General features: G+C 39.2%; 5 protein-coding genes, 1 long non-coding RNA gene and 1 pseudogene across 6 annotated transcripts; 2 read left to right on the top strand and 5 right to left on the bottom strand.

Annotated features, from left to right (window-relative positions):
• Positions 1-11680: 11680 nt before the first annotated feature.
• txnl4a (thioredoxin-like 4A) lies at positions 11681-15612 on the bottom strand. The gene is made up of 4 exons (XM_042012068.1): positions 15471-15612; positions 15082-15261; positions 12350-12453; positions 11681-12159 (listed from the first exon to the last, which is right to left on the bottom strand). Exons 2-4 carry the CDS (start codon positions 15232-15234, stop codon positions 11988-11990), a joined length of 429 nt encoding a protein of 142 aa, XP_041868002.1. The 5' UTR covers positions 15235-15261; positions 15471-15612; the 3' UTR covers positions 11681-11987.
• Positions 15613-18114: 2502 nt separating this feature from the next.
• On the bottom strand, positions 18115-25275 carry LOC121656871 (E3 ubiquitin-protein ligase ZNRF2-like). The gene is made up of 4 exons (XM_042012067.1): positions 24477-25275; positions 22976-23071; positions 20617-20722; positions 18115-19030 (listed from the first exon to the last, which is right to left on the bottom strand). The coding sequence occupies exons 1-4, from the start codon at positions 24793-24795 to the stop codon at positions 18973-18975; spliced, it is 579 nt and encodes a 192-aa protein (XP_041868001.1). The 5' UTR covers positions 24796-25275; the 3' UTR covers positions 18115-18972.
• A 417-nt stretch (positions 25276-25692) lies between these two features.
• mturn (maturin, neural progenitor differentiation regulator homolog (Xenopus)) lies at positions 25693-35139 on the bottom strand. The gene is made up of 3 exons (XM_042011270.1): positions 34690-35139; positions 29504-29626; positions 25693-27194 (listed from the first exon to the last, which is right to left on the bottom strand). The coding sequence occupies exons 1-3, from the start codon at positions 34846-34848 to the stop codon at positions 27087-27089; spliced, it is 390 nt and encodes a 129-aa protein (XP_041867204.1). The 5' UTR covers positions 34849-35139; the 3' UTR covers positions 25693-27086.
• Positions 35140-36524: 1385 nt separating this feature from the next.
• LOC121657237 (SH3 domain-binding protein 5-like) lies at positions 36525-51454 on the top strand. The gene is made up of 9 exons (XM_042012647.1): positions 36525-37112; positions 37449-37511; positions 40704-40832; positions 45687-45851; positions 45972-46102; positions 46378-46420; positions 47777-47993; positions 48127-48501; positions 50293-51454. Exons 1-9 carry the CDS (start codon positions 37023-37025, stop codon positions 50463-50465), a joined length of 1386 nt encoding a protein of 461 aa, XP_041868581.1. The 5' UTR covers positions 36525-37022; the 3' UTR covers positions 50466-51454.
• LOC121657236 lies at positions 49656-61623 on the bottom strand. The gene is made up of 2 exons (XM_042012646.1): positions 55657-61623; positions 49656-49667 (listed from the first exon to the last, which is right to left on the bottom strand). Exon 1 carries the CDS (start codon positions 61106-61108, stop codon positions 56246-56248), a length of 4863 nt encoding a protein of 1620 aa, XP_041868580.1. The 5' UTR covers positions 61109-61623; the 3' UTR covers positions 49656-49667; positions 55657-56245.
• A 1926-nt stretch (positions 61624-63549) lies between these two features.
• LOC121628069 lies at positions 63550-65770 on the top strand. Its single transcript, XR_006008099.1, has 3 exons — positions 63550-63689; positions 64276-64379; positions 65639-65770. It is a non-coding gene; the product is annotated as an uncharacterized LOC121628069 (long non-coding RNA).
• Positions 65771-72497: 6727 nt separating this feature from the next.
• Positions 72498-101940, bottom strand: LOC121628053 (annotated as a pseudogene).
• Between the last annotated feature and the right edge of the window lie 7629 nt (positions 101941-109569).

Below are 109569 nucleotides of genomic sequence, written 5' to 3'. Positions count from 1 at the left end.
TAGAATAGAATAGAATAAAATAAGATGTACTATGCCAGCCTTCTCATTTGGAAAATGTCGCACTTTGCTTTCAAAAGGCCAGAAGCACAAACTAAACTCCTTTCCTCATCACACAGTCCTCTATCATCCTCTCTCCTTGGTCATCTCCATCCCTCCTTCCACTTCTTCACAGTTTCCTCTTTCTCTACATCACATGTCTATTTTCCTCCTGCTTAGCCGCCACTGTCCCCCTACCTGCCTGCCTGTTCTGGTACAGCCCCCTCTCTCTGCCTCTGTCAATGTATTTTGCCCTTATAAGGAGAGAGCACAGCCAGACTGTACTAACCGCTTAAGCTCAGCGGGGGTGTTGCAGGGGCAGGGAGACCACATTGCCAGTAACGTTATGTGTAAGGGAGGAGGATGGAGGATGGAGAAGAAGGACTAGAGGGGTTTGGAGTGGGGCTAATAGTCTTCTGTCAATGAAGTAAGGGACAGAAATAGGCACAGGGTAAGAGGAGGTGGGTTGAAAGAGAAAAAAAAGGCTGGAGAAGATAGAGGATGGAGAGGAGAAGAAAGGGAGCGTATCTGTTAGTGAGGCTTCCGATCAACATTTAATTTCAACTGCAAGTCAGTCCACACTAAAAACACACATTCATGGATAGATTTTGTTAACAGTGATGTTATGAGCAGTGTCTGCATGATACCAGCTTACCAGCTGCCCACATACTCATCGATATTAAAGCCTAACATTTAGTCAGTGAGAGTCATAAAGGGAGAGTGTGGGCTTCAGTATGGAAGTCTGTGGTGCAACGTGACTGATCCAGGCTTCAGATGTTCTCTCTTTTGATGAGAGGAAGGCCCTCTTAGACAGGACAAATCTGATCATACAACCAAAGTATTTAATATATTCTCAATCAAAGCTTGTATTCAGTCATGTAGACATGGTCAAGATGACTTACTGAAGTCCAGAATGGGGAAGAAAGAGGATTTTAGTGACTTTGAACAGGACATGGTTGTTGGGGCCAGATGGGCTGGTTTGAGTATATCAGAAACTAATATACTCAATCTACTCTTTCTCATAAAACCATCTCCAGGGTTTACAGAGAACGTTCTGAAGAGAGAAAATATCCAGTGAGCAGTAAGGCAAGGTAAGGCAGTTTATTTGTATAGCACATTTCATGTACAGGACAATTCAAAGTATTTTACATAAAACAAAAGCATTACAGATATTAAGTAGTTGTCTTGACTAAAATGCCTCGATGTCAGGGGTCATAGGAGAATGGGTGAACTGAGTCAGGGTGATAGAAAGGCAACAGTAACTCAAATAACCACTGGATACAATCAATCTATGTAAAATACAAGAACAGCTAAGAACAGGAAATTGAGGCTGCAATTCACACACTCAGAAACTGGTCAATAAAAGATGGAAAAACGTTGCTTGGTCTGAATAGTTTATTTCAGCTTCAGCGTTCAGATGGTAGGGTCAGAATGTGGCGCAGACAGCATGAAAACATGGATCCATCCTGCCTTGTATCAGCAGTTCAGTTTGCTGGTGGTGTGATGATGTGGGAAATTATTTTCTCCTTTAGTTTTAACAGATAAATATTGATTCAGTTTTGTACAGCTGATAATATTTAGGTATCAGCTTTATATTGGCTAAAATCTGGTCTGGTCACCAAATTCTAACAAAAGGCATTTAATTACGAGGTTTGATCATCATTGTTTACTATTTCACTCACAAGTTGGGGGATTAAAATACCCCAAACATGGCCTGGCAATTGACCACACACAGAATCTGACCTGCAGATGTTGTTACACACAAGCTGCAATAACTCCAGTGACATAATTAAATTGCCACACATCAAATCTTCCACAGAGCTGCAGGAAACAGAAACGTTTTCAAAAGCTGAGCTGAACATCCCAAATAATTTCAGTTTTATATTTTAAATCAGTGGATCAAGCTTTTAATCTTATAAAGTCGGCTGCAAATAGCAAAGCTGGAAGTAGAAAGAAATTGAAAAGACAAATATGAAGCAGGATCATTCAGCAGCTATGACACAAGCAAATCAAAACAAGATATGTGATGAATCATACACCTTTTGAAATGAGGAAAAGATTAAAAAAAAAAAAAAGGAGTTGTTCCCTTTCACGTTTGTGTGGGCGCGAATGCTCTGTTGGTTCAGCTGGAGCATTTCTCAGCGTCACACTTCTCTTGTAGCAGGAGGCCTGGTCTGCCTGTGAGCACTGAGCAGGTGCTAATTGGGTCTGATGTTTCTGAATGGAGATTCCAGCCCTGAATGGAGATGAATGTGAGGAGCGAAGGGGCCTCGTGTGAGCCATGTGTGTTTGTTCGGCATGTGCACAGCACACCAATGTGTCAGCATTGCCACAAACTGCATAAACACACCTCCTCTCTTTGTGTACTCATATCTGTCTCGGTGGACCTCTGAATATGGAAGGATGACACCCTTTTGGGAATGATGTGGGAAGAGAGATGCAAATCCATTTAGTCACAGGTCTCTAAGTGGAGTGCAAGGCAGATGCAAAAAGAGGGTGGGTGGGGTGGGTTTTAAACTAACACACACTATGTGTGTCAGCATCTGTGAATCAAGGCAGATGGGGAGTGGTTTGAAGGCGTAGGGTTTGTGTATGTGGTGGCTTATGTTATCTGTATGAAGCATCCAGGCTTGCTAATCTTTGGCAACCTGTAGGCAATGGTACATTTGGTCGGAATAATTCCCCCACTGGGCCAAAACTCAAGGCCACCTTTCAGGGTTTTTGAAGAAGATAAGAGATCATAGGAATAAATAGCATCCTGATTCAGAATATATTTGGAGATGACCCAGAGCTAACAATTTCTTCTTAACAGTGAGCTATCTCCGTCTAAGTCCCTGAATCGACATTCCCCTCGAAGGAATTATGGAATTAAAACAGTTGCGAGGAAGACGAGTCTTGATAACTCTCCGTGGTGTGTCAGTTATGTAAAGAGGCTGTGATATAACCTAAGATGAGATGAAGTTTATTGAATAAGTAAGTTGAAGGGCATGCAAGAATGAGGCCATGACCTTCTTCTAATGGAGCTTTTGCAGATCTACACCCACTGGTCACTTTATTGGGTACAGCAACTAAATACATTTAGATATGTAGACATGGTCAAGCAGACTTGCTGAGTTCAACCTGAACATTAGAATGAGAAAGAAAGGACATTGAAGAGACTAGGGTTCACAGAGAAGGGTCCAAAAAGAGAAAACATACAGTCAGAGGTAGTTGTTTGGACATAAGGGTGTTTTTTATGCAGAACTGTAAATGAGCCCACTCCCTTGGATGAGAAGCAACCCCACACATGTATAGTCTCAGGCTGGGGGTCACTGTTGGCATGGAAATGTTTACCTTTTATTCTTTGGAGAATTGATTTTACAGATGTCCCAAATAAATGGAAGGGAGCCTCATCTGAGAATATAGCTTAATGCCGTCTTCTGCCATCCATATCTGCGGATATTCAGTCTGTCCCTTATGATCACGTTTGGAGGGAAGTAGACTATTTGCTGCCCTTCTTTAGACTAAGCCATTGTCCAGAAGTCTTCATCAGTGTGTTCAGAAGAAATCACTCAGGCCTGCTGCCACTCGTGTACAAGCACTACACTGTTGTCAATCCAGTTTTATAGCTGACTTCTTGGGGGACTTTTGGATGTCCGAGAGCTTTCTTCATCACAGCTGAACATCTCTCACTGAACTTTGTCATAATTGGTGCACAACTCGTTCAGGTGTTTCCTTATGCAAAGCAGTTGTCTCTGTACAGGTTTCTTTAGAAGTAATCCAAATCACTGACAGGAGAGGACCATAATTTCAAGACTAAGTTTACTGTAAAATATCTCTCATGTGACTTCAGCTGACATTTATTTACTAACATTTTCCTTGTATTTATGACATATATTGTAATGTTGACTGATAGTTTAATATCAGGACCAAAGTACAATTAAAAATCGGAATTTCATGATAAAGTCAAGAAATTTAATTCAGAAATATCTTTTCTTCGTTACAAGAATAAAGAAGCAACGTGAATCACCAAGATGAAAACAGACGGAACAAAATTAGTGACGCAAAAAATTTGATTCACTGCCCAAACTTTTGACCAGGATTGTTTGTGGCTCTGTCAAGAAGCATGTTGGTGGTGGTTGTGTACTGGTGTGGAAAAGTTTGTTTGGGACCTTTCAAGCCTCATTTAGCCTTTATTACCACAATAAATCATTTGATTGAGACATTCAGTGGGAAACGTTTTCTTTTGTTGTTTTGTTTTGTTTTAAACATGAGAGGCATTTCACTGCACTCAAATGGAACAAGATGCTCCGGATGACCCATAACCCGAGGGGTCTGGCAGCACTCCAACTAAGTTATTAATAACTAACTCAAACTGTGTATTCAGTCAGCTGCAATTGCTACTTTTCTCTCCCCTCTTGATGCCTGTAAGAAAGATTACTTGATAACATGATAGATTTTAGTTATGATTTATGCAAGCTGAAAAGGGAACTGGATGTAGGTTAAGTGTGGGTTGTTAATGAATGAATACTTTTGGGAATCAGGCAAGCTGGGTTGTGGTGCAGATAGGGGTGAATACTAAGACACTCAGACCACTTGCTAATTACCACTAAAATTCTGGCAGTCCGTGTTATCTTTGCTTGTGTGTAAATACAGCGCTTTCTTGGGGGCTGGGTGGGAACTGTTGGAGAATTCAGATTAATTTCATTACACAACATGCAGGGTTTCCCAAGTGGTATGTGAAAGAAATGATACAATACTTTCCAAGAGGAAAGAATCACCATTTAAAGATCAATATGTGGCATCTCAGATATGTTTGTCTTCACATCTAAAACTGCAGCTCCAATGTGTTTGTGGTGCATCTGCATTTTTAGCATAGAAAGATACACTTTCCAGAGACAGAGCATGCAAACTGGCAAGAGAATGAAATGATTTATTTGCAGTATTTTGCTGCATTTGACGATGACATGTTGTTATATGGTAGAGCCGTAGCCAGCAATGGTGGATTAAAAAGAAAGTAGTTAAGTGTGTCCAACCTGATTGTAACTCTTAAGTAGACAACTGAAAAGCTACTCAAACAAGTAAAAAGTTTGCATTAAAAAAATCTAATATCCAAATATTCACAGCAAGATAAAGTTAAGGTATTTGAACTAAAATTATTCGTGTGATTCCTTTGATAGGTTACAGCTAAAATGTCATTAGATGGTTAAATCTGAAGCATTAGCGTGTGCACAGTGTGTTACTGCTGCAGCATAAAAGGATAGTAGAATCAGATAAAAGCAGATCAATACTCTAAACAGAAATCAATATTCTATTTAGGTTTATTCAATATGGATATTGCAGAGGGTATGCATGAGTTTTTATGTTCTTTCGTTATGTTTTCCTGAAGCTGAAATCATTCACAGGATGTGTGGTGGATTTAACCTTATTTTTTCATGAAACATAATATAATAAGTATAACCTTGATCAATCAAACATTCATTGAAATGACACCATGTTTAACAGGGAAAAAAGTATTTTCGTTGGTGTAGTTGTTAACAACATCCAGACATTGAAAATGTCACCCTGGTTTCTGTTAGACATCATGTGCATAAAAAAGAGGAATTCATTATTTGATTAGAAAAGAATGTGTTGTAACAGAAACACTTGTTGTTATGGGTGCGTGTTCATCCCTGCAGTGGATTGCCTGGGTTCCCTGCTGCTGGTTGCCCCAGCCTTGGGCCCTCTTTGTCTGCCTGTGATCCTTGGAGGGGCATGGTATACCATTTAACATTTTGTGTTGTTCTGCATGTTTACTAAAAGCCAAAATTATATTTTAATATACTTGTTGCTGGTCTTGGTCTTAGTTCTTCTGTCTTTAAGTGTTCCTGATGTTTCTCTGCACTGTTTCCTTACAAAGGCCGTGGGATGTATTCTGTTAAGCCTGGTTGCTGGTGTAGCAGCTGGTTGTCTGGTTCTACTGTTTTAGTTCTAATTGTACAGTTGTGTAGCTGTTGTTTTCTATGTTTTGTATCTTTGTTTCCTTTCCCTTCTGTTTACTCTCCCGGTTCTTTTGTTCCTCCTGTTGGGTCCTGCATTCATTCGTAATTCAGCAATAAATAAATGGGGGAAAAAAATAAAAAAATAAAAGAAAATCCACAGAGCTTTACTTCCTTTATAGCCCATAAGCTCCTCTTGGCAAAACCAGTTTGTTCTGCACAACCTGGCAGCCAGACCATTATTCTGTTTGCCATGATGCTGGACTGGGGAGGTGGAAAAAAGAAATAAGTAGGCTAACCAAGAAGCTAACAAAAACTGCTGACCAGCTATAGCTTCTTTGCTTCTGAAATGTCACACAGTAGAAGTACAAAGCAGCATAAATATTAATTATTACTCAAAATAAGCTACAAAATTATTTTAATACTTAAATAAATGTACCTAGTTACTTTCCATCACCAGCCAGGATTCATGCTACAGTTTTTGAGACAGATACATGTAATATCTCCCATATGTTTAACAACAGACTGCATATAAAAGAAGGACATAGTCAATGTTATTGTCAGCTAAGAAGATGAGGACGTGTGATAGCGCTAATGGTCACCAGCCACTAAGTCTGAACATCTTTGGCTGAAGTAGCATAAAAGCTTTATTCAGATCATTGGCTGGTGGTTATTTTTACAGTAATTACACAGTTAATTAGATATTAGTTTATTTGTTAGTTTTTTCCTAACAAGGATCATCCTCAGTTCAACCCTCTTGTCCAAATATGCTCATTGACTTATATATATATATGACTTCTTAATTCAAAACCAGCCATTTAATTCTGTCAGCATACCATATAATAGATAACTATATAATGGATAACTATATCCATGCTCATAGCTGTTTAAATGGCAGACATGTGACACTGTGGGCTATGAGCATCATTTTGCATTTTGTCTGCAGTAAATCAGAAAAATGTAAGGAAAAAAAAATAAGAAGAAGAAACGCCCAGAAATACTGGTGGGTAAGTTTGAGATATGTATGACTGGCTGCAAGCTAAGTTTGTTGCAGTTAGCCACATGCTAATTATTAGCATGTTAGTGGATGTTTTTGTTAGATTAACCTTTCATCCCCTCATCTTGAACACGAACAAAACCAAAGAGATTTTTGTTGCTTTTAGGAGGAACAGGAGTAGGCAAAGTGCTGTTTACATCTTGGGAAGAGGTGGAGGTGGTGGAGGAATACAATTCCCAGATAGCAGCATGACTGGGCTACTTTTGGCATTTATGGCTCACTTGGCACAAGCAAGGGTTGTGTGGGCCAGAAGTGGACCAGATGTCAGTTGCCAGCCTGGCGTGGATAATGACAAATCTTCTGTGGGCCACATGTTGTCCAGATGTCAGTTGTTGGTCTGGATGTGCATTACGGCAAATATTTTACAGGTCTAACACGAGAAGTTTGTTTGGACATAGATTATGGCAGCTTCCTTGCGGGCCACATGTGGCAATCGTGTGGCTGAGTTTGGAAAGCCATGCTGACATTTAGTCAACGTCATAAGTCAAGGCCAAATTTGGGCCAAACAAAAATGTACATTTGGACCATATTTGTGCCAAACATTTTTTGTTATCTAGTAAGTACCTTGGAGTTCAGCTAGACAACAAACTAGACTGGAAACGCAACACAGAAACCATCAATATAAACAGACATTGACAAAGCAAACTCTGGAAGCTGAGATCATTCAATGTCTGCACCAAGATGTTGCATATCTTCTAAAAGTGCAATCAGCTTTACAGTCATCTGTTGAGACAGCAACATCCAAGCCAGAGACTTAAAGACACGGAACAAAGTGATCAAGAAAGCTGATTCTGTGCTGGTGATAACTCTGGAGCTGACTGTCCAGAGAAGAATGTTGCACAAACTGCTGAAAATAATGGACGATTCTTCCCATCCTCTACTCAACAGTGAGAAAATAACTAAACGTGTTCAGTGCAAGTCTTCTTTAAGTCAAGTGCAAGAAAGAAAGGTGCAGGAGACCATTACTGCCAACAGTCGTTAATTCTTATTACTGTTTTTATTTAAAAGAAAAAAATACTAAAACTTTGCAATTTCCCTCTGGGACTAACAAAATAATTTCATTTCATTTAGTTGTAGGAGCAAACCTCAACACTATGACACACAATGTTCAAATTTTCAAACACTACTTTAAGTCTTTGCATAAAAAGGCTTAGCTAATAGATAATAAGAACCTCTGCTGTAACACTGTTGTCTGTGCTTACTGCCTCAGAAAAGATGGGCATCGCTTCTACAAATGGATCATGAAAAGCTAATTTTGAAGGAATATGACACACTTGTGACTCATGTGATACATGTATATATGTCAAATAAAAATGCAATAGTTATTGAGTAAAAGTAAAGGGTTAAAGCATTGTTTTTGCATGCATTTGTATCAATGCCAATGGAGGAAGCTGCAGGGGTGGGGTGTCCCAGAAACTGGCAGCTGCCCCTCACTCTACCCTCGTCTTGGGAGCCCACATGGACTGCGACAGAACAGAGAAGCAAGAGGGAGGGAGGGAGGAAAGCAAGACGGAGAGGATGGCAGGATGCCAGCATGTCTTCCCCTTGGCACTCAGATCTTCCTTGTGGTCTGTCTGCTGCACCCTCCATTCAAACACTATCAGCTGAAAACAGATCCTGGATTAATGAAGCTTTAGAGGTAAGCATGCATTTTCCTTAAACAGACTATAGAAAACGGCCACTCCTCATCCTTCTGCCTGTCTTCACAAAGAAACCCACTCAGTGATGTACTGAACATCTTCCCATGTCTCCAATTACGTCTAGACTGGGGTTTCCTACTACCCCTCAGTTGTCCAGACCCCCTCTTCTCCCCACAGGCTGAGATGATTAACAGTAATAGGGAACAACAATGCATGCTAATGTGCATTATAATGGACCAATGGCAGCAACCTTGTGGCCCTGTGCTCCATATGAGGACAGTGACACAGTAATAGTGTACGTGAGCCCTGCAGGGACAGACCAGACAAAGACAAAGCCATGCCAGACTCCGGGTTAATGTAAGTGAAACGGACATGGCACGCCTGGAGGGGGGTTATGTAGTCTTTCAACATTGTCTATGCTCCGAAACATATGATGGGATTATTTTAAACTGCAAATATGTTCGTGACAATGTACACAGATTAGAACAATCAGATCTTGATTTAGCTGCAGCTTTAAAAGGTTAAACATAAAAATTAAGATAAAAAATTTTACCTAAAAAGGCCATATTTCTTCAGTTAATGAAAACTTATTTCTTGAGACTGCGTGGCTTGTATATGAGCAGCCAAGTGTTGTCAGAATATTTGGTCTTTTGCAGCAGCCACAGTAGTTATGTGCCTCTTCTCTTCCCTTCCTGCACCTTATAACAACCAGCTGGCCAAGACAGACACTAGGCAGTGGAGTGCTGGGAAACTTAAAGAAGACACACATACCCCGAAAATGACAGGGGATTATTGCCAAAGTGACTCCCAGTTTGTCTTAGTCAGGAGAGGTGACGGCAGTGGGCTATTTGCTTGAAGACATCTCTTTACAAAACAAAAGTGAAACTGACAGAGACAGAAATTGTCTGTTCACCTCATCGATCACTTAACTAATTGGTCTGTCTTCTGCACAGTGTGTGGTGTCTGATTGAGAAAGTATGAAAGATGAAGCTGACAATTAATAGTAACAGCACTCATCTGAAGACGTTACTCCAATTTACTCCCTTTACTAATGTCTTACAGAATGTTTTATCCCAGTGTTTGTCACTTTCATTGCTGAAAACTGTTCTCAGTGGAATATTCACTGCTGTGTTGATTAGCCAACTTCACCATCTTAAGAACTGTTGTACATAGTACACTTAATGTTTTCATATTATGTAAATACCGAGGATATATTCCACTATCATGTCCATATTGACATGATAGCATCACACAGTTGCTGCAGATTTGTCGGCTGCACATCAGTGATAAGAATTTACCGTTATACCAAATCCCAAAGGTGCTTTATTGGATTGGGATTGAGTGATTGTTGAAGCCATTGTGGGGTACAGTGAACTCATTGTCATGAAACCCACTTAAGATGATCTGAGCTTTGTAACATGGTGCATTATCCTGCTGGCAGTAGCCATCATAAGACGGTACACTGTGGTGATAAAGGGTGGTTTAATGATGCTCAACTGTTACTAAGGAGCTCAGAGTGTACCAAGAAAACATCCCCAACATCATTACACCACCAGCTACCTGAAATGTTGATAGATGACAGGAGGGATCTGTGATTTTTTGTTGCTTTTATGTTGTTTACACCAAATTCTGACCATATAAATGCTGCATTTGAAATAGACTCCTAATGATTTGCATTTAACCCACCTTTAGATGTACAAATTTTCTGATTCTGTGTAAATTGAAGTCTCAGTTTCTTGCTCTTAGCTAACATCAGTGGGTTCCGGTGTGGTCTTCTGCTTCTGTAGCCTATCTGCTTCAAGGTTTCCAGAACTGTTTTCAGAAATTGCTTTCTGCACAGTCTTGATTATAACCAGTTACAGCAACAACCATGCCATGCTCAAATTAACTTAAATTCCCTTTTTCCCCATTTTGATGCTCGGTTTGAACTTCAGCAAATCATATTGACATGCCTAAATGCAGTCATGTGACTGGCTGATTAGCTATCTTGGTTAACAATAAAGTGGCCAGTAAGAGTACATCAAAGGTTTATCAACTTTAAGGAAAGATTAAACTGATGTTTCATATGGATGAATTTAAATCACATCTTGAATTTATGAGGAGAAAACTAAAATGGTAGGAATTTTTAAACCCCTACTTCCTATATGATGAAGATGCTACTCAAAAATCACTGTGATGACAGCAGATATGTCAGGAAAGGTATTCCTACAGGTGAGGTCTCCTCTTCATCTCACACTTCATCCTGTTTGCAACATAGGTAGATTTCACCTATTTGGTATTTGCTAAAGAGCTTAGAGTGCCAAAACCAGCGAACAGGAGTACCACTTAGTCCCACAAGACATCACACTCATTAACATTCAGCTTATTTATGTGAATGTCTTTTGGCAGTGTAAACACAATAATCAGCAAGTACCATCCAGTTACTTCAGTTACAACTGGGCACAGATAGAGCTCTTAAAAATGTTTATGTCCAACAATTACTTACTTTCCTAAAATATGAGTTCCTTTCATTTCTAATTCATTCATCATTTATTTTACCACTTCACACATTTTACACTTAACTGATACATTTGATTTTATCAGCATTAAATTCTAATGACACAAATACTAATAATGAAGCTGTTGTACTCTGGCTCCATCTACTGGACATTTGTAAGCAATTCACCAACTCCTCAATACATAAAAGCTATTTGTACCAAGTAATCTGTTTAATTTAAGAACTTTCTTTTCAACTTACTCTTTCAGTTTTAGACATGAAGTCTTGATTTATCACAAAAACTTTGTGAATGTGGTTTCCCAGCAGAAAGTTAAGCAACATCTAAATATGGACTTCTGTTTTCTGGGGAAGCTGCTGTGGCAAAAGCATTTTGGAAACAAAGCCCTAACAACCACAACAGTGTCCTTATAAAACCCAACCCCACCCCAACATTTTAACATACATTCAAACAAATAATTTAATAACTATTATGTAGTATAAACAGAAAACTTTGTATGTATAAAATCATGTTTATTTCAACACTTATGAAGCCTTGTTTAACATGCCTGACGTGTTGCACTTGTTTGATAAAATTAAGTATTTTTCACACACGACACAACACGCTTAAGTGAATAAAACAGTTCTGCTCACAAAACACAAATGGTACAAACACAACCAAGAACATTAATGAGAAAACTGTCCTTTGCTGGCAAAGGAAAAAAAGTCAAAGATATTCCTTATTTCTCATATTTGTAGTCTGTGTTGTCTCGAAATATCAGGAGAAAAAAATGAAGGAAAAAAAAAGGAGAAAACCAAAAAAATCAATATCTGTATTTTGTAGAATAATCCTTGGGAGACACCACCAGACCTCTTCCTTTTCTCGCTCCTCGATACACTGTTTCAACAATGTCTATCATCTCCTGCTTGTCCTCCATTGGCCAGTTGATCTTATTGTTGTTACCAGTTCCCAAATCAATCATGATGTGTTTGTTCCTGGAAAACACAAAAACATTGTCTTATGATACGCAGTGAAAGGCCTCTCTCCTGTTTTTAAGGCTATTTTATTCACCCCCCCCTACATATAAACAACTTGTGTAGTACTTAAATGTGCTGTATAAATAAAGGTGACTTGATTTGAACTGAATTTAGTCCGATAATGTGCAGCGCTGACACACAGTCTCACCTAAAGAAGAACATGACCGTGCAGGGGTCGTATAACTCATACATCTTGTTGAAATCAGGCACTTCTGTGATGTCCACAAGGTAAATGACAGCAAAATTCTTTACCTGGAAAGATACAGGTGCACACAGTCTTACTATGACTATATAAAAAAAAAAAAAAAAAAACATGAAATCCACAACAAGAAAAAAACTACACCATCAAAGAAAAGAAGCGAACAAAAATAATTTTAGACTAATGTGTCATTTAAACAACTGTTAAAATATCACATTAAATGTGATTGGATAACCTCCTTTTCAAAGCTGCACGTAAGAATTTGGTGCTACTAATCAACAAAATTACTTCTTTTCTTTCCAATTGTTTTATAAACAACAAAACTGATGTATCTTGTCAATCCATAGCATGATTCATGTTAAAAGTCAGTCAGATTAGGGGTTGTGTCCACGTTGTATTCTTTTTTTTCCCCAGTTTAACAACTGTTTTAGGTTCAGAGCGACTGTGTTTCAACATTTTTTGAGCATCATTATCTCAACATAACAGTTTAATTTTCTTCAAAAATGAGATAAAACAAATAGGGCCTTTGTTAAACTTCAGGAAAGCCAACAGAATAACACATGCTTGTCTCAACTCGTGTTAACATTATAGTTCCTGAACAATTGCAACGTGTCAGACATAAATTATCACAACCAAACACAGAAGAGAACGTCTGTAGGAGCGTGCAGCCTGACCACTGAATGTTACCAGTAATCACTCAACGACATGTTAACTTCTAATGAATTAGGTAGTCAAAACTGATGTGTGTGGGATCTGCAGAGCTTTGAACAAATACATATGCATAACTCTGAACACTCAAGGGACACCTTGGGACATCAAGGTGAAAAAAATCTTTGTGAAAATTATGTACAGCTATTATAATCAATAACAATGGCCAAGATAAAGCCATGCATATTGAAGACCATTTTGAAGCACAACTTTGCCACTGCTCAGAAATTTTAGAGATAATTACAGCATCTAGTGTTCAATTTATTATAGGAAATGTATGCATACTGAAGTCTTGTGTCATTTTTATGTTCACACAGTAATTTAAGCATTAAATTGAATCACATTATGCTTTGCAGCATATCTACCATGGTTTATGTCTATATTACACAATTAATCAGTATCTGTACTGATATCTGTGTTACTGATTACACAAGAGTAATATGCCTGTGTGAAGACTTAAAAACACTGACTTGCATAAAGGAAAGTAATTTCCTATTGATATAGCATTTTTTAAGGAAAATTAATAATGTGCACTTTTTACTTGCAATAATTAATTTGAATATGTTACACAGGTCTAAAGGTTTCTTCACAGCATAAAGGTATTTTTTTTTCCTTTGAAACTACTTCCGTAACATCAAAAGTTCAATATTAACTTACAGCTGACTCACAAGCTGTTCTGGACATGATTCAGCACATTAATTGTTCCTTCCTGTAACTGATACATCTCTCAGAGTGACCGTGGCTGTGGCTGAATGTGCATCCTACTCCCTACATCAGGGGTGTCCAAAGTCGGTCCTCAAGGGCCGCTGTCTTGCAGGTTTTCAATGTTTCCTGCTTCAACACACCTGACTCAAATTAAATAGATCTAACAGCCAATTAAGTTTTGTACAATTACTCATTAATTTGAGTCAGGTGGTTTTGGAGTAGGGAGACATAGAAAACCTGCAGGATTGTGGCCCTCAAAGACCGGAGCTCGACACCCCTGTCCTACATAGTGCCCTATATAGGGGTCACGTCATTTTGTAGAGGCGTCCGAATTTCCAGAGAGAAAAAAGTAGGGCACCCAAAATTACCAAAAATGCATCTTGAAAAGTAGTGAGCATCGATGGTCACTAGATGGGACAATATGGACCACAATGCATTGTGGGCAGAAGCTCAACATGGCACAAGGAGGCGAAAAAACATAAGGAATAAAAGAAAAAAATATTTACACACAAGTTTGGATTGGATTTGGAATGACATCTTGACGCACATTGTGGTTGCCGTGGTAGCGCCTGGTAGGTTTGCGGAGAGGAAAAGAAAGGCAGCTTCGTGTCCGAATCGCCAAGAGAATGAGCGCACTAGGTAGTGTGCCAAATAGTGCAGCCCTATGTAGTGAATGAGGGGTTAGGGAGTAGGGTGGACATTCGGACACAGCACAAGTCTATCTTGCATGCACTGGAATTGTGGTGGTTATTACAATGAAACTTTTATCTGGTAAATAGGCCTGTCTTTTTATTTAATTGTTCCCTTTAGGGATTGCCACAGTGAATCATCTGCCTCCATCTAACTCTACAACTAATTCAGATATTTGATTCGGCATCTGCATCCCCTCATATTGGGACATGCACAAGGAGGACAATTGCTTGTGCCCAATTGGGTAGCATTTATTTGGTAAACTAAACTAAATAAGCATATAGATCAAGTTAAAACGTAAGTATGAAAGCAAATAATTAAGTAAATACATTAATAGATTTTCCTTTTCAATCTGAAAGTAAGAATGCATGTTGAGCTGTATAAAAAGGATGCATGTAACTTTAGTACAGTAATGGTCTACTTGACATTTATTTTGAACAAACAACACGGGTTCGTGTTCAAGATAATGACACAGCAGCAGATCTGTAGGTAATTGTTGCAGAACAGTCTGGATACTGGCAACAAACAAATATGACCCTTCAAAACGGTCTATGGTTCATAACGCAAAATAATCAAACCTTTTCAGCAATGCTGTAAAGCACTTCGTCCATTTTCATACAAGTAGGATCCCAGTCGTGTCCGAAACGGATAACAAGTACTCGGTCCTCCTCGGATAAAATGGCTTGATCTACCTGCCAACCATTGTGGAGATGTGGTAGCATGTACGACATCTTGACCCAAAGTTAGTGATTTCTAACCTGAAAAATAAAGATGTTAGGAGATCATGGCGATCATCATAAATCAAAGCTAAGATAACATAATGTAATTACGAGTACATGGTTAGCCAGCTGACGCTAGCTATCTAGCAAGGAGTTATCTTTGCTAATGTTAGCCAAGGAAAATTGTGGAAGGAACATAAATTAAACCTTAGCAGACAGGGATAGGTAATATATTTATAAGCACATACCTTATGAGGTAAAATAAATGCTCAGCGTGGTGAGAATGATTTGCGTTCTTCCTTTATTTTGTAAACTTTGTTGAATGATGCTTATCTTGTGTGTTGCCGCACGCAAAACAAACGTTTCAGTAGGAAATCGTCATCAAATCAGCGACAGGGTGGACGCAATGTGATTACGTCACGTTTGTTGAATGAATAAATCGACGTTTTAACCTCCTGAGACCTGAACTTTATTTTTTTTAGTGAATTTTAAAAATTGTTATTATGTTCAAAAGGAGAATGGGCATATCATTAAGAAGTAGTTTCTGAGAAAAATATGTCCTCATATATGGACAATGGGTCAATATTAATAAAAGTGAAAAGTCACCAGTGTGTAACAAAGTACAAATCTCCCGTTTATTTCCGCTAAAAGACGAACACAACGTGTAAAATGCATTAAGAGAGTTAAGGTTTGATCACAGGTTCAGGAAAGCATATTACACACTCCACATGAGATTAACAAGTATTTTTGTTCTGCTTTATATGAATATCTAGATGCATTACCTTTTATTTCTTTCTTCTTTTATTGCAGTTATTGCCGGATTTCTAGCAATATATATATATATATTATAGTCCATCCTTTTGAACTATGTATCCAGAATTACCTGTTAAACCAAATTTACCTGAGCCACCATCATGCAAACTTCAAGGAAATGCATAGCAGTCTTGCTTGGTGAACAACATTCAGTGCTGTTTTGGTGAAACCATGATCAGCAATTGGCTAACCAAGATCCAAAAAAGAATGATAATTTGAATAGTCCGCTTGTTAGTTTGGACATTCACTCAGCTCATCATCGTATCTACCAAGTCAACATTGCTCATGTACTAGCACACAACATGTGGTCGTGTACTCACATATGGTTTGTCTTTCTTGGACCACAGCTGGCAGATGTCTTCAGATTGTTCAGCATGAACAATAGAAAGCCACATAATTGGTTTGTTGTCAAACCACTTTTCTATGCCCCCCTTTCCAAATTATCTCTGATGAGTGATGCTGATGTACGGTTTCGTGATTTTGCCACTAGGCAGCTTTTGGAGGGCCTTGGTGATCTAGTATAGCTTTATTGAATGTAGCTAACACCCAATAATATGTGGAAACTTAGAATTTATGCTTATAACTAGACAGTCTGTCCTAAATATCCCATTAAGTTTACGTACTTTTACTCTGTGTGTGTGGTAATATATTATAAAGTATGTTACAGTGTCCTTGTACAAGTACATTACATTTGCCTTTGTCTTGGAAAGTTATAACTATACACATATTTGAAATATTCATACCACATGCAACTATAGACATTACTTTCTATGATTAAACACATTTTAGAAACAAACATTGCTGTTCTCGCTTAGATTTTTTTATTGTTCTTTTAAAACGTGCAATTGAAGCTCTTCACTGATATCAGCGCCCTCTTGTGGCTTGACAGAGTAGTACATTGTGATAAAAGAAACCACTAGTTGGAAGCATGAAAGGTCTACCTTCAGGGACAACAGATTTAAGTCATGCAAAATGAAGCATGTGGTGAAGGAATGTAAAAATGTAATGCCCTCGCATGTGCAGGCAGGTTCTCAGTAGGTCAATTATATGTTCATGGTTTTAGAAAAGGATTACATTGATGATTAAACAATTATTAAATGCATTAATGATCATTAAAAGTCCCTCAGATATGTCAGCAAATTAATTTAATGCTTTAGTCCTTTTAAATTCTTAAAGGAAATAAGAAGAGTCTTTATTCCAATATGTAACTAAGAACAGAGGATTCTCAAATAGAAATACTTACCATTCAAATATTATCCTTTAATGCACACAGGTTTGCCTGTTCGTTATTTGGAAAGTACCTTCTATGATTTGCATGTATTTCATCACCACAAACAGCGACAGGAAAGCTAATATGTCCTCTAACTGCTCAGTTTGTATTAGTTAGACAAATAACACTTGATATCTAATGAAGACTTTTTGTTTTTAATATGTATAATTTGTTTTTATTATGTAAACACTTTGTTTTGCTTTGTGCATGAAAAGCACTCTTTAAATAAAATTTATTTGTTTGATTGATTGATTGATTGATTTAGTAAAACATTATGTGTTTTTCACTGCAATATATCCTTGAAATCTAGGGTGTGAGAGGACTGAGGTTCAGAAAAGAAATATACTGATAATGCGGTAATATTCATTACATGTCAGATCAGCTCGATTCAGTCATGCCCTGCGATGGACTGGGGACCAGTCCAGGATGTACCCTGCCTCTCACCTGCTAAAATGCTGGGATAGGCTCCAGCTTCCCAGCAACTCGTAATGGACTAAGCGGTACAGATAATGAATGAATGAAAGGTGAGAAAGTGTTTCTTTAAAAAAAAAAAAAATGAATGAAAAGACTATTAACTAAAAATGTACAAAAGAAATTGACATTAAGAGAAATTTAGTCTTCTAAATTAGACAAAGAAAGGAAAAAATAGAATAATTCATCATGTCAGTGCACATTCAGTGTTTCAGCCTCCTCTCGTTTGTATGTATCAGGCTGGAGACATCTTACTACTTTCTAAACTGGGGAAGATTATTTTAATTAGCATGGAGTTACAAAGAAGTACAGAATAGTTCTTATTCAGGAAAAAGACACAGAAATAAAACATTTATTATTGTGCAATTCATTACAGTACAAATAAAGAATGATGAACACTATGGTTCAAAGGTTATAGGAAAACTTTCCAGTCAATGACATAGCAGCACATTATGGCACTCCTTAGAAAGAGTATGAATCATCTTTAGATATGTCTTCACCTTTATTTAATTTCACCACTAAACTACACAATCACATTACCGTGTTACTAAATGGCCAAATGATCAACAAAGTCAGACTTTCTAATGTTAGACAATTTAGTTTAGGACAACATGATTGTTTCACAAACATGACTGATAGTCAGTTTAGAATAAAATTAAGATCTAATCCCTGACTACCATCAACACTGCAATCATCCCTTAAAGCTGATATAGGTTTTGTTTTTTTAAATTCTGTTTGGCTGTTTTTCATATTGCACACCATCAGCCTTCTAATCAAGTCTCTCAGTGGTCAGTTGGACCATTGTCCTTCCACCATGCCGGGAAAGTCCTCGGTTGTAAAACCATTCCAAGTTCACCGTAACTGTTTGGATCAGACTCCAGGTTGCATGCACCTATTTTAGGCCGGCAGGTGGCACAAGAAGCATTCACATATATTCTGAAGTCAAAATGACTCCACCAGTGGTTATATGAACATAACATCACATGGAGAAATATATCCAAAGTCAATCACTGTCCCATGAGGCAATATGGAAAAAACTTGTCCATCACACTGTCTTATAATCCCTGAGGAATGCTGATGCTCAGCTGGAACAGGCAGTGTTGGGATTAGGCCAGGGCACACAGTCAGCCTCAGTGATGTACTGCAGACTGAAACATTTGCCTCAGTTTCAGACTGAAGTGACACATTCACAGCTCCTAGTCGGAAGGATGCTCCGGACACGAGCGATTCACCTCAAACCATTCATCTATGCACCTGAAAAAGAAACAAACGAGTGATTGGAAAAGTTTAATGTCTTGTGGTCAAAGGAGTCTAAAAATGGAGCTGAAATTATATTTAGCTCTGTAATACATTTTGACTTTTGGTAAAGAAATTTTTCTTGAAGTTACACAGTCTTAAGTCCACACCAAAGGGGCAATTTTCTCTGACAGATTATACTGCTACAGGTGGTTGCTAGCTTCAGCATTAGCATGCTAATGCCCAGCAAAGGCAGCAGCTGAAGTGGTGTGTTGCTAGAGTAGACACATGAGCAATTACTTTTCTACGACAATCAGTCACTTCTGCTGAACGTGTGGCTCAGTTATCTTCATTTAGTCCCTTTTACTGTATCATAGATTTGACAAGCTTCAAAAAAAGATGCACAGCTGATTCACATACAGCCATTTCTGAGAAACTAGCTGACCAGTGTTAGAGTAGACTGGACCTTTGGACAGGGAGCCGTTTAAGAAACAAGAAATTAATCAGAGTGATTTAGTCTAGATAGAGGCGAACAATGTGCATGCCCTTTTCTTAACTATTTATTTATGTTTTTATTGCAGATTTTTTCAACAAATAAATATGCTTACATATTTCGGCTGGATCATGTAAGGTGATATTGTTACCTGGACAAAAAGAAAAATAATGTAGTGATGTTCTGATGTGTTCCAGCAGCACTACACCTATGTAGTTAAAAGTATGTTAGCTACCTTCAGCAAGAAGACTAAAGAACCTAATTTGGCACTGCTGGAATTTGAGAAAAATAATGTAAAAGCCTCTTAAAGAAAACAACAACAAATTATATCCAATTTACTTTAAACGTTCCTCTACAAAGTGCCAAGCTAACCTTGCTATGCTAAGCTACCACCTGCTAATAGAAGCTAGAATAAGCTCATTAGCTGTAAACAAGCTAATGAGGGTATGCTAATATTCCTTAGTATGATTAGACAATATGTAAGAGTTTTATTACTTTAAAACCTCCTGTGTACTTAAGGTAAAATAATATATGACAAACATTTACAACAGTTTGTCTGCTGTCTTTGTTTTATTTGAATTATTTATATTTTGGGAACTTAAACCAGGGACAAAATTTGGTTTCCCTCATTCTTTTGCTTGTGCAGACGGACCAGTTTAGAGCTTGGCATAAATAGACTCCTGAGTCTAAATAGATTCTTTTTATGTCAGGGCTTTAATAATACAGTTTGACAATCTCAATAATATGCATATTTGCTTGCATGCCACAAGGCTGATGCATAACACTGTTGCTATTACAATAAATTTGAAGCTAACTTTGCATTAACAGCAACATAGTGTAAAAAAAAAAAGTTCTTTTGAATAAAGTGAGAAACTAACAATTCTACATTAGTGCTCTGCATCTTCAGCTGAGAGACTGATGTAAGAGTTTTCAGTCAGCCACTTTATAACAGCCATAATAACTTGTAGGTGATATTTGTGTACTGCATGTACTGTACAATGATTACATCTTCAGGAAGACAAACTGTTCACAACTGGCTCATTTGATATAATTGTCAAACTCTTTCCTGGTAAATTTAGCTTCTTTGTGGTTTTTTATGAGTGCTATTTACCCTTTGTGGTAGATACAGAGGCAAGGCAGCCTGGCAATGGTGTCTCCCTGCTCCAGCTCTTCTAAACAGATGGCACATTCGCCAGAGTCTCTGGACAGGATGTCCTCTGAGAAAGACAAAACAGACAGAGACAAAATGAGCAAAGAGCTGCCTCGCACACCAAATGTTCAGTCAGCTGAATCCTGCACAACCATCTGTTTAACTTTTGATACCAGAATACCTGTTGTCATCTGAGTCCTGATAAGAATGGGGAAATTAGTCTCTAAGAGGAATAGACTACACTGTGGTAGCTATGGAAAGTAGTTTCACTTTTAATGATCATTTTCGATGTATGATAACAGGATGGTGTGGTTAAACATCAGAAAGAAAAGAGAGTCTTAGATTAGGATGATAATTTTGAGTGTGCAATTTTGCATTTACCTGAAAAATGAGTTAGGACAAAACTTTCTGCCTACACTTGAGGCGAATTAGTAACTGATGCTTAGTACTCTTAACTTTTTTTATGACAACGCATCAAAAGATAAACTCAATTGATTATACATATAAAATATTTTCATAAGGGTTAAAGCAAACTGTATAGTTTGGTAACGTTTGCATGCCTGTGATAAGCCAAGTGGGGTTGTCTAGCATATGAGCTGCATTTGTACATTTATCTGCAACCTGCACCCTGCTGGAAGTGTGTGCAATCTGGAAGCTGTGCATGTGTGCACATGTGCATTAACATACAAATACAACAAAACCTACAAAAAAAGTGGAATTTACTTTAGTTTGTAGACATACAACAACATCAAACCTGGAAAGTCTTTACCACAAACTGTTCAACGACTGCATGTTTGTAACGGTTTTCAAAAACAAGATCTGTTTGTTTTTCCTGTATGTGCACACATAGGTGTGTGTGTGTGTTCTTCATAGGTGCTTATACACAACTCATGTGTCTATGGGTGACTACACAGATGTGCAGCTGCATCACATTATTTCTATTTATATTTCCTGCTGCTGTTATCACATTCTAGTGCAAATGCATTCCTGTCGCTTTGTGAAATCTGATTTGAGTCCATTTTCTTCTGACACTTTCGCAGGTAATTTAAAGGGAAAAACAACTTACAAAAAAAAAACAATGATAATGTAATATTATGTAATGCATTCTTACAGGTTCCTCAAAAGTAAATAAATTAGCTGGATCCCAATCTGGGCAATTTAAGAGGTCAAAATGCCTGCTTTTGTAAGTCGCTTAGATTCATCAAAGGTGTATTTATTGGCAGTTTTGTACATTACTGTATATTATATGATGACGGGTCATATAGCGTGCATGGACTGAATGTAGTTCTCCATGAAGACATCATGTAGGTACTACAGACGAGATGTTATAATCAATACATCTGTGAATGTGGGTCAAATGCATGACAAATGACAAAAATATTTTCTTTAGGAGGTAAATATGTAGCTCTCTGTAAACAACTGCATGCACATAAACATCTTGTGACCGTGCTGGCTTTCTTTGTTGGGTGCATGCACAGCATGACTTAGTCTGTAGATAACAGCCTACTGAAATGGTGTCCTCATGTGGAAACTACAACAAATATATATATTTCAGTAGGTGGCCGCTGGGCACATCTGCAACTGTGTATGATTGACATTAAAGGGCTAATTCAAAGTTTGTGTCCTAAAGGGTCCCCAAGGGTCCACAAGATGCAAATTTCAGTATTTCACCATCTGCCAAAGTCTTTAAAGGTCCCACTGGATCATGAGCAACTGAAACTTTGTCACTTTGAGCCAGGAAAACAAAAACAGTGCCAGCTGGATGCAATGTCAGTGTTATAGATCATTTAACATTTTCATTTAAATATTTTTATGGACATCAAATAGATTTTTATTTTATGAGATGCTAGGCTTGCTGCAACATCATCATTTTTTACATTCTTAATGTCCATGTGCATATTTAGCATTAGTAAGAGGAACTGCTTGTGAGGGGTGCGTGCAGTTGTAGGTATGCATCACCTTAGACCCTTTAACGCATCTTAACTTGCTTTTTTTGTTGTCCGTGTCTCTTAAGAAAAAATTAAGCAAAAGCCAGGACATAGCCTAATAATGAAATAATTAACTGCTAAAAGAAAAAAAAAAGTCTTAACACCAGACTGTTCTGGAACACCTACAACATATTGTTGAGAAAGTTATCTCAAAATACTGAACAATACTGCACACCCTCTACACACTACTGATTAAACAACCCTGTGTCTTCAGACAGACGCTTTTTAGCTCATTGCAATAAGGACCAGTACATGAGACATTTCTTGCCTTTGTTTTGGTATGTTTACTGTAAGAATCTAACTTCTTTGTGAGATTAATTAAACAATCTTACTGTTGTAGGTGAGGCGTGTTTTGCTGAAACACATGAGCAGGTGCTTCTCTATTTCATCCGCTGCCATAAACTTGGAGCAAACAGGACAGTGAAACCCTGTAAAAAAAAACACAAAAGACACAAAAAACCCATGAGAACCCTGATGAGGCCCTGTCATAGCCATGTGCTCGTTAGCTTGTGCTTGGTCTTACGCAGTGCTACGTGACCCTGCATGTGCCTTCCAGCTCTCAGTATCTTATAATCTGTAACCATCTGCTTACCTCAAACAAAATACAGATGCCCTTGTTTAACAGAGACAAACTGAAAACAGCAAGTTAAGCAGAGATAATATATTCTATTTCATGTTTCTAAATCAAGTTAGTCATTCATGATTGATCCACACATTCCCACACTTAAAGTCTCCCTGTGCATCTTCTGTGCAGCACAGAGATTATTAGGTCGAGAGCTACTTGACCTGAGATAAGTCGGCCACTTGGTAATGTTGTAACACCTCAGCCAAGGAAAAAAAAAGGAAAAAACATCATATATGTAGCTGGTTATCACCGCCTGCTGTCTACCCCATGCTTGTGTCATATGTTTATTAAGGAGGCTGAGGAAGTCTGTAGACACAATGTAAGGCCTGCAGAGTCACAAGGCTCAGAGTCCCATGAACAAAGGTTATTGATGAGGTTATCAGTGATTACACTTCCTCACTACCTATGCCAGTAATCAGAAAGAGGGCGGGAAAAGAAATTCAGTTGGGATTTTTTTAATAGATAACTTTGTGAAATGGGCTGTGACAGTGGCAGTTGGGCTCCTACTTGAGTTTCTCAGCAACATTGAATGTTTCAACGGTTTTAACGCTCCTGTTGTGTTGGTTTGACTCTGGGTTTGTTGTGGTCTGGATCTGGAGAGGAGCCACCAGTTTAAGAAACAGCCAGACTCGCAGATTCAGGAAGTTTGTGTGTATATGCGGTTGCGTGAGCGTCTGTCAGGCAATGTGTAACCAGCAGGAAGCTCTTATCTGTTGACCTACATAGCGCACTCTTCCCTCCCTGCCAGACTGAAAAACAGGCCCGCTTTGCAAAACAGAGAAACAGAAGAAGGAAGACAAAGGGCAGCGCAGCACAGCAGAGCCACCTGTGGCTATAATAAATGTGCAGAAGTGCTAAACAAAGGCCTCAGTCATCAGATATCTATTAACATATGCCAGGTATCACATGTCAAATGGAAAAATGCTCTTACTTCAAATGCAACAGCTTGTTTTATTATAAAGTCTGAGAAAAGCATAAAAGGTTATGTGATTTTTCTTAAGTCATAAAGAGCCAATAAAATATTACTACTACGTTCTGTGAGATTAAAAGAACACAGTACGATATAAGAATGATACACTTTGTGCTGAGAACAATGAACATACGTAAATATTACAAAACATAAATAGGATTAAAATGCTGAGTTACGCTTTGGAGAGATGTGAAGGATTTACTGTTATGATTTAGTAACTTATGGGTTACACTCTTACCTCCCAGCAGACGAGGGGACAGGTGAGCCGGTAAGGACCCTATAAGTAGCCTGTGGCCCTCGGGGGGCAGTTGGTCCTCATCGCCATCTGTGCCATCGAGACTCTGATTGTGTGACCCTGACCTGCCGCCGGGCGGAATACTCAGTCCGGAGTTGGTCGGGGCTCCACTCGTGATTCTGATCCGTGGGCCGTCGGGGCCATTTGTGTATCTGAAACCCGCGATCCTCCCTCCTCCACCGGAGTTTCCAGATGGGAGGTCGGAGCTAGAATAAGCTCGAGTTCTGCCATCAAATGCCGTGCTGCTCTGTTTGCCCCCCATGCTGCGTCTGGCGTACCTCCTCAGGGTTTTTATATACGCTTAAAAGTTTTGTTGTTTTTGTTGTTGTTGTTTTAGCCCCGACACATGATTGCAGCCAGTTCAGAAGAGATGACAGCAACAAAGGAAATGAAGCCCAACTTATGTGCGGCTGTACCGTCGAGATGATTTTGCATCTCAGTTTCACAGTGCGCCTTGTGCGTAAAGTGCGCACTCGCTGACGCCTAACTTGATTTTCAATTGTTCTTTTTTCTCAGCGCAGCCCTTCGCTTTTGAGTCAACAATGAAACAACATAAAGTGAAGAAAATCTGTTCAGATACACTCTTTCAGTTGTTCCGCTTTAAACAAAGATAGAAAGCACGAGAGTTGTCCCATAGCTCGTCTGATCCAAGTTTGTTTTCGTGCTTAACTGCGGTCGTCTGGAAAGAAAAATAAAAGCAAGGATTGCCCTCCTCCCCTGGCGGGGCAGCTTAGTCACCATACCCAAAACTACACCGGATGATGATAGGCACGCTCTTTCAAAGTAATAGAAAGTCCTTTTAAATCATTGTATATTGTTTTTATGCATCATTACCAAAGGAGGTTCAAAACCACCCAAGCCCCCCGCCCCCACCCTACCTTTAAGGCATGTTGCAAGTGGTTAAATGTCTAAAACTGAAATAAAATGGTTCGAAGGGCTGTTATCATTTTTCGCGTTTTTATTATGAAAGCCTATGCACCACTTCCTGTTTCTGTTACCCGAGTCTCCAGCTTGCGAGTCAGGCGGCACGTGACGTCAACTTAAGTAACACCAACTGGCTGTTAGCGCAGCAGCAGGTCGTCAGTCCATTCTGTGAAATGAAAACGCCTCCATGTTTGGCGCTGCTTGTGTTGCATTAACTTCAGGCCAGAAAGAAACGTTTAGTTCACACAGTTTATTGACCAATGTCATACACGTCAGAGGACAAACAGAAGATACGCAGCATGAGAGAACATCCAAATAGGCAAATTAAAAATAAAAAAACGAAAAGAGAGCGAGACAGAGAGAGAGAAAAACATTTACAAGCCAAAGTAAATAGGCAGAAGGTTTGACAAGAATCTTGCATGTAGATCTAGAGGTTGAAAGCGTTGGAAGTGCATTAGATGTGAGATCGGAGATTGAGAACAGGGTAGCAGGGGTTTGGCCAACAACTATTTCTCCTCTCTGTTATATATCGCCTTTGGGTGTCGTGGGTGTGCTCTTGTTTAAATGTATAGTTAGGAGGAACCTCTAAATGAGAATACAGATTCAAAACAACACACCAAAGAGGGAATTTTGGCAAGCTTTAGGAGGAATTCTCAGAATGTGCTGAGGAACGAAGGCAAAACCTTGAATCACCAACAACCAGGAAGACTACAGGACAAAACAGGCAGGGTATCATGTGACAATGAGACACCCAGACCAGGAGGGGGCTAAGCTGCAGCGTGGGCCTTTGTGATGGTCATAAGATCACAGCAACACTGATTAAAATGATAAAAGGTGACTTTAAACTATTTTGAGGAGTACTGCTTTGCAAACATTGACAAACATCTGAAATATAATCCATGCTACTGAAAAGCTGCACACTTTAATTTCCATATGAGGAGCAGTTGTGAAGAGGGTTTGTCACTGAAACCTACATGACTGCAGTGAGTGCATTTAAATTAGGATATTGTTTAGAGTTGCCCCAGCTGAATCTGTGTGACAAGTAAATATACATCCTCCATTAACTCTATCCCTTTTCCCTCCATAAAGTGGAAAATTATACCTCCCAGAAGTCCCTCTCCCCTCACCCTCTTGCATCACACCAGTTGCTTCACTGTCAGTTTTCACCCTTTTGTCTTTTATCTGCCTCACATGCACCTTTGTGTCAGATGGGCAGAGAAAGTATCTACCACATTCATCTCCACAAGGGAAAATGCGTATTGCCCTATAATCAGTCTGTGTTTCTGCATAACAAAGCCGATGCAATATTGCTGTGATGTGGAACTTTAACTTATTGGTGAATGATTATGATATTTGCATTGCACATGGCTACTGCTCAGTATCCCCAAAGCATATGTTTGTGTGTTTGTTTGTGTGTGTGTGTGAGTATGTTTGATCTGGTAGGAGGGAAGGGGAGGGCAACAAAGTGTGCTCTTTGGGAAGTAAAGCCACTGCAACATTCAAGAACAAGGAAGTGTATTTTCATCAAGTTTAATGCAAGTATGTATGAGTGTGTGTCGTCAAATGGGCTAATGTGTCGAGGCTCAAGGCTTTGGAGCAGCTCTTCTCAGGCCTCTTCGTGGGAGATTATCACTGCTGGCTGACCCCCATCTGCTGGTGGTCGGGCCCAGGCTCCCCCTCCATGTCAGCGTGGTAGTGCTCAAAACTGTCATCTTCGATATCTGGAAGACCTAGCAGCTGGTAAAGAAAATGAATAAGAGAATATTACATTTGAGGGAAGTGTTTTTGTTTGTTTGTTTGTTTGTTTTTTTGTGCTAAGGTGCCTATTACCAGCTCTATATTTTTGATCTGGGGGTGGTTTTACATTAAACAATGCGACATTTTGTTAAGATGGGGGTTTTCTGTGTGTCTTCAAGGTACAGTAACTTGTGAGAAAGCTGAGTCATTAAAGTCACACTATGTATTATATTTCCAACCTTAAACCGCTGCATTCCTAACTCATTTGATGGCACAGTGGCATTTATTCTACACACTTCTGGAACCTAGCAGCATCCTGAGACAAGAAACCGGACTTTACAACTTTTGCTTCCAGGAGGTGGAGTATAGCAGCTGAGTTTTGCTTTATGCACCACGTTGCACGGTAGCAACCAGATATCAATCCACTGGCCATTTTGCTGGCACACAGTGGCTGATTCACAAAAGGACATTAATGGAAAAAGAGTAGAAAAGAAAGCAAGTGATTAGACAAGAGTCAACATCAGACTCATTTTTGTTATCTAGAAAGAGCTCACAATGGGCTTTCCCCGAATCAGTCCAAATATAAATAGCACTGATACCAAAGCTAGTATCGGAATCATTCAATACCAATGTAACGGGATAGATACTTTTCATGCAGAGAGCTTTGGGAACCAAAAGCCAAAGAATGTGAATGAGAGCCACCCAATAGTAGGTTTTGTTTTTGTTTGGCTATTTAGCACTTTTGACTTTATTTTTCTCAAACAAATGTGTGTTTTAAAGGGGAATAACAAGAGTTATTTTATCATTTTGTTACATTTTTATGCTGTTATTTTAAATAGTTTACAAACAAACAAAAAAAAACTTCAATTTAAATTTCTCAATACCGCTATTCAGTTTATTAATAAAAATGTTTTATTTGAAAAACCTCTTTGTATTGTGTTTGATTATGATCATAATCATCGTCATTATTAATGATTAAAATCATTAAATGACTGTGAAATGTCAAGCAAAAAGTATCGTTATCGAATCTGTGTCATATCAGTATCTGCAATACTTGCTTTGGATTTACTTGGAATCAGATCAAAAACAAAATTTGCAGAATCACCCAGTCCTAGCCAAAACAGTGCTAGCCACCAGGACTGCTGGTGAGAGGTTTGCCACTAGCTGCTAACTACGGAAGCTTAGGTCCTTTTCCACTAGTATCTACTTGGCTTGGCTCAATACAGCTCAAGTCTACTTTTAGGGTTATTCATTAGGCAGTAGCACCGTGGCCAGGTACAAAGTGATGTGAGACGGGCAGAAAATGTTACCTCCACATACTAAAGGCCACTGATTAGCCAGAAAGTGACATAATACATGAAAACACCTCCTTCACAAAAAAATAAATAAATAAAAACCTGTCAAGTACAACCTTCTAGGTCTGAACGATCTAAAGAAGGGCCCTGTTCAGCGGCCCACAGTGGTTCACCTCTGTTGCCAGACCAGCTACTTGAGCCCATGTCTTCCCGACCCAACCCCTAAATGACCATTTATGCTCAATGCAGAAGATGGATACGCGAATGGATGGATATTTTTGTCCACCTCCTGCAGCGCTTACATCCGTAATTTGGTCCGTTTTCATGGAGCTTAGCTATCCATCCAAGACGGAGCAGTACCACTGGAAATCGTGGGGGCAGTGCCGAGCAGAATAGCTGACATGCGACCAGCTAAAGACACATACCAGAAAAGAAGAAGAGGATCAGAAAAAGAACAAAAAAGCAAAAGAAAAATGAAGACAAGCACAACTGTAGAAGTTGCGCAAGCTTTCGAAGAAGAAGATATGTGAGTGTTTAGGGCGTGATGGACTGTTGGAAACAACTTCATACCTGCGCATTACTGCTGCCAAACAGTGTCTGAAACAGACGGCGGATCGCGGAATTAAACTCTGAACCCAGCACTGCCCACTAGTGGATGAATTTACTTAACCACGGCAATGCAAAAGACACGGCGACAGATGACACCGTTTAAAATGGACATCCATATTTACTCACGTAAAGACTCGGTTATACTTGCACGGTGTCTGCGTAAGGTCAGTTACACCGGCACCCCTGTTATAGTAAGAAACTTACTGTACAGATTACAGTAAGTTTCATTTGCAATGAGATGTAAAAGGCAACACTGAAAAGTCAGATTTCTGAGTGTTGCTCATTGGGATGTTTAGTCAGAAAACTGAACGTATCAGGGCTTTTAAAGACAGAGTAAATAAGATTTGCTGCATTGTGGCTACAGCAGTATGTTAAAAAGTAAACCATGACTTTCTGTTTTCTTACAGGCCTGAATGATGTGAAGACCTTCTCCAACACCTCCAGCAGAGTCTTCTTCCCACAGGAGGAGATGTAGTCCTGGGCCAGCTGGAGAAAGGGAAGGCAGTCCTCACTCTCACTCCACACATGCTAAACACACAAACAACAAACATGTGATTAACATCTTCCTCATCAACCACTAATGAAAACAATGACGACAGTAACTGATTTGATGTTTGATCACAAAATATCCTGTGATGTAACAAGTGCATGGGTGTCATGGTGACACGCGGTGATAATAAGTAAAGCTGAGGCAGGGCTGATGCAGCACACGAGAGGCAAGATGAGCACAAACTACAAGTTAATGTTGACATTCTGAATGCGATAAATAAATCACAGTCCATCAGGTTATGTAATATATAATTCCTAAGATAAGACTGCTGCAGAATCCTATAAATTCTAAATTTGCATTTTTTTTTCATTAATGACAAAAAAGTGGTGCCACTTATTACGTCTTGTTTTAACTCTTCGTGCAGGAGTTGGCTATATACAGAGTAATCTTGCTCCATAGCTACCCAAAATAACTCCCTCCGCTTGACTATTTATTTGTTTGTGATAAGTTTTAACTTTTGCAGCTAAGGGGAAATATCAGAAATGGAAAGAAATATGTTTATGGTCAATAAAACAGCCCTGTGTAAGGCTTTGTTGTTATCAGATAAAAGAGTTCTGATCTGATTAAACTCAACTTCCTCAATTAGAACAAAGCATTTATAGGAACTATTTGATAAACACAGCTGTGTGTTATAGATCATTGGAGCAATGCCTCTTTGCTTACTTTAGTGTTGTTTAATTGGAGTCTAAAGGCCGTACTATTTGGTTATGTATTAGCTATTAGGGACGTCTGGTCAAGCATTACAGAACAACCTGAAGGAACAAAGCTGCATATGTAACCCTCCATTGAAACCTACAATTTCTGATGTCTGATATCTGATGTTTTTTTTTTTCCTGGAAGCTCAGAAATACAATTGAAATATAAAATTGAAAGTTTTAAATTTTATGATAAATAAATCAATAAAAATTCAAGGTTTAAGGGACAGAGACAGGCCTACATGTGGAGGTTATAAGAGTTGTGTCATGTTGGAAAAGGCACAAAACAATGTGCCATATCAGTAAAAATGTTAAAATGAGATACTGACAAGCTCTCTGTCTGACTTTTTCAGGGTGGTTGCTCCAGTTTTTCACAAATGGATCGACTGTCACACTGCACCAGCTAACCTCATCCACCTACAAAGTATGAGCAGGAAACTGTATTAAAGGCCAAGGAGCTATTATAAATACTCTGGTTATTCAGCAGCTCAACACTGCAGCACATGACCTGAAAGGCTGCAAACTTCTACAACATCCCAAAAAGGGCATTCAAACAGGTGAAAGAAGTAATGTGAAGTTTTTCAACCTATGGGAACAAAAAGTCCCCAGTCACATGATTTTACACATTTTCTGGTCAGATTTAAGGTAAGGTTACATCAAATAGTTACAATACACCTATAGGTCTTGTACTTTGACCAACCCTTCAATTATTTTGATTTAATCTGTAATAAAATATATTAAGGGGAGTCAGCATTGTGCAAAAAAAAAAAAAAAAAGATCTGAACTCAGGCTGGTGTTACTACATTCAAGCTAGAGCCTCCAAAATCATTTCCACTCGCCATGACCAGATATTGGACAAATCTGTCGACAACAAGTAAAATTTAACCTGATTTTAATCAGTTTCTCTCAGTTAGTTATATCCTGTCTTGCCATTCTCTGGCAGATTAGATGTCTTTTAGCCAAACAAAACAAAAGAACTAACCAGGCAAACTGGCTGTAGGCAGGAGCAACAGGTTAGCCGTTCTTACAAGATGGAGCTGTTGTCCCATTTTTTGTAGAAATTTTCCAAAAACTTTGATCATGTCATATCTGATATGAACATCTCTCACAAATCAATGTATTCATATTATTTACTATTTTATATTTTGTTTATTCACGCCACCCTAAATGTGTGAAGACCTGCATGAAGTAAAGGTAACGACCTCTGCCGTCCCTTTCTCACGTTCTTTCAAGGGCTCTTTCAGACTTTGCATCATAAACTGTGTATAAAAGTTGGACGTTGCCACCATGACACCAGTCAGTGGTTGCATCGCAGGGAATTTGACAATTGGCCATCTTGTTTTTTTTTTTAGTTTTTTTGTTTGTATTTATTTGTTTGTTTTGTTTTTGAGAAGGTATATCAAACATTTGGATTGGATCTGACTGAAAAATCAATGATACCTATAAAGTAGTGACTTTTCAATCACAATTTAGCCATGCAGATATGAAAATAAATGGATGGATGGATGGATGGATGGATGGATGGATGGATGGATGGATGGATGGATGGATGGATGGAAACATGACATAAAGTCACTAGGAAAAGTTCCCTGAGGTTTTGCACCTGGAGGCTTTGTCCATAATTAATATCCAGTCTATCATTTAAATGTGGGATTAGAGTTAAGTTTTTCTGGGTTTGAGCTCTTTATTTTGTGAGGGAGAAACATGTGAGATGTCCTGCTGATAGTAGCATTAATGGAGGGGGAGTGGATCTTAACAGCCTCGAAGAGTGATAGGTAGTTATTCTAGTTAATTTGAGTGCACAACAGACAGAGAACTATGAATGTAGGGGGGATGTGTGGCAGTGTGTGTGTGTGTGTGTGTGTGCTCCCATGGGTGGAAAGGCTGCAACAATTAACAAGGATTAGATTACAGAGCTGCGAGTTGAGAGGGAGACGATGAGAAGGTTGAGAAAGGAAGATGGAAAAAGAATGTGGTTCTGGGGGACTACAGATCACACAATGTATTTAACTACCGTGTGTATGTGTTTGCATGATTAAACTCATCTTTGATCACATACTCCACAAGAAGACTTAATCATGCAGACAAAAGGTTTAGCCATGTTTCATTAGCAGCCTGGAAAATAAAAAGTGAACCCTGCTGTGGCGCTGCTCTCCTGTCTGCGGGACAGTGCAGAGAAGGCGTGCAAAGACAACACAGGCACGGTCTGTGTGACATAATATGTTATTGACTGAACAGACGCCCTGACTCCTGGGTCATCTCCATCTGCTCCCGCCCTGCTGGCCCGTGTCACTGAGTGGGGGGAGGGACGAGGGCGGGTCTGGCCTCTGGGGCTTTGGGACTCATAACACCACCACTGCACCACATGCTATAGGATACACTGAACTATTACAAAACAGTTTATAATCAGAGCTGTGGTGTAACTGCAGTATTTAAACATAAAGCAGATTAGGTCATTGTAATAGATCCCAGGGTTTCTGTTGGACAATGCAGACATGATAAAACAATGTTTTTCATGTGACTTTTAGAGCAAAATTAGGACAATGAAGGGATCTGATATTTGCCCACAGCAAAAGTATTTCATGTTGGGAGATGAAATGAACAGAGCAGTAATCCAGAAAGCTGCAGCTCAGGAGGCAGAGTTGCCATCTTTCAATCACGTCATAGTTGATTTACTTTCCAACTTCCCAAACTACATTGAAGTAACCTAGGGCATCGTGACAGATCCCAAATTGTTCCCTACGTTTAAACTGCATATGCTAAAATTGTTCTTTAAATCAATGTAGATGAACAACTGTAACAGAAGAAAAATGTTCTGATTTTAATTGGATCTAAACATTCACAATGAAGGTAGAGTTTAGTTGGATTTAGACAGAATACAAGAAAGCTCAGGAATAATTCTGTCAAATTCTCTTTGTATATATATCCATCCATTGTCTATACCCGCTTGTTTCAAAGCAGAATCACAGGGTGATGGAACCTATCCCAGCTATGACTATATGAGGGGCGGAGAACACCCTGGACAGGTCATCATTTCAACAGGGCCCAAAGAGAGACAAACAAATATATATATATATATATTAGAAATGTAATAATCAGCATAATATTGGATATTGGCAATTCCACTGATGTAATTAACCAATAAAATATTAAGCGCAGATTGAACATGATCAAAGTCTGTTTTAGGTAGGATATGATGCAGATATCTTACTTGTTTTGTTTACAAACAATTGTCATGATTCAATTTGACATGTTGTACATAATGCAAATTCAAATCTTTTTATTTTTTTGCACAAGGATTAAATATTACATCATTTTTAGCTTTTTTTTACGTCTGCATTTGCAACAGGCCAACATGACAGAGTATGCAGAATAATACTGTGTTTTCACAACAGAGGAAAATAAATAGTCTCTGCAACAATAAGGTTCATCTTGACAGTCAAGATGAACCTTATTTTTGCAGAGATTATTTATTTTCCTCAGTAACTGCTGAGGCCAAATTAATTTATGTGAATTTTAGCCACTGTGCTTGGCATTTGAAGTAATATCTAAGCCCGTCTTTACCACTAGAGGCCAGAATTTTTACACACTGTACCTTTAATTAACATTTTTAGACTAAATCAAAGCTCTTTGAGACAAGATCAGAATTTTGAGAAATTAATGTGAAAATTTTAACCCCAGAGTGTTTAGGTGCTAAGTCAGAATTTGTTGGGTCTAGTTTTATTTTAAGATTATTGGTCAGAATGCTGAAATAGGATGTCTGAATTTTAGGAATCATAGCTCAGAAATAGGCGAGTAATGTTCATCTAAAACAATTTTAAAATGAAGAAAATAAGATTATACTGAAGCAGAACTTTTAACTATTTACCGAAACTAGCTTCTACATGGACCCTATTTCCCTTGTCCAGTATTTATTTATTTATTGTCTTAAGTTGTGGATATCTGAAGAGAGGTCGCTAGCAGATGTTACAGATGCATTCGTGGCAACAAGCAAGGACTTATGAGTTCAAGTAAGATTGATGCAATAATAATTAAAGTAAAAAATAATTAGCAACCCCAGCCAGTCTAATGGGGATGCCATTGCAGGTCATTTTTATGCTAATCAATAATTAAGAAGAAAACAACATCATGGAGATACTGATGAAAGGGGTTTTGCACCCAGTGATAAAATGACATCATCTTATCGCTCTCGGTCCTAAGGCCCCCCTCTCTCCTCTTCTCCCACGTCCATCAGCTACAAAACCAACCAGGACAACCCCACCTCCAGCTCAGCCTCGACACACCTACAAGAGCACACACGCGCACTCGCGTACACAAAGCTCGAGGCCCTGCAGCAGCTCACTTACGAAACTGTCGGTACCGCCGGGGCACAGCACGTAAAAGGAGACTCCGGGCTCTGCGTAAAAGTCCAGCCGTCTCTCGTCGTTCTCCTCCGCGAATATGAGGTCGAACGGGTTACCGGAGCACCACTTCTCCGCTGCCTCCACCAGATGCTTGAACTCCATCCTCTGTGGTCCGGTCTGCGGCGTCCCTGGCTCCGGAGATTGATCCCTATCTCTCTGGCGATGATGCTCAAGACACAAATATCAGCTGATCGGACAGCAGCATCAGCAGCCTCTACTACCGCATCTCCTCTAGTGCACCCTCTGCATGGCCCGGGAATAAAGATAACGCTGCACGGAGCCTACCTACCTACCGGAGACTTTGTGTTCATCCGATCTCAAAGCCCCATTCCTATCTTCCCCCCCTCGTTATGAAATCAGCCCGTCGGTCGCATACATGCATACGCAGGAGGACGCTGGAAAAAACGCGATGACGAACAGTGAGGCCAGGCAGCCGTCCATATTTGAGGCGCTACGGGCCTAGCTCCAACTTCCTCACTGTCAGCTAAATTCCTAGTATAACACGTTAACCTGCGGGCACCATGTGTGAAGTGCCAGAACTCATAAATGTAGATATCATATAGAAAGAGAAGCCAGGATAAAATACGAAGCCACTTTTGCACGCTCTTTCTCCCTCTCTTACACACACACACACACGCACACGCACACACACACACACACACATATATATATATATATATATATATATATATATATATATATATATATATATATAAACAGGAAACTGTTTTGGGGTTTTTTTCGTGCTTCAATTAAAAAAAATCTACTTTTTAGGCTAATATTGGCAGACGTGCTGGGAAATCGCCAGCTCTAAAAAACCTAATTTTACACTATTGCAATAGTCGACCTTAACAATTGAAATAATCAGAAACGCACCATTGCTTCTCAATTAATATATTATCCTATAAAGACTTTGAGGGGGGATTTAAAACTAATCGCATGCATTCTTTTGTTTCTTGGACCCACACGATGGAAAATAAATAAATAATGTCATGACTCTGTGCTGGTCTGCTGGGAAACACTTCTCAACTAAAACACTGTCCTCTGTGTTTACATAGAATCCGGCTTGCTGCCATTATCCTGGCTCCTGACCCCTCCTGCTCCCTGGAGTCTCCTTACGCCACCAGATGGCGAGTGGGACCACAGTAAACTGCCATGTTGGTCCTCTTGCAAGTTAGAAAAATTAAATCAAAGTAGTCCGGAAAGAGTTCTCATCAAAATAAAAGCAATTTGAAGCAGACTTGGCAAGTAAGTAAATAGCCTAAGTGAATAGAGCACAATATAACAATTCAGTTATTTGTGTTCAAATTGCAAACCATCAAAGCAAAAGTTTAAAAAAGCCACTATCTTCACAAGTTGGTCAACGTAATGGATGGCACAGCACACTTTCCACAAGGTGTGTTCAGGGACCTGTAGTGGAGCATAATACATTGATTCTTTCATTTATACTCATCCTCTTTCTTCACGCTTAATTCATATACATTTTATCTTATTTAAAATAAATCAATCATTATTATATGTCAACAATTGAAATGTCATTTGACCATTAATGGAGTATTAATGTATTTTTTCTATATTACTTTCAGAAATAATAAACTCAAATTTAAATAAGGCCTAAACAACATGAAAACATGGATCCATCCTGCTTTGCATCAACAGTTCAGGCTGCTAGTGGTGCAATGGTGTGGGAAATATTTCCCTGTCAGGCTTTCAGTGCCAACTGAGCATCATCAAAAGTAAATTAAGTAGTATTCTTGTAGTAGTTAATTCCATTTAACCACAGCATACCTGAGTATTCGTGCTGACCATGCCCATCCCTTTATGGCCACAGTGTACCATCTTCTGACGGCTACTTCCAGCAGGATAATGCACCATGTTACAAAGCTAGCCCAAAATCTTTGAGGAATGTTTCAGGCACCCTGACGAATCCACACTAAAAGTGTCTTTTATTTTGAACGTTCAAATCGGAAGTGACCCTATTGATCATCAGTTACTTTAACAATTTTCTTTAACGGTACTGTCCGCTGTTGGTCCTTGAGGTTATGGTCCTCTACTGTTTATTTTGGCTCTCCCTGCAGCAGGACGTGCGGCTCTGCTGTCTTTAACTATCATCTTTACTTCTTTTATCACACTCTTGCCTTTAACAGCCTGAAGCATGAGTAGCGCCCCGTGTAAAGGTTAGACAGGGCGGATCACCCCTCAACACGCCGGGGTCGCGCATTGTTTGCACTGGAGACCTTCGCTTCTTTGCCACAATACCTGTAGCTATTCCGAGGATGGAACCAAATGGGAATTATTGTGAGGATGACTCGCAGTGTGCCGAGGAGGAGGAGGAGGAAGAAGAAGAAGTGGATCCCAGAATCCAGGTAAGGCAGGAAAACTGGTCCAGATGTGGCACAGCAGGGATGGATAGAACCACTTAGATGTGTGGAATGCTGTTTACTAGATATAGCTCACAGAAATAGTAGGGAAACATAACATGATCACAGTACTATTGCAATACACCATAACAGCCAACTTAGAATAAGTCTTGGTCAGCTGAATGCGGTTAAATGCCTCGGGTCCAGTATTTCTGTCTTCGTCGAGGCAGGACGCAGTAATTTGGTAAACAGAAGTCACACAGTTTAGCCTCTAGATGCAATCTGATTTAATAATACTCCTCCGTCCCTGTTCCCATGCATGCTGTGTTTTTCTGTAAACAGGGAGAGCTGGAGAAGTTAAACCAGTCTACAGATGACATCAACCGCTGGGAGGGTGAGCTGGAGGTAAGACAAAGCACAAGTACTGTCATCATTATCACGACTGTATCTCTCTAGTAGGGTAAACACTTGCAGCTGAGCCGAGTTAGTCTTTTAGCCTCAGTTTTCAGCCTTAAAATCTAATGTTTTGCTATAAACAAGAAAGAGATGGTTCCTCTTGTTTTTTCCAGCCTTGCTTAACAACTGTGTCACTGCTTTGAAACAGATCACGTGGAATGCTGTTAAAAGATGGAAATTTTCTGAGGGGAAAATGTGGAAAAACTGAAGTGGAGAATGCCACTCCTGCTAAGTAATACTGCACTGTATTAACCCATTAGCACAACATGAGAAATAACTGATCTTATGGTTCAATTTAATATTTCAAAAGCACTTATAGAGCAGTTCAAATTGCCATTTCTCTACAACCGAATATACAAAACCAAACACTTAAAAAGGAAGAGGGTTGTAAAATCAAGCGAGGAGCTTGAAAAAGATGGATGTTTAATGGAGGGTTTTTTATTGCACTTGCTTGCATTCAGATGTGTGCTAGTTGGGTTTGTGTTAAACAAAGCTTATACATTCCAGAGCCAGACCGCAATTCTTCTTATCCTAAAAGTAGGCCTCTTCTGTTTCTCATTAGAGCTACGCTCACATCCAAACTCCACAAACAAAGCTAGAATAAGCAAGTCACCAGACAGAAAGACAAAGGATTTGTATAACTTTCAAACTGAATACTAGATGACTATTATTGATCCAGGCTATTTTTTTACCAATCTGGTTTAATTGACTCTTATGTTTGAATTTTTTAAAAACACTTTTCTCTTATTTGAAAAAGTTTTTCAATAGTCAGAAGTGCCTGAATGACCAATATTACCAGAGACATAAGCTAAGAGAGAGAAAATAAAAAAAAATTCTGGAGGCAACATGTTTGTAAAGAGCTGAAGGAATGTAGGAAGTGCTGTTGGCAGGCAACTCGCTGTTTTCCCGCAAAGTCTGAAGCTGATTGAGGATAATGCGGAGTAGATTCAGAGGATTCGGGAAAAGTTCCGATAGTGAGGTTAAATTCACGCCCCTGCGTTGTGACTCTGCCAGCCCAATCCCAAACCTCTCGTGAACTCTGCATGTGTGTCACAGCCCGAAACACAAAAGCCAACAGCGTGCGTCTGTGTACGGTACACGAGCTGTAACTTGAAGTAGATTCAGTGCTGTGTCACAATCTTAATGCAGAAACAGGAAATCAGGAAATGCTGTGATGTCACAGGAAGTATGCTTCCTGCAGCACCCTCTCCCTTTTCCCTTGTTAACCTCTCATTTACTGCTTCATCAGTTCTATGAACAGGATGCAGGTGCTGCCATTCAAACCCATGTTGTGCAAATTACAGCTTATATAGACACACTAATACACAAAAATACACACACATTGACAAGCGTACACACAGGTGGCTCAGTAAAACTGGCCAGAGCACATCTATGAATAACAAGTACTGTCATTTTGCCACTTTGGCATTTATGCTCACACACGTGCTGTGTTGCCATCCTTATGAGGGCATTTCATTGTCTGCCATTAGCTGTTGTGTACAGATTTACTCTTGCTCTAAACTTAATGCTAAACACTATTCTAAACTTAATTTGATACCTGAAAAACTACATTTTACTTTATTATCACTGACAGTTGATCCTCATAATGGCTACTTCTCTCAACATGATTGTATTTGTAAAGATCCCAACGATGTAACCACTGAATTCACACGGACAAACCTGCTGTGTATTTCTCCAACATTGTACTATTTTTTAACCAACATGACTACTTCATGAACAAAGAATGTATATAGAGTTGCGCAATCCCACTGACGGGAGTAAAACACCCAAAGGAACAAAGAAACATGCCTGAGATGTGGTGCAGCTGTGTGTACTAATGCATGTACTTACGTACACTTGCCATGTACTGTGTCAACTACACCCATCTAGTACTGGGTTCTGCCTCCTTTTTCTTTCAGAAGTGCTTTAATTCTTCATGGCATAGATCAATAAGGTGTTGCAAACACTCCTCAGAGATTTAGCTCCATATTGACATGATAGCATCACACAGTTGCTGCAGATTTGTGGAGACCGTTGGAGTCCAGTAAACTCATTGTCATGTTCAAGCAACCAGTTGGTGATGCCTTGAGCTTTGTGAAATGGTGCATTATCCTGCTGGAAGTAGCCATCAGAGGATGGTAGACTTTGGTCATAAAGGGATTGACATGGTCAGCGACAATACTCAGGTAGGCTGTGGTGGTTAAATGATTCTCAGTTGGTACTGAGGGGCCCAAAGTGTGCCAAAAGAAAATATCCCCCTAACCAGCAGCCTGGACGGCTCATGTTTTCATGTTGTTCTCATGTTCATCGAGACTCCTTAGAGTAGGCACCATTTTTACAATCTTCTATTGTCCAATTTAGGTGAGCCTGTGTGAATCATAGCCCCAGTTTCCTGTTACTAGCAGAAGTGGCACCTGGTGTGATTTTCTGCCACCTCTACATTTACATCCATGTTGTGCATTCAGAGATGGTATTCTGCATACCTTGGTTGTGGTTCACTGGTTATTTGAGTTAATGTTGGTTTTCTGTCGTCTCCAGCTAATAATTCTATTCTCTTCCGACATCAAAAAGGCATTTTCTACCAGATTACTGCTGCTAACTTTTTTTTTTTTTTTTCTGGAACCATTCTCTGTAAACCCTAGATAAAGATGGTTGAGTGTGAAAATCCCAGTAGATCAGCAGTTTCTGAAATACTCAGACCATCCCATCTGACACCAACAACCATGTCACCGTCAAAATCACTTAAATCCTCTTTCTTCTTCACTCTGATAACGTCAGCACGTCGTCTTGACCTTGACCACATCTACCGTGTGATTGGTGGATTCGCTATTTTTGTTATCAAGCAATTGAACAATTATACCTAATAAAGCTTTTTGGGTAATTGTTAAGAGACGACCTCAATTAGAAGAGCTGCCACTGAAAAAAAATCAGGCCCTGCAAGTCATCACCACAAGCCACACAGAAGCCAAACTGCCTCCCTAGTGTCTGTAAGGATGCACGCAGACACAAGCATGCACAGAGAAAAACCTCTAATACCAGCTGAATGCCTGCTCACAATGATCAGCGTACAAGATGCTCATTGAAACTTTGTGTGAGTTGATAGGTTTGCATTCTCATCTCTGCGTGTTTGCATCTGTGCAGGACTGTCGTCAGAAGTTTCGGGCAGTGCTGGTGGAAGCAACAGTGAAGCTGGACGAGCTGGTGAAGAGGATCGGACGAGCAGTGGATGACTCCAAACCCTACTGGGAAGCACGCAAAGTAGCAAGACAGGTACACACACACACACACACGTAGATGCACATGCACACATAAGCTTGCTGCAGTGACTCTGAGGTTGTCAAACAGAGATTGGAAGACTAAGCTTACCAAGGATTAGCAATGAAAAGTTTAAAGGGCTCTGCTTATATCTACTTAAAAGGAGCAGTCACGTGATGACTATTTTTAAACACCTTAGATTTCTTAGCAACTGTCTCTCTTTCTCTCTCACACACACATTCACACACATATTTAAATGCCACCTGCCTTGAAAGGTAATAGACTTGCAACTTATTTTATATTGCCAGATCTTTTCATGCTTTCATGATTTCTGCAGTGGTGTAGTTAGTTATTCCCCAGTGGTTCGAACTTTAAAACCATGCAGTTCCTCTGCAGTGGGCTGTTACTACCTAAATGTTCCAGCTTGTTGAGGCTTTCATCTGATTGCATATCACTAAAAATGTAGAGTCTAGCACCCACCTCCTTGTCCTTAAGTCAATGAATTAGGAGATCATGCGTCATACTTCAGAAAGTTGACATTTGCGTGTCAGAGCTGAACTGAAATAGATATTTAGTAGTATTTATGTGTGTGCCTGCGTGTGTCCTTGTTGCAATATGAGAACTAGCTGCAAGTGGCATCGTTGTTGATGGTAACACGTGAGGGCTGGAGATTACTGAGAGCTTTCGATTTTTGATGGGATTCACGTGACATGATCAAAAGTCTTTTGAGTTGTGCGTGTGTGTGTTTGTGTGAGTGCTTGTTTGGATAAACCAAAGCCGATAAAGGCCTCAAGTTAAACTAGTGAGTTGTGTGGATATGATTTATGGATGGATGTTTAATATTTAATACTTGACCCACTTTAAAAGGATAGAGAATTTTGGCCTTGATGACCCTCCAGCACAAATTTTCAGCAGTTTACCTACCCCCACCCATAAGCCAGACTCATCCCCCACAGCCCCTCCATGTTTTTATCACATTCCAGCAGACTTGGGGGTGGTGTGTAGGAATTTGCCTGTACTGTCCTATCTTTTGTCCTTTTCATCCAGCATTCTCTTCTGCCTCACTGCCTGTCTGTCTGGATGTCTGTGCCCATGCTCCTCACCCTCACCCACCTTCCCCCTCTGTTTCAAACACTCCTTTCTAACCCCATCCCCTCTCTCTTCCATTCTCAGAAACCATTCACAGGGGTGCATTGAGTCACTTATGCAGTGACACACAAATACACACATGATAAGTAGGACTTTCGTAGGACGAGATGATGAATCATGGGGAACTTTATGAGGTGACAGCGTCTCGTGACATTTCTAAGACCATCATATGGCATTTCTGAGTAACACTTAATGTAGGGTTCATGATATTGTCATTAAGTCATAACAAAGCTCATTGTGTGCATGTCCTCTGAGTCTCAGCAGGCTTTGTGACATGAAAATAATAGTCAATGGTGTCAAAGATTTGCTGGATTTTCAACCCACATAAAGCATTTTTGGTCTGCAGAAATTAAGCACAGTTTCCGCTTAAATATAAAACACTCACTAACCCTGCAAGGAAAGGGTGCTCTGAGGAAGTCCTGGAAGTTTAGGGTGACTACTTTTCTCTATCTTGGCATAAAGCACAACAATGATGGATGTTGCTTTAAGGCCTCGTCTGCATTTCTGTTTCCGCCTAGTGTGTTCTCCTCATCAAATATCCATCAACCTCGGTCTGTTTTCCTTACAACCCCTCTCCTTGAAGAGTCTGGGAAATGGGTCATGATGATGGACAAAGAGGAACGATTAATCTTTGCCTTTTTCTTAAGTGGTTATGTTGCTTCTGTGCCAACTCTTCATATTTCCAAAGGGGCCTCAACAACCTTGGATAGCGTGTCTACCCACTGCTGCTAACAGATGTCACAAAAAATGCCAGAAAACTATGGCAGCATGTGTATTTTCAGCATTTTGTCTGTAAAGAAGGCAGACCTCTGGTCGCTCATGTCACTATTGAAAGCTGTATTGGAAACATGGGGATCATGTTACAGAGGTTAACATGACAAAGCAATGGAGGGCTGTGAGAAATGTGTGTGTGTGTGTGTGTAGTAGAGGATCTCTGGTTGGTCATGCTTTATTTTTTAAGGGCTTTTTCGGGGATGTTTATCCTTAATTTCCTTTATTACTGGCAGGCTGTCTTAATAATAAATAAATAAATAAATAAAAACCCTTTGAGAATAGCAATTTGGTTGATTACAAAAGTACCTCTGGAGGTTTTCTCCTCTGTCATCATACAAAACCTGCTTCACATGAGCTCAGTGGCTGTGATGCTGAAAAACAAAGCCTTTTTTTTATAAGTTTGAATGAGAAATGGCCAAAACACATTCTGCTGGAGTAAATGAAACTAGTCTTGGAATTTTCTGTTGTTTTTAGCTCTCTCTGCAAAATTCTTTGTTCAGGAATAACTTGTTGAAGCAGTATTTCACAGCTGACCCAAAAGAAGTAGATAAAAACCTAATTAAAGTGAAAACAGATTTAAAAGTCATCAGAAAATTGGCATAAATGACAAACTTCAGCCAGCTGAATACTCCTGTCTACTTCCAAGCTACAGTGGCCACTTAAACAAGGAAATTTAGCTCTAGATAAATTAGTATTTGATCTGTCCTTTTTTGGGCTACAGTAGTAATGATAATTGTTAAGCAAAATGGTGGAGAGGCAAGAAAGCAGTGACATCTTTGGATATAAATGAATCATTTTAAGGTGTTAAAATGCAACAGTTTGATTCTACAATAATAAAAACACGATTCAAATGTCCTTCAATCAACAGACCACTCTAATGTTAGATATAGGAATTTAAATACAGAAATACTGAACTTGAATGTGAAAAAAAACCTAAATTAGGAAACAAGGGATTTCAGGAAGACAATCAACAACATTCAATGGTACAGGTGGCTTTTCTTTCCAGTGGCCAAAGCCATGTGGAACAAAAACTTTAACTTAAAAATGACTAATCATTAGTTACAAATATGCATGATCAATCATTAAAAAAATCCTACTACAGCATTATAATTCCCCTTAAGGGATTAAAAAAAATAATAGAAATTGCATTTAATTCGAATTAAAATCAGATTTAAATAAACAGGCTAATTTATCAGCATGCTATATATGCACAGAGGACATTGTGGCTGCTCGTCCTTATTATTACATTTTGGAGCTTTATCTACAATAATGAAAAATGAAATAAAATAAATAGTTTTCTGATACAAAAAAATTACATACAGTAGGAGTATGTAACATATATTTGTTGAATCCTAGAAACAAAATTGCATTGCAGTGCAAGTGCAGCTTGGTTGCAGTTTTTCTATGTAAAAATCTGCAGAATATACAGCACATTTAGAGGTTAAACAATAGATGTAAACTTGTATTTCTTTAACATGAATGGCTGGCTTAAGTTCATAGTTAAAGCTGCAACAATAAACTATTCAAAATAGTATAATAGAAACATAACCCAGACAAATAAGTTGGTTTCCATTGTTACAGTCAAAACAAACATAACAAAATTATAATTAAAACAGTGAGAGGTTAGTAGTGTTTTTTTGTTACTTATCATTTCTTCTATCTTTATTTTTATATAGTCTTTCTTCTTTCCCCAAGCCTCATTATCATCAGATTTACAAATACAAGAGCTGCATGGCAAGCCAGACTTTCCTGATTATTTTTACCTCACACAAGGAAATCTGATCAGAGGTACTGTAACTGCTTAATATAGGCTTTCAGCCAATAGTCTGACCTTTAACTTACGCCTGTTGGAGCACAGCAAGTGGGTCTAAATATGCCCAGTGTAATGACAATAATCCCCCTATTGAGTGTGGCTGTGGGCAAGAAGAGCCCACTGACAACATGACAGATTTCCTCTGAGACAAAGCCTCTCTTTTGTCGATTCGATCAAGTCATGGTTGTCTTTGTGTATGAGTGTGTATGCAATAGGAAATCTTAATCGCTCTTGAGCTGTCATAAGAAATAAACCAGGGTTCCTGCAGTGGAAATGTAGGTCAAAATTAGACACACACTTTTAAATAGTGATTATTGCTGCAGCTTTGGTCAACCAACTTCCTGTTTATGAGTTAAACGAATATTTTAATTGGTTTGAGGCCTACACTGTGTTATAGCTTAAGCTAACTGTCATCTTGTCAGTTTTAATGACATTTTAAAGATGCCTTATTATTTTGGGGGATTTTTTTGCCTTCCCTTCTGTGTGTTTTATAGCTTTTTGTGTACGTAAAAGAGCTGTGAAGTCGCAACGTCCAAGTCCACACCAAAGTAAAAAAATTCTTAGAGAAGTCACTGCTTAAATGACTCATCAACAGATTTTTCTGTGACTACTTTTTATAAATGATGAGTAATGTAGCATTTGTCTTGCATCCTGTCTTTTCTCTGAGCTCTCTCTAGCCAGTAAAAGTCAGTCCAGTGTTTATTCTTGTCTTATCTCTTGCTCTTTCTTTCTTTCTTTCTTTCTTTCTTTCTTTCTTTCTTTCTTTCTTTCTTTCTTAAATCAGCTACAGTGCACATTAAAAACAGCCAGAGTGTTGATATCCAGTTGCTAGCATGTGAAACAGTGCTGTACTAAACAGATGTTCTGGGCTGGAAGTCAATCAGACCAGACACTCTGTAGGACTTTGAAGAGGCAGGATTAACAATGTATTTTAGACAAAAGGTGACGGTGTGTGTTGCATCAGTGTATGCTGTGACTCTCTTACATTAGGTTACATTATGTTTGTTGAACAACAAATAGAAATAAGCAGTAAAGTGACTTGATAGCATAAAGGCATCTTCATGTGAGATTCTTGCCTTCCAGTCAACCTTGAATGAGCTATATCTGTGGGTTCTTTTCTTTCTAATCTACAGGCTCAGATTGAAGCCCAGAAAGCTACTCAGGAATTCCAGCGGGCTGTGGAGATCCTGCGGGCAGCCAAGGAGACCATCGCTCTGGCTGAGGAAAGGCTTCTTGAGGAGGACACACGTCAGTTTGACTCCGCCTGGCAGGAAATGCTCAACCATGCCACACAGAGAGTAAGTACATTGTTCAGCACGACCAAAAAGTGACCAAAATGTTTAATCCTAGCAAGGCTGCTAGTGACAGCTTGATTTCTTTCTATGGCTAAAATAAACCTTCTTTCTTGATTATTTCAGGTGATGGAGGCAGAGCAGGCAAGAATGCGCAGTGAAGCTGAGCACAGAAAAACAGCTGCCAACTACAATTCCTGTATCAACCACATGAGGCAGTTAGAGAAGAAACTGAAGCGCTCCATCAACAAATCTAGGTTTGTACTTCTATTGTGATCAAGTGGAAGTGACACGCGTGATTTCGCCTGCTTAGGCCGATTAATGTAAGAGCAAATTTGTGTGTGAGAAAGAGGATCTCAGTTTATGTAATCTGATGTGGTCCAGATGTTGGAGTGTGCTCCCTTTTTAAGAGCCAAGGAATGTGAGTGCTCTCAGAGGAGTGTTTTTCTTTGAGCAGTTTCTGCGGTGATGAGTGGCAAAACGTCTTTCCATCCCCCCTTTCTCAGTTTTTCTTCTCTTTCTCCCCCTGCAGACCCTATTTTGAACTGAAATCCAAATATTATCTACAGCTTGAGGTATGTATATTTATGGACAGCTGTGGTTTAAAGATCTTTGGGTGGGTCCACATATCATTTTCCATGCAGCATGATGATTAAACAGCCATTTTAAAGTGCCTGGTATTTCAGCATCATCTTTACAATATTTTTAAAAAAAACTTTCATTCTTATATCTTACTTACAGTCATGTGAAAAAATCTGCCCTTTTTCAATTTAAAGGTTTTACATGCCTAAACAGAATGAGAAAGCAGTCTGGTCTTTACCAGGTCTTGATATTTGGTAACTACAACCACAGATGACAGTAAAGATATTACACTGTGTTATACTAGAAATGACTGAACAAAAACTAAACCAAAGTGCAGAATAAGTGTGCGAAAACTATCAGCCTTCATGCAAGGAAGAGTGTGGATAAGTAGCAGCCAAGTGCAAGTCATCAAATTCACTTGATTAACTGATTCTCAAGTGTTGCTCGTATGCATCACTTTTTAGGACGTTAAATAAAGTTCACAGTAGTAGAGTTAGAAAAAGACTGAACAAGTATGGTTTATTTAGAGGAAATACTAGGTGAAAACATCTCTCTAAGAAGAACATTGCAATGGGACTGAAGTTTGCAAAGTTACATCTGAACAAACCACAAGAGACTTATGGGACAAAGTCATTTTGATAGCGGAGACACTTTATATACATCTGTCATAATACTTGTCAAGCATGAAGATGAAGGGGTGATGATTTAGACTTGTTTTGCAGTCACAAGAATGGACACTTTGCTGTCAGAGTCAAACATGAACTCCTCTGTATACCGAAGTATTTTAGAGTCTGACAACTAAAACTGAGCCAAAAGCAAAAGAAAATATTAATAAAAATAATCAAAAACCCAGTGAAAGTCTAGACCTCAACCTCATTGAAATGCTGTGGTGTGTAAGCAGCTATACATAAACAAATGGTCCCAAACCTCAATGAACTGAAGGCTCAATATAAAGAAGAGTGGGCCAAAACTCCTCCACAGAAGTGAGATACTGGTAATATCATACAGAAAATGATTACTTTAATCATGGGGTGTGCTTAGCTTTTAACTCGTTGCTTTTGCAGTTTGCCTTAGTTTTGGTAATATGTTGTAACATGTGTTACAGTTTATATGAGATTTATTTACCTCATTTTGTAGACCTGATGAGGTCTAGGGGGTTTCAGTCTTAATACATAAAACCTAAAAAATGAAAGAGTGTGTGCTTTCTTTTTACTTTTTTTTTTAAAGCATGATTCATAGGAGCAATAGCAATCCTGATTGTTATGTTTTTAAACCATTAGAGTTTTATGTATTTCATGAATTAATTTGCAGGTTTTTTTTTCTAAAAAACATTTATTTATTTCTCTTAGCAACTTAAACATCAAGTGGATGAGCGTCAGGCCAAACTTGTGGTTGCTAAGGCAGAGTACCGCACAGCATTACGCAGCCTGGAGAGCATCTCAGAGGAGATCCATGCGCAGCGACGCTCCCTCGCCATAGGAACCAGGGAGCAAGGCGTTGGTGCAGAGGGGGACGAAGGTAACGAGGACATCGCCAGCTTCAAGATGGAGTCAGACGGTCTGTCAAGTAAGTATGATTGATACTTTAGATCAATAGTCATCCCCTTCATCATTTCACATTATGAGTGTTTTGTTGTTTGTTCTGTTTAGTTAGCTGCATGCCTGCATGCTTACAATACATGTCTGTGTGTGTGTTTCAGTGGTGTCAGTATCAATTGACGAAGAGGGCAGTCACAGCTCAGAGGAGGAGGCCGACACTCAAACCCCCTCCTCATCCCAAGCAATGCCCTCCTCACCTTCCTCTTCGTGCTCCTATCCATCCACCTCTTCCTCCACTCCCCTCGACATGCCTTGCCCTTTCCCCTCTCCCTCGTTCTATACTCCTTGCTCCTACATCACCTCCTCTCCATCTTCTCCCACCCTCTCCTCCTCTTGTCCTGGTGGTCTGGAGTTAGTGAGCCCCTGCAGCTCTCACGACCCAGACTCTGTGTGCGGTTCTGGGCATGCCTCACCTCTCCTGGGCCCTCGCAGCCAGTGCAGCGGAGCTTCCTCTCCAGACTGCGACCAGGAGAGAGGTGTGTGTGGGACTGATTGCTGATGACTTTTATATTGATAAAATAATTCCACTTTTTTGTTTTCAAACATTTACTGTACATGTTAATACAAAGCACTTTTTAGTGAGTTTTTCATTCACCAATTCTCACACACACCACTTCTTTTTGTGTATACATGTAGTGTATTTATATACAGACATGGACAAAATTGTTGGTACCCTTCGGTTCATTAAAGAAAAAGTCACAATGGTCACAGAAATAACTTGAATCTGACAAAAGTAATAATAAATAAAAAGTCTATGAAATTTAACCAATGAAAGTCAGACATTGCTTTTCAACCATGTTTCAACAAAATTATTTTAAAAAATAAACTCATGAAACAGACCTGGACAAAAATGATGGTACCCCTAGAAAAGACGTCTGTATATATGTATATATATATATATATATATATATATATATATATATATATATATATATATATATATATATATATATATATATACACACACACACACAGAGGAATAAGGAAGTCATGTATAGCTCAGCATGGAGACATGAGGAAGGGGTTGATGACTCTTTTGGATATATTAAACAGTTCAGAAATATACAGTAGTTACCAGCACCAGTAAGATCCCTAATTAAGAAAGCAGATGTTTTTTGTACATTTCATTTCTAAACAGAAATGTTGAAATGGAGCAATCAATAATGTCAACACTCAAGTGATTTAAGATGTATGTTGAGTTGACAAACTACAGTAGAATTTATGCCTAGGGAAGATGGAAAATGATTACTAAAGTGGATTTTATTTTTTGTTCCTTGCTGTTAGTAAGAAGATTAATTTATTTATCTGTAATTATCAGACTCTTTATGAAGCATTAAAGTAAGATTTTCCCTAATTACCTATAGCATTACAGTAATTGTATTGTAATTTGCAAAGTAAGCATCACATCTAGAGGTGAACAACTTAATTAGCAAGTGTTAAGACTTCAGCAAAATATCATTTTAATCAGAAAACACAATAAATTCAGATGGTTCTCCATAGTTAAAGCTATATATATATATTACATAGCAGTGGAGTGGGTAGGCCTGTCCATGGTGTTAAGACCGTTTTTTGTTTGCATTTTCACCTAGCTAATTCATTAATACGACACTTGAGGACTATTTATAATAAATAAACTAATAAACTAAACAAAAAGGATGATTTTAGGCACAGGTGGATGACATGGAAGGAGGGTTAACATCTGTTGCTATAGTAATCTGTCAGGATCTAAGAGTGCAACGGCTTCACCTGTCAGCTTAAGCTGGAGCTAGCCAGTTTGCTAGCTAGTCTCATTTAGAGGTCCTCAAACATTTTTGTATTGAGGCCCACCTGAAATGTGATAACAGCTACGCAGAATAAAATACAAATAACACAAATTATTCCAAAAACACACCAGTATGTGCTGACACAGTTTAAGAACAATTTGTCTAACAAGCCCAAATTTGCTGTTGTGGTAGTCATGCAGATAGGAAGTGGGATGACCTCTTTGACCTAGTTTCTCACTGATAAGACCTCAAAATGTAATTCAGCATAAAATTTTCACAAGAAGCCCTTATCATACAGCAGGTTGGTTAGTTTTCAGGAGTAATCAGAGTTTTTGTTAGAGCACAATATGGTCATATTCTGTAATCATCAACTAAGAAAATTAAGATTTCCAAATATGGCTTTTGCTCCATTACTCAATCCTCTGCATATGTAGTATAAAAAAGTTTGTTCCTGGGTTGCCTTGCAGATTTGTTAACCAGTGCTTGCCCTTTCTATTTCTCCAGGTGACAGAGCAGAAGGAGCAGAGGCCACATTAGAGGTCGGTTTGAACAAGCTTAGCTTAACTGTAGCACAAAAACAAGAGGACTCAGAGGTTGAACAAGCTCCCCATTGCACTGACCCTGACATCTCCTCTCAAAGCTCTACCACGACAATTCTGCTACTCAGCAGTGTCTAATGAATCCTTGTTGCACCTTAAAACGATGACTGCTCCCAGCTTTAAGCCTCAGCGTGGACTCACTGGCAAAGCAGTATAAAGTGCCACAGAAAGCAACAGGACAGAAATCTACACTGCTGCATGACTCTTATTATTGTGTAAACATCAGTGTTGTCACATGCAAGTGGCTCCAAACTGTATTTAATGTCAATTCCTCCCTTGTTGAATAAATTGTATAACCATGTGGATATTGTAAACAAATAAGGTCAGTGAGTGTCTTTAGTTTAACACCCTGAATTATTAGCTCTGGTGTTATTAGAAATATCTCCAAATTACTCTTGTTTCTTATGGCAACGATTGTGTTGTTACTGGAAGTATTTTTCCATCCTCTGTATTTGCAAAGAGACCATGCTCCTCTTCTTTTGTGCCATCAAACTAAAACTAATTTCCTGTTCACACTCTACAGGCTGTCAATCATTTCAGTAATGGTGTACGAAGTTTCTAGCTATGTAGTGATGTGTCCCAGTTAATGAAGTAATCTTTAATTAATGTTAACCTGCTACAGTTTGGATCACTAAATCACATTACTCATCTTGTTCTGCCTTTCATTTTTTAATACCACCTGTTTTGACTCCCGTCACTTTGACAAGCATATGGAGTTGATTTAGGAGAATTATGATGGAGGAAAGTTGAATGCAAGCAACACGAGAGACTTAAAATTTGGCCTAATCTTTCTGAGACAAAGACTGTCTTCCATTTGGATTTTGGATTTGTGAAAGAGTGAATGAATGCATCAGAGTGCAAAGTTTGAACCATATCCTGAGGTAGTTTGTTTGGCTGAGTGTTTTGTTTTTGTGTGTGTGTGTTGTGTCTTTGACAGATGTTTGATTTTTACCCTGTAGTACAGATATTCTATATTTATACTTCATGTATTCTTATATATGAACAATTTTGTGGTTATTGTTGTAATTGTTTAACACAAAAAAGCAATAAAAATGTTCTTTATGTAACCTTTTGGCATGCAAATTTGTCCTTACAAAAACATCTCTGTTGGATTGAGGTCCAGACTTTGACCTGGCCTTTCCAAGACCTTAATTTTATCTCTTGTGTATGACTTGTGAACTTCTTGGCTTGTCTTCTTACTGTATGACTCAGTTTCCTGATAATGAGTTTATTTTAGGTTTTTTTTTTTTTTTTTTTTTTTTTTAGGATTTACTGACATTACTGCAGCAAAATGGGCCCAAACCATAACACTACCACCACCGCTTTTCAGAGCATGAATAGCATTCTTGCGCTACAATCCCAAATTCTCCTTTATCTCCACATTTCAGCATTTAATTAAAGCCAGAAAGTTCTGTTTTGGTTTAATCTGTTTGTACAACTTGTCCACATTATCAGTTATATTGATGGACTTCTTTGCAACACATCTTGCTCTTAGAGCAATTTTTACTGGCTGATCACAAAAAGAAAGGTGACAATGATAGTGAATTTCTAAACTCAATAAAGAATCCTTTGTTTTAGGTCTTGTTTGATTATACTAATAAGTCAAATGAAAATCAAGCTTTATTAGACTTTTAAACTAATCCTTAAGATTCACACAAAAAATGTGTGATAATTGATCATTTTCTTTAACAAAAAACAAAATGCAGTGCAAGATTTTGAGATATTTGTTCAGTTTTGTTGCCTGTAAATTTGGATCTATGATAATCTTACATTTTAGTCAATTTTAATGTGTATACAGAAATACAGAAATGTTTAAAGGATTCACAAACTCCCAGCACTGGAAGAATTAGTCAGTGTATTTGTCTTTTGGGGGTTTGGCTTCTTGGGGGCAGATAAGAGCACTAGGTTTGAATCATCAGCTGTCTTAAAGTAACAGTTATTTTAATCTGCCACAGTTGTGCATGACTCAGTCACTAGAAATCTTTACCCAGGAATATATGGGAACAAGTGATCCTAGACCAGAATAACAGTTTTTCCTACATTTTTTTTAGATAATGTTTTTCTGATTTGATACAATTAGCTTGAGTGCTCATGAGATAATGTCCTTTTCTACTTCTTGCTTGTTGAGTATTTCTCTTCCATCTAGCAGTAAGTTTGCAGTGAACACACAGACTGTTTAATGTCATACTGGCTGCTCAGCTGTTGTAGTTATCTCATGACTTCAGTTAGTGCTCTGAGAGTCTCACCTGACAAAGTTTAGAGCAAAACAGCTTGCTTTATATATTCCATTCCTGTCTTTGTTCAGCCCAACTGCACATTCTTATGATAGCATGCTATTTTAAAATTATGTTACACCTATGATTTCAATATCTGCACCACATTAGCTGTGGAGTAACGTCTTACACAGCAGCTTTGTAATACTGCTGTCATATGCTGACATCTAGTGGCGAGGGAGGATATTGTTTTTCAATCTTTATGCTGTTATTGGTTTCTAAAGACAATTTGTGAACTCTTATAATCAAATGAAAATTCAATTGGAAGAACATTGTGTTACTAGATGTGTGTGCGCAGTGTGTAATACAAATATATGATACAGCTTAGAGTGAAATATATTGACCATAAATAACAGAACTGAAAATTATACATTCAAAAAATTATTTGCAAGGAACATTCAGAAAAATGCTAGTGACAAAAATCTAAAGGGAAATATCTAAAAAATCCCTTTATTTCATATTTTCTTTGTGGTTTCCATTTCTACAAGGTTTGAGTTAAATATAGAGGTAGGTGAAGAATAATTTCCTTGCACATCTTCTGTTTCTAAATATTATGATTTGTTTTTGACTAACCAGTAATTCAAATTATTCTTGTATATTCTTAATAACTTCATTTTTAAAAAAACATTTTTAGCATTCTTGTTGCTCCATAACAAATTAATTAGTAGAAACATCTACAAAAACCTCTGATGCACCCTGATTTAACTTGGTACACAGTCCTGATAATGTTTTTAAGTAATTTGTGTTAGAAAAATTTTAATGAATAGAATCACTGGGGAACGTGGTCAAATGTCTTCTCCAAGTCCACAAAAACACTTGTAAAATTGTTTTGTTCATGAGTTCAATGTTCATGAGTACAAAAGATGAGATGTGTGAGTGTTTTGTTGTACAAGCACACTTGAGGTGTCTGCAAAACCCTGCAGAACTGACTGAACATAAACATAGCACATACTAGCAAAATCCTATAAAGTCCAACAAAACTAAACCAAATTGTGCAAGTCCATAAAAACAGGTTGTAGTCCAGATGACTTGTCAGGAGCCCAGCCAGGAGCTTGGTCCAGACGAGGTGGAACCCAGCAGAGATGATGTCTCCAATGAGCGGGCGGTGCTTAACCTGGGCAAGACAGCAGAGCATCCAGGGACTCCGAAACAAAATCTGGCTCACAGCGCCCAGCCAACCTACGCGTCTACAAACATGACATTAGATAAGTTTCATATTAAAAACATAGCATTATGGGCTAGATGTCCTACCAGTAAATGAAGACTCCCCTGCCCGAAGGATGAAGGGAACCTCAACCAGACACCCAACTTCCAGATGATGGAGAAGGCAGCTTGGCCTGATGCCAAGTTACTGCAGCAGCTGAGAGAGGGAGAGAGAGACAGTCCATCTGACAAAAGGAAGAACCAATACAGGCAGCCCCAACCACGGCCAGCAAACTTAAGCAGCTGTCAAATCCAAAAGACAGGAAACCTTTCCTGAACACAGGCAACACTGATGACACTTACGGTCGATCAGTGATCAGAGTCTCCTGGCAAGACCAGCCACACCCACTGCCAACCAGACCCAGAAGGAAAGAAGCCACACGCTGAGGAGCAGACAGCAAGCCAGCTTTAAAGCTGCCTGCTCTGCTCTGCAATGATCCCTAGATGGGTCGCACCTGCTGGGTGCAAATTGGGGGGCAAGTAGTGAAAGAGTGGAAGTCTTTCCCACCACTGTTACTTCAGTGTCGAAATGTTCTGTCTTGTCTTCACCATGGGACAGTAGGAAATGTAATTTTGATTTCTTTGTATGTCTTTTACATGTGAAGAAATTGACAATAAAGCTTACTTTGACTTTAACCTTTGACTTTGACTTTGAGGTTGGACAACAGCCAGATATTTCCCACTCCTTCTCCCACTTCTATTCTTGGAAGAAACCTTGTATGGAAAAACATACAGCAGTAAGAAAGAGAGCTTCTGTTTCAAAAGAAGAGAGGGAGAAGAAGGGAGGTATATTGGGGGATCTGACAAAGGCATGTTGGAGGTTTTTCTGCGTTTCTGCACAGGCGCAGATATCCTCCTAGGGCAACACATCACTGCTCAGTTCATAGAGACTACTACATTCTAGCGTTGACCTCAAGCTCATACCTGTGGGTGTCTATTGATGTTGCCTGTAAACTATCAAAACTACGCAGACCTTCGCATTGATTTTGGCCATACTCTTAAAAGTGAAGTCTGGGCAATGGACATTATATAGAACCACCAGACACATTCAAAAGCATATGAAGACCTAGCACATCAAGTTCCTCTTAAAATCTGACACTAGTACCAGACCATTTCCACAGTTCCTATATGCACTCCAAATTTCTGTTAAATGAGGAATGCACAATAATTCTTGTTAATGACATGTTTACTATGCTAAATAAACAAATTAAACATGGGTATAATATACTGTTCAAATTAAAGTTTAAAATGCAATTAATTACTTGCCGTTTTAAATCCTTTAATTTAAATACTGGTATCAACACAGATTAGTTCAGTTTTCTTTTGTATGAATGTTTGGAGAACCAGTAACAAACTGTTAAAGAAATTCTGGGAAATGGGCATTAGGTTTGGTTTGGATCTGAGATTGATTCCTGAGAACCAGCTGTAAAACACACCACAAAGGCAGAATTCTGAAAAAGTTCACTTTCATGTTATATTCAAATTAATTATTTTTGATGTTCCAAATGTTTCTTAATTTAAAAGAATAGCATTATGTTTATTAATTTTTTACATGGAATTTTTACCGCCGACGCAGGTGATTTGTTCTGTGTATTTCAGCACCATGGACAGCAGCCTTGTTTGTTCTGTGCTGAGCTGTATAAACAGAGACCACCTTTGGTGTTTTTTTATGATTGATATAAGAACTTCCCGTTCCTATACGAGATGGTAATGATTATATCAGCTGCATATAATAGTAGTGGGATTTTTGTGGTAGAAATCCTGATTTTGACCTTGCTGCCGTGCACAAATACATATTTAACTGCTCCCAAAGGTTTTGTTTGGATCAGAGAAAGCCACGCTCCAACTGATGGTTCTGTGAAGCCTTTATTTCGTCGCAGCAAATTTTTACAACATGACCACGAACCACCGTGAAAAACTAAAGAAAAACAAACATATCTTTCATCAATAAACAAACACATACAAACCAAAATATGCATTAAATAAAACACAATTACCGTGTGCGCCTTCTGACCAAACTTTCAGGAGTGGTTAGTCAAATTTCTGAGCACGAGCTGTTCTCCGTGTACATGCACTCTCATTTTCTCTTCTCTCTCTAAGCACATGCTCGTTAACCATGTGAACAACGCATGCACATGTCATTTCCCACTCCACCACAAGAGGTCAGCTCCGTGAAACACAATATATATTTTTTGGCTTACCTTTCAAAAAAAAAAAAAATAAATAAATAAATTTTACCAATAAATAAAACATTTTTCTTTGCGACAGCTACACTGCCACCAAAATTACAAAAGGTTTGTACATAGACAATAAACAAAATCTTGTAATTTTTTAAACATAACCATAATCATTGTACGAACCCTTTACTGTCATTTGAGCATTTCATTCATTTTGCACCAGCACCACTAGTTTTTGAACTGGTCGCTCAAGAAAAGACACCTGTTTCAAGCGTTCACCCTTCTTACCCAAATCTCTTTGTCCTATTTGTATCTTAACCTTTCGCACTAAACCATCATCATCTCTGTCTGCTCCAACTACTTTTGCTAGCTTCCACTCATTCCTGGGAAGGTTGTCTTCCTTGACTAGCACTAAGTCTCCTACCTTTACATTTCTTTTGGTAGCATGCCATTGCTGTCTCAGGCTGATGTTGGTTAAATATTCCTTGCGCCATCTGTGCCAGAAAAGCTCTGTGAGATACTGCACTCTGCGCCATCTCTTTCTGGCATATAAATCTTCTCTGGCAAATCTACCTGGAGGTGGAAGTGGCACTGTCTCTTTCATCGTAAGCAGATGGTTAGGCGTTAAAGGCTCGAAATCCTTTGGATCATTGATTGTCTCAACAGTTAGGGGACGACTGTTTACGATCAACATTGCCTCGTAAAACATGGTTCTTAAAGACGAGTCATCAAGCCTTCCAGCGGCTTGTGCCAGAACAGAACTCAGAACACTCCTCACAGTTCTGATTTGGCGTTCCCAAACACCACCTCGGTGACTTGCATCGGGAACATTCAATTGAAAGTCACACTGGTTTTTAGCTAAATAGGTAGCGATCCTGTCCTTATCTAGTTCTGAAAGACACCTTTCGAACTCATTTTTTGCGCCGACAAAATTAGTCCCTTGATCAGATCTAATCTGTCTAACTGCCCCTCTGATGGCAATGAAACATCTTAACCCATTTATAAACGAGTCCGTGGAGAGATCTTCCAGCATCTCAATATGAATAGCCCTGGAGCTCAAACAGGTAAACAATAGACCATAACGTTTACATTCTTTTCTACCCTGTTTGGTGAAAAAGGGGCCAAAACAGTCTAGACCGGTGTATGTGAAAGGGGGTGAGGGATCTACTCTTTCTGGTGGTAAATCAGCCATTCGCTGCTCTTCTGTTGACCCTCTCACCTTTCTGCATGTCACACAACTTCTGATGTGCTTAGCCACAACCTTGCTGACACCCATAATCCAGTACCCATTGGCTCTGAGGGTGTTCAGAGTTTGACCTCTGCCTTGATGTTGTGCCTTCTTGTGACAATAATCAAGAATCAGTTGAGTGACAATGCCTTCCTTAGGAAGAATCACTGGGTGTTTAAGTTCAAATGATGCAGTGGATTTTCTTAACCTGCCCCCTACCCTAAGTAGACCATTCTCAAGAATGGGATCAAGTTGGTACAACTTGTATGTTTTGGGCAGTTTGACTGCACTTTGACTCAGTTGTTTTAACTCTTGTTCAAAGGCTTCTCTCTGTGCAGCTTTTATGAGTGCTAAAGATGCTGCCTGTCTCTCTTCAACACTAACTGGTCCTGTTTTATCTTTTTTCGTGAGTCTTTTTATTCTTGCAGCAACATTAAGTGCAGTATTCCAGTCTGAAAATCTAGAGAACCTCTCCAGAAAACCGTCCGTCTCCGAGGCCTGTGTTTTTAGAGCTTTCACTTCAGGATCTCCAACTAAAAGCTCAGGAGGAAGTGGATTAGTGACCAGCCTTTGCTCCCAAAGAAATCTTGGTCCAGTGATCCAGTTTGATTCAGTGAGCTCTGCCACCTTTAGTCCTCTAGATGCGTGATCTGCTGGATTTTGGTCTGTTTCAATGTAGAACCATTGATTCGGATCTGTGAGGTCTCTGATCTTTTGTACTCTATTTGCTACAAAGACATGAAATCTGCGTGCTTCATTTTTTATGTAGCCAAGCACTACCCTGGAATCTGTCCAGAAAAACTCCTCATCTATCTTTAACTCTAGCTCTGCTCTGAGGAAGTTGCTTACTCCTGCAGAAACTGCAGCCGCAGTGAGCTCAAGGCGTGGTATGGTGACTACTCTCGTGGGTGCTACTCTGGCCTTTGCTATGACCAGGGTACAGTGTACCTTGTCATTTGATACAAGTCTAATATATGAACATTGCCCGTAACCACTACTGCTAGCATCTGAGAAATGATGCAGCTCTATTTTCTGGATTTCACCAAAGTTTTCAGGAATGAAGCATCTCTGTATTTTAATCTTTGAAAAATTTCCAAGATCAAGGAGCCATGCTTTCCATTTAGTTTCCAGTGCAGGTGGAACGGGTTCATCCCATCCAACGCCTCGTTTGCACATTTCTTGAAGGATTTGTTTTCCGGTCAGTATGAAGGGAGAAAGAAATCCCACTATACTCCAACCTAAGTCTGTTTTTACAGCGTAGGGGTCATAGTCATTGCCTGCTATCACCTTTCTTGGTTTTAGAGCTCTTGCGCAATCATAACCAATCAGAAGTGCTGCAGGACAGTTTAACAGATTGGGCATTTCCTTCGCAATACTGTGCAAGTGAGGCCATGCTTTTGCAGTGTTACAAGTTGGAATACTGCTTTGTTCAACTGGAATGTATTCACGAGTGTATGTGGGTGGGAGCCCTATGTATTCTTGTGAGCGGTATCCTCTTACTCGAAGTCCACTCACTCTGTGACTTGGCACGACAGAACCTTTGTCTGTTATGGTTGTGAGCTTTAACTTCACAGGTTCTGTAACTGCTTGAATTCCTTCACAGATTCCTTGGTCAATGAAAGTATTGCTGCTTTGTGTGTCTAGCAGAGCATAAACTAAGGTTTCCTGTTTATTACCTTTTGCACAAGACAGCCAGACAGGAACAATCATTGAAGTTCGATCACTTTTGTCCACTGTCACGTTGTTCGACACAGCCAACGTGTTTTCCTCTGGTGGTGGCGTTTCAGATTTTTCCACTTGGACACGATCCTCATGAAGTGGAGTAGGATGACCTTTCCTGCAAATATTACAGTTAGCTCTCTGACGACAGTTTTTGGAAAAATGTCCAACTCTAAGGCAGCCGAAACATATGTTGTTTTCAGTAACAAATTTCTTCTTTTCTTCGAGTGGCATTGCTGCAAACCTTTCACATTTGTAAATGAAGTGACTTTCCTTACAGCAAATGCATTCAATCTGCTTTTTGTTCCAAGCTGAAGACATTTCAGTTTTAGCTTTGTTGCTCTGTGCTGCACTAGAGGTCTTTGAAGTTTTGGTCACCTTTGTTGTAGCTAGGACATTCGCTTTAAGGCGTTTTTGCTCCTTTTCTGGTTTTTCGAAGGCCTTTAATGCAAACAGAGAGGAGACTGGGTTACATGCTATTCGTGCTTCCTCAGCTACGAATTCCGCAAACTCTGCAAACCCTGGATATTCTTTTCCTTCATCCAACACTTTTGTCACATGTCTGTTCCATCGAGTTGTTGCCCAGTCGGGTAGTTTTCTGAGTATTTTTTGATTTTCCTCACAATCGTCTAAAACCCTGAGACCCTGCACATAGGGCATAGCATTTTCACAAGAAATAAGGAAATCACTGAACTCCCTTAGTCTGAGTGACTCCCTTGACCCAATCTTTGGCCAACTATTTAGTTTTCCCCTGAATGCTCTCTGTACAACAAAAGGATGGCCATAACGTTTATTTAAGGCCTCCCAAGCCTGTGTGTAGGCTTCGTCATCGCTGCGATAGAATGTTCCTTCTAACACACTAAGTGCTTCTCCACTTATGTATTTTTTCAGATAGAACAGTCTATGTGCTGAATTTGCACAGCTCGTCTCAATAAGAGCCTTAAAAGAAGTGCTCCACTCTATGAACTTCAGTGGATCTCCAGTGAACACAAATGGCTCTGGAGCTGGAAGTCTCGTCATAGTCAGGGATTCCTTTAGTGCTTCAACTAAGGACATCTCACTATCTTTCACTGCTATCTTACTGTCACTAGTTTGAGGAACAGAAACTCTAGTTGAGATTTGAGTGTTTCTTGTAACAGGAAAGGCAGCTGGGACTGAACTCAAACGAACTTGGGGGCATGGGCTATTGTTTAGCTGTACTGAGGGCTGACTTAACAAAGTGGACCTTCTTTCACACTCTCTTATTTCAGCATTCGCCTTTGACTCCTCTTCAGCATAAACATTATATTCAGCTTCTATTGCCTCAAGATCTCTTTGATTTTCCAACATTTTCAACTTTTCCTGTTGAGCCACTATCTCTTGTCTTTGGGCAGAGATTTCCATTTCTCTACTAATTTCAGCCCGTTTTGAAGCTAAACGTGCAGCAGCTTCTGCTCTTTTTGCAGTTAACTGACTGCTTTGCTGACTTGAGCTGCACTGACTTTTTCCAGCTCTTGATACTGTTGAACCATATATTGACTTTGCATCCTGTCTTTGTAGTAACTTCTGGAGTGATTCCTTCACAGTTTCCGTATCAAACTCCTTGTCTACATTTGCATAACGCCTTTTCAGTAGGAGAATGAGTTCAGCAGAGACTGAAGAGCAACTATCCATTTTCCTTCTTATGTCTTGAGATGGTGCTGCTAATACACGTATAGCGTCATAATCACATTTTACAGCTAACTCACATTGATCAATCGCACGGATCCTGTCACCTAACTCTGCTTTAGAGCACTGCACTTTGAGTTTGGACCTGGTCAGCTGAACTTCTGTCTTAAAGCGCATGTAAGTTGACAAAAAACTTCTCTCCTTATCTATCAACTCATCTTTTTTAAGCTCAAGCATCTTTTCAGTCAAATGTTTCTCCCTCTCAGAACGTCTAACTTCTGGTTCACCAGGAGGACCTGGTTGGGGTAATCCGATTTTGTGTATTTCAAGATCTGCACAAATCTCCCCTAGACGTACTTCAACCTGTACCCTTTCTGAATCCTCGGGGTCACTATCTAACTTGTTTTCTAACTGAGCCTTTTCAGACTTTAAAGCTTCAATAATGACCTCCAAATCACATAATTCAGTTGCCATTTTCACAGTAATATTGGTAATATTGACTGTATCTTTCAAGTAGTTAACAAAGACAGGGACTTAACAATTGCAACCCTCTTATATCAAACACCAAATAATATTAGTGTGACTGAGTAAACATTTCAGAAACCCTTTTACACATAACTCTTCTTTGACTTTCCTTGCCTCTGTCTTAACGAACTATAATGACACAGTCTGACCTGATATGCATGATTATGCATGATGGTGAAATGTTACTGTAGCAGTCCTTTCTCAAAACCTTGGCCGCTGATTTGGACACCCAGCTGCTGCAGAACTGTAGACATGGAGGCAGATGGATGTAGACTTGCACCTTGGCTGAAGTTCTTCAGGCCGAAGCCGCACCGAAGTTGCTCGCACCCTCGCTGACTGGCCTCGTGTCCAACGGCAGCACAGATGATGAAGTTTCTCTCCGTAGCGACCCACGCATAGCACCGACAGGCGACGTTTTTCACTTTAACTGCTCCCAAAGGTTTTGTTTGGATCAGAGAAAGCCACGCTCCAACTGATGGTTCTGTGAAGCCTTTATTTCGTCGCAGCAAATTTTTACAACATGACCACGAACCACCGTGAAAAACTAAAGAAAAACAAACATATCTTTCATCAATAAACAAACACATACAAACCAAAATATGCATTAAATAAAACACAATTACCGTGTGCGCCTTCTGACCAAACTTTCAGGAGTGGTTAGTCAAATTTCTGAGCACGAGCTGTTCTCCGTGTACATGCACTCTCATTTTCTCTTCTCTCTCTCTAAGCACATGCTCGTTAACCATGTGAACAACGCATGCACATGTCATTTCCCACTCCACCACAAGAGGTCAGCTCCGTGAAACACAATATATATTTTTTGGCTTACCTTTCAAAAAAAAATAAATAAATAAATAAATTTTACCAATAAATAAAACATTTTTCTTTGCGACAGCTACAACATATATTCACATGCACTCAATTTCAGAAGTAGTTCTATAAACCAGAAAATGAGCTAAACTTTTACTCAAAAACCCAGAGGCCATAAGATTCCTAAAATTTGACCTGAATTTTGTTCTGAAAACTGAGCTGCACCAGACATTTGTCCAGGAAGTCACCCACAATAAGGCCTTCGTCTTTCACTCTCCGAAGAGCTGTATCCAGAACTCCATTCCTTCTTTGGAAAGGATCCCCCACCAGCTCTCCTTGTGTTGGTTTGAAGTACTGGATGCAGCAATGAAACTCTGACTCCCAGAGCTGTTGTCAGTGTCATGGTGGTGGAGGGAGGTTTGGATGTCTCTGATAATAACATTTTCTATGGCGCAGGAGGGGTATGGCGCAGGAGGGGGGCCAAAATTAAGACTATTGCGCACCCAGTGCAATATGTCCTTGTAGCAGGAGGCTACATGCAATCCGAAGCCACCTACTGATCTGATTACTGATAGGCCCGTACTAGTAACTGACCGGAACTGACAAATTTAGTTCCTAAATCTGTCCTGACTACCTGAGGACATCCACCAGCCTGTTCCGCGGCATTAATGAAGTAGACTCCGATGACGCGTGGGTTTATGCTGCTTTTAACCAAATGATTTTGCTGGAAAACCCGTCAATGCATCCATTTATGATGATTCCATACGGTTTTAATTTGTCATATGAATCTACATGCCAAACATACTATATATACACTATACTATACTATATATATATATATATATATATATACACTATATATATAGATGCTAAGTGGATGAGTGTGGATCCAGAGTTGTGAGGATTAGACGCACATACTCCTTTTTCACCCTCATGCCATCCATCAAACATTTTTTGTGCTACCACCTGTACCCATGTAGTCTCCCAGGTCCTTCCAGCTCTTTCTGGATGAAGTCGATGACCTCGTCAGTGTCAGTACACTGCTTACGTTTCAATCCGAGCACCTTCAGCACCCCAATTAAGTGTCTCTTGATAACCACACGATGTTCAATGGCAAGAGATCACAGGATATCATTGTAGTTCATTCCAAGGTTGAAATAAAATTAAATTAAGTCAAAATTATCCATGCTTTATGTGTGTTAAGCAGCCTATGCTACAACCTAAAGGCGTCTGTCCACAATTAACTCATGGCCACGACTTATATCGCGTTTGCACGCATTAGTAAAACTAGGCCACAACTTAAGTAATGCGTGGACACAAGTTTTATATTTTTCTGTCACTGTCACCAGACGGGCTCCATACTTTTCCCATTCTATCTTGAAAAAGAGTTTGATACTCAGTTACTTTACGTTTCTCCACATCTGTGCATTGCCTTGTTGATTTTGAATAAAGGTTCAGGATAAAAACAGAAAAAAATAAACTTGTCACCACTCTCACTGGAGGACTCCGGGTAAGGCGCATTACAAGGCTGTCTCTTCCATAACTGTTCTCTTACTTCCTTAATGAGAATTAAGATGTACCACTGCAACATTAACAGTGTAGGGCGCATTTGCCACAACATATTCGATCGGAACTACAATTCCCATATCACCATGAGAAAAATCCTTGAGGCTATGTTTGGACTGCTGATTGTCCCTGAACCAGAAGATCCACTGGACAGGTAACACTACCGGGCAGACTCTCACATTGACATTTTCCACCTTTTCATCAATGACTTTAAACATTTTTGCTTCATTTTAAGCAGCACTGTGCATGAAAAACACTGAACAACCCTACTGTTTACCCAAACTTCTCACAGTGGAGTAATATGGCACAGCTATCTTTTGTATTTATGGCACTATGTCACATCCACAAAAGGATATCACCACTCTGGCCATTTTGGAACACAGGAGCGAAATGAGCCTTTACACTTCATGGGGGCTCCACAAAGTGTGAAAATCTACCAAAGTTTAACAGCGGGGCTTAAACATTTTTAACATTGACTTTTCATCATCTTCATCACCATCACTATTTGATGGTGATGAAGGAAACTACTTAAGCCAGCATGTACTAAGGTACATGACATGAAATGGCTGACCATTTTACCAGCTTACCAAAGAACAAAGATTTTTAAATGAGGCGTCTACAGTGTAAATTCACTTCATCATTTTACAAGTATGGTGTAAATTCACTAACACTGTCTATGTGTAAGATGATAAATCATTTAAACTGAATATTGTTTTGGTTTTATTTCTTTTCCGTGAAAGTATTCTGGCTGAGGAGTACCTGACCAACCGCACATCATATGAAGAAGAGGCCAAAAAAACAGACTGAGGAAGCTGCAGGGGAGTCTATGGAGACGAAGGAGAAGGTGATGGGACGTATCATTCTGCAGGAAGATAAAACTGCAGACATCTGATGATATGTTAAACTCTTTCCTGTCATTTGGATAAAAGCACGGATATATTGATGTAATAAAACATTAACAGATTTAAATCTTTTGATTAAGGGATAATTATTTTAAATCCAAGGTTAGAAATACATTTTTAAGTACTTACTTCCTTGCACTCAAAATAATTTAGGTGCACAAACCAATTTTGGAAGATATTAACCTTAAATGTAATCTCATAAAATCTTTGAAAACCTAAAACATACATATAAAAGAGTTTTAGCTTAATTCCTTAAGTCTGCTTTGGTTTAATTGGTGCTGGGCAATGAATAAATTTCATTCCATAAAATGCAATGACAGTTAATAGTGTTATTACACATAAATTTCAATGCTGATTCTAAACTTGTTTATTGGAAAACAGTTTATATTGCAAGAATCTCTATATGAGTAATTGTTTAGTAATTGTTTCTGGTAAAAACACATAATCCACTTTAACAATAATCTTCTTTTACAAACCAGCCATTAAAATATTTATTGTAAATCTCAACTTAAACATTATTGTAATAAAATCTAATATATATGACAAAGAAGGATGAAAATTTACAGATTTATTTGTTAAAAATTGGCAAGTCAGTAGTATGAATTTAAGCTGCTTTCTTTCCAAACACAGAGGGAACAATATCTTACTGTGGATTTCAGTCCACAGGTGTTTTCCTGCTGGAACAGAAAGCAGGATAAAAAATCTCCCTCTGTGAGGGAGGAAGCGATGTTGTAAGAGAAAATAAGACTCAAACTTGTGTAAATACCCAGGCAATCTATAAATTAATTTCTCTTAAAACTTCCATTATATGAGCAGTAGGAGATAAAGTATCACGATGATAACATGTTTAGCATGTACAAAAGTTATTTAACAAGTTTTTCAAATTTAAAATCTGAAAATAAAACAATTTTAACTTTCTGTTGTAATTCTGTGAAACAAGCACAGTATGTCAGAAACGAGTTTTCATCGAGTTGTTTCCTTGTGTGGGGACATAAACTGTTCAGGTGAGCTCTGCAGCACTCCACCTACAGGTGAATAGCTTTTCCCGTACTTGCACAGGTGCATGTGCAGTCAAAATTTATGTGCACCGCTCCAATTTTACGTGCACAAACTTGCACATGCATGTGTTATTTCGAGCCCTGAAATTTTTCAGTTTATGACATGTTAATATAGTATGTGCTGTCTACTTCTTATTTAACAGAAACTGGTGGAGTCGGCAGAACAGCCTGTACCTCCACATCTCATCTGTCCACTGACCAAGAAGCTGTTTGTTGATCCTGTGAGAACAAGATATGAAAGGATTTATGGACGGAAGGCCATTGAAAAACACCTGAAAAAGTAAGTAACGTGTTTTAGAAAAATTACCAAGAGTCTGGAATGAGTAAAAGTATATATATATATATATATATATATATAAGGTTTATTTATTTTGAATAAAGAATTACTTGCAAGTAAGAGAGTGATCGTCCCAACTCGCATGAAGTCGGGAGAGACTCTGATGATTCATCAGAGAGAAACTGTTTTATTCAGCTGGTCCCCAGCTGAAGGTCAAACAGCAAAATAATATGAGGAATAGAAGACTTAGTGGCACCACTTTCTTCCAGTTTTCAGACAAAGTCCACATACCACAACAAGCTGATATCCCAAACAACTATTTCTATCTAGCAGGTGGAAAACCAGTTTCAACTCTGCCATATCAGAGCTCTGGGTAGAAAGTGGTCAGTCTGACCTCACACACGCATACACAATGAAAACTGTAACTTCAGTATTCTGTAAAATGAGAACACACAATATGAAAATGTAAAAGTGAATGGAATAGCAATATTACATAAAGAAACTGAATATACATGTGATTATGAGTATATATGAGTGATTACCATATGCAGCTAAACTTCTTTCACAAACGTTATAATAGACTGATCAAAAAGAATATTTAGAACATTTTAAACTACTAGCATATGTTGTCTGAAAATTCATTGGAAGACTGAAAGATATTTCTTTTTAAAAAAGTAATTCATAAAGAAAAGTTACACAATACAGGAGAAGTCTTGGATGTCCACTGCATTTGCTCCAATAAACAAACCTAATTAGACAGACAGACAGACAGACTAGTTTATTAATAATTAATTTTTATTAATATATTTAATATATTTTAAGAGATTTATAGGGCTGCACGGTGGTGTGGTGGTGGATGGGAGTTAAACTGTAGGTCCAATAAGGATGAGTCTTGAACAAAAGTTGGTCAAATCTGCAAAATAAAAAAACTGCTTCAAGATCAAGTAACTAAAAGAATGGAAGAGATTTAAAACAACTTTTAAACACTATCTGCTCCCCCATGGAGGTTGTTTTATTTAAGGTTTAGAACACTTTCCACAGCTCCTGAGTAATAACCCCACTCACAATTACCACTGCTCTATGTGCACACATGCACACACAAAGAAAAAAAAAGAAATTATTAATATTATTGTTGTTGTTGTTGTTATTGTTGTTATTATTATTATTTATAAGTTTACTCATACCTGAATTTGGTGCCATTGTCATAACAAAAGTAAAGTATTTAAAATTATTTTTACCTTTTTATGTGGGTAAATTTTTATGCCAATAAAAATGTCACTAGAAGTATTTTTAACCATTTGTACACTATAAGTTATGTTCAGTATTACAACTACCTCAGAAAACAAGTCTGTAAACTATGACATCATTAAAGCCTCATTTTATCTTGCAGGTTCTGATACGCAGGACTTCCTGATATGATTAGACTAGTGTATTATTTCTGTCAGATTTTTTTTCAGATTCAGATGGATGCCTGACACGGCCCCTCTCTGTCCCCACTCAGCGTGCATCTGTTACCTACCCAAGCATGTGTTGCCATGACGTCAAATGATGCCATGGCAACACAAGATCAAAAGAAACGGTTATGCCTTTGTGACATGTGTTTTAAAAAAATACCTTCCGTCGAAACTTTACCATTTCATTCTATACTGTCAAGATGTTAAAAATTAAAGCTTTGTTTAAGGAAGGACTCTACAAATCAAATAAAAATGAAATATATATCCTTTTTTCACAAAACCCAGACATCATGGCGCACGTCTCAACTGTCCGTAATTTTGTTATTCTTCTCACTCTAAAAATTTTAGAGAGATATGGTATTTTCTCAAAGCTATCAAAAGATCAACTAATTAAGTTCTCAGAACAAATAATTTTGAAAACGTTGGCAGGACTGCATCAAGACCTCATCCCATCTTGGTCAGCCAATCGTAGAATTTCCGAAAAGGTTTTGCATGATCTAAGCTTTAAGTTTTTCGGTAGTAAAAATGTGGCACAGCTCATACTTGAACAAGACCCAGCAGTGATATCAGTTATTGTCGACTTTATGATACATCATATCACATTTAATGTGCCGAGGAGCGTTAAAGAGCCTGAATGGGTTGCCACTGACTTTCTGTTTCTTCTGTTTATTGTTGGACTTCTATCAGTTGTTCTAGCTTTCTGTTAACTGGGTTTGTTTATGCACCGCCCGAACTAAAAAAGCATCATACCACCTTACAAAGTTTTTGTGCAAATTCTGTCAAGGATTAAGGCAACAGAAACGAGGAATTGAGAAATGCAGGACTGACAAAGCAGGACAAAAAACAGGCAGGAATCAAAAGTTAAATGAAAGAAATATGGGAAGGAAAAATTAAAACAAACACAGACTTACCACAAGGAGAACACAGGGAAATTAAGGTGATGTGGCAGTAAATAAAATTAAAACAATATACACAAAGGTTAACTAACAAGGACCAGGTAAAGAAAAAACAAACAAACAAAAAAAAAAAAAACAGCAAATTAAACCAAATGTGCTGAGTAAGAGGAAATGAAGAAAGCAGTAAACACTTAGGGAAACTATTTATTATTATAAATAACAGGCTATGTCCCTAATTAATTGACACACAGCTGAAAAATGGGCAGACCAAAAAATAAACATTTGACCACTAATCTGACCGTTTATGAAAGAAGCATTTCAGAGGAGTCTTTCTGATGTTATGATCTGCCAATGTTCACCAACCTGCAACAAAACTTCTGTTTGCGGAACAATTTTAGAAAAATATTCTTGAAAATAAAATTGACATCAACATAACATCAACTTAATATTTAGAGAATCAGGAAACACAAAAGTTAAACAAATAATTTCAAAGATTTTGGTAGGGAAAATTACAAACTACTGAGTCTTGCTTCAAAAGAGCTTGGCCTTTCAACCAAAATGACCTGCAAAAACAAAGAAAGACCTGGTCTGCTGTATGTGAGGAAACACATTCAAACACTACTACTCCCTCTACACAGAAACTAATAAAATATTTTCTGGAGCATGACGACAACTCAAGAGCTTCAACAGAATAAAAAAGAAACACTGACAAGGAAAAGAGTAAAATGCAGAAGTGGTTCTTGTGTGAATCACTACACGCTCTTTGGCAAAAGTTTACAGAAGTACATCACGTGCAAATATCCTACAGTCAATTTTACAAAAGCCGTCCATTTTGGATAATGAGACCAAAAGTCCAAGATCGAAACACATGTCTTTGCAAGATTCATGCCAACACTCAGTTCATGGCCGATAAGCTCTTTTACCACAAAGTAATAAAAACCAGAAGCATCAAGTATCTAATGGAAAGTCTTTGTTGCCAGACTTCAGCAAAGAATGCATGTACGGAGAGTGCCTCCATTGCTTGAAGGTGGTACTTTCGATCCGAGTCAACAGACAAACTGGATGGAGTTGAGCTCTAAAGCTGAAGAACGAGAAAAGAAGAAAAAAATGGATCAAGAGAGAAGTTTGTTGCCCATTTAACTGTTAAAGGATGTATGTATGGTATCCTGCAAACATTGTTGGCTGACTTCACATCAGTTCATTAGAAAATTAGATCATCATTCATGTAGAAGTAAAACCAACCACTTCTCTTGGCTCTTGGCTTTTTATCACGGTGTTATTCTTCTCTGAGCTCAGGTAAGAACGGAATGAGCATAGAATACGTAGATAGACATTCGGAGATCATGAAAGTCCTTCACTCGTGCCCGGAAAATGTTAGGTGCACCGGTGCGACTAACGTTTTTTCTTAGTCGCACCTGTCTGAACTTCAGACAGGTTGTTGTTCTCTTTTGCAGACCTATGTTTGTTTATCAGTGCATCTAGAGTTTTATATGTATAGATTATGCTTTTTCACGGATGGAGGTTAAACATAAATATAAGATAATCACACTTAATGTCAATGGTTTGCATAACCCCATTAAAAGAAGCAAAGCCCTTGCTAAAATGAAACGTGAAAAACACGATATAGTTTTCTGGCAGGAAACACACCTTTCCGCCACTGAACACGAAAAAATACGTAAAATGGGGTTTAAAAACCTGTATTATTCCTCATTCACGAGGGGTAAGTCCAGAGGAGTAGCGATATTGCTATCAAACAAGGTTAACTTCCAACTCACCTCTCAAATCAGTGACAAGGAGGGACGTTACACACTGGTTAAAGGATATATAGATCATAAGGAAATTACATTGCTTAATGTATACAGGCCACCAGGTAAAGACAAACATTTGATTAAGAGAGAGTTTTTGATCTTATTGCAACAGAAATATCAGGGGTGTTCATATGTGGAGGAGATTGGAACACATGTTTAAACCCTTCCTTGGACACCACCAGTAAAGCTAAAAATCAGATACGGTCTGAAGCAATACATATCAAGAAAATGCTCAAGGAAATGGGGATGATAGATGTATGGGGGGATTTGCACCCATTGGACAGAAATGATACCTTTTTTTTCACATTAGCATTTGACGTACTCAAGATTGGATTATTTTTTTATTTTAAACGCTGATAGACATAGAATTGAGCATTGTGACTAGGCCTGTCACGATAACCAATTTAGCTGTACGATAAATTTTCTCAGAAATTATCGCGATAAACGATAATATTGCGCAAAGCGCTAATGTGTCATTTTGAGACCATTCTCAACTAATATAATAATAATAATGCAAGTACACATTTTCAAAGATCAATAAACTAAATAAATAAAAGCGCCTTTTTCACATAAGCCGGGACGCCGGCCCAAAAGTAATGCAGCCCACTGGGAATCCTCCCAAACCTCTCGATTAGCCGGCATTGCTCTTAATGTGTATTTTGTCAAATACGCTAGTGTTAACCATTCCCGCTTCTTATCCGCCGATAGTAGTCGGAGGACACGGGGGAGATCCGTCCTCTCCAGGGCCGAAGTGGAGTTGGCTTCGGGGTTAACTCCCAATTACTCTCTTCTCTCGCCGCTCACGGCGTGGAGCACCATAAAAAAAAGGAAACAGCGGTTGTGCTGAGAAACGGCTTTATTATAACGCACCGTTATTGTTTTTCCTGACTGTTCTGCCTAACCGCTCCGTCTCTTCTCTTCACACCTTTTCTTCTTCTGCTACTCTCGTTCCTCATAAGCTCTTCTTCTCCTCCCTCTGCGCTCACGCTCACTCTCACGCGCACTGAGCTGCTGGATCGCACACACAAAGTTAGACACATCGCACAACACTAGTATATAGGCTGACTCTATTTGCGTAATGTGCCTGCGGATTACAGGGGTTATTACGGTAGACCAGGAAGTGGGGGCTTTGTACTGACGTCGTAAGCTAGATGTGTGTGTTCTGCTTACATGTGGGGAGCAGCGAAATGATAAAAGAGGAGGTGCTTGCATCTATTATTTCTCCATTCGACCTATTTACATATTTCAGCATGAGAATCGGAGGTTTAGCGCGAGAGCGTGAGAAGCCACTTAAATGCGCAAGTCTCACGGCCATTGCGTGTTGGCAGCCCTGCAAAACAAATGCGGCTTACCGGCTCGTGCTGCAACATGCTGCAGTCAAGTATGACACCAGAGAGATCACTCCGCAACAAACCAGAGCGTTGAGTCGAAATACGCCATAGTGAAACCTATTGTCATACACAGTTTATGGTAAAGGGAGGACTAATAAAAATTATCGCGGCCGGCAAACTTATCGTGCTCTTATTTTCTTATCGTTCAATTAATTGACTTATTGCTTATCGCGACAGGCCTAATTGTGACATAGGAGTGAGAGATATTTCTGATCACGCTGGGGTGCACTTAACTCTTCACCTGGATAATGACCGTAAAGAAACATTATGGAGGCTTAATACTAGTCTACTGAATGATGATACATTCCATAACTTGGTAGAAAAAGAATTTAAAGAGTACTTGGAATATAATGACAATAATGACATCTCTCCTAGTATACTGTGGGACACTGCAAAGGCTGTTCTGAGGGGTAAAATGATAATGTGGTCTACTTACAAGAAAAAGGAGAGCTATATAAAAAACCTTACTATGAAATTGAAATCCTTAGAAAAAGAACATATGGAAAGTAATAACAGTAACATATTACCGCACATCATGGAAACAAAGCAAGAGTTAAACAAACTGTACGAAGACCAGGTAGAAAAGAGATTGAAGTTTATTAAACAAACTTATTATGAAAATGGTCCAAAATCTAAGAAATTCCTTGCTTGGAGGATACGTAAACAGCAGGCCGATGGATTCATACAGAAAGTAAAAAACCCACTTAATAATAAGGTATATCATAATCTTAAAGACATACAGAAATCTTTTGTAATATATTATACTCAACACGCAACCCAGTGAAACAGACCAGGTAGCAGTAAATGAGTTTCTTTCCTCGCTTGATTTACCATCAATGGGAACAGAACAGAATAAAAGACTAACTCAGTTAATAACAGAGGAGGAAATCAGTAAGGCCATTTCAAAACTTAAAGGGAACAAGATGGCAGGTGAAGATGGTTACCCAGCTGAGTGGTACAGACATTTCCAACACCTAATAATTCCGCAGCTTAAAAATTGCTGCAACTATGTCCTTACAGGTGGGGAGACACCACCGTCCTGGAAACGGGCTGTGATTTCAGTGATTGCCAAACCAGGAAAAGATAGAACAGCATGCGGCTCTTACAGACCAATATCAGTTTTAAATATTGACTACAGGATATTTGCGACTATATTAGCTAAGAGGTTTGAATTAATTATCCCAGAATTAACAGACACAGATCAAACAGGATGACCTGACCCTCCAACTCGCTGTCCTCGCTTGCCTTGTTCAGGATGGACTGGCAGAACTTGGGAATGTCTGCTCGACAAGCTTTCCTCAGCACTGGGTTCAGCCTGTAGTCTGGAGGAGGAATGGAAGATGCTCGAGACTTTCAGCATACTTTAGTGTGTGGGTTGTTGTGTGTTTACCTGTGTTCAGATAATCATCTGTTTACACCTGGGATCCATCAGCTCACTGTTCTTGTTCTGCTTCAGGCACTGAAGGACGTTCCTGGCATCTGCTTCAGTACAGAAACGCTGCAGAAAAAAAACAAATAGTTTTACAAACCTGCATAAAATATTTAATTTGGGATTAAAACCAAACTAAATACTAAAGTATTTTATGTTTTGAGGTAAGTTAAAGTGATAATTCCAAAAGAAGCCACCAAAACTTCACTGTTTTCCCAAAAGAACCAACATTTAGGCTAGGTTCCCACTGCAGGGCACAATGCTCAATTCGTATTTTTTGTGTAGTCCGATCACATTTCCAATTAAACGCGACTTGTATGTGATCTCCTGTATGAACCTTATGAACACTGGAATTGTCCCGAATGTGTAGAAAACACGACGACATGACAGTGAGCGTGCATGTGATGTCTTCGTGTTTGCGATAAAAGCAAAGTGTTATGTTACAATTTTAAAATTATTGTCTAACTGTAGCCAGCACATTTTCAATTGCATCATTCTAAGGAGATTACAAAAGAGGAGAGCCAGATTTTTGGCCATGGCATGTTGTGGAGCAGTGGCAGCAACGTCTGTACGGAGAAACGTGTGGGTACGGAGTTGCAGCCAGGAGTGGTGGGAGTGTGATGTGAGCGCCTTTGCAGATAAGGAGTTTAACAATGTTTAACAATGTTGTGTATGACGTGTAGGTCGGATAAATGCGACCTGGCCGTTCAGACCGAAGCCGCATGGCAAAAGATCAGATACGTAGCGGTTTTAGGACCACATATCCAAGTGGCCTGGGTTGCATTTAAAACAATTGGATCTGTGTCGTTCAGACTGTCATGAAAAGATCAGATACAGGTCGCATAGGGGCAAAAAAAAAATGGATTTGGGTCACTTCAGCCTGCAGTGTGAACCTAGCCTTAGACATTTTTCCATCCCTGTTCTCCTGTCTGTACAAGAAGAGCATCTTTGCACTTGATAATGTTTGATTCAGGACTCCAAATTATCGTGCTTGGTTTTATTTTAGATTAAATGTGTGTGTGTGTGTGTGTGACATATGTTGTTTAATATAGAAAAGAGCTGGCTGATCACACGGTTGCATAATGCACTAGTCCAAGAATTCCCTTTTTTTTTTTTCCTACGTTTGAAATGCAGTATATTGTATTGTGATTAAAATTGTAATTTACTACATTTGGCCAGCGTAGTTGACTATTAACAGACAACCATGTCATGTCCAAAGGCTAAAACAGCCAACTGCAAACTAGCTTATTTGAGCTGAGGCTTGTTAAAAGTTGATGCCCGGGACCGACTGGTTAGAGGAGAGAGCTTTGGAACTGGACTTTCAACCTCTCTCTCTCTCTCTCTCGCTCATCAGTGGTAACTTGGCTGTTTGCAATCACATCAGGTACCAGAATGTGTTGGTTTAAAAGGGATCGTGTTTAGATTATCATATGAATGTGGACATAAGAGTCCTGGACCACCTCTGATGTGGTCAGATCTCAGTGCATCCTAAGTGTGTTCACATCTTTACACGTCACTATCCACTTGAGATAGGATCATACAGGATGGATGTTCGTACTGGCTCTAAAGAGCCTCTTAATGAGGGCAGTATCCCCAGTTTAATCTCTTCTCACCTTGATTGTCTGCTTGCAGACTCTCATCAGCTGGTAGTCGAGCTCTGGGTCGGTCATCTCCACCTCCTGCAGCCTGAATATCCGCTGGTGGCATCGCGGGCTGAGCTGCTCCTTCTGTTCCTTCAGACACTCGATCATCTGAGGATAAGAGATCAAAGGATGAGAGAGAGGAAGAAAACATCTTCAAAGAATACAGTTGCAGTAGATGCAGTGATATCTCATCATGTTTACCTGAGCGTTACCAAACGCCATGTTGGGACAGAGACGATTGATGTCGGACTTGCAGGGGTCATACAAGGCTGGTTCCAACTGAATATCCTCCGACTGAGACCAGAAAAGACAAAAATATTCCGTTTTGCTTTTTGCAGCTGTAACATTTAGAAGCCTTAGATTAGGTTTAAAATTATACCTGCAAATTAAAGTGAGACGGGATTATAACAATTTGTGACAGATTTTGCAGTCTGTCAGTCCTAAAGACAGAATTTTCTTCTGCTGTGTTTTGTCTCTAGACATTACTTATTTTTTATGGCTGCATTTAACGTGTTTTTGTGTAACAAAAAAAAGTAATAAAATAAACAAATAAATTACATATATGTACTGTTTATTACCACCTAATGCCAGCAATATTGTAGTGTAACACCTATCCAAAAGGGGGCAGCAGACAAGCATCAACAGTATACAACAGAGTTTTAAGCTTTCATTATGTGGTGATGTAATAAGTCTCAGAAACTCTATATCAAATACAATACACACAGCGTTAACGGGTTTAACCTTACTTACCAATTATTGAAGCTGGGATCGCCGTAGTGTGCAACACCTCAAACTACTGTTTTGTTAGAGCAGAAATAAATGTTCCTGATGCACAGATTTGAGCTGAATCTTCACATATTATCTTTTATGCTGATTATTTTGACCTTGTTGGCTTGAGGTGCTGCTTCCACAACTGCTTAGATTCATGGACAGCCTTGGTGAAGATTCCTGGATTCTTCTGTCTCTAAAATGATCATTCTTTCCAAAGCAGGAGTCATTTCTAATCTACTCTGATGTGTGTAAAGGCTCATTTTATTTGTAATATGCATAAATTGCCTTTTCATGTAAAGCACTTGGTGTTGCCTTCAGCATGAAAAGTGCTTTATAAATAAAGTTTGATCTGATTTGATTTGATTTACTTCAACTTTTCTTAGGGCAGAAGTTTGTTTACTTTATGACTGTGCTTTGCATACTGCCACCACCTACATCCTACATGATGAAAACTTGAAATAGTTTAATAAAATTAAGTTTTGAATGAAAAAAAAAAAATTTGTCTTCTGCCAATTTTCTTGGAATACATATAGATGGTTGCTCATGAATACCAACTCAAATATCTGCATGAAAAGTGAACATAATCTCAGTGGCAGTTCAGACAAGGTGTGAGGAGTGTTTACCATCTCCAGCTCTTCCACTCGCAGCTGTTTGCGACATTTCAGAGACACCCACTGCTCTTTGACCACCTGCATCGTGTCGTTTCTCACTGTGGTGCTGAGGCAGATCACAACATCAACCCTGCAGGGTGACATGTCCACAGAGGGAGTTTCATCCACAGCACAAAACAAAAAGAAGGAATTTAAATGAAGAGTTTGTTGTTTTCTTTTTTAGGATGTTGTCAAATTTGAGCCCCACTTTTTTTTGATGTTTGGACACAAGCGCAGAACGTCCTCCTTGCAGGCCATCTTGAACTTGTAGGAGAACCGAAAATCCTTCATTTGAATCTGAGAGAAAAGGATAAAAAGAAAAAAATAATCTCAACTGCAACAACTACTGCAATTTAGATGTGAACATCTCAGAATAATTAGGGGAAAATAAAATAAATTTGAAACTAAAATCAGATAAAACTTAATAAAATGTCATTTCAGTGGCCTTTTAATGCTGACATTAGTAAAACTTTTGTTTGCTTTTAATTCCATCAATTAAAATTCACAACTGCTGTTTATATTTTTGTCTTCTCACTAGAAAAACTTTCTTTGCAACTTTAAATAATTTTATTTATAATAAAGTATAACTCCTAACTATTTCCAAACATTAAACAAGAAATAAATTAAATGAAAAAAATAAAAAGTATTTTTCTTTGTTAACAAAACAGAAACAATTAAATTACAATTGTATTGTATTACAATTAAACATTTAAAAACAATAAAACTGATCTCATAAAAGTTTAAAGAAGTGACGTGAGTAATGACAACGAACCAGCTGGAAGTGTGTGATGCCGACTGCACACTTGTCGTTCATCTCCTTCTGATGTTTATTCTGAACCAAACACTCCATCAGATCACCTGTATCAATCTGGTTGTCGGCCACGTCCTGCAAACATGCAATAATGATGTCAAATATTAAATTAGCACAATTCATATGAATAAAACAACATTCCGCTCTTTACATATGGATATATTTCTGCTCACATGGCAGTGGGTCTGAATGACGGGCTCGCAGGCTCTGATGAGCAGGGCATCTATCTGGATGTCCTAAACAACAACAACAACACAGTTGAAAAAGCTCTCAGCTTCTTTTGGTTTTCATTTAGTATCAACAGTGAGACATCTGCTGTGTTCTGGTTTCTGTTTGGTTGTGGCGAGCTCTGACCTCTGACTCCAGCTCCGTCAAGTTGCCCACAACATCCCTGCAGCCGGGAACCAGGTCCTCCAAATGTTCCTGCAGACACTCCAGCTCCTGGACTCACACACAGGTTCATAGGATGAATGTTCAAACGGTTTTAAGGATGTTTAAAAGTGGTACTTTTTTCACTTATAAGCTGCATATACTGTATATGAAATTAGAAGTGCCTTTCTTTGTGCAAATAAATTATCTTCCATTTATCTTCCATATCCTCCAAACTCTTGCATGAATCAATTAAATCGGTGTGTCTCACCTGCCCTGTGTCTGTCTTCTCTCTGCACCACTTGCCGAGGTCGGTCATGCAGCGTTTCTGTAGCTCTGGGTCCAACTTAACATCCATCGCCCTCTGGTGGAGTATCCTATGAACTTCCACTTTACAGTCTTGAGATAACTGCTCACACGCACACACAGTAAAAAAACAACAACTTTAAAGATATGGTTGATATTTAAACACTTGTCAATACTAATACATATGATGAGCTAATACTGGTTTATGGCCATCTGCAGGTATTGTCTTAATTATCTATTTATTTACTTGGATTATTTAAATTCTCAGCTATTTTCAGTCAACTCCAGAAACATCTTAAAGGAAGAAGCACCTAAAAGTTGAGTTGTACGAGTACTGATGGAATAGAGAACATCTAAAACAGACGTTAAAGCTCCTGCTACATACATTTAGATGATTTTTTAAGTTAATGGCATAGTAGGTTTCATTTGCATTGTATTCTAACTTTTCCATACTCCTTGGTACTTTGCTCGCATACATTCAGGATATTTTAGCCTTTTTGGAAAAACATTTATCTGACCCCCTCCTACACCTTCAGGAGCAACTTCTGGTTGACTGATGCTAACTCATGTTAACTCATGGGGTACATCCAAAACACCTCATCTAGAAGATGTCCAGGAAGCATCCTGGCCAGATGCCCAAATCTTCCCAACTAGCTCTTTACATGTGTGCATTCAGCATTTCCTAGGCTATTTGTGTTCAACAGCTCATATTTTTAGTCAATAACTGCAGTGCAGGACCACAGGAGAAGCTTTATCTCAGAGCTCAGCTCTCTCTTCACCAAGACAGACCAGTACAGCATCCACATCATGGCCTCTGCATACGTCCACCTGTAAATGTCCATCTCTGTACTACACCCACTCATAAAAAATACCCAGAGATACTTAAGTGTCTAAACTTGAGGCAGTGGAGAATTTACTCTTTTCCAACTGAAGATCATGGCCTCAGACTTGGAGTCTCATCCTCAATGAAGCCAAGAGGACCACATCATCTGCAGAAAGCATAGATGCATTCCTAAACTAAATGGAAACTCTCTGCCACTTAGTTGAGCCTTGAAACTCTATTAACAATGATTGTGGACAGAAAAGGAGACATACAGCAGCTCTGGAGTCCAACATCCAGCACAAATGAGTCAGCACTTTGGTTGTTAAGGGACCCATTAAATACCTTCTTCATCACACTTCTGGACCATGTCCCACAGGACACCATTAAGGGACAAGTGATAAGTCTTCTCTTAATCCACAAGACACATCAAGACTCCCACCCACCTTCCCTCCAGTATGCTTGCGAGTCTAAATCTCTTGTCTGTTTGTGGGCTTATGTGAAGCAACACAACTTGCACAAAAGACTATTCAGGAACCTTTGCTAGGAAGACACTTAGTGTAAGGAGATGCATTTTGTAGCACATGTGCAGCTGTTTAAATGCAATGAAAGCCCCTGTGCTTAGCTAAGCTGTACGCAGGGAAGATTTCGGACACAAACGACTGACATGAAGCCAGGATATAACTTCACCACACAGCAAAATACAGTACAGTAAGTAAGTAACCAGAAATATGTGATGTGGCAGTCTAGTTACTGGATTCCAGTAGTCTTTTGTTTCCACTACTTCCTGTGTTCACACGACGAAAGGTGTCATAACCTCAAGCTTACACATGAAAACGAAGTCTTTAGCCCTTGAAATAGTGAAGCACAACAAACATGGCCTCATTTCAAGTCCTATGTTCACTGTGATGGTCTAAAGCAGCAGAAACCGAATTATCACATCAAATTAAGTCGTAAAGATTCTACTTGCTGATTACCAAACCAGTCAAATCAACCTCCCTGTGAGACACAGATAACTAGGTTAAAGAAGTGCCTCAAATCTTGAAAAAGGTCTTTAGCCAACTTTTTCTAACTGAGCAACATAAAGGTGGGAGGCGTGAGCAGGACTTACCAATTTTCTTTCAAGTTTTTAACCACGACTGCATACACTGTGCAAGTCATTTATTATTAATGGGTGCAATTTCTCCAAAATTATCTGCTCATTAGACTCCCACAGATTGAAATCTTGTTTAATCTGAAATCATTACTGGTATTGTCTTTCATTTAAGCCCACACCAGGACCAGCACTAATGAAACTCAGAGCTCATACCTTCTCATCTCGGTTAACCTGGGAAATTAAAAACATCAGCGTGACATCTGTTTATTGTCTAGAGCCGCATTATTTAATATTAATTTCCAAACTATAAACCTGAACTAACATGTCATTAAAACCTCTCCCTATAGTTACATTTCCATGTTGGTAGTGCCTGCGTCTGCTGTCGTCATACCCGCCTTCCCTGCTCCTCTGTACCATAGGTGTGGAGGTAGACAACGGCTCCTGGGGGCATGAGCTCGCTGGTTTCATTCCAGCCGTGTGTGTGGCAGAGTCAAGCGGCGTCGTTCTGGCACTTCTTGTACAGGATGGGGTCCAGTCTGTGAGGCAAACGGGGACGTCATTCGTCAAGTTGCACTATTAACATTGATGATCAAAGTCTTTCTGAGAGAAAAAAAATCAACATTTAACCTCCTTAACATCTGCACAATATGTTGTTTTATGCACTACCTGATGCTATTCGAACAAAAATCAGCCTTAAAAATTACACGTCAAGATGCAACTAGAAGTTAGCCAAGTAGGTGGGAAATCCTGTTGCAAAGATATGCGGCTTCATGTTTTACTCAAAGATGTAAACGTCAGCAGAGTTGAATTAAAAATACTGACTGGATGAAGGTCTGCAATCTTCACGTTTCATGGAGCTGCTTTGAATGTCTGAACCAAAAACTGCTGCGTTTTGCTACCACACTAAGTGGGTATGTTAGTCAATGTTTTCTCACTGTTCCACTCCTCTTTAGGACACATAGCTGCAGTCAGCAGCAGGGCAGCTGAGCTGATCCAGGAGTGAGCCTGCACACGGTAGCAACAGGGGGCTGCTGAGGTTTAACTTAAATCAGCATGTTTCCATCTGAAGAGATCAAGCCAAAGCTCATGTTATTGACCACTGGGAGGTTTCTAATATTGAAAAAGTGAGCGATAGTGAATATCGGACCATTCTGATTCTTTGATATCAATGTATATCTTTTAACTTTGTCTTTTAAAGAACTGCTTCTTTGTGTCCAAATATTCTGGGCTGTTTGACCCGCAGTGTCATCTGCTGGTGGGCAGAGATGTAGATGAGTCAAATTTGCATATAAAAGCTTTCTGTGGCAAGAGCATTAAAACAACTTTGAGAAGCACCGATGAATTTTGAAGGTATCAATTACTCATGATTTGATGATAATTTATAGTAACATAGCATAAAATCCACTTGAATTTCTAATTTAGCTCATGTTTTGTATAAATCATCACAATATTTACTTTAAAAAGGGCCTGAAGTGACTGCAAAGTCATGCCAGATGCTTGGTTTGATTTTTAAAATTCCAATAATGATATTTAAAAACATTCATGTAAATTTGTCAAGTCAAAAGAAACAATTGTACTTGTGTAAATAAGATCAGATGAGACTAGACGAGATGAAAGTTGTTCCAGCAGCCGGTGCTCACAGTCTTCCACCATCTTCTCAGTGTACAGGTGCTCCATCAGACACGACAGGATCCTAAACAGATTATAATCCAGGGTCTTATTATGACATACACTGTCATTTTAAATGCTCCTTTTATCACAAAGCTGTTCATATTTGACATACAGTAGCTAAAGTTACAATGTATACTGTGTATGGATGTATATTCATTCACTGCCCACTTTATCAGGTCCACCTGTTAAACTGCCTGTTAACGCAAATATCTAATCAGCCAATCACATGGCAGCAACACAATGCATGTAGTCATGTAGACATGGTCAAGACAATTTACTGAAGTTGAAACTGAGCATCAGAATGAGGAAGAGGATTTAAGTGACTTTGAATGTGGCATGGTTGTTCGTCTGAGTATTTACTGGGATTGTCACACAAAACCATCCCTAGGGTTTACAGAGATGGTCTAAAGAAGAGAAAATATCCAGTGAGCAGCAGTTGTCTGGACCAGGATGTCCTGTTGATGTCAGAGGTCAGAGGAGAATGGGCAGACTGGTTGGAGATGATGGAAAGACAACAGGAAGTCACATCAGCAGTGATTCCCACCAAGGTCTGCAGAATAGCATCTCTGAACACACAACATGTCCAGCTTTGAAGCAGATGGGCTACAGCAGCAGAAGATCACACCGGGTACCTCCTGTCAGCTAAGAACAGGAAACTGAGGCTACAATTCACACAGACTCACCAACCCTAGACAATAGAAGATGGAGAAACGTTGCTGGTCTGATGAGTCTCCATTTCAGCTCCACATTCAGATGCTAGGTTCAGAATCTGCTGGAAACATCATGAAAACATGCATCCATCCTGCCTTGGATCAACGCTTCAGGCTGCTGGTGGTGCAATGGTTTGGGGGATATTTATTGGTCCACTTTGGGTCCCTTAGTACCAACATGGCCTGGTTTAACCACCAGGAAGATTCTTATCATTGATGCAGCCGACAAACCTGCAGCAACTGTGTGAAGCTGTCATGTCAATATAGAGCAAAATCTCTAAGGAAGGTTTCCATCATCTTGTTGAACCCATGACAACAAGAATTAAGGCAGTTCTGAAGCAAAAGGGGGTCCAACCCGGTATGTGTGTATTAGGTCTGGGCAATTAATTTATAAAATCAATTAATCAAGTTTTCCCTTTATGATGATCTATTTTTATGGAAATCTGGATTTTTTTCTCACCTTTTATTTGCTCTCCTTGGGCTTCCACAGTTAGTACGGGGCTCAGTCCTCCCTCCACAGACTCATGCCTTGAATTTAGCTGTGCATAAAACTGAGAAATGCTGCTCTCTATGAGATGCAGAAAACACTTCAGCCCACAAACTCTCCTTAAGAGACAATAAACATCAGGGGAATTGTTTCTGCAGTGCAGGCTGTACATTAAGGATCCAGATGGAAAGAGATCATTTCTGATATGAAGCTGTTTATACAGGCGAAAAGTTATGACGTTATTTACTTTCTTAGCTGTCTAAATAAAGCCTAGAGCCTAAAAGAAACAAACACATTTTGCATGTTAAGCTTTAAGTTTAATATTGTTTTTAATAAATTTAATATGTTTTTAAGAAAGAAAAGGGGTAAAAAAATGATTAAAATCAGAAATCGGTTTTGGTTTGAAAAAAATCTGAGATTTTATTTTTAGGCCATATTACCCACCCCTAGTGTGAATGCACTGTGTGTATGTTACCAACTCACATTGGGTCTCCGCTGCGGATGTGTTTACAGGCTGTCTGGATTACGGACTCGCAGGCCTCATTCAGCGCTCGGTCGATCCGATAGTCAGCTCCGGGGTCGGCAGATTGGATCAGGGTCTGCAGCTGAGGCAAAAACAAAATGTATAAAACCATTAAATGCTTAGAAGAACTTCATAAATAGTTCTGTGTTCATAGCTAAATCTATTCCAGCCTGATCACAATAAACTGGACAGTTTCCAGTTTACAGAGCACATCTTTTGTAAAGTTGTGAAAATGAAATGGGAATCAAAGAGCTTATTATTTACTGGTCTGAAATGAGGAAAGTAGGCTGAGTAGTGCCACCAGAGGGAGGTAGTGAATTATTTTCTTCTTTGTTAATATCTGGGATAGCCTATCTGAGAAGACACCTGCTGGTTAACTAATTATCAGTTCAGATACTAATCAGCTGGTGGGTCATGTATTTTTAATCTTTGCAACTCACAGTTTCATCAAATGAACATCAAAACTTCACTTTGTGCTATTTGCACCTTCTTGATGAGAATCTTAAACTATGACTGTTTTATATGTTTTATACATTTTATATCTTGTGAAATTTAGCTTTCTGTCAAAAGTTCAACAGATCTGATTTGTTTCAGCCTCTACAAGCTAGAAATCTGAAAAAGTCATTACAGTTTTAGAGTTGGTCTGTACAGAACTGCACACAGTTCATTTAACACTCTGAAACTACAACGTTTCAATGAATAAACAACTAAAAAGTAGGTCAACAGCTCATTAAAGATTGAAGCAAAAACTACAAATTGTAAATCAATCATCTCGGGAAGTGTCATTATTGGGGGTTTGTCACACTAAGTGTAAAGGCCACCCAAGCCACATCCCTCCCTCTCAGCTGTACATACTGGATCTCTAGTAGATTCATAGCAACAATACCTGCTGCAGTCTTACTGCACTCTGGCAGACGCTGTCCACACTGGGTGCTGCGGTCGCCGCGGCCAATTCTCATCAGGCAGTGCAGCGTGCGGCCTTTACGGTGCAGGCCGGAGCACTGAGCTTCAATTTCTGTCCGAATTTCTGTGAAGAACGATCTCTGGACTTAGAGAAAAATCCTCCATCAGCATCCGTCGGTAGTCCAGCATCTCTCCCTGACCCTCCCCACTGACCGGACGGCCTGCGTGGCACAACATCCAGTTATTACAGGCGGACACTGAATGCAGCAACAACATTTTGTATATTTACATTCAACTTTGAGTTGACGTCAGAACTAAATAAGCTGAGTGTTTACAGTGATGGTAGTTAAGCAGCACTACAGCAGTGCAAAGTAACAGAAATGTGGATACATTTTTCATTAGAATCCAACCTAGTTAAACTTCCAATTCAATAATCTGCAACCCTGATGACATTTTCGTGCTCACAGCGGTGCACGGCGGCCTCGAGGCACAGGAGCAGATACGACAGTCGGGCTTCGCGGCATGTTGGTGTCCAGGCTGCAGCGCTGCTTCCTCAGGTCCATCTTACAAGCTTTAACCAAAGAGTAACTGACTCTGAATTCCTGGGAGATAAGCTTCTGACGGGTCGTCAGGGTATCGCGGCACTGTGGAGAGAAGATATGGAAAAGAAGTAGTAAGAGAACGGTGTAAAACTTCAGACTTTTGGCTTTTTTGATGACACCCAGGGATGGGATTATCTGTCTTGAATACCTTTTCTGACATGGCCTCTTCAAACTTGTGATTGAACAGACACTTGTAGACTTTTCCTTTTCCAGCTTGAATCTTCGGAGAAGAAAAAGAGAAAGAAGTCTGAGGGCTGTGCTTGTTGAAGTGTCTTTTATTTAGGTCTCATATTTCTAAACAAGAGAAACTGTCCACTTTATCCATGTTTTCTTCCAACTCCATTTGCTTACTGACACTCTCAGCTAAAAGAGTTGGTGTTAGAGAGCCCATAAAGTCCATAATGTGCTACTTTATAGCTTTATAATTTCATTTTGAGGGTGTCTGTGCTTTGAACTTTAAAATGCATAATTTTTTTCCTCATATTGTACAAAGCTGCAGCAAATTTAACTGGAACGCCTCATCAAACTCACATTTCCAGCCCAGAATGTCACAGCGAATGAACGTCAGAGGAGCTGATTATTCTGAAAAGCTTGGTCTGCTCTGATAAGTGTAAGGCCATGTGTAAATATGCTTCACTGTAACATCATTAAGTAAAGGACTGCGAATGATGAAAAGTTCACATCACTGCCCACTCCGCACTGATCTACCCGTCAATCTCACGCTTTATTCTTCCATGACTCCTGAACAAGACCGTAAGACACATAAAGTCCTTCACTTGGGGTAGAAATGTGAATAATCATGGAAAAGAAAAGATGACCACACTACTTTCTATTCAATCTATATGCATATCTATTTTTTCTCCTAAACAAATGTAGCCCCACATATCCTGAACTAGTGTGGAGTTGTTGTTGCACATGCTTTAAAATGAACACCCTACAACCAGGTGATGGAGTATGGAGGTGTCTGTAGAGGAGGTATACCTGTAAAAGTGTCTAGACATCTCAGCATCATTGATTTAGAGGGTTTAATGACCATTTATGATGCTGCATGCATCGCTTTTCTGCTGTGATATTAACATCAACCAAATATATTGTCTCCATTTTCATTTACATTCTGTAAAACCAGATGTTGGGTCTGATCTGAGTCTGCCTCAGCATGCCCATTGGTTGGCATACATGATTTTTACACTGGTCCGAAACCCACTAACCTCCACTGTGGGAAAGTATTTAACACTCAGGGATCTATGATTGGATCACTTTCGCTTTTCAAAGCACCACAGCAAAAAAAAAAAAAAAAACTACATGGACAGACCATGTAAAACCAGAAATACAATAGTTTTCATTTAAAAATATGAAAATATTTATCGTATTTGAGCAACAAAGCATTATAAGATGGACAATCGATGCATTTCTTTCCTTATATTTGCTATTTTTCGTGATTAAAAGGTGGTAAAAACAGGTGATACAGACTGACTTAATCTTAAGCAAAACTTAATACAGATTTGCTGATTTTTGTGCATTTCTGGGACCCATTTGTTAATAAATGAGACTCAAGTTAATCACTTGATAGAACCAAAGAAGATAAAGGATACTAAACTTGGGTATCTTAAACATTTATGGTAATATTCTTCTTTTTTAATTCTACTTCCACTAGAAGGCAGTGCAGAGTTCAGAGTTCATCTTGTTCATCAAGACATGCATTTTCAGAGAAATTTTTTAAGAACCTAAAGTTTATTTAAAGACTTTTATGGTACGAAAACCCAATGATAACACTAAATATTACAGTGTCAAAGCTAAAACATTTATGAATATGTGAGTCTGTTTATCAGAGTCACCATTCTGGCAGAATCTCTCATGGTCGTCTCTGCAGGCGAAGTAAAGATGTCTGTTAAAGTGAAAGTCATCGAATGACAGCTCCGCCACCCGCAGGATCGCTTTCTGACACTCTTCTTTGATTGGCCGAACGTGATCCTGCTGCTCCGCTTCCCTCGCCAGCGCCTTCTCGAGACAAGCGATCACAGTGGATATCTTCTTGATGAGAGCCCCCTGTACAGGGGGAACCATGAGAGCCGTGCAGTACAGAATATCGTTGCACACCCTATGAAGCACCAGTCCTATCATGTAGCATACCAGAGCCATGGAGTGAAACTCAGCTAAAATACTCTACCAAGCATTGTCACCTAAAACAAACACAATTCAAACCTCAAGTAATTATATAGGAATGTAAAAGAAATGTGAGAACAACACTGTCTACTTTAAAGCTTCTATTAATTTCTCCACATCAAGCAAACATGAAAGGTGTCATATCAAAGCAGAGACTCTGCTGATGAAGATGTCACTGTGGGACAAAAACTATGCGAGCTAGCAGCCATAGTGTAGCAAACAAAAACAAAAAAAAGAAACATAAATCGTGTCTTACTTTTACTGTTTTGAGGTCAAAAGTTTTACTCCAGCTCATAAAATTCTGCTAATGCGTTCTCCTATGACTGGCCTTGTTTGCAATGATTCATGATAGTTTGCATGAAAAAGAAGGATGTTTTATTGTAAAGTATTCACTCTTGCTATATTTTACTACCTTGGGGTTCCCTTCTTTCTTGATCCTCATGGCATTTTTAAGGAGGATTTAGAGGCTATCCCTCAATTCTCCTGACTGGCCATTGATAGAAGTGTCAATTATCAAATCAAAAACTTTGAGGGGACCATGCCTTTGCTGTTACTGCCCCTAAATTGTGGAAAAATCTGCCACTGTGCATTAGACAGCCCTCTTCTCTGTCTGCTTTTAACCAATCTTTTCTCCTTGGACTTTGATGCTTTTTGAGATGTTTCTTTTATTCATTCATTCATTCATTTATTTCACTGTGTCTATTTTTATGCGTTTATGTTTTATCATATTTTATGCTTCATGTTTTATGCTTTGTGTTATATGTTATGCTACTTATGTCTTTAATTTTGTACAGCACTTTGGTCCTCTGTGATTTTTTTAAGTACTAACAAAGTTGGATTAGACTGGAACATCAGCTGATGGCTTCCTGAGATATTTATCTGTATAACCTTTATTAAAAATTCTGTAAAACTGCTCAGGCTCACTGTTTTAGCTTCTACTTACAGTTTGTCATCAGACATTACTTTACTCATTCCTAAATTAATTGGGCTGCTATCCTCTGGTTTTCCCTGAAAGTAACGTAGTTTTCTTTTATAAGGAGATAACCATTTAAATATTTTATTGTGTTTCACTTCTGTAAGGCAAGGCAAGTTTATTTGTATAGCACATTTCATGTACAAGACAATACAAAGTGCTTTATATAAAACATTAAAAGCATAACAGCGGGGTGCAAAGAAAGCATCCTGTAGTAATTAGTCTCAGCTTTCATTTCAGATTATTAGATTACTCACTGATGTTTTCACGGTGATCCACCAGGCAGGACACCAGATAGCCCCTCCCCCGCTCCTCCTCATTACACTCCTTTATCTGCAAGCGTTGGAACATGAGACGTGTCAAAGAAATGCCGAGTGATTAGAGCAGCAGAAAACCAAACGGAGGCTGACTGACCTCAGCAATGGTGCTCTTGCAGACCTCCATCGCCACAGACTCAAACTTTGGATCTGTGGTCAGATTGAGTTTGTAGTTCCACAGAAGCTGGAGCACAAAGAAAACAAAGTTTCAAACATCTTCACAGCAAAGGCGTCTTTTTAGATGAATTACTAAGGAGATTATTTCAGACTAGGGCTGGGCAATATGAACCAAATCTTATATCTTGATATTTTTTACCTGAATCACGATGCAGGATATATATCTCGATATATATATATATATATATATATATATATATATATATATATATTTGTCAAGTAACCAAAGAGACAGCTCTAACTTACAGCCTTGAGTGCTAAAAACACTTGTATTAAGGATCAGCAGCACATGTGCATTAAAACAGCTGACTGAAATTAAAGTACCTTTATATTAAATTAAATGCTCCTAAAACAATATAAATTAAAAATACTTTTCAATTACCATAATAAAAATACAGCTGTGCAAAATACAAAAGAAAAGATGCTTTTAGTTCAACACAAGCTATCTCGATATAAACGATAATCCATCCTTCTATATCGAGTCTGATAAAGTCTTGATATATTTGAAAATCTCGATATATTGCCCAGCCCTATTTCAGACTGAAACAAAGGGGAACCAATGCAAACGCAGTACGCGCTAGTTGTGATTATCAGTGAGGCTAAATTTAAAATGAATGAGATATGGTTGGAAATTTATTGTGAGACGTCATCTTCAGTATAGTGAATTTAGACATTTTTTTTTGTAGGAAAAACTGGGACACAAAATCAAGAGTTTGTAAGATGGAGACAGTCTAGTAGAAAATACAACCTTCTGTTTACTTTTAAAAAATTAAAATTGTGAACTACACTCTGTCTGCAGCTTTGATTTGGACCATTTCCATTAAACCCCCATGATGTTTAAAGTAGTACTATGTACATGTCTGACCTTGAAAATATATTTTGACTCATTTTGATGGTACAGTGGTATTTATTATTAAATTCTTGGGGTTGTCATTGTCCTGCAACATCTCATGGCTGGGAAACTGTACTTCATAACTTGCCTGGAGCATCCTACTACAGCTGAGATCTATATTACAAATTACATCACACCCCTGCAACTGCATACTAGCCATTTTAAACGTGCACTGTGGCTGATTTATCAAAGAAATGCAAGAGGACATTATTGGAAGATAAAAGGAAAAAGAAGGGAGAAAGCGACAAAGCAAGAGATAAGACAAGAGTCAACATCCGACTGACTTTTATTGGCTAGAGAGAGCTTAAAGCAGAGGTTGGATGCAATATGGATGCCAAATTAGCTGTCATTAGGTAGAGCCTCACTGAGAAAATTTGCAAAAGTTCAGTATTGCTTCGTTAAGTCCCATTTCTGCCCGTTTTTACAACCTCAACTTCAAGAAATAATCTGAAATGCTGTTGCAGATGCTCTGAGACATTTTCAAAACTGTTCCCAAACTTTCTATCATTGGACTATTTAGCTGCACATTTATTATTAACTGGTTGTGTAATTGATGACAAAAACTTTAAGTTTTTATTGTGTTTCGGGTGCAAAAATCAGTTTAATCTGAAAATTTTCCCAGGTTACTTAGAAGAAGTATACTACAAAGAACAGAAAGTGGTATGAAGAGATCTCATCTCTGCTCGGAGAATGCAGAAAACTGTCCCATAAAATGTAGCATTCATCAATACTAGCCAAGTTTCTGATAGATTTTCACCTGTTTCTGGTGCTCTGTTAAGAGAAGCAAGCAATGGAAATGCTCTTGGGGAAATGAGAGGAGCTCACATGTGCACATATTGAAAATATTTTGAAATGATAAGAGTAATAATTCCCAGAATTTTACAGTGCAGTGCCACCAAAGCCCTTTAAGCGAAGGCCCTCTGCAGCTAACTGGTGGGGCTCCCATTTACATGAAAGAACACCAGCTGTTTATCTGAGCTTCTAGCTGTGCCGCTGTCAGATATACTGTATAATGGCTCCAATGCAGACTTTTTTCCCCAAATTATCCTTCCCTTGCAGACTTTACTGTGAGAGATGAACACAGTTCATTGTAAAAATAGGCGACATTTATGTGCCCACACCCCTTAAAAAATGCATAAAAGCTAAGCAAACAATATGTGATGATGAAATCCAGAGTTCAGATGGGAAAACATCAGGAATATAGAAAATGTTGCTGCCCATCAATCTGGGACGGTTACTAAGGCAATTTGCAAACTACTATGAGCCCATCATTCTACAGTGGAAAACATTCAAGACAGATGTCAATCTTCCCAGGAGTGGATGTCTCAGCAAGTTCGGCCCAAGGTCAGATTGTGCAATGCTCAGAGAAACTAAAAAACTACAGTTGTGTAGTTTTTTTTTACAGTAGTAATGAGCTACATCTCATTGGCTCAGGAGGAAGAGCAGTCAGATCCAACCGGAGGGTTGGTGGATTGTTTCCAGTGTTTTCCTGACTGCCGAAGTGTCCTTGGGCAAGACACTTAACCCTATGTTAACTATCGGGGTATGAGTGTGTGTGTGTGTGTGTGTGAGAATGTGACAGGTAGTGTAAAGTGCTTTGAGTAGTCAAGCTGACTGGAAAGGCGCTGTATAAGTACAAGTCCATTTACCATCTCACACTCTCCAGGGCTCAGTTAGCATGTTAAATGTTAAAGTTCATGACAGTAAAATTAATAAAAACTGAACAAACATAGCTTGTCTGGAAGACAGCACAGCTAAGATTTGCAAAGCTGGATCTTAAACAAATAGATATCTGCTCAAAATACAGAGCAGAATGTTTGGAGAAAACCAAACACATCAGTGCAAACACCTTATACCAACTGTCAAGCATGGTGGCGGACAGCTGATGATATGGGCTTGTTTTGCAGCCGCAGAGCCCGGCACCTTGCAGTCAATTTTGGTCAGGCAACAGAATAATACTAATATTAAAAAGATAGCCTTAATTTAATGCAGCTAAAAGTGGTTTAAAAGTTATGGAGCTATTGAATCACAGGGTGTACTTAGCTTTATATAATGCTTCTGCATTACCTGGTGTCTGATGTAGTATTTAATGTTTTTGTAAATCTGAGGTTGAATTTACCAACTCCAGTGTGCTCTTTTCACTTACAAATTGGGTCTGTGCATATGGTCTGTTTTTAGTGACAGACACAGCTGCAATGAGTTTCACTCCCAGCTGGGCAGGTTTCAAGCTGCCACTGCACTAGTTCTTCAACGGACCAGCAAACCTCAGGGAAACAAGTTCAGCACAGGTCAGCTGATAGTTCACCGGTGCAAAAATCAACTTGGGAGTTATTTACTGTGAATCATTTCCCTCCTTAGTGGTGCAGCTACACTGGAACTTAGTTCTCCCACCTGTTAAATCTAACTGTAACCCCTGCCAGTCTACAGACTACATTTTAGCATCCTTAATGCTAAAAATACCAATCGTTAACTTTTAAAATGAAATATTATTTAATCAGCTTTGGGAAATACAACAAATGTTTTAATTTCCCCATGGGATTTATTTAGTATTTTTAATTTTATTTAATTCAAACCTATTTAATTATCTAAAGAAGTCTTCAATTTCCTTTAAATCTTACATTTTCTCTATTTTTGCCATTTATTATTGTTTTCTTGCCAGGAAAGCTCCAGCAGCAGCAGCTTTAGATAACAGTGACAACAGTCAGACCACACACAAGACAAGACACAGCAGATGTGTGTGACATGTTAATTATGAGTGTCAGTGTTGCAGTGCTGTAATGAAGACCGGCCAAGTGGTCCATTAGCCTTGTAAAGTTTCATAAACCTGTCAGCTGTTTGCTGCTCTGAACTATGAAGGTTTATGATCCAGACTGTACTTAGAGCAGATGAAGAACCGTCTCACTGCAGAAAGAGTGGAAGCTCTGACTGAACTTTAGACAACAGTGAGCTTTGTGAGGATCATCAGTTCTAAGAGTACCTAGGTTGATGATCACACAGAAAGGCCAGCAGAGGCTCGAACCAGCAACCTTCTTACTGTAAGCCGAGATGCTAACCATCACACTACCGTGCAGCCCAGTGCCACTGCTGGAAATGATCTGCTATTTCTGCTCTTAAGCCAACAAAACTTAAAAAATAAAATAAAATTCTGAAACGAATTTACCTTAACATAAAGTCTTACCTGAAAAAGGTTTAAACTGACAAGTGAGCTAATATATTCATATTATATGAATAAAGTATTTGATACCAAATACAGTTAGCAAGTGTACCAAGATAACCAGAGACTGCTGATGGACTATAAACTATAAATTATAAATCATAAATGGTCTGTCTGTAAATAAAATTAAAAGAAAAATTATGTTGTAATTAGAAAACTAACCCGAAGAAACCTCTCCCTGAACACACCTCTCATTTCTCACTGTATAGTTTAGAGAGTCTTAAACATTTTCCAGTAAGTTCAGCTTGTGGAGCATTCTTATCTACACCAGTGTTTCCCAACCTGGGGTCCAGGGCCCCCCAAGGGGGTTCCCCAAAGAGCACGGGGGTCCCTGAGGCTTTCAACATTAAGAGTCATTGTGATTAATGTCCACACATTGTCTCTATTTTAAGCATAAAAAAAGTCTATATCTTAATTTTATTAACTTAATTTTACTTTGGATTTATTGAAGGACAGGACTCAGCCAGAATAAATTATTTATGGTAAGAATCTCACTTTTCAAAGCATAAAACCGAGTATGGTTTCAGCACAGGGTGGGGCTGGGGGTCCATGACTTTTCAGTATTTGTGTTAAGGGGGTCCCCATAGAAAATAGGTTAGGAACCACTGATCTAGAAAATCTGCCTCAGTGGGTTTTTGACACAAAGAAATAAAAATAAATGCAATAACAAAAATATGAATAAAACCATTTTAGACTTTTTTTAAAAATAAATGTGGATAAAAGTAAAAGAAAAATAGTCCATCCAAAACAAGTGTATCTGAGCTTTTCAACCCTATTACAAATATTTAAGTTATGGTATTGGTAAATAATATTTACAGGCTTCTGTAAAGCTGTTAAAGAGCAACATGGCCTACATATCGTATAACCTAATGATCTGGCAACTCTCACACTGAGCTATCTGGTGAAGGTCAGAGAGATGAATGAAGTATTCAGACTTGTACATTTTCTGAACATAATTAGCAGCTCAGTCGATTAGCTCAATTGATTTCACATCAACACTTCCGTCACAAGATTTGTTTTCATCACACGAAGATAAGGGTTGCAAAGGTGTATGAAGGAGAACAAACGCAGAACTTCTCCTGTTTTTCCACTTTAGTTTGCGTCAAAAAGCTCTGGCCAACATCACGGACAAAACAGTGGTAAGAAAGGAGGAACAGATCACACCAACCACTCTCTCTAATAGCAGCAGTTCAGCCAAAAGCAGCAGAAAGCTCCTCGTAAAACCGCCCACAACATCCTTGGCTATCAGAGGAAACAGCATCAGAAGCTCCTCTTATAGTTCACATCACTTTCCAGTGAAGACACATGAAAGCACTTTGTGATGACTTCGCTCTGCCCACGAGAGCAGAAACAAAAAGCTTTCCTCTGATTTTAAATCCTCATTTCCACTAAATGTTTCATAGAGGATTCGAGTGCAACGAGGATTCAGACCCACAATGGCCTCTTCAATTAAAATTACCAATTAGTCAGACAATGAGTTATTAATTAACAAAGAGCTGCTCTATTTACATCAAAGGCTTTTGAAACAAGTCCAGAGTCGCACTAATCAACAAGACTGATCAAACTGAAGCGGTAACAGAAAAAATGGATCTGAGTAAAAACTGGGTCCTCGCTGATACATTTTAGCTTCCTTTCATCTGAGAACAAAAAACGTTAGAAGACACGCAAAATGTGGAGATTTCATGTAGTAATGAACCCATATTGTATTCACAACTGTGCAAGGATACTGGGTTTTCCCAGCACCTTTTAATGCTGAAATTTAGAATGCCCATCCTTTGCCATGGCATCAGCCCGCCCCACTGGCAGCAGATTTATCCCACAGGACAATGCACCTCCAAATGTGATCAGGAACAGGTTGAAAAACACAAGAGCTCATGAAACAACTTTGTTGTCATCATTTTGGGAGATTTTTAAACTTCAATGTTCTGTTGATGCAAACATATTTAATGAGATTTTATTCTCTTGTTTTGGAAAATGCAACAAACTGCAACTGAACAGATTGCATATTAAAAGACCAAACCCAATTAAAGTACCACTGGTATTCCTAAATGGTACTTTTTATTTTATTTTAATTTTTTTTTTTTTTTTTTTTTTTTTTTACACAAGCAACCTAAAATACTCCAACAAAAGCGTAGAAGCCCCCAGCGCCTGTAATTCCACCAGATTACCCTAATCACCAGCTGCCACTAGTGAAGTCAGATGTCCGTGCCCACCCATCTGACTCCATCTTCTCTCAAGTTAACAATTTATTCATTTACAAAATGAGAATGTGCAAATTACAGAGCCCTGGGTCCATATCTATCCCTGGCAAACAGACATGAGATGTCCGGCTGCCCACAACAGACAGGACACCTTCTTTCTATCCCTGGACCCTTATATATTACAGCTCCTCCTCCTTTCTATACACAGTTTTACTGACTAATGCTGGAGTTGCAGAAGTAGGGTCAGCTGGAGTCAGGGCGACCACATGCAGATGTCTACCCCCCTCCTTGTGACACCCATCTGTAACCCCGCTAGTTTTAGGACCCAGTATTGCACTATTTTGTTGATCTAACTCAGATTAATCCGCCAGTTGTCAATCATCCCTATTGAACACACCTGTAGGTCAAAAATAGTAAACACGAAGCCTCATTGGTCGAAAAAGTTAAGCCCCGCCTTCCCATGCTCTTGACCGCCGAACTTTCCACAACAGCGTCAGACGCTGAGAGAGACTTGGATGGGAGACCGCTGTTGATACAAACTGAAAAGCTAATTGCTAAAAACCACCTATAAACTTGGGCAAATCGACCAAATATTCACAACAAACACCCTCGTGGACCTTGGAGGAAAGGACCCGAACGCTTGCAGAATATTTTGGAACTTGAAACTGACGCGATCAACACGGGTGCAGGGCGAAGCGGACCAAACCCTAACTTGAGAGCTGAATGTTAGAAGAGACCTGGCTAGGTTTTTTTGTGGGATCGTTGGATATGGAATTCTTCCTGACGAGGAAGATGGCGAGCCTTTTCCCTTGAACCGAACCAGAGCCATTCCAAGTTGGCCGTGAGAGAACTGGAGTTCTCCCACTACAAACTGTTACAACTGTGCGGTAGGACAAATCGCACCTCTCTCAGACTTTTGACTATTGGATCTTACTTGACTTGACTATTGAGCCGGCAGGACTTTACCTTACCTGAGCTCAGATAGGACACTGGGGTATTAATTGTATTTTTATTTCATTTCTGTATTTTTACATTTGAATGTGCACTGTTCTTTTCAAAGTGTTCAATACAATTTCAATTGAGTGCAACTTTATCTTTGAATCCAGCTTTCATTCGGCATTTTACACTACTTACCTTAGCCCTCCTACGAACCTAACGAACCTAACTATTGGCCCAATTCCCATCAAACACCTACTTACACATAAGTAACTATATCTCTTCCTGTACTTGGCTACACATCCATTTGGTGGCTTCTTTTGTTCTGGAAAACAGGGACAAAGAAAACACACACACACAAACAAGGTATCTCCTCTGAACTCCGGTTGACCCAGAAATTTCCCTTAAGGGTAACATTCCACATGTTGTTTTACTAGCAACACCCTGTTAGTCAGTATATGAGCTTAAAGATAAGATATGATTAACAGAGTAAGAATATAAATGAAAATAAGTAACACACCCAAGCCATCCCTTGATGAGTACCTCAATAAATTTATCTACAGTAGTCATTAACGTGAGGCTGACTGAACGACCGCAGCCCTGAAGTGTCTGTGGACTAGCGTGCTGAGGCAAAGTGACTCGCTGTCTAGGAGTGAGTTTGGCGCTGCCCTGTCGAATCTCAGACACCTATCAGCTGTCGGTTTTCGGGGATTAGACCTCCACATATAAACTCTCACAAATGTTGTTTTGAAACCAAACACTGCTCAGCTGATACTGATACTGCTGGGCTGTGTGTCTGTGTTGGTGTGTGTGTGTGTGGCTTGCCATGTAGAAGAGGCAGATTTATAAGAGCCATTTACCTCTTTAGGAGGGTGCAGCTGTTAAAGAGTTGAACCGATGTAATTATCTCGGTAAAGAGGGCATTGCTCTGGGATGGTGGAGAGGTGGTGTGTGTGTGTGTGTGTGTGTGTGTGTGTGTGTTTTTGTGTGTGGTTGACGTCAGCACGATGAACAAGGGAGGAAGTCTACTTACTGGTTTTAAGGAAAAAGCATCAGGAAGCACTTGAGTGGCTTTACAGAGACGTGTGCATCATTTCAGGAAGTTTCTAACACTTTCAGCATCATTTATCATTTCTAAAAATCATATACATATATAACAGATGTTTTGTGCCACAATGTATTGTTCCTGTATAAAGCTTTAAGCTCCTTTTAAGCATTTATTAATGCCCAGTTTTGGTCTACAATTACACTTTCCTTAAAGACATGACATTTCTCAAAATGTTTTACCAAATTATGATTCATCAGTTTATAAAAGGAACCTCTACATGTGGGTGATTCTCAGGAAGACTTGCAGGCACTAACAAATACTCTTCATTCTCCCCAACAGTCACAATATTTTATACGCAAACCTATTAAAGGTTACTTTTCTCAAGCAATTATTGCCATTATGCTTTTATCAGTGGAGAGAGCCCTGGGGGATTTTTATTCAGTGTATTTGTTGTTTGGTAGCAAGATTATGAAACTCTACCAAAGCTGAATCTCATGAAAGCCTATAAAGGTGGCATTGGTAAAACTAGACTCTGGGCTTGGCAGAGAGCTGCACCCATCCAGTTTATCATTGTTTCCCTTCACAGATGAAGAGGAATGTGCAGGGAAAGGCTTATTTGGTTGAAGTTGTTAAGTAATCCCAATAAACTCTGTTAACGGAGATAACACCAGACACATTGCCAGACTTATGTCTGATATAGGTTTCTGTTTACAGTAGCAAATTGTTTTATTTTTATTAGGGTTTTATTGTTACAGAGTTAATGTTTTACAGATTTAATTATCAAGAAAATGCACCTCACAAGTAGGCCTGTCACGATAACAAATTTAGCTGTACGATAAATTTTCTCAGAAATTATCGCGATAAACGATAATATTGCGCAGAGCGCTAATGTGTCATTTTGAGACCATTCTCAACTAATATAGTGACATATGCCGTAATAATGCAAGTACACATTTTCAAAGGTCAATAAACTAAATAAATAAAAGCGCCTTTTTCACTGTTGCATCTTCAAATAAACTCCAGACAAGTAGACAAGCATGCCGGTTTTAATGACGAACCAAACTTCAGCACTTTACATCGAACAAAAACCCGTGTTCTTCTTCTGCTCTTCAAAATCTACTGCTTGTGAAACAAAGTCATTCTGCCCTCTGTTGGCCTTATAAGTAACTACAACCCAGCAGTTAGCTGGGATACCACATTCACATACGCCGGGACACCGGCCCAAAAGTTATGCGGCCCACTGGGAATCCTCCCAAACCTCTCGATTAGCCGGCATTGCTCTTAATGTGTATTTTGTCATATACGGTAGTATATAGGCTGATTCTATTTGCATAATGTGCCTGCGGATTACAGGGGTTATTACAGTAGACCAGGAAGTGGGGGCTTTGTACTGACGTCGTAAGCTAGAATGTGTGTGTTCTGCTTACATGTGGGAAGCAGCGAAACAATAAAAGAGGAGATGCTTGCATCTATTATTTACATATTTCAGCATGAGAATCGGAGGTTTAGCGCGAGAGCGTGAGAAGCCACTTAAATACGCAAGTCTCACGGCCATTGCGTGTTGGCAGCCGTGCAAAACAAATGCGGCTTACCGGCTTGTGCTGCAACATGCTGCAGTCAAGTGTGACACTAGAGAGATCACTCCGCAAGAAACCAGAGCGTTTAGTCGAAATACTCCATAGTGAAACCTATTGTCATACACAGTCTATGGTAAAGGGGGGACGAAAAAAAATTATCGCGGCCGGCAAACTTATCGTGCTCTTATTTTCTTATCGTTCAATTAATTGACTTATTGCTTATCGCGACAGGCCTACTCACAAGTTTCTAAAAGCCAAGTGGACACCATCTATTTAAGCAAAAGATGCAAATATCAGTCAAATATATCAAAGATAAGCCTTGAACCCTACTTTGAGACACTGGAACCTGAGAAATGTCACTATTTGAAATAACATTTACTGATAGCAACATATGACTCAGCATAATGCAGGAAAACAGAAGAAATCTCAGAGGATCATCAGACGGAAGAGGGATAAAAGCAGGTAAGTTATGATCAGATACTGAAAGCTTGTAAATGTGAACTGGAATTGCACTGTGACAGCTTCCCACACTGGACTGAAATCCTGCTGGGTTACACCAATGTGTGCCTGTCTGATGAGCACAGGAGATAAAAAAAAATAAGATTAGAAAAAAAAACAAAGTGAATGTGTGCATGTAAGCACAGTGTCTGCATAGCAGCAGGAAGGAAAGAAGCACAAGTGGAGAGAGCCTATGGTTTAACTCCAACCTGCAAGCCACCTGCTCTCACTTCACCACTAACCAAGTCAATAATTACTTCACTGAATAAGATTCATGATAAGTTGTATTCTGAGTACAGCGGTGGTACAAGCTCAAAGCACATTAGCTTTTTACCTTTTCAGCTATTAAACTGTTATTAACATAACATAACATATTAACTATGCTCCTTAATGTGTTTCTCCAACAGACTATCATTTAAATTTTATTTCAGCCCCAAATTATTCATTTTTTCCTGACAGTCCAAAGAGAAAAGCTTGCACATAGTAAGAAAAAAATCTAATTAACTGAAAGACACAGAAGACCAACAAGCTTTCTGAAAAGTAGACAGTACATCTACAAGAAGGAAAGAAAATATAAATTCCAAATAAAAAAAAAATCCCACTCACAATACTCCTGACAACGGCTCAAAAGGGCTGAAGCTTTAGTATGATCAATAAGAAGTGATAAATGCAAGCAGGGTGTGGGATTTTCTCCTAAATTTCGTAAGCAGAAGTAATTAAAGACCTTCTTATTACTATACCTCCTTAGTACTTTTAAACCTTAAATTGTTTGAGATCTGTTTGATTTTCTGCAAGGCTTATGATTTTAGAGACATTTATTTGATGTTATTGTGTGTAAATCCCAGCTCTACGTTATTCATAGATATAGTAAACAGATGAAAAGGCATGTAAAGGCTTTTGAACAGGGCTGCAGAGCCACATGTGCAACCATAAAAGGAAGCAGGAGGACCGCAGAGACTGAGACTCATCCTGTATTCACCCGTTTATGCCCTGGTGTCTCATTATGTCTTCATTTGCCCGCACCTGAGCCGGATAAGTGGAGAATTGATTTGCTGATGTATGCAATTAGGTTGAAATTAACACTAGTCTCTTGATGAAAAATGCAGAAGTCAATGAAACTTAAATATCAACTACAGTTTTTGTTTTGTTTTAACAAGAACTTTTTTTACATCTGAAGGGGTGTTTAAATGTTTTGTATATTGTATATTTAAAAGGTAAAAATGGGGTGAAATCATGCGGTCCCCCCCCCCCCAATTGAATGTTTAAGTGGCTGCACAGGTTTAGACGCTGATGCAGGTGTAGATGGTCACCTTTGTGTAACCAATGGCTTAGTTATGGCTGGTATAAAGATAGCTTGAACGCCACAGCGGTAGGTTCGTGTGCGCGTTCTTCCCCGCTAATTCGCGGCGTGCGCCCTGGTTCGGTATGTGAATGATTTAAGGTTGCTGTAGAATGTGTATGGACTAGCATGCTAAATTGCCTCCCTCCTTGTTGGCGTAGGTACCGTTTTAGGACCCAGGCAGTTAGCTGCCACATGAGCAGAGACCTCTAAATGACAGAAGCATGGCGTCTTTTGCTTGTGTTTCACTGTGTGGTATATTGAGATTTGATATTAGTAATTTGGTTTGAATACAAGTGTGAGTGTACTTGTAATGATACATGTTTTATATGTTGTTCTGGAGTTAACCAAGAGAGGGCGAACTCGCTCTCTTGTTACTGCATTATCACCCTGATTAGAGAGGAAAATAAGTCGAAGTTGTAAGCCTCATGGGTTTGTGTAACGTGTGCACCGAGCTTCAGTAAAATGTTCATTAACTTCGAGGTGTTGTGCAGAGTTATTGCGGCCACTATGCAACATCTTTTTGGCGACGAGGATAAACAAGCTGTGAGACGGTGAGGTCGGTGGTTTTCGGGCGAGCAGGACGAAGAGGGGGGAGAGTAACACTAAATAAGACTGAAAATGGCGACCATTGGCACTCTAGCGGTATTTGATGCTAAAAGTCAAAGCTGGGAAGAATACTGTGAAATAATGGAACAGTTTTTTGAGGCCAATGAAATCGAAGACGGAGATAAGCAAAGAGCTATACTCCTGAGTGTGGTCGGCGCGTCCACCTACAGTTTAATGCGGAACCTCCTCAGCCCAGATAAACCGAAAAACAAGACTTACCAGCAACTGGTGATACTGCTGAAAAACCACTTCGACCCAAAGCCAAGTGAAATCGTCCAAAGGTACAAGTTTGATTCTCGCAGCCGCAAGCCAAACGAGTCAGTATTGGACTACGTAGCGGAGCTGCGACGGCTTGCGCAGGACTGTAATTACGGTGACACATTACAGCAGAAGTTAAGAGACAGGATCGTATGTGGAATTAATGATGACCGGATTCAAAGACGACTACTGGTAGAAGCAGATTTGACTTGTGAGAAAGCCTTATCCATAGCAGTAGCAGCTGAAACGGCAAATAAAAACGCACATGATCTACAAAATCCTAGCGCTATGGTGAAGTGCTTCAAGGTAAACAAGGGCTTGCACGTGAGTGGTGCGTTCAAGGGCGCTACGAAAGAATGCTACCGTTGCAAAGGGCAACACAACGCTGCTGAATGTAGGTTTAAACAAGAAAAATGTCATGCATGTGGAAAAGTTGGACATATAGCCAGAGCCTGCCGCAACAAAAGTAAGCAGAATAAAGGAAACGCTAAATCTGGTGACGTGAAAAATGAAAAGAAATGGAGTTCAGGCCATCGCTCACATAACGTTCAAGAGCAGCCAGAGGACAGTAACACTGACAGTTAATGACAGAGTTAATTCTGTCATGTGATGCTTCACCTTATGGAGTAGGGGCAGTTTTATCACATATCATGGAGGACAGAAGTGAGAGGCCAATTGGATTTGTCTCGCGCACTTTACAGCCAGCTGAAACAAGGTATTCACAACTGGATAAAGAAGGCCTTGCAGTCATGTTCGGTGTTGAAAAGTTTCTCAAATACTTATACGGACGCACCTTCACCATCTACACAGATCACAAGCCGTTAATCTATCTGTTCAATGAGAAGAAGCCGATTCCACAAATGGGATCGCCAAGAGTGCAAAGATGGGCTGTTCGACTAAGTCAGTGTTTCTCAATCCAGGTCCTCAGGACCCGCTGCCCTGCATGTTTTATAAGTAACCCTCCTTTAACACACAAAGAACTTGATGAGGAAGTTCATTAATTTGAATCAGGTGTGTTGGAGCAAGAACACATCTAAGACATGCAGGGCAGTGGGTCCCGAGGACCTGGATTGAGAAACACTGGACTAAGTGCATACAAGTATAACATAGTGTACAAACCAGGAAAACACCATGCTAATGCGGATGCACTGAGCAGATTGCCAGTTCCTGTCAAATTAAGGAAGGAGGAGAGAACTGAGCAAGTTCTAATGATGGACCTGTTGGATGAGTCATTGGTGAATGCAAACCAAATCAAGAGTTGGACTGCTAAAGATGTGACTTTGTCTCGAGTCCATGAATATGTTCTTACAGGATGGCCTGCAGAAACAGATTCTTACCTTAAGCCTTTCTACCAGCGGAAAATGGAGCTCAGCGTGAGGGACGGATGTGTTCTCTGGGGAGCTAGAGTTATTATTCCCACCAAAGGTAGCGCGAAAATGCTTAAGATGTTGCATCAGACACACAGTGGAATGACAAAAATGAAAGGCCTAGCCAGATCATACATGTGGTGGCCGGGTATGGACCAAGATGTGGAAAGAACTGTACAGGCATGTTACGAGTGTCAGTCACAGCAGAAAGCACCTGCACCCGCCCCATTACACCCGTGGGAATGGCCTGCGTCGCCATGGTCTAGGATTCATGTGGATTATGCCGGACCTTTCCTTGGAGAAATGTTTCTGGTGATCGTGGATGCACACTCCAAGTGGATGGACATTTACCCAATGAAAACATCCACATCCCAAGCTACTATTGAGAAACTGAGACAAAGCTTCAGTGTTTTTGGTATACCAAAAATGCTTGTGTCGGACAATGGGACCTGCTTCACAAGTGCTGAGTTTGAATCATTCATGAAGCAAAATGGGATACGTCACGTGAGGTCAGCTCCTTTCCATCCATCCTCAAATGGACTAGCAGAGAGAGCAGTTCAAACGTTCAAAGAGGGGTTGAAAAAGATGAAAGAAGGGACAATACAAACTAGACTTTCTCGGTTCTTGTTTAGCTACCGGATCACACCTCATGCCACGACAGGTTTGTCACCTGCCGAGTTGATGATGTCGCGTAGACTTAGGTCTGCACTGGATTTAGTGGTACCAGATGTGAAAACCAGAGTGCAACAAAAGCAACTAAAACAAAAGGAGAATCACGACACACACAGCAAACAAAGAAGTTTTGCACCTGGAGATGATGTTCTCATCCGGAATTACTCTTATGGACCAAAATGGATTCCTGGAGTTATTCAAAGCTTCACAGGCCCCCTATCCTATACTGTTAGTACTGGTAGTGGTCAAGTCATGAAGAGGCATGTGGATCAAGTTCGAGCTAGACTTCCAGATCCAGAACCGAGTAACAGGCAAGAGAACAGTTTGGTGTCGTTTCCAGACAATCGCCCCGATGCTGAAGGTTTGATGCCTGCAGGGATGACAGAACAAACCAGTTCTTGTCCTGAGGAAAAATCGCAGTTACCATCTACCCTGGACATTCCGATTCAAAAAGACTCACCCGTTGAGCCAGAAGTGAGACGTTCAACCAGAGAGAGACGTTTACCTGTTTACCTTAAAGACTTTATTTGTTAATGTGTTAAGATTTAGTACCATGCTTTGTTAATAAGGCACATCCAGTTAAAATGCAAGTTTGTTTACAATTACACCTTTAGTATTAAGGTTATTTGCTAATCCGTAGTGCGGGTTGTTCGCTTAAAGGTGGGGGAGATGTGGTATATTGAGATTTGATATTAGTAATTTGGTTTGAATACAAGTGTGAGTGTACTTGTAATGATACATGTTTTATATGTTGTTCTGGAGTTAACCAAGAGAGGGCGAACTCGCTCTCTTGTTACTGCATTATCACCCTGATTAGAGAGGAAAATAAGTCGAAGTTGTAAGCCTCATGGGTTTGTGTAACGTGTGCACCGAGCTTCAGTAAAATGTTCATTAACTTTGAGGTGTTGTGCAGAGTTATTGCGGCCACTATGCAACACACTGTGTTTTTATTATTTGGAGTAATGGTTTCTTTTTCTGTTTTAAAAAACAGAAAAAGAACCAGGAGGTCAGGGGTTGTTCTCTGCCTCCTGTCTTTTGATGAGAAGGTCACCGTGTTGTGATATACTGAGAATTGACGTCAATGTTGTAAGTTGGAGTAACCCCTAGAGGGCGAACTTCCTCTGTTTGCTATTGTATTACTTCCGCAGAAGAAGAGCTCTCTGTCGGAGCAAGCTGTCAGCATGTCATTGAGAAAACGTGTGACAAGAGCTGCAAGTAAACGGTTTACAGTTCATGGCGGTGTGCATCATTTTTTGGTCACTATACAACATCATTTTTGGCGACGAGGATTAAACGTGCTGTGAATCGTCGAAAGAGGTTGGGTTTTTTCTCTTTTTTGGGCACCCTTTGGACGGAGAAGGGGGGGAGAGTATCGCGAAGCAAGGGACAAAATGGCAACCATAGGCACTCTAGTGGCATTCGATGCTAAAACCCAGAGTTGGGAAGAATACTGCGAAATCATGGAGCAGTTTTTGAGGCTAATGGAATTGATGATGGAGATAAGCAAAGAGCTATACTCTTAAGTGTGGTCGGTGCCACAACTTACAGTTTGATTCGGAACCTCCTCAGCCCAGAGAAACCAAAAGAAAAGACTTACCAACAACTGGTGACGCTGTTGAAAAATCATTTCGACCCAAAGCCCAGTGAGATTGTCCAGAGGTACAAATTTGATTCTCGTAGCCGCAAGCCAGATGAGTCAGTAATGGACTACGTAGCTGAGTTGCGTAAGTTGGCTCAAGACTGCAATTCCACTGATGAGAATGATCCACATTGAGCTTCAACGTCAAGCCTCAGCATTAACAAAACCAGCTGCTCAAGAACTGGGTGCAAATCTGAGAAGGCGGCTAACTGAGTCCATCTGCAACTTGGAATCACTCAGTGTGATGACACTGGCAACACTGTTGGACCCCAGGTTTAAAACAGTTGGCTTCTTTAGTCCACAAAGAGCAATGGAAGCTGTTAAGAGGCTGAAGTTGGAGTGTGCTGCTGAAATGAGGAGCCACGAGCCTGACCCAGCAGAAGAACCGAGCTCTTCACATGGATCAGAACCCAGTTCAGGTATGACAACACATTTGTTGTGTGTTTATATGTATCACTGTGGTTTATCATAAGTGTATTACCAAATGACAGAATTTTTCCAAACATATTTCTTAGGACACAATCTCTGGAAACCTCTGAATATGGAAGTTGAGGAGAGCCAGATGACATCGAATACAACAGCAGATTCCATAGTTGAAGTCCAACGCTACTTGGCAGAAAGCAACACGCCCAGAACACAAGACCCGTTGCAGTATTGGAAAAAATAACCACAAAACATATCCACACCTTTATCAACTGGCGCTTAAATATTTATGCACACCGTCTTCATCTATTCCCTGTGAACGAGTATTTTCTAAGGCAGGGGAACTGGTGTCCAAGAGGAGAAACCGCCTTGGAGCAAAGACACTTCAGAAACTTTTGATTCTCAATAAAAATGTATGAATGAATCCATTTTTAGTGTGTTATTTCATATGATTGAACACTTTGGTTAACAAGGATGAGGTCATATTTTAATTAAAAGACTAGCAATTGAATGAAGATGAAATATTATTTCACAGGCTAACGTTGGGTTGACAGCATGCAAGATTTTCCATCTTTTCATTTTGTTTACCTGCAATGATTTTAAATCTACAGCAGAGGTCACTATTGAGTAACCAATACAGTGTCAACACAGTTTGTGTAATGTGTCAATACACTCCTTAAGGCATCGTCAACCCATCCCTATCATTTAGTGTTACTTGCTATTAATAAAAAAAAAAAAAAAAAAAACAGAAACGGCTAATTTGTTAGCCTATAGTAGATAAGCTCTGCTGCAACAGTTTTCAGTTGTTACTCTTCACAGAAGTCATACAGTTTTCCTCTTCCTTCCTTTCTCTCCCTCTTCCTTCATCAGATTCATTCATCTGAGTCTGCAAGTCACGAAGAAACAATTTAACATTACATTAGCTATTAGCAGTAGCTTGGTACCAAATACATGGTGGGCATGTTTGTAACTTATCGGCAGAAAAAGAAAAACAGAATTTTGTATTGTTCTGTACCTCATCACCTGACACTCATGACCGGACACTCCAACTTGTGCGAGGTGTTGACATTTGATATTTATGACTCTCTGTGGTTTCTGTAGTTGTAATAACGCGCTTAAACGGTGAGATAGAGAGCACTACTTACTTGCTTGCATAATATTAGCGCACCACAGAAGGAAGTAATTCTTACAGGTTGGGACTTTAAAGCTTCTGTCCCATTCCTTAATTCTTTATCTTTTTTCAAATATAACATATGCAATGTAAAGAGGGACACAAACATAAAGAGCTGTTTGCATTTGGAGTCTGGGATTTTTTCCAGACTTTAAGCCCTAATTTCTGTATCATACATCACTCTGTAATGTAGTAATATGAATACATATAAAAGTGCATACTCGCCGACTCCTAGTGCTGCACTGTTGTAAGGTAATTAGTGCATTACTATATAAAATACTACAAAAAAAAAAAAAAAAAAAAGCTGTAGCAAGTATGTTATAATAATAATAATAATAATTGTACTGACTAAGTCCTAAACGAAGTTTAGTATGTGTTGCTAATTGGAAGGATTACTAGCGCCCGATGCGCTCCAAACAATCCAAGAATTCCGTGAATGAGTAATTATTTACATTTATTCGTCTTCTGTACAACAGGTAGAAGCTTAATGCGTAATAAATAATAAACCGACATTCTTAACATATTAACAGACGCTAACACTGGCATAAATACAGCGCGCTAGCCCAGGCGCATACACGGGTGCAGTCGAAAACTGTTTGCTTCTCCATTCAGCAACAACCTGTGCTCGTATTTTCCTTGCTTAAGAAGCCTACCTGGACTCAAGATCTACTGAGCCCCAAAGTACATACCGCCCCCTAGTGGCATGGAGGCAAAGTACATAACATGATTTAAATATGGCTCATACAATAATAATACAGGCCAATTTGTGTATCAGCTGGGCTAGTCTCAGAAGGCTAGATAAAACTCACTGGAGGGAGGAGAAACAACAGAGGCACAGACACTGAATTTAGGTTTGATGGTACCATATATTAGAAAGACAAACAAAACGCCAACATTTATAAAAAACAGAAAAGTATCTGAATACCTTTTCACCGTAGGCTTCGTCTAAGCTGCAGCCTGATTGGTCCGACGATTAGCTAACCAGAGGGGAGGAGACTGAGGCGCATCGGTTCCAGTCACTCCCGAAAGAGCCTCCGCACCAGACAATCAGCGGGAGAATAAACCGCAGCTGCCGTTCTTAAACACAACGCCTATAATCAACAGTCGGTACATTTAGTATTAAAAGCGATTATGTAAAAATGAAGCGAAAAAATAACTTTGAAACCTACCTACAGCAACTCTCCCCCGTGCTTCCCTGCGCACCTGCCGACAGCATTTATCTGCCGGCTTATCTGGCTACTCAATTGGCTCAACACAGTCACGGCAGCGTGTGACGCTGCACTCGCGAGAATAGTAAATACCGCAAGAGGAAATTACATGGAAAAGTGCACGAGAGGGAAGAAGGGATTTTTCACCCGGGTTACATAGCAGTTTTAGAAGGTGGTCTTTTCTTACACTTATATTTAACTTTTTTTCATTATATCAGGTCAGTGTTGTTCCCAGTATGTTTACAGTTGTTCATTAATAGAGTCACACCGCCCTCTGCTGGACGAAATAAGCCACTGCGGGTTTTTTTTTTCCAATCTTGTGAACTAAGCTTTTTCTTAAACGGCTTTGAGCCTTAGGAATTAATCAATATACTCAAAATAAAACTTATTACTATAAATCTGATTATTTCCAAGAGTCAACAGAAGATTAGTTTTGTGGACAATGTTCTCCATTATGGGTTCTGACTTAAATTAACTTTCCGAATAAGAAATCTTGGAAAATGTATATATATATATATATATTATTATTATTATTATTATTATTATTATTATTATTATTTTACCTGTCCTGTTCAGCATCATAGCAAGCAAAATGATAATCTTGTTTCTGTATCGTGCTGAACAAATTTGCTCTGCCAAGGGGAGGCTTATGGGTAAGGCTCCTCTTGATAATCCGATAAATTTATTTATTTATTTACTTTGAATCACGGACTCTATGTAATCTTGCTGGACCTGACCGGGGGGGAGGGGCAGAAAAAGATGGAAAATAGCAAAAAGACGCAAAAGGGAAGGAAGAAAGGAAACAAAAACATCACACACAGAAGGCAACGACCCTTCAATCCACACCATCACCAGACAACAAACTGTTACATCTGTACTTGAACACACCAGAAAATTTCCTACAACTTTTACAGAAAAAAACAGAGCTGTTCGTCTTTAAGAGTTCTTAAATAATAACCAAATCAAAAAGACATGTCACAAAAGTAGCACAACGACCAGATAGGTTAAATCAAGGTTTCTGCTCATAGTCGGAGTTGTGTCAGGAGTGTGGACACGATGTTGGGACAAAAAAAGAAGAATAATAATTTAAAAAGTTGTTTTCTTTTAAGAAGAGGTATTTGAGAAATACAGTATTTAAACTTGTAAATTACTTACTGATTATTGATAAAATTCTGATCCATACTAATAAAAATAATTATGTATGTATCATATATACACAGCTTATAATCTTTTTAGTTTTTCTTTCATTTCAATCACTGCAGATTTTAAAGATAAAACTGCTTTAATAAAAATCTATTCGTGCATTAAGTTATCACTATTAATGAATAATATTTTATCTTTAGTCAAAATTGAATATCTCTCCCACACATGATAACATAACATATGACAAGAGAAATTTAAATGTATTTTTCCCCATCTGTTTTTTCTCCTCAAATTTCCTCTCACTCCTCAAAATATGTAATAAAGACAGATACAGAAATGCCTTCAGTGGTTACCTTAACAACAACAGAATGAATCTGTAGCAGAAATTGTTTACAGTTGTACAGCAACAGCTGTTTTGTAGAGTTTTCTTTTAAAATCTTCAACTGTATCTCCCAGAGAAAAAAAATCTGTCAAACATTCAGCTGTTACTGGAGCTTTGCAGAAGCATTTCAGTCAACTCAAAGTCAACTGAAGACCTCAAAGAAAAGTGAAGGAACTTTTCAACTTACAGCTTCTTTTTCTGGTAAGTGTTAAAATAAGTATGCTGTTCTTGTGTTAGTTTCTGTGAGTAGATATTTATCACATCAGTGGCCTTATGGTGGATGTAGCTATGTGTGCAGTTAAACTTTTGATGCCTATTTTTTAAAAGCAATAATGAAGTAATATTTTCTGTTGGTATCATTACTGAGCAGCATGTGAAAGAATTAGCCTTTTTGACAATGTTATGATCAGCGGAGAACGGTTGCTTCCTCAAAGTCCGTTAATTTATGGTGATTGACACCTTGAAGGGCATTATCCCACTTATACCATGGTCACTTACGAAAGAAATAAATATTAAATAAATTATTAATGCGTTAATGTTGTTTTTTTTACCGTTAAAATCTTAACTTTTTCACAAGAAACGGATGGGTGGACTATTTCGTTGTAACCGGCTCTGACACAGAATCTGCAGCTCGGTTATGTTACGTGACACAAGGAATCATTTAAGAGGGCGCGCGGGTTCAGCTCTTACAGCTTGTGTGTGTCCAGAGGATGAAGGGGCATTTAGTTTCAAACAGTCAAAGTCCACAGAAAGTTTCCTAAATCGTTTTTATTGCAGGGAATATTATCCACCATTCACTATGTATGAAATAAGTAAGTAAGTAACAAGACAGAGAGACAGGCGACGACCTATTTAAAATTAAATACAATATTGCCGTTGATAGTGACATTTCATAAAGATACTGGCATGTCCATAGTGGCGTTTGAAGGACGGAGTTTAACGTTTGTGGACGCTGACCACTGCTGGTTGGGACGTTGCGGGATGATAAAATGTTGCTCCATTCTCGTCTCTCCTGGACTGACGGAGCCCAATAAGCCTACAGGCTGTTTTCATAAAGATGTCCGTCACAGACATGATCTGGCGTGTCTTCAGCCCGGCGTCTGAGTTTCTATTGCCACGTTTACCAACTACCGTTTAGTCAAATGTCACAGCAAATTATTAGTAGTAATTATTAGTAATTATTGTTAGTAGATATCAGGGTTTCAGTAATGTTTTTGTTCTGGTCTCATCTTGGATCTTGAATTGTCCCA

This window comes from Melanotaenia boesemani, chromosome 17 (genome assembly GCF_017639745.1).
Source record: "Melanotaenia boesemani isolate fMelBoe1 chromosome 17, fMelBoe1.pri, whole genome shotgun sequence".
Classification (NCBI taxonomy): Eukaryota; Metazoa; Chordata; class Actinopteri; order Atheriniformes; family Melanotaeniidae; genus Melanotaenia; species Melanotaenia boesemani.
The sequence above is the reverse complement of the archived record's forward strand: the minus strand, read 5'-3'. Positions and strand labels throughout refer to the sequence as shown.

Bases quoted from the DNA above. Each gene is read 5' to 3' on its own strand.
- txnl4a (XM_042012068.1), bottom strand. From the start codon at position 15,234: ATGTCGTACATGCTACCACATCTCCACAATGGTTGGCAGGTAGATCAA. The intron at 12,454-15,081 runs GTTTGATTATTT...GTATCTTTCCAG, and splicing joins TTTACAGCATTGCTGAAAAG to GTAAAGAATTTTGCTGTCAT. The intron at 12,160-12,349 runs GTGAGACTGTGT...TGTGTTTTCCAG, and splicing joins ACGGTCATGTTCTTCTTTAG to GAACAAACACATCATGATTG.
- LOC121657237 (XM_042012647.1), top strand. From the start codon at position 37,023: ATGGAACCAAATGGGAATTATTGTGAGGATGACTCGCAGTGTGCCGAG. The intron at 37,512-40,703 runs GTAAGACAAAGC...GCATCTGTGCAG, and splicing joins GCTGGGAGGGTGAGCTGGAG to GACTGTCGTCAGAAGTTTCG. The intron at 46,103-46,377 runs GTTTGTACTTCT...CTCCCCCTGCAG, and splicing joins CGCTCCATCAACAAATCTAG to ACCCTATTTTGAACTGAAAT.
- LOC121656871 (XM_042012067.1), bottom strand. From the start codon at position 24,795: ATGGGGGGCAAACAGAGCAGCACGGCATTTGATGGCAGAACTCGAGCT. The intron at 23,072-24,476 runs GTAAGAGTGTAA...TTTTTTTTACAG, and splicing joins GTCCCCTCGTCTGCTGGGAG to GGTTTCACTGTCCTGTTTGC. The intron at 20,723-22,975 runs GTAAGATTGTTT...TGTCTTTCTCAG, and splicing joins AACACGCCTCACCTACAACA to AGGACATCCTGTCCAGAGAC.
- LOC121657236 (XM_042012646.1), bottom strand. From the start codon at position 61,108: ATGGCAACTGAATTATGTGATTTGGAGGTCATTATTGAAGCTTTAAAG.
- mturn (XM_042011270.1), bottom strand. From the start codon at position 34,848: ATGGAGTTCAAGCATCTGGTGGAGGCAGCGGAGAAGTGGTGCTCCGGT. The intron at 29,627-34,689 runs GTAAGTGAGCTG...TTGTGTGTTTAG, and splicing joins CCGGCGGTACCGACAGTTTC to CATGTGTGGAGTGAGAGTGA. The intron at 27,195-29,503 runs GTAAGAAAACAG...TTTCTTTACCAG, and splicing joins TCTTCACATCATTCAGGCCT to CTGCTAGGTCTTCCAGATAT.